Source organism: Nomascus leucogenys, chromosome 12 (genome assembly GCF_006542625.1).
Source record: "Nomascus leucogenys isolate Asia chromosome 12, Asia_NLE_v1, whole genome shotgun sequence".
Taxonomy (NCBI): domain Eukaryota; kingdom Metazoa; phylum Chordata; class Mammalia; order Primates; family Hylobatidae; genus Nomascus; species Nomascus leucogenys.
Genome location: NC_044392.1, coordinates 2,359,973 through 2,481,868, shown reverse-complemented (window position 1 = coordinate 2,481,868; position 121,896 = coordinate 2,359,973). Strand labels below are relative to the sequence as shown.

The window sequence follows — 121,896 nt, the reverse complement described above, 5'->3', positions numbered from 1 at the left end:
TCACCTGAGGTCAGGAGTTTGTGACCAGACTGGCCAACATGGCAAAACCCCGTCTACTAAAAATACAAAAATTAGCTGGGCGAGGTGGTGGGCACTTGTAATCCCAGCTATTCGGGAGGCTGAGTCACGAGAATCACTTGAACCCAGGAGGCAGAGATTGCAGTGAGCTGAGACTCATTGCACGCTAGCCTGGGCTACAGAGCAAGACTCCGTCTCAAAAAAAAAAAAAAAAAAAAAAAAGAGAGGAAGGAAGGAAAGAAGGATGGATGGATGGATGGATGGATTTGTAGGGGCAGGGAGTGGAGTGAGGAGGCTGCCCAGGTGACGATCAGGGTGTGTTCAGGAAGAATGGTCATCACTAGCTAAAGCTGAGTGAACTATTGCAACATGAGAGGCCTTGTTCTCGTCGCTTAGCTTGTGTGAAGGCAATGACAGCCCTAAGGCAGGAGTTCTTATTACCCCATCCTATAGATGAGACTGATGTGCAGAGGACCAGACCTTGCCCCAGGGTCAGACAGCTAATGAGTGGTGGAGCTGGGATTCGAACCCAGGGCTCTGGCCCCCGTGTCTGTGCTCCTTACCATGTGGCTGCAGTTGCTCTAGATACGTGAGTACTCAGGAAGGTGGGGTGACAGTGGAACAAGCTCCCCAGAAGGAACTTATTAAGATTCTCAGCTTTTGGAGCCCTTCCTGGAAAACGAAGTGTGGACAAATCCCAAAGCCAACCTCTTCTGAGCCAGGAATTGGGCTGCTGAGCTCTGCTTGGAGGAGTTCACCTGGCCTGGCGACTGGAGCCACCACAGACACCTGGTCTCTGACCACAGCCAGCCCAGTAACTCTTCTCTAAGTCCCAGACAGCTCTTAACTCCCAGTGACTGAGGCGGGAGGATTGCTTGAGCTGAGTTGGACACAAGCCTGGGCAACATAGCAAGACCCCATCTCTAAAAAAAAAAGAAAAATTAGGCGTCTATAGTCCCAGCTACACAGGAGGCTGAGGCAGGAGGATAGCTTGAGCCCAGGAGTTCAAGGCTGCAGTGAGCTGTGATCACACCACAACACTCCAGCCTGGGTGACAGAGTGAGGCTGTCTCAAAAAAGAAAAAAAAACTCCCAGTCACCAAGCCACAAACACTTGTGCATCCTCTCTTGGCCTCTCCTGTCCAAGGTCAGTCCCACCTTCCACCCAGGATTTAAGTACCTCAGCCCCTAATGTTATCATCCCCGAAACCTGCCCAAGGTCATGCCCCTGCACAAGAAACTGGTAACACTGGCTACCATGCAGAAGAACCGGCTGGCCGGAAGTAAGAAAGACTTTTCATGTATGTGTGCATATAAATACTTGTGTCTATACATATAAATGAGTTACTGATGCCCCCCTCCCGCCCCCAGGGCCTGGAAGAGAATCTTCTGGCGGCAGATCCTACTTGCACTTGGCCTCTTAGGCCTGTTTCTGTATGGCCTCCCTAAATTCAGGTACAAGCCCCTTTCCTCAGCACTTGAGGTGGGACCACAGAGTCAGGTTTAAAGGGGATCTGTCTAAGTGCCTCCTTGAGGGATGGAGGGCGGTGGCTAGCTCAGCTCAAGTGTCCTTGTGAGCTCTCTCTCCTTGTAAGAAGCAAAGCCAGAGGACTCCTGGCCAGGCTGACATGCTTCTCACGGCTGCCCACCCCCCGCCCCTCAACCTGCCACAGGCATCTGGAAGCCCTCATCCCCATGGGCGTCTGCCCTTCGGCCACAATGTCCCTGCTGAGAGACAACTTCACAGGTGCCCTGCGTCCCTGGTAAGAAGCTCCCATCCCTCCTACTCCAAGGGCACCCCAAACCCTACACAGCTCTGCCCCATGTCCCTGCCCTCCACACATCTCCCACCCCAGCAGAGCCAGGCACTCTGCCACCAAGCCCAGCAGCCCCATCGGGCCACACATCTCCCAGTCCTCTGTGTTGTCCTGAGCTGAAGGCTTCCAGGGGCAGCAACTAGGTCTCATCGGTCTATGGGTCCCTAGGGCTCAGCACTGGGGAGGTGGCAGTGAACATGCACCAAGTGGGTGGATAAATGGAGCTATTTCCATTTCCCATCCCTGCCCTGGCCAGGGCCCGGCCTGAAGTTCTGACCTGTACCCCCTGGGGGGCTCCCATTATTTGGGATGGCACTTTCGACCCAGATGTGGCCAAGCAAGAGGCTAGACAGCAGAACCTCACCATTGGGCTGACCGTCTTTGCTGTAGGCAGGTAAGGCCTGGGAATGGGAACAGTGCGGTCAAGGCTGTGAGTGGGAGGGGTGTGCATGTGATGGAGGAGGCGGGGCACCCTGCTCCCCTGTGCCATGGGATCCCAAAGTGAAGCCAGAAGCAAAGACAGTGCCACCACACTGTCCAGTGTCTTGCCCCACACCCCCAGATGAGCACAGAACCATCCGTCTCCTCCTCCCAGGACACCAACACCATAGAGCCCGCCCAACACAGGCAGCCAGGGCTGTTCTAGATACATCTGGAAGGGACTTGCCTAGGGGCTGGGGCTCATCCATCTGGAGGCACTGGTTTTGTAGTGAGAAAATGATGGAGTCTTTCAGGTGAGAGCAGTGAGAGGAGGGGAGTGTGACTGGGTAGGTAGAGGGATGATTCACTGCAGTAGGTGCCCATTGGAGGTCAGCAGCTCAGGTGCAGGTACACAGGACTGTGGGGGCAGGTGCCAAGCAAGTCTGATGAAGGGAGAGGGGCTGGGGAGCTGAAGGATTGCAAGGGAGTGAATCTGAACTGGGCAGAGGGAAGTGAAGAGAGGAAGGGGGTGACAAATACTGAAGTGGCAAGGTCACCAGATTAGAGGATTCAGTGAGGTAGGACTGTTTTGGGTTGGGGGTGGTAATCACAGTAAGTGAGATAGAAGAACGAGGTCCTTACAGAGTGGGACAGACACTGATGAAGATCAAGTTGAGGGAGTAGCCATGGGAACAGGTGACTGTGGAGGGCACGGGACAATCAGTACAGGAAAGGAGATCAAGAGAAGAAATGGCAGGGGCGCTGACCTCCCTACTAGGGATGACAGGGAGTGTCTATGCTGGGTGTCAACCTTCCTGAAGTGACACGAAGGGGACTCTTGGCTGACAGTAGCAGTCAGATCCTATAACCTAGTTTCGGGCAACTAAAAGAAGCATTTCTAAAAGTGGAACTAGTTGCTTTGGGTCAAGGCTCCTCGAACTCTGTCCCCCACACCCTACAAGGGAGAGAAAGCCAGGAGTGCCACTGACAGGCCAGGGGATGAAAAGGACCAAGGGCTGCCCCGAGGACCAGGTGGGCGGAACCACTGGGCCACTTGGGCCTTGGCCTCTCCCAGGGCCTCGGTGCTCCCACTTCCATCACACATGCTGAGTAGGGCGTTCCTGCCCCAGCCCTAGGGGTCAGACACTCAAGGTACAGAAAATTCTAGGATACTGAGGTCCTGAGTTCCAAGATTCTGAGTCCAACACCATGAAACGCTGAGATTTCCTAGGTCTCTGATTCCCATTTCCCACAGTCACCAGGAATAGAGGAAGTGCAAGTAAAGGTACAGGCTCTAAGGCCAAGCTGGGTTCAAATCCTGGCTCAACCACTTACCAATGGTACATAAAAGTTTCTAATGCTCTTTAGATGAGACAATGCACATTGACTTAGAAAGCAGTGGCTGCCACATGATAAAAGTTCAAAGTATTAGGCACTGTTACTACTATTTTAAAGTCCTAGGATCCCAAGGTCTGTTCATACAGTATTCCAGGCAGCCTCGTTATCTAGATAGTGAAAGACAGCGACTTAAAACAGCTTATTATAGCTCATAAAATAATCCTGTGGAGGGCCGGGCGCAGTAGCTCACACCTGTAATCTTTGGGAGGCCCGAGACGGAAGGATCACCTGAGGTCAGGAGTTCGAGACCAGCCTGGCCAACATGGTGAAACCCCCATCTCTACTAAAAATACAAAAAAAATTGGCCAGGCGTGGTGGTGGCCGCTTGTAATCCCAGCTACTTGGAGCCTGAGGCAGGAGAATCGCTTGAAGCCGTGAGGCAGAGGTTGTAGTGAGCTGAGATAGCGCCACTGCACTCCGGCCTGGGCCACAGTAGCGAAACTCTGTCTCAAAAATAATAGTAATTCTGTGTGTCAGTAATTCAGACAGGGTTCAGCAGGAAGGGCTCCTCTTCTCATGCTCTCAAATGTCTGCGTCTCAGCTGGGAGACCAACTGCTGAAGACTGCTGGGGCCAGCTTAGGCTTCCTCACTCATGGCAGCACCCAAGTTCTGGGACTGCTTAAATGGAGGCTCACAGCTCTAAAGAGAGGCTCACAGCTCTAAAGAGAGAAACGCTGCCAGTCCTCCAAAGGGCCAGTATGAGGCAGGAGTGGCAGGCAATTTGCAAGCATCTTCAGTCCAACCTGCCCTACCCCATTTAGGTTGAAAGATGCTAGGGCTAGAGGGTCCGGAGTTCCAAGGCCAGGTGTGGGGAGAACCAGGCAGCACTGGTGGGGTGGCGGTAAGGTTGGGGTGGGGGTGAGGTGGGTGAGGTTGGGGTGGGGTAGGGGTGAGGTGGGGTGAAGTGAGGTTGGGGTGGGGGTGGGGTGAGGGTGAGGTGGGGGTGAAGGTTGGGTGGGGTGAGAAGGGGGTGAGGGCTGGGTGGGGCAGCGGTGGGGGTGAGGTGGGGGTGAGTGTGGGTTAGGCGCACTGAGGTGGGGGTAGGGATGAGGTTGGGGTGGGGTGAGGTTGAGGTGAGGGTGGGGTAGGGTGGGGTGGGGTGGGGTGGGGTGGGGGAGAGGTGGGAGTGGGGTGAGGTGGGGATGGAGTGAGGTTGGGGTAGGGTGAGATGGGGGTGAGGGTTGGGGTAGGGTGAGATGGGGGTGAGGGTTGGGTGGTGTGGGGTGGGGGTGAGGGTTAGGGGGTGGAATGGGGTGAGGTGGGGGTGAGTTTAGGTTAGGCGCGCTGAGGTGGGGGTAGGGATGAGGTGGGGGTGGGGTGAGGCTGGGGTGGGGGTGAGGGTTGGGTGGTGTGGGGTGGGGGTGAGGGTTGGGTGGTGTGGGGTGGGGGTGAGGGTTGGGGGGGTGGAATGGGGTGAGGCTGGGGTGGGTGTGAGGGTTGGGTGGTGTGGAGTGGGGGTGAGGGTTGGGTGGTGTGGAGTGGGGGTGAGGGTTGGGTTGTGTGGGGTGGGGGTGAGGGTTGGGTGGTGTGGGGTGGGGGTGAGGGTTGGGGGGGTGGAATGGGGTGAGGGTTGGGTGGTGTGGAGTGGGGGTGAGGGTTGGGTGGTGTGGAGTGGGGGTGAGGGTTGGGTTGTGTGGGGTGGGGGTGAGGGTTGGGGGGTGGAAGGGGGTGAGGGTTGGGTGGTGTGGGGTGGGGGTGAGGGTTGGGGGGGTGGAATGGGGTGAGGGTGGGGTGGGGGTAGGGGTGAGGTGGGGAGGCCGGCCCCGCCTCGCTTCACTCTCAGGCTGACCGTGGCGCCCCGCCCTTAGGTACCTGGAGAAGTACCTGGAGCGCTTCCTGGAGACGGCAGAGCAGCACTTCATGGCGGGCCAGAGCGTGGTGTACTACGTGTTCACTGAGCGGCCGGAAGCGGTGTCCCGCGTGGCGCTGGGCCCGGAACGGCGGCTGCGCGTGGAGCGCGTGGAGCGCGAGCGGCGCTGGCAAGACGTGTCGATGGCGCGCATGCGCACGTTGCACGCGGCGCTGAGCGGGCGGCTGGGCCGCGAGGCGCACTTCGTGTTCTGCATGGACGTGGACCAGCACTTCAGCAGCACCTTTGGGCCCGAGGCGCTGGGCGAGTCGGTGGCGCAGCTGCACTCCTGGCACTACCACTGGCCGCGGTGGCTGCTGCCCTTCGAGCGCAACGCGCATTCGGCCGCCCAGATGGCGCGGGGCGAGGGCGACTTCTACTACCACGCGGCGGTGTTCGGGGGCAGCGTGGCGGCGCTGCGAGGGCTCACGGCACACTGTGCGCGGGGCCTGGCCTGGGACCGCGCGCGCGGCCTGGAGGCGCGCTGGCACGACGAGAGCCACCTCAACAAGTTCTTCTGGCTGCACAAGCCCGCCAAGGTGCTGTCGCCCGAGTTCTGCTGGAGCCCGGACCTCGGCCGGCGGACCGAGATCCGCCGCCCGCGACTGCTCTGGGCGCCCAAGGAGTACCGGCTGCTGCGGGACTAGCGCCGCCGCCGGCTCCTGGCCCTCCGGCTTCTCCGCCGGCCCAGCCGGCCCGGCCTCACTCCCGCTCCCGGCGTCTTTGGCCCCGGGAAGGTGTGGAGTGGGAGTCACGAGAGGCAGAGATCCTGAAACCGGGCGGGGCCTTCTGGACGCTGATGGCGCTCTGGAGGGCAGAGAGATACTGGATACAAAGCCCTACCCGCTTCGTGTGCGCCAGTCCGTGGGAGTGGGAGGAGGCGGAGGGGCTCCTCGCCTTTGGGGAGCTCCTCACTTCGAGAGAAAAATCCCCTTCCCTTAGCTTAGCAGTGAGCGAGGCACAACTGCAGTGGAGCCCCGAGCTATCAGCCTGTAGACCTTTCACACCTGAGCCTGCAGAATGCAGCTGGTGTCTCTGGAGATGTTTTAGTCCCACCTGCAACCCCCTTTTTAAATGAGGAGACTGAGACACAAAGAGGAAACATAACTGGCCAAGGACACAGAGGGTCCGAGTCACTGTGATGTCAGCGGCTGGAGAGGCGTGGCTGGCCCCTCGGGATGTCTCTGGGCAGGAGCCACAGGAAGAAACACAGGTGGCACCCCGTCATTGGCTCTGCCCTCTTACCTCCCCTGCTCATAAGCACGGTTTGTACATATTTCAGTAATATTATGATATATTATTCCTGTGCTGCGAGACAAAGTAGCAAACATAAGAAGCCATGTTTGCTCCTTTCCCTTGCCAGCATAATTTCACAAAGCCCTGACTGTGACAGCATATAGCTGTCAAAACAAAAAACACAGCTCCCCACGTCCCTTGCCAGAGTCACTATATTCCCTAAAAAAAAATAAGTGACTCTAGATATATCTCCATATAAGATAATGTCAGTTGGGGTTAGTGATCATGCTTCTATAAACTATAACCAGATACACTCTTACACACAAACTTAGATATAATTTTACGCATACTGAAGCTTCACCACCTATATCTAAACTCTAAACTAAAATACAACATTCAGGCTGGGCATAGTGGCTCATGCCTGTAATCCCAGCGCTTCGGGAGGCTGAGACACACAGATCACTTGAGGTCCGGAGTTTTGAGACCAGCCTGGCCAACATGATGAAACCCTATCTCTACTAAAAATACAAAAATTAGCAGAGCGTGGTGGCACACACCTGTAATCCCAGCTACTGGGGAGGCTGAGGCACAAGAATCGCTTGAACCTGGGAGGCGAAGGTTGCAGTGAGCTGAGATCGTACCACTGCACTCCAGCCTGAGCGACAGAGCAAGACTCTGTCTCAATAAAATAAATAAAATACTACATTCAAAGCATCCGATAGAACCTCTTGGAAGAGCGCCTCCTGGGCCATAGGCCTTGGTCAATGATCCTCAATAAGACTTCTAAGTGACACTTTATTTTAAAAACTTACTTTTATTCTTTAGTTGACATTCCCAAATTGTTGTGGCCTTTTCTCCTAGACAAAGTCCAAAATGACATTTTCTGGCCTCGGGGCTATAGCAGGGCAACATTTGGCCACAGTATCTGGGAGGGAAGTTTCCACATCCGTGACAGCTGTCTAGACTTCTGATCCCCAGTGGGGAAACACAGGCTCTGAATAAGAGTGTGAAGCGTCAGACCCTCCCAGAAAGGTGGTCACAGAGCCAAGGAGATAGGGAAGGTAGCCGCTGAAGCCCCTGAGATTTTGTCTGACGTTTGGGAAAATCAGGGCCCTGGGAGACTGGGATTTCACTCTGGCTCTCCTGAATCTTTTATGTGGTATTGTCAACAACCTTGCATTTTAATAGCCTCCACTCCCAGGTAGGGCAGCAATTCTTGCTATTTACCAGGCCCAGCTATTGACGCTAAGAGAAATCTGTCCTCTCAAAAGCAGGTCAAAATGTCTCCTATCTAAACTAGATTAGCAAAACCCAGAAGGCCTTCGGGACTCAGGATTAGAGATGAGAATGGGCCACGTGTGTCAGAACAGGCAATTTGGCCGGGCACAGTGGCTCACACCTGTAATCCCAGCACTCTGGGAGGCTGAGGCAGGCGGATCACGAGGTCAGGAGTTCGAGACCAGCCTAGCCAACATGGTGAAACCCTGTCTCTACTAAAAACACAAAAATTAGCCAGGCGTGGCGGTGGGCACCTGTAATCCCAGCTACTCGGGAGGCTGAGGCATGAAAATCACTTGAACCTGGGAGGCGGAGGTTGCAGTGAGCCAAGATCGTGCCACTGCACTCCATCCAGCCCGGACGACAGTGCGAGACTCCATCTCAAAAAAAAAAAAAAATTTCTTACTGTGAGCTGGGGAAGATGTGTGTCCTCCACCTTACCCTGCAGCATTCACTGAGGGTCACACATGCTGACCCGAACAATTGCTGCAGACTCCAACAATTGCTGGGCCATTCAATACCTGAGCATGAGCCAGTAAGAGATTATGTGAACCGGCTCTTCCTCTGTGTGTGCGTAGACAAGTTCCTTACCTTTGCTGGCCTCAGTTTTCTCATACGTGAAATGTGGATGCCAGTCTCCCTCCCTGCAGGGGTTGTGGTGGTGCTCTAGAAAACACAACTTGCCTTCCTCTCCCTGCCTGCCCCTTCCTACTCCAGCATGTTGAGAGTGAGAAGGATTTGCCAAAGAACAGTCATTTCCTGTTTTTTGTTTGTTTGTTTGTGAGACAGCATCTCACTGTTGCCCAGGCTGGAGTGCAGTGGGTATGATCATGGCTCACTGCAGCCTCAACGTCCCTGAGCTCAGGTGATTCTCCCACCTCAGCCTCCCAAGTAGCTGGACTACAGGCATGCACCACCACACTAGGCTTTTTTTTTTTTTTTTTTTTTTTTGTAGATGCGGGGTTTCACCAAGTTGCCCAGGCTGGTCTCGAACTCCTGGGCTAAAGAGATCCACTTGCCTTGGCCTCCCAAAGTGCTGGGATTCCAGGCATGAGCCACTGCGCCCAGCCAGTCATTTCTGTTTTAAAGGGGGAATAAATGGCATGCTCAGGGGTTTCCAAGGCGTGGGCTGAAGGCAGCCTTGCGCTATTGGGGATCTTCTTGAGGAGGGAGGGGTTCCAGGAAGCTGCAGGGTGGGCAACCCTTGGGAATGGCTCCCCTCCTAGTGAGCCCAGAGGCCTAAGGAGGGGTTGCGGGGGTGGGTACAGAGGGACTTGGATCTGAAGCAGGAATAACAAGAGGGCTAAAGCTCCTTCTGCAGCTGCCTCCACTACCATCAACGCTGTCCTCAGCACCTATCCTGAGGCTCCCCCAGGGACAGTGGCACTCACTCCCCACGTGAGCAGGTGAAAATCACTCAGTCCCCTCAGCATCACTGCTACATGCAAAATCTCCACCTGTCCCAGCCGCCCCATCTTGCCATGCAAGCTCAAATGCCACCCCTGGAAATTCCCAAACATCTTCGGCTCTTAGTCAGGGATCACTGATCCTAACGATCATAGATCCCTCAGGGCGAAGGCAAATAGCAGCAATAATGATGTGGACATATATCGGGTCTTACAACGTGCCAGTTCTAAGCATTAGACAGGTATTGATTCCTTTAACCCTCACATCCACACTGTAAGTTGGTTACTACTGTTTACCTCATTTTACATATGAGGAAATCAGGCACAGATTTAGTAACTAACACAATGTCACACCACTAGCAACTTAAATTCATTGAAGTGAGAACAAACAGGAAATTAAACATAGCCAGAGGATGAAGACTGACAGGAACAGAGGTTACCACTAGCTCTTGATCTCCTTGGTCCATTTCTGCTCTTTCTCTGCCGGCTTTGTTCTTCTGCTTGTATCCAGCTCAACACACAGTCACCCCAAACCGCAGTCTACAGGGCTTTCCAGTTCAGGTACCCACCATCTCCTAACTTGTTCCTAATTCATGGAATAGAGAATCTGACAGGAGAGTCAGCTCCGTGCGGTGGTGTGCTGGTGTAAGTCTAGCAGCTGACCGGGGAAAAAGAAAGCCCTGATTTATAGTGTTTGCCAATATCCATGGTGTAAATCCCACCATGGCTGATTTCAAGCTACCAGTACTCCCTGAATGCAGAGCTTGAAAGAGGGGTGCACAATTTTCTCACATGAATCAGGACAGCCATTATGCACCACTGGCTGCACCTATGTATCAAGTCAGAGTCAGGTGTCCACCCCTGGCCAATCGGCTGTGGCTGCAATGGGGTCATGTGACACAAATATGGCTGCCAGAGCCCATCCTTTCATGGCAAAGCAGGCTATGGGAGGTCAATTTCAGAGAAAGAGATGAGGCCCCTGAGATTACTGAAAACATGCTGGTTCTTGGCTACCACACATCCATTTCCTCTTCTGATAGTAACACACTCTGGTTTCCTCTTAGGGAACCTCTTGTGCTTCAGAAAGTGAAGAAGGTGAGGGCTTCACCCTCTACTCCAGGCTTACAGCATGGGCCCTAGGCCCAAGCCAAACAAGCACACATGATCCAGTTAGAACCAGGAAGACCCAATTAGACTTTTGCTGGGTGCTATGGTTTGAATGTGTCCCCCCCCAAAAAAAAAACCTGTGTTGGAAACAACCCCCAGTGCAACAGTGTTAGGAGTTGGAGCCTAATGGGAGTTGTTGGGCCATGGGGGCTCCACCCTCATGAATGGATTAATGCTGATTCTAAAAGGATATGAGGCTTCGAGTTCCATTTTTCTCACTCTCATCCTCTTTTTGAGATGGATCTTGTTCTGTTTCCCAGTCTGGAGCGCAAATGGTGCAATCACGGCTCCCCACAGCCCTGACCTCCCAGGATCAAGCAATCCTCTCACCTCAGCCTCTGAAGTAGCTGGGACTACAGGCGCATGCACCACTACACCTGTCCAACTTTCTTTTTTCTTTTTTGTAGAGACAAGGTCTCCCTATGTTGCCCAGGCTGGTCTCAAACTCCTAGACTCAAGTGATCCTCCTGCCTTGGCCTCCCAAAGTGCTGAGATTACAAGCATGAGCCACCAAGCCTGGCCTCACCCTCTCTTGCTCTTCTGCCTTCTGGCATGAGATGACATGGCACGAAGGCCCTCACCAGATGCTGGCACCATGCTCTTGGACTTCCCAACCTCCAGAACTATGAGACTGGAATTTATCATGAACAGAATGAAATTTCTGCTCATTATAAATTACCGAGTTTGTGATATCCTGTTATAGCAGCATAAAACGGATGAAGACACTGAGGCTTTTGTCAGAGAGACAGAGGCTTGATTGCTGGAACCCTGGGGACTGTGAGACTAGAGCTGCTGACCCCACAGGAGCCTCAGGCTGAAGCTGACTCAGAACAGAGTGGAGAGCTGGAGACACATCCTTTGAGCCCTGAAGCTGGCCTGACCACTGTCCTGTTATATAAGCCAATACACCCTTGTTTGGATTGGACTTTCTATCACTTGCAGCCAAGTCTCGACACAGGAGGACTGTGAGGATTCAGGGAAATGAGTTCCCAATGATGACCTCCATGGTAGTCACTTCTGTCCCCCTCACAGTGCTTCCACAGGGCCAGACTTGATAAGCTTTTGGGGATTTTATTACTGAATTTCCTTCCTAAGCAGTCAAAACATTTACCCCCATGGGGAAAAAAATGTATGACAGGGATGTCTTGGACTCCCCCTCCAATCACTAGAATCACTTCCACAAATCAGGCACTCATGATGGACCCCCCCCCAGATGGGTGGGGTGCCCCTCGGGGAGCAGTGGAAGTGAGACTTATTGGTGGACCTAGTACACCCAAAAAGGCTCCAGAACTAGGCAGTGCTGGGACAATTTATGTCACTGCCACCATACTGCAGCATGACCCTTAGCAAAGAGCCTCTCTTGGTTTGCTGCCCACTTAGGGAGCTGTGAGGCAATCAACATTTTAAAGCACTCAGTTCAGCACCTGGAGTGAGGCCAGCCCACAGTGAGAGGCCACTGTCTTCCTTCTCCAAGTCTGGGGGGCAGGGAAGGGGAGAGGAGCAATGGATAGGTGCCCCCCAGCCCTGCCCTCGCACAGAGCACGCCAAACACCACCGCCACCCGGGTGCAGGTACAGTTTATTCTTCACAACAGAGAAATACAAAGAGCAGAGGGTTTGTAATTCCTTTGTTTCTTGCCCCCTTTAGTGTCTTCCCCCCACATTTGATTTTCATTTGCTCCCCACCCCCTTTTTTAAATAGAATGCAAACTACCTTCCTGAAGTGTCTGAGGGGCACCTGCCCTCACCTCCCTGCCTCCAAGATGCAGACTGAGAAGCCAACAGACTGTTTTTTCTTTTTTAATAAGGTAACTAGTTCTAAATATGGTGGCCTGGAGGTCCCATAGAAAAAGCAAAGGGGTGTTAACAGTATGTATAACAGCGTATTTACAGGGAGTAACATGCGGACAAAAAGCTACAATACTGAGTATCAGACGACGCAAGTCAAACAAAGGGCCGGGGGTGGGGGCAGAGAACCCCACGGGAAAAGAAACCCCAGGAAACGTTAAACTGGTAAATCAATGGCGAGTTAAGGCTTAAAAAGTGTATAAAAATAACACAGTTAATATTCAAAACGGAACTCCAGATACAGAATATATAGATGAGTTTCTGTCTAGTTTTCTTTTTTTTTCCCGGGGGGATGTAGGGGGCTTCTCCGGGCTCTGTACATGGTTCCTATATACACCGACACGCATGGCTTTCAGATTGGGGTGTGTCTGTGGGGGCTGGGGGCAGGGTCTGCTCCTGGGACCTGCCTCCCCGAGGATCCCTTCCCTGCTGAGGGGCCTAGGGCCTCGGCTGGGGATTCCCACTCCATGGCAGGGAAGACAAATAACCCCTCCCTGGGCACTGCCCCCATCTGGAGGAAATTCTGGAGGGAGGTCCCAGCCCCAGGCCCACTCCCTCCCCATCCCCCTGCCCACAGTCTGGGATGGTGGGAGAGGTAGCCGAAAGGTTTCCTGGCCAGCACCGAGGTAGACTGGGGTGGTCTTCAGGGCAGCAGGGGAGGGCCAGGTCTTACCCAGCCCATCCCCACCCCATTTCCCTGGGCCCACCACCCAGCCCATCACTGCACCCTTTGGTCCTGTGGATCTCCTGCCCCTCTTGTTTCCGCCTCCTGAAGCTGCCGCACCCCTCTGCTCAGTGATGCCCGGGGCACAGCTCGAGAGGCGCGAGCCAGGCACTCAGGGGCAAAGGGCTCACTCCGGCTGCTTCCTGTCCCTCCCACCTGGGGGTCCCTTTTGCAGTCCAGAAACCCAGGCCCGAGCCTTCCCTCAAGACCTGAGGCCATGGCAAGAGAAGGTCCCACATTGCCCTCTGGTTCTCTGCGTCCATCTGTCCGATTCTTTAAATTTCTCGGTCTTAGCAGCACCAACTTCCTGGCCAATAAATATCTTTTCTGTTATTTCCAAAACAAACTTAAAAAAACGAAAAAAAAAAAAAAAACAGTGAAGCAAGTGAAGGGTGGGGAACAAAAAGAAAACTCAACAGAGAGGTTCAAAGTGCTCTGAGATCGTCTTTGGATGCCACCAAAACAGTCCAGAATCTTGCAGTTGGCCTGGCCGCCCCCGGACTTGACCAGGCAGGGCTTCTGCGGACCAAGCTTTCTGGAAGATTGGGAAGGTCGTGAGAGAGCTTGGTGGTTCCTGGAGGGCCCCCGGAGGGAGCTGGGGCCTGGTGCTGCCTGGGTCTGTGTCTGCCAGTGGGCCGGGTGGGGCGGCGCCTCCAGTGGGCTCAGATGAGAGAGATTCGCACCGGGATGCCGGGGGACTCCGTCCTCTGGGGCGAGTGATGGCTCACCAGGTGCTCCACCACCGTGTGTTTGGACATGTGCTTCATCAGGTAGGTCTCCTGTGGGCAGGGCTGAGATTCAGAACCGGGAACCACCAGCAAGGGAGGGAGAAGAGCCTGCAGTTCCCACCAGCAGCCACCGGAGGGCTCTTGGTAGGCGGTTCAGAGGGTGGAGGACAGCCACCGCTTCGCAGGGTCAGATGGGCGTCAGCCATTGGTTCTAGAGACACTGCACTGCTACCAGTATGAGTGCTGGCTGGAGAGCTCACCCCTCAGCAGTGCCCACCTGTGGCCCCCCAAGGGCCAGGCCCCCAGCCCCTTGCCACCTGGGTGTAGCTGGGTATACTGGCTGAACCTCAACCTTGTCTGTCAGGTGAAGCACTGTGCCTGCATCTGGCTGGTGATCCCAGTGACAGTGAGGCAGCAGCACCGGGTCTGAGCCTAGTTCTGCCGTTTCTTGGTGGTGAGAACTTGGACAAGTCATCTTGTCTCTCTGAGCCTCAGTTTCCTCCTCTGTAAGCAGGCATAGGGGAGGAACAACCTTCAACAGGTTGCTATGGTGACAAAGATCAAGCCCTTAGCATGGAGTAAGGGTTGAAGGGTCCCCTCCTGCCCTAGTCTCTACATTTCCTTTCTTTCCTTTTCTTAAGGTCTCACTGTGTCACCCAGGCTGGAATGCTGTGGCACAATCACAGCTCACTGCAGCCTCAACCTCCTGGGCTCAAGCAGTTCTCCCACCTCAGCCCTCCAAGTAGCTGGGACTACAGGTGGGTACTATCATGTCCTCCACTGGCTCTGCTGGATCTGGCCTGAGGCACCAGGACTGGGTAGGTGAGGTTGTGACCTAGGGCTCACTGCAGGCCCAGAAGCCCTCACACTAAGCCACATCCCTCCAACTGCCTTTGCCAGAAGCAGAAGCGGTACTCCCACCTGCCACTCCTTGACTTCAGACCTCAATATGCTCAGAATCCAGCAAAGGAAGCCCTCAAAGGTGGCGGCAGCATGCTATCCAATACCAGAGGGAAGCAACATGCAAATTCCTAGCTAGGAAACTATTCTTCAGTGAATAAATAACAAAGAAAAAAAGTGGGGATAAGGGGACCTAGAGATTAAAAGATATACTGAGCCACTACGATGTAGGAATCTTATTTGGATCTTGATCTAAAAAGAATAATGTAGGCTGGGCACAGTGGCTCATGCCTATAATCCCAGCACTTTGGGAGACTGAGGCAGGCGGATCACCTGAGGTCAGGAGTTCGAGACCAGCCTGGCCAACATGGTGAAACCCCGTCTCTACTAAAAATACAAAAACATTAGCCAGGCGTGGTGGCACATGCCTGTATTCCCAGCTACTCGGGAGGCTGAGGCAGGAGAATCGCTTGAATCTAGGAGGCAGATGTTGCAGTGAGCTGAGACTGCACCACTGCACTCCAGCCTGGGTGACAGAGCAGGACTCCATTTCAAAAAAAAAAAAAGGAATAATGTAAATACACCAAATCATGGCATTCATGACACAAATGAAAATGTCAGTGCTGAATGAGTATTTGAGTATTTGATGATGATAAGGACTTTGGTTACTTTTTGGTATTCCAAAGGTATTGTGGATATGCTCAAAAAAGGAGTCTTTATCGTTAGAGAGATAAAGTGAAATTTTTAGAAATAGTATGATGTCTGGATTGTACTTCAAAAAACAGGAGTATGGATGAGGCAGGATTGGTTGATGGTGTAGGTTATGGAAAACTTGAGCCTTGGAGAGAGGCAGGGACTGACTCGCGATCAGCTGGCCAAGCGGGGGCCCCTGCTCACCCCTTTGAAGCCCTTTTCCCTGCAGATTCTGTCCTCTGACAAAGAGCCAGGATGAGAACCCAGGAGTGGCAGGGACAGAAGGAGCTCCCAGGGAGGACACAGAGAGGGGCAGAGCTTCAGGGCCATGCTGTCCCCCAGGATGCAGGACTCCAGAATGCAGGACAGCATGGCCCTGCAGCTCAGCCCCTCTGTGTCCTCCCTGAAGACATTTTTTGGCTGTCACCACTTGGGAAGGGGTTGCTACTGGCATCTAGTGGGTGGAGGCCTGGAATGCTGCTCAGAGCCCTGCCACGCGCAGGCCAGCACCCACAGTGGAAAGGTCCGGCCCAAATGTCCATCTGGACTAGGGCCGAGAGTCTCTGCTTTACAGCAGCTACACAATTTCCCATCAAACAGTTACGTGTGTACTTGTTTAATACTTGTCTCCAACAGTTCTTAACTTCCCTAGGGGCAAAAAATAGATCTGTCTGGCTCATCCCAATGCCGGAACACCAGGCAGAAGTGTTGAGTAAAGACTGAGTGAATAAATAATGGTACTAGCTCAGGTTGATTTGGCACCACTCTGCCAGCCAACAGCCCTGCGAGTTCATCCATTTGACAGACGAGGAAACTGAGACTCAGCGACCTCTATGTTGGGGATATGGGGTCTGTTAACTAGAATATTAGATCAACCAGAAGCACACACTCAAGCGATTCGCCTGGGGGTGAATGGTATTTCTGGGTGCCAAAAGGCCCTCGTTTGGGGAAATTCCCACCCAGGGACAGGAGCTGAATGCTCTGAGCTTTCCGGGCTGCTCAGGCCTTTCCTGAGATGAAGGTGGTTATGGGCCACGTCACTGCGCCACCTTGTGGCCATGAGGGGGTTGCAGCTTCCTGGGTGACAGGAAGGCCCTTCTCTCTCTGTAGCTCTGCAGAGCAGGTGAAAAGCCTCCTGCCACTGCTGTGAGTACTCCAGGGCCTCGGAGACTCAGGCTAAAGGTGAGCAGGAGGCTAGGGGCTTGGCCTGGGGTAGCTGAAACCAGAAGTGGAAGCAAAAGCCCTGGTTCTACCCTTCCCTGTGATCTCAGGGTGTCACTTCCCTTCTCTAGGTCTCAATTTCTTTGTCTGGAAAATGGGAAGAGTCGACACAGATCTGAAGATGGGGAAGCAGCTGAGGCCTGGAAGAGGAAGTAGCTCTCCCGGGGCAGGGCGCAGGCCAACCGGCACTCACCGAGGTGTAGGCCCGCCCACACATGCTGCAGCAGTAGGCCTTGGCGTGCTTGATGGCGTGGGCCGAGAGGTGGATCTGCAAGGAAGCGGAGTCCGAATAGGCCCGGTAGCAGTTGGGACACTTGTAGGGCTTGTCCTTGTTGTGCTGGCGCTGGTGAGACTGTGGGGGCACAGCAGGGGGTCAGGAGAGGAACAGGGCTCCCTCGCCCCACCCCCTTCCTATGCTCCCTTGTAGAGGTTGGTGGGGGGGCACCAGAGCACCTGGTGGGCGGGAGGCAGGCAGGCACTCACCTGGAGGTTGGAGAGCTGAGTGAAAGCCTTCTCGCAGCCAGGATGTGGGCACTTGTAGGGTCTGTCGCCTGTGTGGATTCTGTAATGGGCAGCCCAGTAAGGTCGAAGTCCCTGACACACACCCCAAGACTGCTGCAGTCCCCAAGTCCTTACTCTGGCCCCTAAGCCTCTCGGTCCCTACCCTGCCCATGCTCCCCAAGGACCAAGAGTGAGCCCAGGCAAGAGCTGGGGACTTCAACGGCCATGGCTCTTGCTTCCTCCTTTGGCCTCCACTGCCAGTCTGACCAGAGCCTCCCACTTCCCACAGGTCCCTGCTGTCCCCAGCCCACCACCAGAGCCCTTGCAGCAACCCAGTGCAGGCCTCGGAGGGGGCCTGATTTGGCTGCCCCTCTCTTTCAAAAACCCCACACTACAGACCACACATTGCAAAGAACACAGATGCACAGCTTTGTCAGGACCTTCCCTGCCCACCCAGCCTCCTTCCCTAAGAAGAAGGAGACATCTGCCTCTAATTGGCCCCAGACACTTATTTCCTGTCGCTACCCCATGTCAGGCACATGTCCTTGACAGCTACATGGTCACCGCAGTAAATGGGAGAATGTGGGACAGCATGGCCCTGAAGCTCAGCCCCTCTGTGTCCTTCCTGAGAGCTTCTTCTGTCCCTGCCACTCCTGGCTTCTCATCCTGGCTATTTACCAGCTGGGTGACCTTGGACAAACCACTGAGAATCAGTTTCCTCATCTGCAAAATGGGTATAAAATGACAGCCCCTACCTCATCAGGCTTTGTGAAGATAACATCAGATAATGCATGTAAAGGGCTTAGCCTGGTGTTGGTACAAAGTAAGCACTTGACGTTTGCCAGTTATCGTTACTCATTCATTCACACTCATTACATTGGGTGCCCATGCCCCAGGCGCTGTGCTAGGTATTTGGAATATATCATGAACAAAACAGACAAAAGCTACTGCCTGGAGGAAATAAGCAACAAGCGTGAAATAAACAAGTAAATCACATGTAGAAGGCAGTATGTTCTGTGGGAAAAACAACAAGATGGGGAGACCATGAGTGACGGGAAGGAGGGGTACAGTTTTAAACGGGGATAAGGGCCTCATGGGGAAGGTGACATTGGGGCAGTGACTTGAGGGCTGATGACCCTGTACCTGCCCAACAGCCCAGCTGAGGATGGAGCTGTGGACTGGGCGATGATGTCCACAAATGGAGCTCAGCAGCCTGGCATGCACTAGTAGTGGCCTTCCCTGCTTTCCACACTCATGCCTTTGCACCAACTCCCTGGGCGTGTCTTCAAGCATCTGTTTGGGCAAATCCACTGTACCAAGCAGGTGGGCAATGAAATGCCAGCTGGGCCTGAACCTTGTTTGCCTAATTTGTTGAGGAACAAAAGTGGAGGGGAATATCCAGATTTTATCAAAAGGGTGTCCACTCCTTCCTTCCAAGGCCCCAGCCCCTCTCACTGACTGGGTTTGCCACCAGCCCATCAACAAGCTCATCAAAGAAACTAAAGCCCCTCTGGCCAGGCCCGGTGTTAGACTTAGGGACACAGGGTTGAGTAAGAAACACTCCCTGCTACCAATAAGCCCATTGGCTGCCATTATAAACATTGACAAAGTCCAAACTCCTTATATGTCATTCAAGCCTTCACCAGGTGGTCCAGCATCCCCTCCCTGCTCGTACGCGCCCTACGTCCTGGTCGGATAATGGTTCTTCCCTGCCAGCCGTGTCTGATAAGTCTCCCCACACCTCTGCTATGTCTGCAGCCTCAGCACTGGGACCTCCCCAGCTCTTTGGCCCAGTAAATGTCAGCTCATCCTTCCAGATTCGTTGGTGAGTGGGGCTCTGCGGAATCTCCCCTGAGCAAACTGCTCACCCCACAGGCTTCCAGAGCACACTCCTCACCACAGAGCCAACCCCACTGGACTCTCGAGGCCGCCCACACTTCTCTCCCCTGCTAGATGGGGAATCCCGAGGGCAGGGATGGGCCCCAGTCTCAGGATCAAGGCCTGGGGTCTGGCCTTCCACAATAGCTGTGCCAAGAGAAGCTGGGCTGACCCAGTTCTGAGCACCCCTGCACATTTCCGGGTGTCACATGTTTCAGGATCCCATCCCAGGCTGCTGGACCCTGTCTCTACAATGGAAGGACCTTAAGGGTCATCTGGACCAACTCCACCTGAGGCCAGCATCATCTTCACTTCATCCCATCCTCATTCCCTCTAGGGCTGGGGAATTCGTTTACTTAGGCTCCCCGTCACCTAACCCTTAAGGGTCCCCAGGACTCACACCGCCTTTGTTTTAAACCCCACAACCAAGTCCAGGACCAGACAGACTCACAGCCGAATTCTACCAGAGGTACAAGGAGGAGCTGGTACCATTCCTTCTGAAACTATTCCAATCAATAGAAAAAGAGGGAATCCTCCCTAACTCATTTTATGAGGCCAGCATCATCCTGATACCAAAGCCTGGCAGAGACACAACAAAAAAAGAGAATTTTCGACCAATATCCCTGATGAACATTGATGCAAAAATCCTCAATAAAATACTGGCAGACTGAATCCAGCAACACATCAAAAAGCTTATCCACCATGATCAAGTGGGCTTCATCCCTCGGATGCAAGGCTGGTTCAACATACGCAAATCAATGTATGTAATCCAGCATATAAACAGGACCAATGACAAAAACCACATGATTATCTCAATAGATGCAGAAAAGGCCTTTGACAAAATTCAACAGCCCTTGTTGCTAAAAACTCTCAATAAATTAGGTATTGATGGGACGTATCTCAAAATAATAAGAGCTATTTATGACAAACCCACAGCCAATATCATACTGAATGGCAAAAACTGGAAGCATTCCCTTTGAAAACTGGCACAAGACAGGGATGCCCTCTCTCACCACTCCTATTCAACATCGTGTTGGAAGTTCTCGCCAGGGCAATCAGGCAGGAGAAAGAAATAAAGGGCATTCAATTAGGAAAAGAGGAAGTCAAATTGTCCCTGTTTGCAGATGACATGATTGTATATCTAGAAAACCCCATCACCTCAGCCCAAAGTCTCCTTAAGCTAATAAGCAACTTCAGCAAAGTCTCAGGATACAAAATCAGTGTGCAAAAATCACAAGCGTTCTTATACACCAATAACAGACAAACAGAGAGCCAAATCATGAGTGAACTCCCATTCACAATTGCTTCAAAGAGAATAAAATACCTAGGAATCCAACTTACAAGGGATGTGAAGGACCTCTTCAAGGAGAACTACAAACCACTGCTCAATAATAAATAAATAAAAGAGGATACAAACAAATGGAAGAACATTCCATGCTCATGGATAGGAAGAATCAGTATCGTGAAAATGGCCATATTGCCCAAGGTAATTTATAGATTCAATGCCATCCCCATCAAGCAACAAATGACTTTCTTCACCGAATTGGAAAAAACTACTTTAAAGTTCATATGGAACCAAAAAAGAGCCCGCATTGCCAAGTCAATCCTAAGCCAAAAGAACGAAGCTGGAGGCATCACGCTACCTGACTTCAAACTATACTACAAGGCTACAGTAACCAAAACAGCATGATACTGGTACCAAAACAGAGACATAGACCAATGGAACAGAACAGAGCCCTCAGAAATAATGCCACATATCTACAACTATCTGATCTTTGACAAACCTGACAAAAACAAGCAATGGGGAAAGGATTCCCTATTTAACAAATGGTGCTGGGAAAACTGGGTAGCCATATATAGAAAGCTGAAACTGGATCCCTTCCTTACACCTTATACAAAAATTAATTCAAGATGGATTAAAGACTTAAATGTTAGACCTAAAACCATAAAAACCCTAGAAGAAAACCTAGGCAATACCATTCAGGACATAGGCATGGGCAAGAACTTCATGTCTAAAACACCAAAAGCAATGGCAACAAAAGCCAAAATTGACAAATGGGATCCAATTAAACTAAAGAGCTTCTGCACAGCAAAAGAAACTACCATCAGAGTGAACAGGCAACCTACAGAATGGGAGAAAATTTTTGCAATCTGCTCATCTGACAAAGGGCTAATATCCAGAATCTACAATGAACTCAAATAAATTTACAAGAAAAAAAAAACAACCCCATCAACAAGTGGGCAAAGGATATGAACAGACACTTCTCAAAAGAAGACATCTATGCAGCCGAAAGACACATGAAAAAATGCTCATCATCACTGGCCATCAGAGAAATGCAAATCAAAACCACAATGAGATACCATCTCACACCAGTTAGAATGGCCATCATTAAAAAGTCAGGAAACAACAGGTGCTGGAGAGGATGTGGAGAAATAGGAACACTTTTACACTGTTGGTGGGACTGTAAACTAGTTCAACCATTGTGGAAGTCAGTGTGGCGATTCCTCAGGGATCTAGAACTAGAAATACCATTTCAGCCAGCCATCCCATTACTGGGTATATACCCAAAGGATTATAAATCATGCTGCTATAAAGACACATGCACACATATGTTTATTGTGGCACTATTCACAATAGCAAAGACTTGGAACCAACCCAAATGTCCAACAACGATAGACTGGATTAAGAAAATGTGGCACATATACACCATGGAATACTATGCAGCCATAAAAAATGATGAGTTCCTGTCCTTTGTAGGGACATGGATGAAGCTGGAAACCATCATTCTCAGCAAACTATCGCAAGGACAAAAAACCAAACACCGCATGTTCTCACTCATAGGTGGGACTTGAACAACGAGAACACTCGGACGCAGGAAGGGGAACATCACATACCGGGGCCTGTTGTGGGGTGGGGGGTGCGGGAGGGACAGCATTAGGAGATATACCTAATGTAAATGACGAGTTAATGGGTGCAGCACACCAACATGGCACATGTATACATATGTAACAAACCTGCACGTTGTGCACATGTACCCTAGAACTTTAAGTATAATTAAAAAAAAAAAAAACACCACAACCCCTTCTCCCCTTGCCTCGAAACCCAGCCACAGTGGCCTTGCACTAGCTCCTCCAGCACTGAGCCCTTTCCCACCTCCAATCCTTTATCCAAGCTGTTCCCTCTACCAGGAACACCTGTTCCTCAGCTAACACCTGGCTAAAACCCCAACTCCTGATCTCAGCATAAAAGTCCCTTCATCAGGGCAGCCTTCCCTGACCCCCTAGACCAGGTCAGGCTCCCTGCGGCCCACCTCGCAGGCAACAAAGACATCGGCTTCCCAGAAGTCTCTGCACGGGTACTTATTTTCTCCATGTCTGGTCACTGTGTTCCTTCAGAGGAACTCCCTTGGGCTCATTCCCCACCATCACCCCAGCGCCTGGCATGGGCTCAGCAGAGAAGGGATTCCATAAATAGACACAGACTGAATGAAGGAAAGCAAGTTCTTTCTCCCTGAAGTCAATCATCGACAAGAGAAATAGGTTCCACATTATCAGCGACTTCCATGCCCTGGGTGTATTTCATGAGGGTTTGCTGACTGACTGACCGACAGTCCTCCAGTGGATTCAGCTCCTTCCTCAGGAACCAGCCAAGCCCTCTTGACCAGCAAGTTGCCCCTCTGGCCTCCTCCCATGCAAGTGCAACAACTGCCCGGCCTCCCCCTTGACTCCCAGCCTCAGCCTCTCCCCGCCAGGCCTCGGCACGGCTGAAGCTGCAGGGCTCTGACCCGGTCACAGCCCCGTCTGGCAACCTCCACGGTCTCCCTCTTTTTCCAGGACGGAGTCCATATCCCCTTCCCCAGCTTGCAAGACCCTTCACATTCTGGCCTTGGTTTCTAAGGCCTCCTCCTCTGCCACTGTGCTCCTCCCGAGAGGAGCATCTTACCAACCTCCCCCAGCACACACGCAGATGCAGCCCCACAGTGGGCCTCGAGCCTTTGCTCATGTCGTTCTTCCTCCGACTGGGGAGGGCTGTGGACCCCTCTGTACTCAACCCAGATGATCCCCCCCAACCTGCACCTCCTACTTCCCTCTCTCCAGGAAGTTTCACATCTGCCATCCTCCTAGGTCACAGTGGCAGGGGCCTGCCTCTGCCCGCTCCTGTGTCCCTGTGCATGGCACCCAGCATGGGGCTGGCGCAGAAAAAGCTTCAGGGAGCAACTGTTGGATAAGGAAGGACCAGGCTACCTGTTCTTTTAGCCACAAAGCTCGTCTTCAGTCCCTGAACTTCAAGTCAAGACTAAGCCCTCAATTCTAACATCAGAATCCTCTCTTTGTAGGGCATCTTCTCACTAGGGGAGCACCTGGCCCCAGCTCCCACATCTGTGGCGATGGGAAGTCCACCCCTGACTCTAGGTGGTCACTCTTCTTTTTTTTTTTTTTTTTGAGACGGAGTCTCGCTCTATCGCCGAGGCTGCAGTGCAGTGGCGCGATCTCAGCTCACTGCAACCTCTGCCTCCCCAGTTCAGTGATTATCCTGCCTCAGCCTCCCAAGTAGCTGAGACTACAGGCCCATGCCACTGTGCTCAGCTAATTTCTTTGTATTTTTAGTAGACCACCATGGTTCAAGGCCAGGCTAGTCTCGACCTCCTGACCTCAAGTAATCCACTCACCTCAGCCTCCCAAAGTGCTGGGATTACAGGAATGAGCCACCGCGCCCGGCTGGTGGTCACTCCTCTTCAGGCAGCATAAGGAAGCTGAGCTGAAGCTAGTGGCCCTGGACTACCCCCCTTCATCCCCACTGTTTCAGTCCCACCCAGGGGCTCCAAAGACTTGCTCTGCCCTCTTGCCTGGCACTGCCACCCCCATGTGCTTCTTCTGCAGCCTGATGCCTCAGCCCTTTCCTTCTTTCTGAACTGGGCTGCTCCTTGGTGCACTCCACTCGAATCTTGCTTCTGCCACTTCTTAGCTGGGTGACCTGAGGCAGGTGACTCTGCCTCCCTCAGCCTCAGTTTCCCCCTCTCTAAAATGGGGATAATAAACACTGTAAGAATTTAAAGGGTGTTCATAAAATATTTTTGCAGCGTTAGTTTTTAATACATTAATTTCTATTTAAGTTAAGCAACTTATGAAAACAAAGAGGAAATGTATTCAATGTGTCAATAAAATTATTAAGGATTCAGGAATTATCACTTTTATTTCTCAGCCGTGAGATGGCTTTTGGCATGTCGTGTTTTTTAACTAAAACAATGGTGATAGATATATGAAAGTTAAACATTCCTTGAGAGGATTCCCCCTCTGTGGCATTTTTCAAATTCATTATCTCTTATGAAGAAATAACAAATTCACACTGTACAGGGATTTTATAGACACCTTGCATATTAAAACACCTTAAGCAGGACCTGGCACACAGAAGTTCTTTAACAAGGAATAGTTGTCGTTGTTGTTATTAGCATTATTATCAGACTTGAAAAAACTAAAATGACACTTTCCCCTGCTGCAATGATCATTAGGCATATACATAACATCACCCTGCCAGGAAAAGAAAAACAAAAACAAAACCACTTTGCACCCTGAATAAACAGACAAATCCAGAGTCATTCTGTCTAGCTCTAGTTCCACAAATAGATAAAACTTTCAGCCATTTCCTATAACTTACTTCCTCCCAAAACAATGGTTTGTTTGTTGTTTGTTTGTTTAGATAGGATCTCTGTCACCCAGGCTGCAGTGCAGTGGCGAGATCTCGGCTCACTGCAGCCTCTACCTCCTGGGTTCAACCAATCCTCCCACCTCAGTCTCCTGAGTAGCTGGAGCTACAACACATGCTACCACACTCAGCTAACTTTTTAATTTTTTGTAGAGACGGGGATCTCAACATGTTGCCCAGGCCAGTCTCAGACTTCTGGCCTCAAGCCCAAAGCAATGTTATCCCTGACTCCCACACGGTGATACCTGCAGGTACAGACGACCCTTACACATACGCTAACTGCACGAGACAATGGTGGTTTTCTACCATGAACAGACTAACAAGAACAGAAAATGTTCTATTTTCTCCATAAATCCATGTGGTGTTTATTATGTAGAGGGCTGATCCTTCTGAAGCCTGGACTTGTGCAACATTTTGGAAGTCCCTCGCTTTGCTTGCGCCTTCCTTTCACGCTGCGGGCCGATTAAGATGCCCCAACGCCACTCGACCGCCTCACTCCGACCATGCTTCCAAGCACAACCTTCTCAACTCCCAGGGCGGATCTTGCTTGCCCTCTTGCTAACTCTACCTCTATTGCTTGACAGGGGCTGGCTCTGTTTTGGACATGACCTTCTTTTATGCCCTTCGTTAGTGGCTGTAACATTGGGAAGATGGATTTAATTATATGATCTGATGCCTGGTTCTCTGCCAAGGGACAAATAAGTAGGAAAGGGCCTCAGTCAAATAGCAGAGGACAAGGAATCTGGAATCTGGTTGTTTCTTCAGCTTTGGCTTTGGTTGTTTGTTTGTCTAAAGAATCCTGGGAGTTCTGGGCATGTGGGACACTCGCCTCTTTGCCACTGAGTTAGGACATATCAGTTTAATTATATGTGCCAGCACCTAGTGACTTATAAACTGTCTTCCAAATGTTGATAGAATCCTCTTTTGTTGTTTGTTTGGTTTCCTGCCATTATGAACTCAAATTAGTCCAAAAGAGAGAGAGGGGAAAAAAAAATTGTGCCCTCAGGAATGGAGAATAATCCCTGAGTCAAAGAACATTCTGGCAAAATACTCTCCTCTCCTTCAAAGGCCTGTTGATTTTTTGTTGCTTTTTTTTGGTCATGTTCTTAAATAATATTTTTAAACAAAGTCTACTTCTTGGAAAAAAAAAAACAGAATTCTTCATCATTATTATCACTTGCTCTTGTGTTTATTAGCTTGCCTGTTCCGTCAACTTTGTGCTGTCGCCTTTCTCAGATCCAGGTCCCCATTCAGAAAGATAAAATTGTCAAGGTGCAAATGCAAATGCAATTGCTCTTGGCATTTCCAGATAGCTGCTGGGCAACACCAAAGATCTGCTCCCCTGCTTTACAAAAGGAGGGATGCTTACAATGATTGGGTTTTTTATTCTTCTTTTTTTGTTGTTTTTTGTTTGTTTTTTGAGACAGGGTCTTGCTCTGTCACCCAGGCTGGAGTGCAGTGGTGAGATCTCAGCTCACTGCAAACTCCACCTCCCAGGTTCAAATGATTTCCTGCCTTGGCCTCCTAAGTAGCTGGAATTATAGACACCGCCACCACACCTGGCTAATTTTTGTATTTTTAGTAGAGACAGGGTTTCACCATATTGACCAGGCTGGTCTCAAACTCCTGACCTCAAGTGATCCACCCACCTTGGCCTCCCAAAGTGCTGGGATTACAGGCGTGAGCCATGGCACCCGGCCTATGTATTCTCCATATTTTTAATTAGCCAAACACTAGAGTGATAGCTGCCCTACAAAGTTTGTAACATAAGAAAGTTGGCAAATAAAAAGAGAAACTCAACCTCCCTGGGTTAATTTTATACACACATAAATATATAATATGTATAATATATAATATGTTCTTGTGCACTTAAGATGGACCAAAAAAAAATCTAGTCTAATGCACAGAGGCTGGCATAATAAGCATCAACAAAGACATTTCTTTAAAAAGATTTTGTCTCTAGATTTAAAATGCCCTTAACAATTAGTGATAACGCTTTATGGGATTAAAAGACCCTGAAGATGGGCCAATGTGCTTGCTGCCAATAACATGTTTTTTTTGTTGGTGAGATGGTGTCTTGCTCTGTCACCCAGGCTGGAGTGCAGTGGCACGATCTTGGCACACTGCAACCTCTGCCTCCCGGGTTCAAGTGATTCTCCTGTCTCAGCCTCCTGAGTAGATGGGACTACAGGCATACACCACCACACTCGGCTAATTTTTGTACTTTTAGTAGAGACGGAGTTTGACCATGTTGGCCAGGCTGGTCGAACTCTTGACCTCAAATGATTCACCTGTCTTGGCCTCCTAAAGTGTTGGGATTACAGGCGTGAGCCACCGTGCCAGCGTACCATGTTTTTAATCTGAAAAATTGATCATACATTATACCTTAATAGAGGACTCCATTGTCCTCCCTTGTGACATTGTTGATTATTACAATTAACTAACCAGAGTCATTTGGTCTAGTCAACAGGTCTGATTTTTACCCTCACACTTGCTTAAAGGCCTCTGCTTTGAGCTAGAAAAGACAAATGCATACAGGCTGCCACACTGACATCCTCTTCTTGACCAGACACTGCCAGAGGCCAAGGTGAGCTCCAAGGGTCCTTGGTCCAGAAGTAGATAACTTTGAAAGCGGGCTAACTAACCCAGGGTTAGTTAGTTAGTTAGTTAGTTAGTTAGTTTGAAAGCGGGCTAACTAACCCAGGGTTAGTTAGTTAGTTAGTTTGAAAGCGGGCTAACTAACCCAGGGTTAGTTAGTTAGTTAGTTAGTTTGAAAGTGGGCTAACTAACCCAGGGTTAGTTAGTTAGTTAGTTAGTTAGTTTGAAAGCGGGCTAACTAACCTGTTCCTCTGAACAGGAATTATTCCCCAGGACTGGATGAAACTGATTTCACCCTTAATGTTCTACTTTTCTAAAGGTCTTTTTTTCTTCTTTATTACTGTCGCTAATCCTCAATTTAGGAGGCTGTATTCCATAAACTGGAATAAAATATTCCTAAAATGGTGCTTTCTTCCTTCTTCCAACTAACTCTTCAGAATTCTGGGGGTGAGGGTGAGAGGGGGACTATAAAAACCTAACATAGATATGAAATAATAAATCATCAAGGAAATGTTCAAATAATCATTCTATTGAAAACAACAAATGTAATTGGCCTTATCTACAAAACTACTAGGAATAATTGCTAAAAACTCTTCAAAGTACCTTTCTGAGACCCTTTTCTTTTACGATCATCAGTTCTGTAAACAGGATCTGTAAGAATCTGTCCTCCTTCCTGACAGGATATAATTGGGTAAATCAAATTTGTAACCATGGCTGTGCCAGAAATGTCACATTTAAAGACAAATTTCACTTAATTAGGCATGACAAGCCTGAGAGTAAGAAACACAGACTGCACTTCAAAAATGGGAAGGAGGCCTCCCCGGGCCTCCAGGAAACCGGACTGGACCTGCTCTATGGCTTGTGGAATTTCAGCCTTTAAGGTTATGAAAAGACATCAATCTCTGCTTGTCCAGAAACACTTGACAAACGAAGATTCTCCAAAAAGAGGGTACCTGCCACGTTACACGTTGTATAGGCGCAATCTGGCAGAGGTGAATTGGATGGTTCTAGGTTCCTGATCTCTAATAATATAAAATTTTTTCACATACACACACACACACACACATACACAATTCTGGCCTGGAGGCCTTACAAAGTCCCCTAACAGAGTTAACTCTCAAGCTTTTCCATCAAATGCTCTAATTTTAAGAACCATACAACTGGGAGGATTTTATCAATCAACACCTTGTTACATACATCTCTGTACATAAACCTGGCCAAATTTTTTAAAAATCAAAGTAACAACAAAATCAGAAAATTGCTTAAACAAACTTATGTGGTCAGATTTGTGCCTTGGGAGGCATGGTAACGAGAAACAGACTGACACCTGGCCCTCCTGCCATTGTACCATTTTATTCTTTTATTTTTTTTTTTCTTTGAGACAGGGTCTCACTCTGTCCCCCAGGCTGGAGTGTAGTGGTGCGACATCAGCTCACTGAAGGCTCAACCTGCTGGGTTCAAGCAATCAATCCTCCCACCTCAGCCTCCCAAGTAGCCGGGACTACAGGCATGCACCATTACTCCCAGCCAATTTTGTATTTTTCTGTAGCGAAGGGGTTTTGCCATGTTGCTGGTCTCAAACTCCTGAGCTCAAGTGATCAACCCATCTCAGCCTCCCAAAGTGCTAGAATTACAGGCATGAGCTACTGAGTCCAGTCTGCCATTTGATTCTTACTATCATACCCACACATCATGTCCCAAAGTCAGAGAAATAGACAAGGTAAAACATCTTGCACCCAGGGATAAAGGATTCAAAGAAAATGGAGATAAACGAATAAATGACAAAAACAAAAAAGCAAATAAAACATAGAGCCCTTCTCATGGTGGCACAGGCCTGTAATCCCAGCTACTTGGGAAGCTGAGGAGGCAGAGGTTGCAGTGATCCAAGATCATGACACTGCATTCCAGCCTGGGCAATAGAGACTGTCTCAAAAAAAATAGAGCCCTTCTGTATAGTATTAGTCCTCAAAACAGAAAAAACCTTGAATTCTTTCTGTAAATTACAAACTCTACAAACTCCACAACAAAAACCAGTTTTATCCCTGACTTTTACAATGCTGATATTGGCAAACACGTGACAACGTTGACACAGATAATCATCGTCATGTGAGAAAACAGTGCTGCTTCCCCTCTGAACAGAGGGACTGTAATCTTGGTAATCTTTGGCTTGCTTTTAAAAATGCCAATGGTATTTTTATTTGGTGAGCCAATCTTTCTGATATCTATACCCCCCTGCACAAACTTTTCTTTTTTTTTTTTTTTGGTTGAGACAGAGTTTCACTATTGTCATCCAGGCTGGAGTGCAATGGCACAATCTCGGCTCACTGCAGCCTCCACCTCCTGGGTTCAGGCAAGTCTCCTGACTAAGCCTCCCAAGTAGCTGGGATTACAGGCGCCCACCACCACACCCAGCTAATTTTTGTATTTTTAGTAGAGACGGGGTTTTGCCACGTTGGCCAGGCTGATTACGAACTCCTGACCTCAGGTGATCCACCCACCCCAGCCTCCTAAAGTGCTGGGATTACAGGCGTGAGCCACCGCGCCCGGCCACAAACTTTTCTTAAGGCATTTATAGCTTTGATTCTCCCTTTCACACACTCAACTAGACTGTATGCCCCACGAAGGCAGAGATTTTCGTCAGTTTTGCTCCTTGCCGTATCCTCAACATCTAGAATAGTGTCTGGCATAGAGTAAAAGTTTCTGTAAGTATTTGTTAAATGGATGAATCATATGCTCTGTAAAAACCAGTTATATTTATTCCAAAATATTTAATAATTGCTTATTTTGTGCCACAAACTGGGGATGTAGAAATGGAGGAAACTGAGCTCTCGCCTTCAAGAACTTCCAGTAGATGGCGTGAGGTGGGCAGATAAACAGACATGGGCGTGACAGCCTACCACTGCTATGATGGACATGCACAGAGCCCTGTGGGGACAGAGGTTGGGTCCCTTACCCAGCTACAGCAATCAGGGAAGGCTTCCTGGAGGAAGCTAGACTGAGAGAGGACAAGGGGATGGCCAGAGAAACAGGGAAAAGGGGGAGGAGGGTGTCTCTGGTAAAGGACATAGCATGTGCAAAGACCTAGAGACGAGAAACAGTGGGAATGGGGTGCAGTAACAACAGCTGAGGCCAGTGAGGTCCGCAAGGGCCGTGACCCAGAGGGCAGTGGGCACCTGGAGAAGGTCCTTGCCCTTCCTTGCACTGGCTCCATGTGCTGTGCCACAGGTGCTGAGCTGAGTTGGGCTGCAGCAGGGCAGCGGGCAGGCCACTCACCTGGTGTGCTGCTGGAGGTGGGAGAGCTGCCGGAAGGACTTATCACAGTAGGAGCAGTGGTAGGGCTTGACGCCCAGGTGGATGCGCAGGTGCTGGGCCAGGTAGGAGGCGTTGGCGAAGGACTTGGAGCAGTGCGGGCACTTGTGGGGCTTGGCTTCTGTGTGCGACTTGGAGTGGATCTGCATCTCCGACTTGGTGAAAAAGGTCAGCGGGCACACCTTACACCTGCGGAGCAACACACAGGCTCACCTGGGAAGATCCCCCAGCCTGTCCACCTCGGGGGAGGCCCCTCTACATCAGAGGCCTTGCACCTGGGACAGGTTTTTCCTGTGAGGAGCCCAAGAAGCACAGGCCCACCTGGGAAAGACAGGGGACAGTCTCCCAGCCTGGGCACCCTTAAATCTGGAGGAGGAAGCTCTTGCCTGGGGGAACATTACAGAGCCTGGAGCATAGGGTCACACCTCACAGGGAAGACAGGCCTGATCCTGGTGAGGGTTTGCCCGTGGCTATATCCCATGGTTCCAGGGAGGAGGCTCTACCACGTGAAGTCGTTCTCAACCAGGCTGCTCATCAGAATCATCTGGGGGGCATCTAAGAAATACCAACGCCTGCCCCACCCTCCATACCCTCCACCCTCAAAAAATTAACTCAGAATTCCTGGAGATGCAGCCCTGGCATCCACATTTTCTGAAAGCTCTTCAGGTGATTCTTTAAAAATTTTTGTTGTTGTTGTTGTTTGGGTTGGAGTGCAGTGGCCCCATCTAGGCTCACTGCAGCCTCTGCCTCCCGAGTTCAAGTTATTCTCTTGCCTCAGCCTCCTGAGTAGCTGGGATGACAGGGGCGCGCCACCACGCCCGGCTAACTTTTGTATTTTTTGTAGAGACGAGGTTTCACTATGCTGGCCAGGCTGGTCTGAAACTCCTGACCGCAGGTGATCCACCCGCCTTGGCCTCCCAAAGTGCTGGGATTACAGGGATGAGCCACTACTGTGCACGGCCTCTTCAGGTGATTCTAAGGTGGCCAGGGTTGAGAACACTGCTTAAAGGAAGGAGGACACCGACTCTCACAACCCCAGGCTGTGGGGGTGGCTGCCAGCCACAGACCACACCTAAGGCTCCAAGGCTCTATTCCCCTCCCCAGCAGCCCTCCCCGAATCGGGACTTGGGATGTGGGTGGGGCTCTCCAGAAGGCCCCGCCCCTCTGGACCCTAGCCCTGCCCCCTCGGCCCAAAGGGTCCTGTTTCAGCCCCGCTGCTGGGCTCCTGGGGCAGCCCTGGCTCAAGCCCCAGCCCCAAGCCCACTCGGACCCCATCCCGCCGAGACCCCCACCTGTACGTCTTGCCCTCCTTGGCAGTCTCGCCCGAGGCCAGGATGGGGTAGGGGACTACAAGGACAGGCGGACCCCCCGGGTTCTCCGCCTTGATCTTTTTGCGGCCGCGTTCGGACTTGGGGGGGCCAAGCAGGCCGTGGCCCTGGATTGTCTTGATGGAGTCCAGGAGAGGGGGGCTGGTGATCCCTGAGATGAGGGTGGGGGACGAGGCGATGAGGCGGCTCTGGCTGGTGGTGGTGGGTGTGGACGGGGTGCTGGTACCCGTGCCCGTGCCCGTGCCCGCGCTTGACTCAGAAGTGCTCACAGACGGGGTCCGGGTGGACAGCCCCAGACCTGCGAAGACAGGTGGGTGGGGGCAGGGGTGAGGGGAGCTGCAGAGGCCAGCTCAGCTGCCCACCCAGCTATGTGATTTTGGCAGGCGAGCATCCCCTTAACGTTCATAAGTTATTACCCAGGGGTAACTAAATGAGACCTTGTGCATGTGTAAGATGCCGCAGACACCTTAAGATTAAATTGAGTTAGATAACAGAGGCACTTTGGAAAAATTCAAACTATAGAAAAATACTGAGGCACAAAAAAGTTCACTGCTGTCTTATTTATAACAGCAAAATTTTAGAGGCAACTGAAATATGTAACATTAGGAAAGGATTCGGTAAACAGCGATTAATTGCCTCTACTGAAAAGGAGGTTAAGTTTGTTTAAGCAAACTACATATGTATGCACAGAAGAAAATAAGTAGGAAAGAATGTGCCAAAATGTGATATGGATGGTAGATTAGGAGTAATAAAAAAAAAAAAAGGCTTAACTGTGCTTGATTCTTTGAGCGTTTTAAAAACTTCTGTAATAAAAGTTATTCTTTTAAAAATGATAGGACTAGAAACATTTATTATATCAACTGAAGCAGACAAAAACATGAAAATGGTATCTATTGTGTGGTTCTATGTTTTCTTTTAAACTAAAAATGTGTGCATTGAAAAAGATAATGTCAAATCGGAAGGAGAATGTTTTCTATCATACACTGGTGGTGGGAGTGTACATTTGTGAAGCCTTAATGAAGTCTGGTAACAGCCATTAAAATTTAAACATGGCCGAGCACGGTGGCTCACGCTTGTAATCCCAGCACTTTAGGAGGCTGAGGTAGGAGTATCACTTGAGCCCAGAAGCTGAAGACCAGCCTGGGCAACGTGGCAAAACCCTGTCTCTACAAAAATTACAAAAATTAGCTGGGTGTGGTGGCGTGTGCCTGTAGTCCCAGCTACTAGGGAGGCTGGGGTGGGAGGATCACTTGAGCCCTGGAGGTCAAGGCTTCAGTGAGCCATGATCACACCACTGCACTCCAGCCTGGGTAACAGAACAAGACCCTATCTCTTAAAAAAATAATTAATTTAAACAAATTTTAACGTACATAACTTTGGGCCAAGCAATTCTACTTCTAGAAATTTACAATAAAGAAATATTCCCACATGAGCACAAAGATGTGTGTACATGTCCATACAAAATTGTGATCAGACAAAATTGGACACAACCTGTTTGTCCTCAGCGTGAGCTTTGTAAAGAGCTGTGGTCCACTCTCATTAGGGAGAACTGCACAGCCACTAAAACAAGATCGATGTGATACGGTGACACAGAGAGAAGGTCGAAATGTGCTGTCAGGTGAAAAAAGCAAATCACAGACATACGAGGCCAGCTATTTTAAAGAACACACACTCAAACTACATACGTAGTTTGGACAAGATATATGTGCATGTAAACGCACAGGAATAGATCTGAGAGGAGACACATCACACTGCTAATTGTGTTTCTCTCTAGGGAAAGAGAAGAATTTTTTGGTAAAAGGAGATTTTCATACTTTGTCTATCTGATTCTATATTATTTGAATCTTTTACCTGGTGAATTTATCCATTTTTAACATCTGTGATTAAAGGACAAAATAAAATAAATTATAAACATATGAAAATTCTGACAATAGTAGGATTAAGGCTATTTTTTCTCCTTTCAGCTTATCGGCAATTTTCAAATTTTCTAAAATGACTATGTATTACCTTTATAATAAAAAGTGGAATATATATGTTTATGACAGAATGGTGAGTAGGAAAAGCAAGTTAAAATCATGGGTACAGCCCTACCACAAGCTCAGCAAAACACACATGAATATTGAAAAGCAAAAAATATGGCAAAGGAAAGAAACGGACCAAGAGCCTCTCTGAGCTGCGCAGTTGGGAGCTGGGGATTATGAATGACTTTTTCGTTGCTAGTTTCTCTTTTTCCAAATTTCCCTTAATATGCTTATATTACTTTTTTAATATTACTTTTATAATGGAAAAAATAAATTTAATAAAATCATAATAACCGGCGATATGCAGAGTGCGGCTGGGGCCTGGAGAGGTTTACCAGGCCCTGTAATTCTTGGGTGACTCTGGGAAAAGGCAGGAGAGATGGAGAGAGGCAGAAGCACCTGCCTGGCAGCAGGGGCGACAGGGGAGGAACAAAGGCCCAGCCACTGTGGTCTCGGAAGAAAGCCTATCCACCAGGCTCCAAGGAGGCCGCCGGTGGCTCCAGCCCCTTGACATTATCCCAGGATGTCCGCCTGGCACCCCAGCCTCAACCTATCCAAGACTGAGCTCACATCTTTCCCCAACCCTGTTCCTTCTCCGGGGATTCTATCACGAGGGCGGTACCCTGGGAGTCTCCCTCACCTCCTCCCTCCCCTCACACTCCTACATCCTGTCCTCTCTTCTCCCACAATGCATCTCAGATCTGTCCACTTCTCTCCATTCCCACCACCACGGCGTTGCCCAGGCCACCACACTCCTGAAGGTCTCCCTGCTTCCGTGCTTACCCCTGACAATCTGGTCTCCACCTAGCGGCCAGACTCGGTTTTCTCAACCCGTATCTGAGTGTTTCCTCCCCCACTTAAAGACCTTCAGGGGTTCCCCACTGCCCGAGGGTCAAGTCCAAACCACTCTGTGGCCTACAGGGCCCTTCTTAATCTGGTCCCTGCTTCCTCGAAGCCTCAGCAGAACTGCGCATCGAAACAGAGTGAAGACACGGGCTCTGGAGCCACACTGCCGGCCTCTGCCTCTTACTAGCTGTAAACCGTGGTTGCACGTGGCTTTACCTTTTTCTGCCTCAGTTTCCTCATCTGTTGAATAGAGACATTAAGGTGAACTGCATGAAACTGCTGTTTTTCTAAGTCAAAACGGTCCAGTGTTCCACCTAGTACCAACAGCACACACCTCACAGGCTGCTGAGAGTACAATGAACACTGGTTGAACAGACAAAGGCGCTCGACTGGAGCCAGCTGCCATCATCACCGTCATCATCACCATCTTCCGGGCCTCCCCACCCCAGACGGTCTGTCCTTCTCTTGCTTCCTACACACATACTCCCTCCGCATGTGCGGTTCCCTCTTCCTGTCCCATTTCCCTGGTTTGCTGCCAACCTTTCCTTGCCTTTTAGCTCCTCCAAGGAAGTCTTCTCTTACCCCCTAAATCTGATCAGGGTCGTTCTCTGGATTCCCAAAGAATCTCGGGATTTCCAAAGTTCTCTATGTGAACCTAACTTTCCTGGTGAGCCCCATGGAGCAGTGACCGGCTCCTGTCGTGTCCACTGAGGGGAGAAGGGTCCTTCCAGTACTGGGTCGTTGGAAGTCCGGTGCTGTGGCTCGTCGGGGCCAACCCCGCCACCCCAAGCTTTGTGCCCTACCCCCAGGCCCTGCCCGCCCTGCTCTCACCTAGCCGGGTCCCATCCTCACCAAGTCCCCCGCTACGCCCGCCCAGTCCTCGCCGGCCCCGCCCAATCCTCGCCGGCCCCGCCCAGTCCTCGCCGGCCCCGCCCACTCGCCGGCCCCGCCCGCGCCGCCTACCTGTGACGGTGCTGGTGGCCGGCCGCGCATGCAGCGCCACGTCGGGCTGCGGCACTGCCTGCGGATGCAGCCCGGGCACCTGCTGCAGCTTGGGCAGCGACATGACGGCTTGGCTGCTCTCGGCGGGCGCCGGCGGCACTAGCAGCGGCTGCTGCGACGAGGCCGACGTGGGCGGCAGGTGAGGCGGCCTGATCTTCTCGGCCATCAGCTGCTCCTTGATCTTGTTAATCAGGACCAGGTTGTCCAGCTGCGGGCGGAAGAGGACGGGCTGAGGAGGTCCGGACCGCGTCCCGCCCCTTCCCCAGGCCCGCTGGTCCACCCGCGAGCCCCTCGCTCCTCATCCCCCGCCCCGCAGGCCACAGCCAAAACCCAGGGGAAGGGAAGCAGCTCCAAGGAGGGTAGGGCAGCCGGAGGGGCGACGTCAGTCTTACCTGGCTGGGCATGGTGGGAGGAGGGGGCCAGAAGTAGGGGTTGTTAAATCGAGGCTCGGCCATCCTGCGGGAAGAGAGCGACTGTCACCGGGAAGAGAGCCCTCTCCAAGGCCTGGGGCGAGCCCCCCTCAGCTGCGCCCACTCAAGTCGGGGTCAGTGTCTGGGATCCATGTCCCCATGGGACCCCCAGCCTTACAGCACAGCAGGCCTCCCACCAGGCCAGGGAGCCACATCTCCGGGCTGAAAAACCTGGAATTCAGTGACACCCCTACCACCCCCACTTAGTGGGCCCCACAGGGCAAAGGTCACATCCACACCAGAGGACTCTCAACCAGCTCCCACCCCTATCACCCCAATGCTGGCCAACCAATCTCCATCCCCCAGGAGGGCCCCAGGCTGCTGTGCCAACCCCGTGGGTTCCACACAGAAGGCCCCTCAAGTCCAGAGACAAACTGGGGAGGACTGGAGCAAATCTGTAAATGCCCATCCCTGGTCCCTGCCCTTCTGCCCCCTGACCCCTTGAGTATGGACATCCTTCTCAAAATCAGGGGGCAACATGGGGTCACCAGATATAGCCTTTCTGAGGGGCAGTTTGGCAGGCAATTTACAGTGACCCAAATGATTACTGCCCTTTGACTCAAGAAATTGTATTTCTGGAAAGTTATCTTCAAGAACAGGCCACATGTGGTTGTTCAATGTCACGTGCAACATCTGACCTACAGCGACGTGGATGAGAATGCTGTAGTTACAGAGCGGGCTGAAGAGGCTGAAGCTAGGGCAGTCTGCGGCTCTTTGGTAAAAGTGTGTGACAAACTGTCTGGTGGCCCTCACCTCTGGCAAGTTCCATGGCAGGCCTGTGCAGTTAGAAGGCCTTTTCAACCAGGGCAGTATGAAGGATGGGCCTTCAGGGCTATCTCAGTCTTCCAGAAGGTTTGTCTTCCTGCGACCCTAGAGTAAGTCAAGAAGTGACTTACAGGGACCATGCCTCACAGAGGGTTTCCATTAAGTCTTGCTCCCTGTCAAGTTTCTCTTCTCTCTCTCTTACAGAAATCACTTGTCTAACTGGTATTATTGCTTAAATGAAATTGTTTATTTTGACAGGAAAGACCAAAATGAAGTGCTTTCAACCTCTTTCCCTGATCCTATGAGCTTCAGAAGCCCCTGTTGGAATGGTAGCTATAGGGCTTCGGGAGAAAACCCTCAATAAGGACACGATCTAATCTCAGTATTTTAAGAAAGAAATTTTAGATGAATTATCTCTTGTGATCCTTCCTTGAAAGTAGGCACAAGAGGTATTATTATACCATTTTATCAGTGAAGAAACTGAGGCTCAGAGAGACGGGAAGGAGACCTGTCCAAGGCCATAAGGCGAAGGTGCCACAGTCAAAACTAGAAATCAGATTTGCTCAAGCTGGTTCCTCTGGGGAATTTGCTTTGCAAACCCTAGTCTTTGGCAGAGCAAATGCCCATATGCAAATGGCTCAATATCTATATGCAAATGTCCTTACCCCTCACTCCCAGCCTGAGGGCCAGTTTGGGTCGGAGCACCCTCCTCAGGTGGCTGGGGCAGCTCCTGCCCTCTATCAGCCCTCCTGCTCCTCCATCCACAGGCACCAAGATGCTCTTCCCTCTGCCCACCCATCCCTTACAACCCAACACAAGACGTACTTCCTGCCTGGAGTTCTCCCTGAATGCTCCAGACCCCTGGGACGTCTCCTTTCCCAGAACAAACTCAAAATAATTATGGTGAGGAGGCTGCAAGTTACCAAGTGCCTCTCTTGTGCCAGGCACAATGACACTGAAAGGCAGGTAGGTACTCTTATCATTCCCATTTTACAGCTCAGGAAACTGAATTCAGAGAGGTGGAGTGACTTGTTCAAGGTCACACAGCAAGTAAGCAGAGGGCTGAGATTCCCACTCTAATCTGCCTGACTCCGAAGTCCAGCTCATCAGTCCCTTACCTATTCAGGGGAATGACAAAGCATCCTGATCACAGGCTTGTTTATAAGCCCTACCTTAGGATGACACGGCTGTGACCCCAAAGGTGAGCACCCGCTCACACGGCAGTCTCAGGACCTGTCCCAACCCTGCTGTTGTCCACAGGGGGAAATGTGGAGGGGACTGAGATGTAAAGCCAGGGTAAGGAGGCTCCACGGCTAGGGGCAGGGAGCTTGGGAATCAGATACACCTGCCATGTTCATCTGGGTATCCCCAGCACCCAGGCCCAGAGGTTATCAATAATGTGAGTTGCATAATGGAATGAATAAATGAATAATAATCAGAATGACTTTAAAGACAATCCCATACAATTATCTAGCACTGCTCACAGTTCACAAAGCTCTTCTGTGCCCACTGGCATTCTCATCGGAACCTCGGAAGGATGGCAAGCAAGGAAGAATTTTCACCCCCATTTTACGAAGGAAGAAACGAGGGCACCAGTAGGGAGGCACCTTGCTCAGGCCACATGCATGAGAAACAGGAAGCAGCACTGTGATGTGATGCTAGGTGCTAGCTCTCTAAGCCTCAGGTTTCCTCCTCTGTAAAATGGGGTGAAAACAGGCTACCCTGCCTCACTCCTGTCATGGCCCAGGACTCTGCCCACTGTACCGCACTGCTTCTCAGACAGTTCTGGGAGATCTGTCTTTTCCTCCTCTTCAGTTCAGTTCAATGCCAAGTTCAGAGCCACTACCCTGGTCAGGAGGCTATGGGAAGAGGGGGCCTTGCCCAGGGTACCACAGCTGGGATAGAACATCCTCTCTGCCACTTATCAGACCCCTGGTCAGGCAGGGGCCACCCCTCACCCTAGTTGGGCCCCGGATCACTTAATCTGATCCACACCACCTTTGCCTGATTTCTCTGCATCATTTTCTGGCTGGTTCTAAGTAATTTAATGATTCGGTCAGTGACCCTAGTCCTGGTGTCTACCTACTGTGTGACAGGCACAGGGAAGGCAGGGCAGGGGCCAAACATTTCCTGAGCTCTTCCTGCATGTCGGACACACTGCTAGGTGCTCATCAACAGCATCTCATGTGAGACTCCCAACATGCCTTTGAGGTGGGCATCCCCTGTGCAGCCCTGGGACCTGTACAAGAGGGTGGGCCCTGGCGAGAGGTGAGGGGGGAAGGCAGCCAGGGCCAGGCCAAGCCACTCAGACCTTGTCTAAGGGAGGGGCTTGAAGCCAGAAAGAGACATGGTCAGAAGTGTGTTCAGGACAGAGGGACAAGGCAGAAGGACATTCCTGGAAGAGGGCACAGCTTCAGCAAAGGCATGGAGATGTGAAAGCACAAGGCAGGCCTGGGACAGTGAACAGCACCCACAGGCACCAGAGAGAGCTGCAGAGCAGGGAGGTGGGGAGACGCAGGGCACTGAATGCCATGCTAAGATGTTGGGTTGGAATGCTGGTGGTGAGAAGGCGGCAGGAAGCATGCTGGGCCAGGGGAGCAGTGAAGCAGAGGGGACTATCTGAGGACCTGGTGAGGGCTGGGGGTGGAGACAGAGCAGCCACCCGGGGGTTGAGTGTGCAAGCCAGAATGGGCAGAGGAAACAGGCTGGTGGCCAGGCCTCAAGCACGACAAAAGCCAAGACTCTCTACTGTGAGCCCCAAGACACAGGGCTGATCCTTGCAGGGGGGCAAATGTCATTTTGTTTCTCTTATTCTAAAAGGTGAAAAACAGCGGATGGGTGGATGAATGAAACACCCCTTCCAGAAAACGGCCTGCTGATGGCAGCTGGCCCATCTATCAATCTGTCCATCCATTCATACTGGACAAATCCTCTGGGCCAAACTGGGACCAGTGCTGGGGAACCTGAGCCAACTGGAAAGAACTCTGCCCTCCCCGAGCCCCAAGCTAAGTGGAGGAAGCAGACAAGCGAGCCACAAGCTTCTGCAAAGAACTCCCACCTATGAGGCCAACCACACACCACCATGGCCTCCCTGAGGTCAAAGCTTATGGGCCGCCTTCCAGTCCTGTCCTCCATGGCCTCTCTGCCACCTGGCCCCTTGGAGAAGGCCTGTGTACCATGACACCTGGCTCCTCACTCTCTCAGCCTCCTTTACAGTCCCTAGCCTCTCTTCCCCACCAATTCAGCTCCTCAGGATAGAGCGGGAGCGCCCTCTCTCCCACCAGCCTCAGTTCTTGGGTGGCCCAACCACTTTAGAATCTAAATACCAGCCAAGCCCGAAGTCCCCACCTCCAGCCAGGCCTCTCCCTGACAGTCCCTTTGGCCGACTCCTGGGCTGCTCAGACTCTGCAGGCCTGAGCTGGACTTGGTCTTCCCCTATGCCAGGCACCTGGTCTGGTCACCCCCAGCTCACAGCGGGACATCCCCATCTGCCCAGATGCTCCTGCAGACACACAGTGATCTACCACACTCGCCCTCCCTCCCCACCCACCTCAGACCCATCTCAGCCATGTCCTCAGGATTCCAGTTCCAAAATCTCTCTCAAGCCCACCCCCTCTTCTCCAACAGTCCCAGCCACTGTCGCCTCACCAGGACTGTGGAACAGCCCCCTCTGTTTTGCAGCCCAACAGACCCGGGTTCCAATCTTGACTCCAACTCACCAGCTGTGTGATCTTGGGCAAGGCACTTGCTCCTGCCCCCCAGGTAAGGGATTAGCAGCCCAGAGCCAGGGACCTGACCCAGCCTGGAGAGGATCAGGGAGGACTTCCCAGGGGAGGTGATGCCTGCCTTGGGTCTTAAAGGATGAGTGGGAGTTAGCCAGGCAGAGAAGAAGTGGGAGCATTCCCAGCAGAAGCAACAGCTTGAGCAAAGGCCCCCCAGGCAAGGAGCCCAACAGCGTGAGGGGAGCCACGAGTGTTCGGTGTTGCCTGGCAGATGGGAGATGAGGCTGGAGCCGGCAGCTGGAGCCAGACCTAAAAGGCCGCTCCCTGACTCCTAGGCCTGAACGCTAGACTTGAAGCAGTGGGTGATGGGACAGAATCTGTGGTTGAGAAAGGCCCTCTGAGTGCCCAGCGTAGAGGGGACTAGAAAGGACAGGAGAAGAGGCAGCGGGAGGCCCCTGGGGAGCAGAGCAGAGAGGCAGGGGCTGCGCCTGGGCCAGGGAGGAGAGCGGCCAAAGAGGCCTGAAGCTGGAGGCCAAGGAAGCATGCAAGGTGCCCCCTACAGTGGAGCCCAGGAGGCCCACTGTATGCCAGTGCTGACAAACACAGCCACAGGAACACGCGGACAGACAGAACCAAACCCAGACACACATGACAGATACAGACCTGTGGCCCCAAACATGGACTGATGGGGACCCAGCAGCTGCCGTGAGGAGGAACCCACAGCCACCATGACACAGGAGGCCGATACAGGAGGGTAAGCACACACCTCCCCCAGGGCAGACCCAGAGGGTAGCAGCGGGGGCACTCAGGGAAGGTGGGACGAACACAATGCTTTAATCCCCCAAAGAACAAACCCTCATTGACAGAGTGCAACCTGGAATCACAGGCTCCTTACCTAGAGTGTCCTTTCCCACTTGGTGAACTTCTACTCATCCTTCAAGACCCAGCTCAAGTGTTCCCTCTTCTACGGAGCTTTCCCTGAACCCCCAGCCAGTCACTTCCTCTGTGTTCCCAACAGCACCTTGTATATGGGAATAACAATAACAATAATAACAATAATAATAATAATAAAGTGCCAGCTACCATTGATTTCAACAGCTATGTGTTGAATATGCCATGATTCACGTCACTGAATCTTCCCAATGACTCTGAGATGCACAATTAACAGAAGAAAGTGCAGCACAGAGAGATTGACCAACTTGCCCCAGATCACACAGCTAGTAAGTGATGGAGTTAGGACGCCCAGCACTGGCCCAGCACTACAGGGCCAACTGCACTCCAGGGCAGTTATATTTTCCCGGGTGTCCTCCCCACCAGACTTCAAACTCTTCACAAGTAGGGTTGGTGCTCATTCATTTCTGCCAGCCTCTAGCCCAAGGTGGCCACTTCCAATGGACTGGGAACTGTGTCAGGATATTTACAGCCATTATTTTACTTTCACGATAGACCTATTGTACAGATGAGGAAACTGAGGTCCAGAGAGGTTAAGCAAGTTGCCTTAGGTCACAGAGCTGAGTCTGAACTTGAAACCGGGTCTGTTTATCACCCTGTCCCAGAAGGGTGTCTCTCAGGCCAGCCCAGCAAGCCCCACAGAGGGGAACTGAGGGAGGGGGCACTGAGGAAGGGGTACATCAGGTGCCAGGCCCTGCCACCTGGAGACTTTCAGACCTAGACAAATGGACACAAAGAGGACAGGCAGCCCAGGGAGGAATGTCACAAGACTTACCCACTGCAAGGCAGAGGGATTCAGTAAAGCAACTTATGGCCACCCCCGACCCCCCACCCCAGCCCAACCCACAGATGTTAAAAAGTGAGATTTGGCTGGGCTGGGCATGGTTCATGACTGTAATCCCAGCACTTTGAGAGGCTGAGGCAGGAGAATCGCCTGAGCCCAGGAGTTTGAGGCTGCAGTGAGCCATGATCACACCACTACACTCCAGCCTGGGTGACAGAATGAGAACCTGTCTTTAAAAAGAAGACACTTGCCCAGACCCCACGGCCACATGGGAACTAGCTCCTCACAAAGCAAATGCGAGAGAGCAGGACCCAAAACTATCCGGACGCTATGATTACAAAGGAGGCAAAAATAAAAACCTGCGTCAGAAAAAGCACGCTCCAGGGAGCCACACCCAGAGGGAGGCTGGGAGCAAGGCAGGAGGCAGCTGGGGCCAATCTCGGTCTTTGTCTTTGTTTCTCTGATTTCCAAATTCTCTGTAATGCTGTTCAGTTGCTTAATGAAAACAATAAATTGATTCTTAAAAAATGAAAGAAAGTAGTTGGTGGCCCAGTGCGGGGAACAGATGGAGGGTCCAGAGGCATGGGGCAGGGGGAGGTCAGGGTCAGCTGCTGGTGGGCAGGCAGTTGACTGTTGCATGCCAGGCCCTGCGCAGCCCCAGCCTCAAAGCACGCACGACTTGGAGGGTGGGTGTCAGGAAGGGCTACCTGGAAGAGGTGGCATTCAATCTGCACCACGAAGCTGATTAGGATCCTACAGGGTGGGGAGAGAAGAGGGTCTGCACCACCTCCCTTGCCCTGATCCAGGCCCCCTTCAGCTCTGGCCTCAGCTATTGTAAGAGCCTCCTCACAGGTTCCCCTACTCCACCCTCATCCTCCACTCCATTACTGCAGTCACTGTGATTTTAACAAAATAAAAGATCACAACTCTGCCCTTCCTAGGACCCTCCATAGCTCCCTACTTCCCTCCAGACAATTTCTGGATTGCTTAAGCCTTACATGTGCGGCCCCTGCCAATCTCTCTGGCTGTTCTACTTTGCACTGCCCAACCAGACTGAGCATCTCCCAGTTCCCCCAGGGCTCTGCTTCCCTTCTCACCTACCACAGGCTGCATCCTCTCCCTGGTGTTCTCTGCCCTCCCCATTTCACTAGTGAATTCCAATGCATCCCTCAGGCCCCAGCTTACAGGCCACCTCTTCCTGGAAGCAATAGGGGACTGCTCTGCCTCCACGCCTGGGCTGCACTGCGTGCTCTCCTCTCTGCTCCCTTTGTACCCTCCTCTCTGCTCCCTTTGTACCCTGCATTTCCATCATCAGAACCCCTCTCACCCCATGTTCTGTCTGTTTGCTCATCCATCGCTGCTGCCAGACATGTGCTCTGTTGGGAAGGGATCATGGCAGAATCATTTATCTTTTAAGCCCTGCACAGTATCTGATAAAGGTTTGGATTAATTAATTACTTAATAATCAGGTGGGGGGAACTGAAAGGGCTGTGGCCTGAATAGAAGGAAGCCCCCTCCCCTTCCTCCAAGTCCCCTCCACCCACTCTGGCACTGTGCTGTCCTCCGTGTTACACTGTTCACCGTCTCCTGTATCTAAGTCCTGTCTTCCTAACTGACCCAAGAAGGGGCTATGTGTGTTCTCTAAAGACTAGCCAACCCAAAAAGGATGTTAACAGCTAATAAACACAGAAAATGGTTCTGCTTCCATAGCAGTGAAAATTCAATGAGTTTAACCTGTCAAAATAGCAACAAGAAATAAGAAAATGCTAACACCCAATACCGGTGAGGGTACGGTGAAATTGGCACGCTCATGTATTATTGGTGGGAGTGTAAACTGTAACAATCATTTCTGAAATAAATCTGGCATGAATTTGTCAAGAGCTCTAAAAATGTCCAAACTTCCTGGCCTAGTGATCCCATTCTTGGTCATCCATCCCTAGAAAAATATAGAAAAAGTTATATGTACAAAGCTGTTTGCGTCAGTGGTTTTTTACAGCAGCAAAAACCTGGAACAGCCGAAATTTTAAACAGGTTCTGTTTAAGTCATGTTACTTGGTGACACAGTCTATGGTCATTAATAACAGCTAATGTTACTGGCCCTTGTAATGACTCATTTAACAGTTACATTGGCCTGTCAGGAACTGAAGGCACAGAGAGATCAGGAAATTTGCCCAAAGTCAAGCACTTAAGTGTAGGATTTGAATCCAGACAATCAGGCCCTAAAGCCCATACTCTCCACCCTGACACTGGATCCATTACAAGGAAGGATTGAAACCACTCTGCAGCCATTTAAAAAATACTTGTCATACAACAATAGTCAGGAGGGAAATGGGAAGATTTTTAAAAATTGCATGTATAGATAGAGCAAGGACATCTATATAAAAACTGGGTGTTGAGAGAAAAGAGGAGAAGAAAACACCAAAATACTAACAGTGGTGATGTTTCCGGCTTGGAGCAGGGGCAGAGATGAGGTGGCTTTTTACTTATTTCATATCCCTGTTTTCTAATTTTTCTCCATGTCACAGCTGATGGGGCGATAGGCCTGGAAGAGTATTGTTATGTGACTTTTTAAAGGAATATTTTTAATAAAACCAAAAGTTAAGCAAGCTTTGACAAAGCAAGACACCCCAAACCCCAGCCTACGGCCCTGCAAGTTTACTCAGGAGAGTGGGGCTCAGGGAGGGACAGGGGCCTGCTCAAAGTCCCACAGCAAAAGCCTCCAGCCCCACCCATGACCCCAGCCAGGAGAGCAGTCAGGAAGGGACTCCTGGTCCCATCCAGGGGCCCCAGCAGGGAGGACCAAGCCGAAGGAGAGCCTGCCCAGGGCACTAAGTCTACCGCTTAAAATCCTTCTTGGATTCCAATCACTTTTGGGGTATAGTTCAAACTCCATAATCTGATGCTGGGGTTTTCGCCAAGAAGGTCCCCTGGCCATACTCATCTCACCAGGTGTGCCCCTTGGCACCATCCCTCCAGCATCAGGGCCCCCAGAACAAGGTGATCTGATGAGCCATGCCTTTGCACAGGCTGAGCCCCTCCATCTAGGGGCCATACCACCCAGCTGGAACCCTGCCCTCAAAACTCTGCTCAGCTGGCACTACCTTGAGGAACTGTCTGGTTATCTGGTTATTTGTCCAGTCCCCCAAGTAGGCTGTGGGCTCCCCAAAAGCAGGGCTTGGTCTGGTTCTTAGTTACAATCCCTACCCCAACATAGCCCCACAGCTCACCCAGGTCTCCCTTCCTGTCTCAACTTAAAGGTCACTTTTGACGTTTCCTACATAAGAATTGGGCTACCGTGTTATACACTCCCATGGTCCCCTGCCTTCTCCCTACCCCACCTTTGTATGAATACCATGCCTCTAAATATGCTTTAGGCCTGTCTCCCCATCAGCCGTCACTGCTGCAGCCCCAGAGCCCAGCGCCAGCCATGCAGTAGGGCCTCAAGTGCCTAGTATACACTGGGTACTCAACAGATGTTCACTGAGAGAATTGATGAGGAGGTGGTCTTTCCATGTGAGCCGTGAAGATGGAGGAGTTTGCCAGGACAGTCATTGCGCAGAAGGGCAGTGTGTGCAGAGGCTGGAAAACTGTTAACTCCCTGGGAGAGCAAAGGTTTCTCAAACATAATCTCTGCCCCCAGAGAGGGGCAACAGCTACTGCCGCAGTCAGCCTGGGAGGGAAGGGAGGGTAGTGGCAGCATTCTCAGGAGGGTGAACTCATCTCACTGTGGGAAGAACAGACTTCAGGAAGGTGGGACTTACTGATGGGGGAAGGGGAAATTGCAAGAGGGAGATGCCAGAGGAGAGCATGGCAGGTGGAAAGAACTGCATGTGCAAAGGCCCCGAGGCAGGAAAGCATACGGCATCACGTGGGTCAGGGGTATAGTGCAGGAATTCACAAGGGAAGAAGGGTGGGGTGGCTGGAGCCGTTCACAAAGGACCAGAGTTCCAGGCTAAGGTGCTCCGGTGAAAGAACACTGGGAGGGGGGGACATGGGAGGTCCCTGAGCAAGGGAGGGCCATGGCCAAGGTTTTCAATGGACAAGCTGTTATGGAGCCAGAAGGATGGCCTGGAGGGAATAAGCAGATAGTCTAGGAGGGGGAAACTGAGGCCTCCCATCTTTCAGGCTCCTGAGACATGCTCAAAGTTTGCCTCCCACAGCCCCTCTGCCCTCTGCCACTCCAAGCAGCTAGAACCCTGAGCCCCAGCTGCTGCACCCCACCCCACTCTCAGGACCTTGGCCAGGCCTGGCCAGCCCCAGAAACACACTCCTGGGAACTTCCTTCCCCGGAAGGAAAGAGGCTCCCGGGGTCCTGGATCCAATTAGGCCGGGTTTCCGCAGCCCCGTGGGGCTGGGAAGGGCTGTTTTCATTGTGATGGCAGGGCTGATCAGAGCGGGAGGGGGTGCTGTCTGTGCCCAGGTCAGTGGGAGCTGGGAGCCTGCCCCTTCCCCTCACTGTCCCTCCCCCTCCCCAACACCCTCACCCTCTGGGCCCCCCATCCCACCTCCAGCTACCCAGAGACACCCAGGGCAGTTGACCCTCTCTGGGAGCCTCAGTGCCATCATCTACGGAAGGGGCCATGACACCCTCTCAGTTCTGAGAGAATGTTCTACAGGCTTGGAACACATCCCCCTTCCTACTTCTATTTCTCCTGGGGACCCCCAGCTCCTACCCCCACAGGGAACTCCTTCTGCTGGTATGAAGTGATGATGGTAATAATAATAATAGTTGCTTCCTCCACGCCAGGCACCTTAAAGATACTTTACAAGCATTTCTCACTCTGGCTCCTAACGACCCCATGAGGTAGACACTGTGAGTGTTTTGAAATATAACATACATGTTCTCACTCATAGGTGGGAATTGAACAATGAGAACACATGGACACAGGAAGGGGAACATCACACTCCGGGGCCTGTTGTGGGGTGGGGGGAGAGGGGAGGGACAGCATTAGGAGATACACCTAATGCTAAATGACAAGTTAATGGGTGCAGCACACCAACATGGCACATGGATACATATGCAACAAACCTGCACATTGTGCACATGTACCCTAAAACTTAAAGTATAATAATAATAATAATAAAAAGAAGAAAAAAAGAAATACAACATATATTCAGAAAGATGCTTAGACCATGAACGGACAGCTTACTGACTTACAAAGCACGTATCAGGAGACCTAAGAAGCCCTCACCCTGGGTCCTTTCTCAATGTCAGTCCCCAGGTGTCCCCCAAGCTTCTATGGTCATCGCGTCTTCGTTTGGGGTCAGCAATGAGGCTCAGAGAGGTAACTAACCTGCCCAAGGCCATGCATCTGGTGCAGGCAGAGGTAACCAGGACACTCTGGCAAGTCCCTTTTCTCTCTGGGCCTCCTTTCCTGCCTCTATAAGGTGAAGGGGTTCAACCAAATCATAGCCTGGGCTCCTGGACCCTTAAAGGGGAAATGTGACAGCTCGAGGGTTAAAAGTATGGATTCTGGAGGCAGACAGCTCCAGCTCAGGCCTTTGGGATTGTTACCTAAATCTCCAAGCCTCAACTTTCTCATCTGTAAACTAGGGATGGTCATGGTATCTCCATGGGTTGTATTGAGGACTAAGAGAGCTAATATGGGTAAAATCTTTCGAACACTGCCTGACACACAGTGAGGACTCCTGAACAGAATCTGCCGTTGCTGTTGCTAGGTTCTCTAAGGCCTAAGGGAGCCTTTCCCAACATTCCAAAGACCCACATGGAAATCTGACCAGCCAGTGATGCCATCTGGGGGGTGGGGGGTGGCAGTAGCTCTGGGCAGCCTTCAGGACCCACAGGGACCATTCTTCTGACTGGCAAAGATCCAGGTCTGAGATTAACTGAAAACAGGAAAGCCAACTGCTGGACCCTGGCTCTGGCCCGGCCCCCAGGAGCTTTCTAGACAGGTCTCAGGGGTCCTGGACAGGGAACCCCTGGCAGGCAGTGAAGCCTGCTTCCCTGCTATATCCCAGGACCTCCAGGGCAGGCAGCCTGTGGGGCAGGCCTAACAGGCCTCCAGCCTGGGGTGCAGGCCAGCAGACAGAGCAGGCCCCAAGCAGGCCACAGCAGCAAAGGGAGGGCTGCGCTGGGCAGAGAAAGGAGTGGGGAGAGTGTGGGGTGGACAAATGGCTCGCAGGGAACAGGCCAGGGAAGACAGGCTACAGGCCCCACCAGACTCGCCCTCACCTGCTGCCTCATCTCCTGCACCTTCCCTAGGTCCCAGTGCCACCACCTTCTCCTTGTCCTTGAATTTCTCACCTCGGGGTCTCTGCCCAGGCTGTTCCCTCTGCCCCTCCCCCATCATCAGTCAACATAGTGACCAAAATCTCTAATCTTAATCATCATGTGGCCGGGCATGGTGGCTCACACCTGTAATCCCAGCACTTTGGGAGGCCACAGTGGGTGGATCACCTGAGGTCAGGAGTTTAAGACCAGCCTGACCAACATGGCAAAACCCCATCTCTACTAAAAACACAAAAATTAGCCAGGTATGGTGGCACATGCCCGTAATCCCAGCTACTCTGGAGGCTGAGGCAGGAGAATTGCTTAAGCCTGGAAGGTGGAGGTTGCAGTGAGCCAAGATTGTGCCACTGCACTCCAGCCTGGGTGATAGAGCGAGACTCCATCTCAAAAAAAAAAAAAAAACATCATCATCATTTGTGTGATCTTTTATATAGTGCCTGTCTACCTCCACTACGGCAGGGACCTATATACATCAGTTTTCCTCCCATCTATCCCCAGCATCTAGCACAAAGCCTGGATATAGTAAATGCTCAAGAAATACTAGTGAATGAAGGCAGGAGATGGAAACAAGCTGCCGGCTCCACCATTTCCAGGAGGTCTAGGCCAGGTGTCGGTGCAGGTGTGAATGCAAGGGTGTGTATGAGACACACTGCACAAGGGCTAGAATTTGAGGCTATGTTATCTCAAGTGTAAATGAGTGTGTGCATGCAAGACTCAACTACATGTAAAAACACACGTGTGCACAAGGAGGCCTGAGTGAACAGAGCTGTGTACAGATGAATACCATGCGTGTGGGAGAATGTGCAGATGATCAGGCATGTGGCTGCATGCTGCTTCCCAGGAGAGTGCATAGTGTACGCTTGGGTATGTGGTCCTCCCAGTGGCAAGAGCGCATGCACGTGCTCCTGTGTGATGTGTGTACCGTGTGTGCATGCACACTCCAGCAGACATGCTTCCTGAACTCCTGGCTCCTAGGGATCCCGTTTAGGACATCTGTGGTGGTATTTCTGAAATAGCAGAGGAGTGCTCCACATGGGCAAGGATGGTGCCGGAGGTAGGGTCGGGGTGGTAATGGAAAAGCTAATGGTGTGAATACGTATGAATGTATTTGAGTGTGTTGAAGGGTTGTGCCCCCTCTCAGGCAGGTGTCCCCCGACAGAGCCCCAGAACCTGGAATGGCTGCATAGACTGTCCCCTCAAGAATCCTAAAGCTGGCCAGGCACAGTGGCTCACGCCTGTAATCCCAGCACTTCGGGAGGCCGAGGCGGGCAGATCACGAGGTCAGGAGATCGAGACCACGGTGAAACCCCGTCTCTACTAAAAATACAAAAAAATTAGCGGGGCGTGGTGGCGGGCGCCTGTAGTCCCAGCTACTCGGGAGGCTGAGGCAGGAGAATGGTGTGAACCCAGGAGGCAGAGCTTACAGTGAGGGGAGATCGCGCTACTGCACTCCAGCCGGGGGGACAGAGCGAGACTCCATTTCAAAAAAAAAAAAAAAAAAAAAAAAAAAAGAATCCTGAAGCCTTTGCCCAAAGTTCAGAAAAGGACCCAGATGGTGGAGACCCCACCAAGGATATCCTTGTGGCCACATGGATGAGGCAGGGAACAAGGCAGGACCCCTTAGGCCCCAGAGCCAAATCCCTCAGCCTTCTCTACACACCTTACCCACTAAAGACACTATTCAGCCACCTCCCCCAAATTCCACCCAGCCTCCAAAGCCCAGTTCCAGCTCCAGGTTCTAGAAAGCCATCCCCATCACCATGGCCCCAACCAACTCCCAATGCAGCTGGCTTCCTCAATCTCCCCCCAAGTGCCAGGCGCACCCTGTGCATCCAAAAATGTTGCCCCATTGTACAGGGGTAGCTTCTCCGCTAGAGAAGAAGCAACTGTCCCATTGAGCACTTTCCCCTGCCTTTGATCCCCAAGGCAGATACTGTGGCAGCCTGTTGGCCTCTGGGGAGCAGAGAGAGATGCACGTGGCCTTGGATAAGGCCTGCTCCTCTCCCTTCCCACTTCAGTTTCCCCAACGGGTAGAATGAAGTTTGGCTAGATGATCTGGGATATCCACCTCGCTCCTAATAGTGCATGATTTTAGATCTCACACGATTCTCCAAGAACTGCATATATAAATGTCATCAGATAAAGACTTTATTGGAGAGACAACGGTGTCTCCTTTTCCTGAGTACACGAAGCCTGACCAATTACCCTAGATGAGTGCCGAGCACCAGGCTAGAGAGACAGGAACTCAGAAATCCTGAGGGTTCATGCGGTCTTTGTACACCAATTCATTCATTCTTACATTCAACAATGCACCGAGGCTGTCTGCCTCAAGGCTGTCTGCCTTTCTTCCCACAACCCAGTGGGAAGAAAGAGGCTACTGAAACCAGGAATCCACAAGGTCAAAAGCACTGGGAAACCATGACACTAACATCACTTCCCAGGCGTTATTCACAAGGGAGGTGCAGCACTTTACACGCTGTAAAGAAGAAAATCTTACTAGCAATGAGAACTTTCTGACAGCAGGAAGCTAGGTGGCCTGGTTAGGAGGGAGTTCACTGGAGGTTTTTTGGCAGAGATCAGAGGCCCTTTTGACAAAGGTGTGGGAAGGGGATTCCTGCTCTATGCAAGGGTCAAGTGAGGTTGGGCTTCCCCTCAACAGTTGAGGGATTCTGAGGAGTCCCAGAGTGCTAGGTTCAAATCCCAGCAACTGCTCCATGATACCTAAATATCTCTGTGCCTCAGCTTCCTCACCTGTAAATATGTTAATATTCATAAAGGCTTTTAGAACATGGTGTGGCACAAAGCGAGCCCTCTGTGATGCTAAATAAGGCAGTGAGAGTCCACTTTGTAAGATTCTAAACCTAAGACTGGATCATCCCATCATGGTAAGATTCCAAGTGTCAAAGGTTCTGAGCTGGAAAGCTTCTCAGATGCTAAAGCTCTGAGATTGGAAGAGACTGGGATTCTTAGATTCCATGATTTAATCATCTCATTATTTCCTAACAACAGCCCTGAGTCTCCCGGGGGGTGGAAGGAGAAGACAGCCCTCAGTGTAACTTTATCTCCCAGGCAATGCGCTGCCACACCTGGACTCTCTAGCATTTCCTCACCTCTACAAAAGCCCCAGCCACACCACACCAGAACCACTTGCTCACTCACACGCATGGCGCTTCAGCATGTTCTAGTGGTGTAGGCAGGCAAGAAGTGCGAATAAATAAATGAGAGGGTTTCAGATACTGATGAGAGCCACAAGAGAAAAGAAAGAGCGGCTGATGTGAGAGAGTGAGAGTAGGAAGCTATTTTAGAGCAAGTGGTCCAAGCAGACCCTCTGGGGAGGTAACATTCAAGTAGAAACCTGTGAAACGAGAAGGTGCCGGCCATGTAAACACTCAGGGAAAAGCTCTCCTGGTGGGGGAATGTGCAAAGGCCCTGCCACCAGGCTTTGTGAATTCAAGGTGCAGAACGAAACTGGTGTGTGGCTGGAGGTGGCGATGGGATGCAGGGAGCCAAGGTTGAGAGGTGGGCAGAGCCTGGACTATTAAGGGCCTTGTAGGCCCAGAAAGTACTTCGGATATTTTTTCTTATAAATGCCTAGGAAACATTAGAAAAGTTTCAGCAGGGGAATGACAAAGCAGACCAGGACTTGCAGAGTGCCCCGATCATTTGCCTCATTCTGAAACCACCATCACGGTTCTCAAAATCACGGCAGGGCCTAGGACAGTCATCAGCAATCCTTATAACTCAGTGGGTACGTACTGAGCTCCTACCACATGCCTGGCCAGGGCAGGGAGACATGTCATACACTGTCTTGATATCACTCCCAACAACCCATGAGAGACTCACAGAAAGTACCCCATTTTAGAGTTGAGGAAACTGAGGCTCAGAAAGGGAAAGAATGTGCTGAAAGTCACAGAAGCCATGTGACACAATGGGACCTAATCTCAGGACCCAGGTCTACCACTGTGATGGTTTATGGAACTCCTTCGGTGTCTTCAAGCCTTCCCTTCTCTGAGAGACTCCCCTGGGGACTCATGGAGGCGCTCAGCGAATACTGCCCTGGCCAGTGTTTCATGCACCTGCAGTCTCACCTCTTCTTCCTTGTTAGCTTTAGAGCCCTGGAGGACTACACTTGTATCTCACGTCTGTCCAATGTGGGCTGGGTGAGCTAAGGATTGCATAGAAGGACAGATGGGTAGATTACTGAAATGACTAACCAATAAATTAATTAATGGATAATGAAAGAATAAAGGAATGATGTGGCAACAAATGAATGAATAAAATAGCCCATGGCAGAAGAAGGAACGAATGGCTCCTCATTTTACAGAGAGACAAGACAGGGAAGTGTCTGCCCAGGGAAGGGCTAGGGCCAGCCTGGCTTCAGATCTGGTCCCCACCTCACCCTTACACCTGCTTCCTCCTTTCCATGTGGGACCAGCTTGCCTCTATCCCCCAAGACGGCAGATAGCCTATTCCCCAGTCCCTGGGACAAGTTCACATCTCCATGGAGCGCTGGCCATTATTCCATAACACCATCGCCAGCACCACCACCCCCTAGTAATTCCTGCCATCCTGGGGCCTGCGCAGCCTGGCAATGGGTAGAGAGGCTGATTGTCCCTCTGAGTGTCACGGAGGAAGGGAGGCAGGAGATCAGGGTCTGGTTCTGAGACCCAAATCACTGACTTCCAGCCAGTGGCTTCCCCTCTCTGAGGCCAAGTGACATCCTGACATCTGAGCCTTTTCAGCTCTGACATTCTTTGGGTGGGGTGGGCCTCTGGATTTTTACACAGTCACTGGGTTCAGCAGAAGAATTAGAGAGCCCAAAACCTGGAAGAGTCCTTCTCACAGCACCAAAGTCCACCTGGGAAAAGGCCAGCGAGGAGCCTGCAGGCCTGAGTTTAAGCCTCCTCTGCCACTGTTCAACCTCTCTTGAGTCTTGGTTTCCTTATAATGAGGTTCATAATCCCCACTAGGACAATTTAACCCCAACTGAGTTTCTGGGAGAACCCGATGTGATAACCACCACACCATACTGTGCAAACTGTAAAGTTCAATTCTCTCAGGAAGGATTATGATGGCAGGGGGTAGGAGGGGGTGGAGGGATCATGCTGTCCCATTCTAGTCCAGTTCTGTTCAAAACGGATCTTCCAGGGGTCCAGGCCCCCCATGGAGAACAGTGGAGGGAGCCCAGCAGTGGGAGCCTGAACACCCAGGTCCCGGGCTCAGTCTCCTTCTACCTGGTAGCATGACTTCAGGCAAGTCACTTCCTCTCTGGACCTCAGTTCCTCCACCTAAAAACCACCTGGCTTGGTACCCTCTGGCCAAGGCATGCCAAGTTCCACAGCCCTGAATCCCTAACCCCAGCTTTCAACCCCCCCGACTCTGTCTTCTGGGAGCTCACTCTGTCTAGTGGAACCAGGACACAAACCAGGAGTGAGACTAGAAGGGTCTCCCCTCCAAGAAATGCTGGGGTAGGGGACAGATGAGAGGCCAGGCCCAACACTGCCCCAGTGCCTTGGACAGCGCCAGTCACCCCAGACCTTGTGGGCCTGGCCTTCAGATCCCCCTCGGCAGCCTGCGGAGCCAACAGGCCCTGACCTGTCCAGCAAGATACTTTAGGAACTTAACCGAAGTCCAAAGTGCTTCTACCTCCAGGGCACAGGGCAGGAGTGGCAGAAAGGAATAAGAGCATACCACAGGGCTGAGGCTCACACCGAGGGGGACTAGCAAACCAGACTACCTTTCCTGTCCCTCCCCTCAGACGGGACCCGCTGGGCTGCAGGCCTGCACCCAACCAAAAGTTCATCATAGGGTGGGGTCGGGGAAGACATTACCACCAGCTGCCACCTCTGGGGGCAGGAGGACAACCAGGTTGGGGAGGGGGCTTTCCAACTGCAAAGGGCCAAGCTCACTTGCCTGAGGGTCCAAGGGTCACCCCAGGGCCTGGGCGGGATTCCAGCCTACACGGGGGGTCCTGGCCACCCATGAAGGAGACAGGCCCACTGCCACACGCACAGCTCCCGAACGTTCCACGCTGCTCAAGGGCAGGGTGGTGGGACAGCAGGATTATTTCCTCATGCCAGGGGTCTTTGCTGGAAATCCTGGGCCCACTCTGAGCCCCTCTTGCCGGCCCTCTCCCCCAGATCCGAGGATCCAGCTCCTTACAATGCCATGTTTATAGAGCCCCTTCCAAAAAATGTTTCCCAGTTCCCCCAAAACTCCCATCCCCAACCCTCCACATCCGCCCCCCACCCAACCCCCATCCCGCGCAGCTCTGAGGAAACCAGCAGTTAACTTTTCCCAAAAATCCTGCAAAGGCAGCTGGCTGGGGGAGAAATGGGCCTCGAGATCCTTTCGCGGCATTTCACCGCCTTCCAAAAAAAAAAAAAAAAAGAAAAGAAAAGAAAAGAAAGAGAAGCAAAGCAAAGCAAACTTTCGGAGTTAACTTCAAATTCCCAGCCCTCCCCCCCCTCCAAATCGCCCGGCAGCTTCCCTTTTTTTTTTCTTTAAAGTGCAATTGCATTGTGTCTCACCTCCCCGAAAGGCTCGCGGCTCTCGCCAAAGAAAAGGAAAAAAGCCAACCCTTCGGGTGCCCCCTCTGCTTCCAGCCGCCTCTCCCACATTCTCAGACAGTTTTATTAAAATTTTCAGACAAAAGAAAAACAAAAATGGCAGCCTGGCTTATTTTTAAAACAGGACAGGGACGCCATATTCTGCAGATCTGCAAAAAAAGGGAGAAATCCGGCACTGGCCGCTCCACCGGGCCGGCTGCAAAGTGCGCGAACCGCGCCGTTTGCAATCCGTTTATTTGCATTAAGCCCCATGAATCATTGTTTACCGGAGAATTGCAGCAGGGTTTGAATAGCCCGGCTTAAGAAAACACACACACACGCGCGCGCACACACACACACGCACACACACTCGGAGACCAGCCCCAGACACGCCGCGGGAGACACTTCCTACCCCGCGCGCCCCGCCGCCGCCGCCGCCGCCGCTGCCGCTCCGGGCCGGGCCCGAGGCGCAGGCGGCCCCGGGTCCTCGGAGCGCCCCGGCCCGCGCTGACAGCGCCCGCGCCTCGGCCCGGCCCCCGCCCGCAACTCGGCGCAACTTTCCTGCGAGCAGGCGCCCGCCGCCGCTGGGCCCGCTCCCCGCGCGCCCCGGGCCCGCACGGACCTGGCTGTGCTGGCGGCGCCTCCGGGACGCGGCCGCAGCCCCGCGCCCGGCGGCCCGAGCAGGGCCGGGCTGGGGCTCCGGCACAGGCTCTGGGCTCGGGCTCCGGCTCCGGCTCGCTGCGGAGCCGCGCGCAAACCTTCCGGGTCGCCTGCTGTTCACTTCTGGGTTCTGCAAGCGCCGAGGCGGCGGCGGCGGCGGCGGCGGCGGCGGGAGGCTGGGTCTGCAGCGCCGCGCGGCCCCCAGTGCGCTCGGCGAGCCCCCGCGCCAGGCGCCCGGCTCCGGGGGGGCCGCGTCGGGCCCCCGCCTCTCCGGCTGCGCAGCCCGTCCGGCCCCGGGGGCTCCCGCGAGTGGGCAGCGCCGGGCGCTGGCGACTGCGCGCGAGGGGAGGGGGCCGGGCGGGGGGCGGGGGCGGGCCGCGCGCTGGGGGCCCCACTCGGGCCCCGGGGCCTCGTCTCGCGCTCGCCGCCACCGCCTGGCAAAGTTGCGCTGCGCCCCCCGCCCGCGCCGCGCCGGAGGCAGAGCCACAAAGGAACTCCTCGCCCCCCTCCGCCCGCCTGAGCCGCGCGGGGAGGGCACCGGCGCCCGGCCCTAGGACAGCCCCTTCCCCAGCGCGGGGGCTCCCGGGGCCCCGGCGGCTGCGGCCATTGTCCCGCCCAAGCCCGGCGGCCGCCTTGCCACCCCACTCCCGGGTGATGGCAGGCTGGGGACTTGGGCCTGGCGGGCCACAGCCCTGACCAGGCCGAGCCCGCGCGGTGTCAGGCTGCCCCTGGGGATCTCCCTCGAAGACGGCCGCCTGGAGGGGACCCCCAGAATGGACCCTCACCCCTGATAACAAACGACCTGCTCAAAATCCAGGCCGATTTTTTTTTTAAGACGAGGACATAGGGGTGGGGAGTAGAAGTTTGCACAGGCCCAGCCACCCCTCCCTGGCCCTAGGCCGGATCCCCGACGGATGGGGCGGCCTGACGCTGGCAGCGGCTCTTCTCGCAGAGTCTATCAGAGGTGGCACCGGCTGTCCCCCGGCTCCAGACCTCAGAGCCATCTGTGTGACTCCTCCTCCCGCCTCACCCTCCCCAGCCAATCAGTCACCAAGTCCTCCTGATTCGGCCTCCCGAGCTGTGTCAGCTTCCAAACTTACACTTCTATCTGAGGAGGCAGCCGGTTCCCGGATCCCTTCACCGGCTTAGATTTCTATGGCATCCACCACCACCCGACCGCTGGGCCAGGAGGATCAGGGCTGACCCTGCCCTCAGGGAGCGCACAGTCCCCCGGGAAGGGCACACAGATAAACAATCATCTGCCAGTGTTTGTCCTCCAGGAAGCATTTCCAAATTCAGTAAATATTCACAGAGGACCTACTGAACATCAGCCACTGTGCTGGTTGGCTGGGAGCACAGCTATTAAAAAGCTGGATAATGCCCCTGCCCTCACGAAGATTCTCGTCTAGCACAGGATGGCAAACACTGTGAGCAACTCGAAGACAGGGCCCATAGGGGCTGCTTGTTCTCAGGCCCCAAGCACAGTGCCTGGCACAGAGCAGGGGCACAAGAAATCTGTGTGGCATGAATTAGTTGGAAGTTTAAAGCATGGCAGGAGAGCACAGAGGAGGCCACTCTTTTTCCTGGAGAGGTGGAGAGGGCTTCAGAAATTGGCTCTGGGGTGAGCGAGGTGGGGAAGAAAGGAAGGCCTTCCAGTTTCCAGAAATGACGATAATCAGAGGACCAACCCATTGTTGAGAAATTCAATGAGATAATCAATTAATAAACGGGGAAGAAGAGACAAATTGCCTGTGCAGAATTCCAAATAATTTATGTAGACACTCAGGGAGGGGAGCATCACTCCCTATTCCTTAGGAGTAAGCTGCAGATAGTGACGTCCTCCCCAAGCGCACAGTAATGGAAAGGGAGGGGAAAGGAGTAACTTTACAGGGAGAGACCTGATGACTGCTACTCAGACAAGTGATCAAGGCCAAGATCGACAGCCACAAATCATGTTGATATGTGCTTGATACTATGTGATGAAAATGACACTTTACCTTTGTGGTCTTCCTCCCAATAACCCATAACCCCAGCCGTGTGAGAAAAACAGACAGACTCCAATAGTGGGCCATCCAACAAAATTGCTAGCTGACCAGTACCCCTCAAAACTATCAAGCTCATCCAAATCAAGGAAAGTCCGAGAAACCATCACAGCCAGAGGAGCCTAAAGACGTGGCTGGGTGCAGCGGCTCACGCCTGTAATTCCAGCACTTTGGGAGGCTGAGGCGAGAGGATCACCATGTCAGAGTTTAAGACCAGCCTGACCAATATGGTGAAACCCCATCTCTACTAAAACAAAAGTTAGCCAGGTGTGGCACGTGCCTGTAGTCCCAGCTACTCAGGAGGCTGAGGCAGAAGAATCGCTTGAACTCCGGAGGTGGAAGCTGCAGTGAGCCGAGATTGGGCCACTGCACTCCAGCCTGGGCAACAAGAGTGAAACTCTGTCTCAAAAAAAAAAAAAAAAAAAAAGACGAAAGACACATAACTACTAAATGTAAAAGACATTAGGTAAAAACAGTCTAAATAAACTATGGAATTTAGTTATTAATAACAATAATGTGTCAAGGAAAGTATCTACCAAGAATTGTAACAAATCATAACAAATAGTAACGTAAGGTATTACTCATGGGAAAATTAGAGGAGGTATATATGGGAACTCTGTAATATCGTCTCAATTTTTCTATAAATCTAAAAATGTTCTAAAACAAATTCTGTAAATTTTAAAATTAATACCTTTAATTAATTAAGGCATTAATTAATTAATTAATTTTAAAAGGTATTAATCATGGCATTGCTGAGCGGTTCAATGAAATAATGCCCATCACAGCACCTAACACATTCTAAGCGCTCAAAAAAGTTATGTTATCAATATCATCAGTATCATTATCATTCTAGGCACTTAGAACAACAGCACGTGCAAAGGCACAGGAGTTTAGAATGGAGAGGCAGATGGGAGACAGGATCCTGAAGGCCTTGAGTGCTGAGCTGGGGCCTTTGGAAGGGATTTATGGGGGAAGGGTACATGCTGGCCCACCTTTGCCCTACCAGTCTCCTCCCTAACCACCTGGAAAGCTGTGCTCCAGCCAGCCAAAGTGAGCTGCCATCCAAGGCCTTGCTATCTCACTTCTGAGGACTTTGCATATCATGTTCCCTCTGCCTGGAACACCCTCCCTTGCGCTTTCGCCTCACCTTTTCTGATCACCTTCAATTTATCCTTCAGGTCTTAGCTTAGATATTTTCTTAAAAGCCTTCCAGAACCTTCCAAGATGCTATTAATATGATTTGGTTGGAGGCAGTTGGAGTGAGGTGCAGGAAGCTAGGGATGGAGAGACTGAGCTCAGCTCTTTGCCACTGGCACCCATCCACCTTTCCCCCCACATCCAGCCATACTAGATGCTGCCCTGTCTCTGAACACACCATCCACCTTCATGATGCCTGGCCTCTGCTCATGCTGTTCCCTCTGTCTGGTATTCTTAGTCATTTTCTCCTCATCTCATCTCTGTAGTGAACACCTACTTATCAAGTCTTAGCTCAAACATCACCTCCTGTGTGAAGCCATTCTAGATCCTTCACATAGATAGGGCACTTTCCTCTGGTTCCCAAGGTGTCCATGGTCCTTCTGCCACACTGCTGGCAACACTCTCATCACGCTGCATCGGAATAAATGTTTGCTGAATGGATGGACAGCAAGCCCACTGTCATCCTCTCCAATTCTGCAAAGCTTTCCTCTAGGAGGCCCTCTATGGCGGCTCCAGCCCATTAACCCCTCTCCCTTTCTTCTTAGCAGTTAGCCCCTAATTGTATTCTAACTATTGTGTGTGTAAGAATCAATCTCTTGGATTAGAGTACATTATTTAAGGAAGGAACCATGTCTCACACTTTCTGTTTTTTCACTCATTCAAGTATTTACAAAGCATCTACTCCAATGTTTCAGTTAGGGTCCCAGGCTCTGGAGAAGCAGCAGTGAAGAAGACCCCAGCTCTGCACAAATAGAGCACTGTCTTAACCAGACTATGCCACAGTAACAAAGAACTCCAAAATCCCAGTGACATAACACAAGAGTCATTTATTGCCCACTTGTGCCACATGCCCATCATGGTTTCTCTGCTTTAGTCACTCAGAGACCTAGGCTGAGGAGTCTCTTCCATTTTGGAGCTGCACCCACTGGAATTTGTGACCTTCTCAGTTACCATGGTGGGAGAAAAGAGCTGGAGTGCAATGACGCGATCTCGGCTCACCGCAACCTCCGCCTCCCAGGTTCAAGTGATTCTCCTGCCTCAGCCTCCCAAGTAGCTGGGAATTACAGGCACACGCCACTATACCCGGCTAATTTTGTATTTTTAGTAAAGACATATTTCTCCATGTTGGTCAGGCTGGTCTCAAACTCCCGACCTCAGATGATCTGCCCGCCTCAGCCTCACAAAGTGCTGGGATTACAAGCATGAGCCACCACGCCCAGCCGAGAATGGATGATTTTTTTCAGGCATGGATTTTTCACTGCTTCTGCCTGGAGGTGCCACACACACCCCTTCTCACCATCCACTGGCCAAGACTAGTCACATGGTCCTGCCTACTGCAAGGGAGGCTGGGAAATACAGTGCTCCTCTGCAAAGAGAATAGACTGGACATGGGTGAGCTCTTCCACTGTCTGTCCCAGGAGAAAGAATTTAGCAAATAATTACTGAAGTAATGCTTGAATTAGGTCTCATAAGTGCTGCAAAGGCAAGGCTGGAAGTGTCTGGAGAGTGTCTGAGAGAAGATCAGGGAGGGATTCCCAGAGTAGGGGACATTTAAGCTGACACCAGGGAAGAGTGTTTCCAACAGAGAGAACAGTACATGAAGGTTCTGGGGCAAGGAGGAGTTTGACACATTGAGGGGCCAGAAAAGAGAGGGGAGTTGTGAAGTGACACTCAGGGCTAGATGTCCCAGGCAGGCCCAGATAGGTAAGGGTTTAGGATTTTAGCTTAAGGGTAAAGGAAGTCCCAGGGAGGTGTTAAGCAAAGATGTGATATGGGCAGAGTTTTCTCCAAAAGGTCCATGTGGTTGCTGAGGAGAGAATGGACTGGAATGGGGCACAGTAGGGAAGCGGTGGGGGTGCTGGGGGCAGTGAGGAAACTTTGAGAGTCCTCCAGGTGAAAGGTGGCAATGGCTTGGACCTTGGCCTTGGCAAAGGTGGAGAGAAGTGGACAAACATGGGATTTATTAAGGAATCAGCCCTACCAGGACTTGGTGACTGATAGATGCGGGGAGTAAGACAGCAGGAGGTGTCCAGGTGACTCACAGGTTTTGCAGCCCTCACAGTGCCCAGCACAAGGCTGGCTCCATTACATTGTATCCCCAGCATGTTCACCATGGGACCTTGACCTTGGACTCATCTGGGACATCTAGCCCTCAGTGTCATTTTGCAATCCCACCTCATTCCACTCCAGATTCCCTGTTCTTTCTGTCCCTTCAGTGTGGCAAGCTCCTCCTTGCCTCATAGCCTTCACACTCCATTCTCTCTTTTGGAAATACTTCTCTCAGCTCCTCTCTGGTGTCAGCTTAAATGTCCCTCTCTGTCATCAAGCTAGCTAACCACCTCCTCGTTCTGCAGGAGGAGGGCTGTACCTCCCATCAGAACTAAAAATGCTCTCAAGCATCAACCATTCTTCTTTCTTCTTCTTCTTCTTCTTCTTCTTCTTCTTCTTCTTCTTCTTCTTCTTCTTCTTCTTCTTCTTCTTCTTCTTCTTTTCTTCTTCTTCTTCTTCTCCTTCTCCTTCTCCTTCTCCTTCTTCCCCTTCCCTTTCCCCTTCCCCTTCCCCTTCTCCTTCTCCTTCTCCTTCTCCTTCTCCTTCTCCTTCCTCTTTCTTCTTTTCTTCTTCTTCTTTCTTCATTCCAGGGTACATGTGCAGGATGTGCAGATTTGTTACATAGGCAAATGTGTGCCATGGTGGTTTGCTGCACGGATCAACCCATCACCTAGGTATTAAGCCCAGCATCCATTAGCTATTCTTCCTGATGCTCTCCCTCCCCGCTCCCCAAATAGGCCCCAGTGTGTGTTGCTCCCTCACTATGTGTCCATGTATTCTCATTGTTCAGCTCCCACTTATAAGTGAGAACACTCAGTGTTTGGTTTTCTGTTCCTGCATTAGTTTGCTGAGGATAACGGCTCCCAGCTCCATCCATGTCCATACAAAGGACATGGTCTCGCTCCTTTTTATGGCTGCATAATATTCCATGGTGTATATGTAGCACATTTTGATTATCCCGTCTATCATTAATGGGCATTTTGGTTGATTCCATGTCTTTGCTACTGAACACATGCACTTTCTACTTGGACCCCCTACAGTAGTCTTGAGAGGGAGGCTGGTAGGAACATTATCCCCATTTCACAGTGGAAAAAACTGAGGCCAGAGAAGGGAAGTGGTTGGCTACATCTTGGGGCCAGGCCTCTAGCTAAGGTCCTCTAATTCCTAGTTCAGAGTTTCTTTTACTGCAGTGCCTGGTGCATAGTGGGTGCTGTATGGCATTTGCCAAGAGAATAAATGAATGAATGAATGGATGAGCACATGACTGTCTGCCCATTCACTTCTTTACCTTTGTTCATTTTGTTTCCCTCAAAGAGGCTGTAGATTGAGCTAATTAATAGATTAGGTTTAAGAGTCCCAGAGAGCTGTTTGAACCCTAGCTTTGTCATTTAAAGATAGTGACTTTAGGCAAGTTTCTTCCTCTCTCTGCAAATTAAGGATGCAAATACCTACTTTATAGAGCAGGTATTAAAAGAGAACGTGTGGGTTAGGCCAGAGTAATGTTGGCTGCCTGTTCTTCAGGGACCTTTCCCACCTTGCCTCCCTTGGAAAATCTTCCCTGAGAACACCGGCCTGCACTTAACCACACCCAATAAGAACCTCTCAAGCCCTTCTCATCTGTACCTCCCAGGTCATGACCCAGATGAAAAGTGTCATTTAAACCGCAAACTAGATGCTCTGCCTTCCCAGGGCAGCGGCATAATTCACATCGGTGTGAAACTCAATCTCTCTGTACTCTCCTTTCCACTTTCTTGGGGGAGTGGGGCAGGAAGGGGAAAACTTCTACCACTTTCTCTGGGGAGACTCTGAGTATCATTTGGCCTTCCGTTAAGCAGAGATATGAATGGAGCTTTGGGTAAACCAAAACTGTCCATGAGCTGAGCAGGAGATGGAGATCTAACTGGCTCTACATGATAAGCTGATGGGGATAATGGCCTATAAGTCTCTACATGGCATGGTCGCTGCCAACCCTTTCATCCCCAACTAGAACTGTTTTCCCCCTTGGCCTCGGTGCTCCAGCCACACAAGCCCCCTGGAGTTCACAGAAGGCATGCTGATTCCTCTTGCTACAGGGACTTTGCACAGGCACTCCTCTCAGAATGTGCCCCCCAACCATCTCTACCCTGTCACCTAGCAAGCTCCTGCTCACCCAACATGTCGTGGCTCACAGCCACATCCTGAGGGCGGCCTTCTGCCACCTTCAGGATACTCTGGTAGCTCCATGGACCTACCTTTCCTTTTTTGCAGACTTATCTCAGCTGTAATTATTCATTCTGATTTCTAATTGTTTGCTTTGACATCAGATTGTAAGCTCAATACATATTTCTTCTTCATGCAATAAAAAGTGACGGAGATTGAATTTTTGAAGGTGAAGGGGCTCAGAAAGTGAACAGGTTGAAATATTTGAGCATTATCTTGAAGTGTGGGGGTGATCCATAAAATGGGACAGCCTGAGATGAGCAGTGGCCGGCACTGGTGGCTGAAGGACTCTGAAGAGCAGGGCTAGCCATTATTCAACTTGCTCCCCTTTGCATTGCTATGATACAACCCGTCTCCTTCAACCTCAGTAAAATAACCCGCATACTGAACGTGAGGTTGGCACAGGGTTGCCTGGCTTGGCACTGGGCAGAGAGGAAAGGTGAGCAGAGGAGAGACGAAAGGTGTGCTGGGAGGAGAAAACTGGGGCTGAAAGTGAGCACAACTTTGCAAGTCACTGGAATTTGAAGAAATCTTGGGGCCATCACTGGATTTCTTCAAGATGTGAGATAGGAAATTCCAGTCCATTTTTATCTAAGTCTCAAAGGACTAGTAATCTGGGTTCTCAGCAGGAAGAATGCTGTGACTGATTAGCAATGTCTGTCATGGGCAGTGACAACTGGTTACATAGATCTGCAGTTGAGCTTAGCGTTCTCTTAGCCAGAGGGGGAAGACTATGTTTTAGGCATCTTTCACCACCAGTCACCATCAGCAGTGAGCTGGGGATTATGGGATGGAGGGAGATGGCAGTGAAATGGGCAGGAGGGCAGAGCCTTGACCAGGCAGGGCAGGACATGGGGCACCAGGTCCTGACAATGTTAAATCCTGGAGTGAGCTTGGGCAAGCCATGTTGCACATCTGGGCTTCAATTTCTTCAACTTTGAAATGGGCCAGTAGTACCTGTGGCAAGTTATAAGGCAAGAGCATTAGTGCTTTGAGGTCAGATATACAGGGTTCAAATCTTGGTTCCCACTAGCTTTAGGACCTAGGAAGATCTCAGTCTTCTCATTTATAAAACTTCACAGGTCAGTGTGCCAGGATTAGAAGTACTACACACCAACAATTAGCAAGCATTTGCTATAAGCAAGGCACCTTGCTGGACTTTTGGGGACTTGACCTCACCCAGAGAAGCGAGAGTGGCCAGCACAGTGCCCAAGAGACAACCAGTGCTCAGTGACTGTTCACTCCCTTTTTCCTACCGAGTCTAAGGAGTTCATGGGTGTGGAAGGGCTCTATCATCCATAAATTGTCTTCGGAAAGCGAGGCTGATGACAGTAACTACTTACAGCCTTTCCCCCAGCTGGGCTGACAATCTTCCCGTGCTGGACCCTCGCAGCACATCTGGACCCAGCTCCCTTTCATGACTGGCCCGGGGGCTGCCACAGGAAAAGGGCAGAAGTGCTATAATGAAAGGGCTGACAATTACCTTCCCTCTTAATTACCATTTGCAGTAATTAAATAATAATAGCCTTTTGTTGGCCCTGAGAATTCAAAGCAGCCCACATCATAACACCTGGTTCTGCCTTTTGCCAGGAATTGAATGCCCATAGGGACAAGATGGGGAAATTGAGGCAGAGGGGGGATAAGGCTAGCCATTCTTAAGTCACACAGAAATCAGAATGCCAGCATTAGGGCAAGGTCCTTAAAGAAACGACTCCAAGTGGCAGATAGCCGCAGCCCTGCATTTTGGGTGCCGGCTCAAACCACTCACACGCTGTGTGGTTTGGGTGGTTCACTCCCCTCTTTGTGCCTCAGTTACTCCATATGTAAAATGAGATGGAGTCAATACTTGACCTGCCCTGAGCGTATTGTTCTAGACTTTACTTTGTTCATACGTAGTAATGAGAAATTCTTTTTGCAAACTTCGGGTTGCTAGAAATAGAAATCCACCACAGACCAGCAAACAAACAGAAAAAAATGGGTTGCCAGTCTACTAATTCTAGAAAGGGTTGAACAGCCGGAGGTCCTGAGACATCTGCATTTTGTGTGTGAAAAAAGCAGAGGGCTCAGGAACAATTAAACCAGAGACCAGGACATCTCAAGGCCTCCTTCCTCTCTGCACATCTTGAACATCAGCTTTATTCTTTCTCCACTTTCTTCAGAGAGTGAGGAACACGGAGTACCAACAGCTACTCCAACCTGCAGTTCAGACTGTCAGCCACCTACAGGCATCTACCCTCACTGGTCTGGCTTGAGCCAGGCAGCCACCCTTGAATTAATAACTGCATCCAGTAAGGCAGGGTCTATAATGGCCTATAGCAACTTCAGGGATGGAGTAAGAGAAGGGGCCAGTCACAGAGTTAGTAGGAGCCACTAGGCAGGCAACATAATAGTCATCCACTAAAATAAAATTCCTGCACGTGGCCTGCAAAACAGTGAAGGGAAAGTTGCTGTAAAATCAAAGCAATGGCATAAATCACCAGGAACAGAGAAATACCAGAGGCTCCCCATGGAGGGGAAGGGGAGAGCTGTACCATCTCAGGTGGGCTTGACTTCAGAGCCCAGCCCTCTGAGCTGGGGACCCAGTCCTATATGAGCATCCCCTTTGATCACTACACCGACCTGGAAAAAAGCAATTCCCAGGCTTTTCCATGGCCTGAGTGAACATCGATTGGTGCTGCCTGCCAGGCCCCTTCTTTGCGGGTGTTTCTGGTGGGGACCAGCGGGTCACATAACCCAAGCCAGGCCAATCAGAATCCTCCTCCTGGTCTTTCCTTGAGAGACACCGAAGGCCACGGCCCCATCCAAGAGAACAGACATCCCATGACAAGAGTGCAGCATCCCCCTGCCTGGTCCCAGCCACCCCAGAGTTGGGCCTAACTGCAAGCCCTTCCCTTGGTTTGGCTATATTGAGTCAATCAAATCCCTCTTTGAGTAGGTGTATTCACTTCCTGGGACTGTTATAATAAACTACCACAAACTCAGTGGCTTAAGACAACACGAATTTATTCTCTGGAGGCCAAAGTCCAAAGAGAAGACATCAGCAGGACCACGCTCCCTCCTCCTAAGGCTCCTAAGGCTCTAATCCTGTCTTGTCACTTCCAGTTTCTGGTGGGTGCATAACTCTAATCTTTGTCTTTGTCTTCCCACAGCTGTCTCTCTCTCTCTCTCTCTCTTTCTCTCTCTCTCTCTCTCTTTGAGATAGAGTCTTGTTCTATCACCCAGTCTGGAGTGCAGTGGTGCAATCATGGCTCACTGTAGCCTTGATCTCTTGGGCTCAAGTGAGTCTCCTACCTCAGCCTCCTGAACAGCTAGGACTACAGGCACATGCCACCATACCCAGCTAATTTTTTAAAATTTTTTGTAGAGACAAGTTCTCACTATGTTGCCCAGGGTGGTCTCAAACTCCTGACCTCAAGCGATCTTCCTGTTTGGGCCTCCCAAAACACTGAGATTACAGGCATGAGCCACCGCATCTGGCTTCCTTCCATCTCTTATAGGGACACTTGCTGTTGGATTTTTGTTCACAGTTGAATGCCTACCCAGGTAGTAATCCAGAATGATCTTCAGATCTCATCTCATGATCCTTAATTATATATGCAAAATGCTTTTACCAAATGAGGTCACGTTTACAAGTTCTGGGAGGTAGGACATGGCATATCTCTTTTTTTTTGGGGGGGGGGGCACCATTTAACCCACTGTAGCAAGCCTATGTCATTTGTAACCAAAAAAAAAAAAAAAATCCCTCGTATATGCCTCAGGATTAGGCATGGATCAGTCCTCCTCACTGTGTTCTGGTCCTGAACTCTGAAGCAACATTTTAATAACTAACTCCAATCCTTTCTGAGAATGTGATCCATCTCTGAGCCCCAGGTTTTGTTTTCCACCTGTAAAAATGGGGCAAATACCATCTAAATGGTGGTTGAGTGGATTAAATGAAGGGTCATCGGTCAGACCCAGCCTCACACTTTAAACATCAGAGCTTTTTCCCAGCCTTGACGGTGGACCTGAGCACTCAGGCCACTGTGAAGCAGCAGCCCTGCTTACAAACGAGCCACCTGACACCTGGTTCATTCATCAAATTCCCAGGAGTCCTGGCAGCCTGAGTTCACCCAGACTAGACCCTGTGCACCTGAAAAGAAACAAATTTCTGCTTCTGCAGCGCTGAGGGCTGGAGCCTCTGGCTAAGCCTGTCAGCCCTTGTAGAATGACAGGAATCCGAAGGCTGAGAAAATGAGGTTGGCGGTCCCATGAAGAAAATCCCAGAGATTAAATCCAAAAAACCCAACACAATATTAATAGCTGTTCCTTATTGTGTACCTCCTGCAAGCCAGGCCCACACTCAGGCCCTTGCCCCCACTCCCTTTTAATCCTCACCACAATCTTATGAGGCAGCTTTCATGATCCCCGTTTTACAGTTGTTGAGGCTCAGAGAGACGAAGCCAGTGACCTAAGGCCACGCAGCAGAATAAATCGTGGAGCCTGAGGCAACTCCGTAACTGTCACCTCAGCCATAAGTGCCTTCCCAGTCTCTCCTCCCAACAAAGGGTGGCATCAGAGCAATTAGCACCATGGTGAGATAGGATTCTGAAATATAAACTGAAGGGCTTTCGCTCACAAAATGTCCTTGTCCCCTTGGTCATTCCTCCGTGGGCTTTGTCTTGTTCACAGTAGTATGCCCAGTGATTAAAAGAGTGCCTGGCACATACTCTGTACTCAATAAACATTTGTCGAATGAATGAATTCAGTTAGTGAGGGCATTCCGGTGGTTAGTGCCTCAGGGAAGAGATGACGTGATAACACCGACAACAAAGGGATCCTCGTCTGGCCTTTAAAGTGTCAAAACCCTAGGCCCAGGCAGAAGACCAAAGAGCTAGGAAAGCACGTGATATATAAGGAAACAGTTCATCCCTGATACTAGAACACACATCTCCTGGCCCTGCCCCTCTGGGAATGACGGGAAGGGGAAGGAGAATCAGAGGGGAAGCAAAAACCAAAAACAAAGCTCTCTGCTTTGTAAAGGCACTTGAAAAACAGAAAGTACTGTAGACATTATAGTAATTACACAGGGGAACCTCAATCCGGCTTCCCCCATCCCATCCCTCCACTGACAATTCTTTCATCAGTCTCCAAATCCATGGACACTTTTCCTTTTTTTGTAAATTACACATATTTTTTTCCATTCTAAAAATGATGCATGCTCATGATAGAAAATACATAAAAGTTGGCCGGGCGCGGTGGCTCACGCCTGTAATCCCAGCACTTTGGGAGGCCGAGGCGGGCGGATCACCTGAGGTCAGGAGATCGAGACCATCTGGCTAACACGGTGAAACCCTGTCTCTACTAAAAATACAAAAAATAAAAAATTAGCCAGTTGTGGTGGTGGGCACCTGTAGTCCCAGCTATTCAGGAGGCTGAGGCAGGAGAATGGCGTCAACCTGGGAGGCGGAGCTTGCAGTGAGCCGAGATCGCACCACTGCACTCCAGCCTGGGCGACAGAGCGAGACTCCATCTAAAAAAAAAAAAAGAAAAGAAAATACACAAAAGTCGAAGGAAAACAGGAAGAATCTCCTTCAGGTCCATCACTTAATAATAACTAAGATTTTTATGTATTCCCTCCAAACACTTTTAAAAGTTGTGGTGATTTGGGGCCAGGCGTGGTGGCTCATACGTGTAATTCCAGCACTTTGGGAGGCCAAGGCAGGCGGATCACCTGAGGTCAGGATTTCAAGACCAGCCTGGCCAACATGGTGAAACCCCCATCTCCGCTAAAAAAAAAATAAAATAAATACAAAAATTAGCCAGGTGGGGTGGCAGGTGTGCCTGTGGTCCCAGGCGCACCTGTGGTCCCGGCTACTTTGGAGGCTGAGGCAGGAGAATCACTTGAACCCAGGAGGCGGAGAGTTTCAGTGAGCCAAGGTAGCACCACTGCACTCCAGCCTGGGCAACAGAGCAAGACTCCATCTCAAAATAACATAACATAACATAACATAACAATAGTTGTGGTGATTTGGTAATATAAAAGCATATATAATTATTTTGAATATCTCTCATTATAATACATTGTCATTGGGAAAAAAATAGAACAGAAAGAAAACATATATATTAAACAGAATCCCCCAATCTCAGACACAATCCAGGTTCCTCCTTCCACCTCCTACTGTTTTCTGGGACTTGTGGTTTTGGTATGAATGTTTTTTTAAGGACATATATGGGGAAGGGAGGAGAGGAAGCAACATTTCGTCTTGTCCAAAACAGGATTTATGACTTAGAAACGCAACAACTGCCCATTTTTCTGGTTGCAACGTATCTTCAGTTTCTGAACCAGGAGCAGAGAGTGAGGGGAAAATGAGATATTTACACCTTGCACTTTCTTATCAAGTGCAACAGGGGGTTTAATTCCACTTCTCAACCCACCTCCATCACTTCCTAATCTGTGGGAAGTCTTGATTCTGGCCATGGGTTGATTTTCAATGCTGGTTTTCAGTCTTTCTTAGAGAGTTTTTGTCTTTTTCTGGGTCTTCACAGGTATGTTAGTGGGTGTATCACTAACTGCTTGCTAGGATCCACTTTACGTATTGACAAATTATAATTTTGTATATTTATGGGGTATAAAGTGATGTTATGTGCAGAGTGTGGAATGAGAAACCCACTGTAAAAGTTCATCCTTATCCTATTTGACTTCTCATGGCATGTCTCCCCAGCGACCACTTCCTCCTGCCCAAAATGCTCACCTCCCTTGATTTCTGTGACACCACGGTCACTGCACTGTCCCTTTGCCTTCTGATCTGTCCTTTTCTGTTCATTTTGCTGGTTCCTCTTCCTCGGCCATCTTTCCCTAGGGTTCATTCTCGCTCTCTCTTCCATCCCCTCCATGACTTACACAAGGTTAATTCTCCCTCCCTGATCCATCCCTGCAGCCTCAGGACCACATACTCAGTGGCTTGCTGCACACCTCCCCCTGCTCATCCCTCAAGAATCTGAGATTCCACGTGTCCACAGCCTTCTCATCACCTTTCCCGGAATTCGTTCTTCTTGCTGGACTGATGATCTCTCATCCTCTTCCATTCACCCACAAGGGTTGGCTCAGTGTCATCTTTAGCTGTCTCTCCCCTTTACCCCACATACCACTGAGTCCAGCTTAACTTGCTTGGTTTTGGTGGTGGGGGTTGGGGGTTGGTACATTTTCATTGTGAAATAATTTCAGGGCCAGACATGGTGGCTCACACCTGTAATCCAGGTACTTTGGGAGGTCAAGGCAGGAGGGTGGCTCCAGGCCAGGACCTTGAGACCAGTCTCGGTAACACAGCAAGATGTTCTAATATTTCCCTTTTATTTCTTCTGGCAGCGTAAGACCAGCATCTTCTGTTGTTTCTCTCAGCTCTCTTCTTTGAGATTTGACCGTTTTTTCTGTGTGAATACTCATTCCTTTATGATTTGTTATTGCATAGTTAGCGGACTTTTCCACGATTTCTGTACATCAGTCTTCAATGAGAAATATTTATTTGTTTGTTTATTTATTTATTTTAGTGTAAACATAACTTTGCAAAAAATTTTATTCGTACATCTTTTTTTTATTTTTATTTTTGCGATGGAGTTTAGCTCTTTGGCCCAGGCTGGAGTTAAATGGCATGATCTCGGCTCACTGCAACCTCCACCTCCCAGGTTGAAGCCATTCTCCTGCCTCGGCCTCCCCAGTAACTAGGATTACAGGCACCCGCCCCCATGCCCGGCTAATTTTTGTATTTTTAATAGAGATGGGGTTTTGCCATGTTGGCCAGGCTGGTTTCGAACTCCTGATCTCAGGTGGTCCACTCACCTCAGCCTCCCAAAGTGCTAGGATTACAGGCGTGAGCCACTGCACCCAATCCATACATAATTTTTTAAAACTTGATATTTTACTCTTCAGTGATGAGGGCTGATTCTGGCTGATTCCAAGTATTTTTGTGTCAGATTCACCTTACCTAAAACTTCACACTTGAAAAGGACAACTTGGAGTAGGGGGGGAATTGTCATATTCAGCAGAAAACAAAATCTCAACAGATTCCCCCTTTGGATTACCCAGCACTTCAAATGTTGGGGTTCACTCTTCAAGCACCGTCTCTACTGCATGCACAGCTTTGTGTGGTGCAATCATTTTGCGTGGGAAAGTCTTTCCACTGTCACACCCTTATTCTGCAGCATCTGCCACCAGCAAAGTGAGGTTGAAAAGCATGAGCACATTTTTTCCAAAGTTCTGTAAAGTGTCACGCATGGGGGGAAAACGCCAGGTAATCACATAGAATGTCAGAATTGTACTCAGGTTCAGTTTCTTTGCCATCACTCTGCTATCATTGCTTGTTTTGAGTCTACTATTTAAACACAGGAATATGGGATATGACGGGCTGGAGGTGCAAACTGCACCAAAGTTAGCTTGAACAGGGAGAACCAAAGTGAATGTACTCTGTAAACAAGCAAATACATTTTGCAGAGTTTACATATACCAGGGCAAAATGTCTACCTGGGAATTCTCCAAATAAACTTCCACTTTGAACCTAACATTTATGAAAAGATAAGTGGTACGAATTTGCTCATTTGAACTGTACATATGTATGTGTCTATGTATGTGTGTTTATGTATATATGTATATGTATACTGAATATATAATTATATCTAAAAGCAATGAGAGCAATTGCTCACACGTTTTAAGGGAGGACTGTTTTATCACTGAATTGTTGGCACATGGTGATAATAAAAAGCACCTCAATTTTAGTCTGTTTTACTACTTTTAAATTCTTAAAAACACCACTCACTGCCTGCACCCAGATCAGATAATTCCTACCCTTGGTATGTCACTGATTCAGTGCTTCATATCAGGAAGCAGGTGATTGTCAGTTTGTCCCAATATAGGCTGTGTTAACTTTGATCACTTGATGAAGGTGGAGTCCCCTGTAAAGTTACATGTTTCCCTTTGTCACTAATAAGTAACATGAGGAGATACTCTAAGACCACCCTAATATCCTGTTCCTCATCAGGCTTTCACCCGGGAGTTCTACCACCCTCTGATGATTTTCCAGCTCTCATTTCTATATTTAGTCGTTGGCATTCTACTGTAAGAAAAAGCATTCCCTTCTCCCTACTTTATTTCCTTATTTATGTCAGTATGGATACAGAGATTCATATTTTTTCAATGGGTGATAGTCTGTTACTATCATTATTTTGGTTTTCAAATTATCCCTGATTTGGCCAGTGGGAGCGTTTTCAGGTTGGTTCCTATGTCCTTCTGACATGTTCCCATCTGATAATGATTTTGTTCTGTGTCTCCACCCAAATCTCACCTTGAATTGTAATTCCTGTAATCTCCACGTGTCAAGGGCAGGACAAGGTGGAGGTAATTGGATCATGGGGGCGGTTTCCCCCATGCTGTTCTCGTGATAGTGAGTCTCATGAGATCTGATGGTTTTATGAATCTAGCATTTCCCCTGCTTGCACTTACTCTGTCCTGCCCCTCCGTGAAGCAGGCGCCTGCTTCTCCTTTGCCTTCCGCCATGATTGTAAGTTTCCTGAAGCCTCCCCAGCCATGCAGAGCTGTGAGTCAATTAAACTTCTTTCTTTTATAAATTAGTCAGTCTCGGGTATTTCTTCATAGCAGTGTGAGAACGGACTAATACACTATCATTCTTTTGAGCACTTCCCTACTTTCTGATGTGTACCACTATGTATTATTAAAAACCCATGTGAGTATATGTACCAATAAGTATATGAGTACCAGGAAATGATCTAGGGGACCCCAGAGGGAACATTTGGGGCCCCCATTAGGGCCCACGTGTGGGGTCTTGCCAACAACATTGGAACAGGAGAGAGCAAATCTGAGATCTACCTTTAGCTTTGTCTGCAACTCCCCACCAGAGTGAGTGTGCTGCCACTGTTCTGTCCAGTATAAATACTCTGTCATATAATAATCTATTATTAGTGGTACTTGATAATAGTGCCATAGACACAAACTGGGGGATGCAGTAGGTGTTATCTGGCTCACAGCAGTACTCCCAGAACTAATTCACCGTGTTGGTAGTCTCCACGCCCTCAGCCAGCACCTTCTGGGAAACCACTCCTGCTGGGGCTGCCATAACAAAATGCCATAAGCTGGATGGATTAAACAACAGAAATTCATTTTCTCACAGTTCTGGAGGCTGGAAGTCCAGGATCGAGGCGCCTACATGGTCCAGTTCTGGTGAGGCCTCTCTCCTCAGCTTGCAGAGGGGGCTTTTCATGGTGTCTCCACATGGCTTTTTCTCTGTGTGCATCGAGAGGGAGAGAGGGAGAGAGAACGCTCAGGGGGTGTCTCTTCCTCCTCTTATAAGGACCCCAGTCCTATCGGATTAGGACCCCACCCTTATGACCTCATTTAACCTTAATTACCTCCTTTAAAGGCCCTGTCTCCAAATCCAGTCACACTGGGGGTTAGTGCTTTAACATATGAAGTCTGGGGAGACACAATTCAGTCCGTAGCAACTCCCTTCGCTCTGGCTACATGACCGTTTCTTTCTAGCTGCATTGATTGGCTGAGGTGCAAGCACCTGACCTAGGCTTGGCCAATCACAGCACCTCACTTTCCTCAGCTATTGTGATTGGGTCAGCCAAGGTCACATGACCCAAATGGGCTTTCCAAGGGATTTTATTTTTCAGTTTGAAGCAGAGATCTCAATTTATTTTTTATTTATTTTATTTTATTTTATTTTATTTTATTTTGAGACGCAGCCTCACACTGTCACCCAGGCTGGCGTGCAGTGGGGCACGATCTCAGCTCACTGCAACCTCTGCCTCCCGGGTTCAAGTGATTCTCCTGCCTCAGCCTCCTGAGTAGCTGGGACTACAGGCGCCCGCCACCACGCCTGGCTAATTTTTTTGTATTTTTAGTAGAGACGGGGTTTCACTATGTTGGCCAGGCTGGTCTCCAATGCCTGACCTCTGATCCACCCGCCTTGGCCTCCGAAAGGTGTGGGATTACAGGCGTGAGCCACCGCACCCAGCCATAGTTCTTTTTAAATAAAAGGCTAGATAGTAAATATTTTCAGCTTTGGGAGAGAAGGAGTATATGGTCTCTGTGACAACTATCAATCCTGTGTTAAACTCTGCCCTTGCAGGTAAGAGCTCTATGAAGTGATTCGTAGATTTCATAGATGCTCATTTTTATTAGCATGTGGTTGCAGCGTCTTTAACACAGCCTTCAAGGTTTCTCTGTCCTCAGCAGCTGACGGAGTAAAGAAAGAGAAACCTCTACTCACATACCATTGGCCAGAACTAGTCACATGGCTCCACCTGGCTACAAGGGGCCTGGGAAATGCAGTTTACTTGTGGGCCCAGGAAGAAGAAATGGGTCTGATGTACATCCAGCCATCCTCTGCCAACGACTCCACCACAGACCATCATGAGGACTGAGGGAAAGAATACTGTAAAGACTGAGGACAGCGTCTGGTCCACATAAGCATGCAATAAATGTTAGCTACGATTATTACTGAAGCTTCAAGGGGAAAGAGAAAGCACTCTTTTCCTTTCTGGTGGTAGAGCCATATCGATGTCATCTTGGAGCAGCCTGCAGCTATGGCTGCAACTGTAAGGAGAAGGTCAGTGTAGGGAAGAGATGCTGACACACAGAAAGAGACCAGTGAGATAGTCCTGACTGCACAGGAGTGTTTGTTGCAATCAAGCCTGTCCTTCTGCAGCCTTGGTCAGTCTGCTCTTAACAACAACAGTAACAGTACCCGACATCTATTAAACTGTGTTATGTGCCAGATGCTTCATTAAGCTCTTCACAGATAATATTTTTCTAATTCAAACCGCAACCCATGACAGGGGGAGGAGTCATTAAATCATTTTAAGGAGTTGATACCAGCATTTAACAAAAATTTTTAAATTTTATTTTTAATTGAAAAATAATTGTATATATTTATAAGGTACGATGTGATGTGTGGTTTTGTTCTGTGGAGTTTTTTTGGAGACAGAATCTCGCTCTGTCCCCCAGGCTGGAGTGCAATGGTGTGATCTCAGCTCACTGCAACCTCCACCTCACAGGTTCGAGTGATTCTCCTGCCTCAGCCTCCCAAGTAGCTGGGATTACAGGCATGTACCACCACGCCCAGCTAATTTTTGTATTTTTAGTAGAGATGGGGTTTCATCATGTTGGCCAGGCTGGTCTTGAACTCCTAATCTCAAGGGGTCTGCCCACCTCAGTGCTGGGATTACAGGTGTGAGCCACTGTGCTTGGCCACAATGTGATATTTTGATATATGTTTACATTTAATCGTTTACAACGATTAAATAAAGCGAATTAACAAATCCATCACCTCATCTACTTATCATATTTTTGTGGTGAAAACATTGAGTGCCAGCATTTTTAAGAATAAACAGAATAGACTGCACTAGACTAGACTAAACTAGAACATAAATTATCAGAGTATATCACATATAGTAGTAAGGGCAAATATTGTGTGTGTGTGTGTGTGTGTGTGTGTATATATATATAATTTTTTTTTTTTTTAGAGACAGAGTCTTGTTCTGTCACCCAGGCTGGAGGCCACAGTATCTTGAACTCCTGGGTTCAAGCAAGTCTCCTGCCTCAGCCTCTTGAGTAGCTGGCTAGCTAGGACTGTAGGTGCACACCACCACACCTGGCTAATTTTTTTTCATTTTTTGTAGAGACGGGATCTCACTATGTTGCCCTGGCTGGTCTCAAACTCCTGGCCTCAACTGATCCTCCCAAAACCTCCCAAAGCACTGGGATTGCAGGCATTAGCCACTGCAACCGGCCTATTTTATGAGCGTTTGTCTTCGATTTATGTGTGTGCTGGGTGATGATATAAAGTATGTTTCTCACTGTGGGCTGCAGTCACTGCACTAATTCATTGCACGAATCCAGGCTTCACCTAGTGAAGGAGGTATTACTATGAGCCCATCCTATAGATAGGGAAGGTGAAGCCCTGAGAGGTGACCTCACTTGCTGTGGGCTGCACAGTTAGAAGGGGCAACAGTCAGCACTTGCACCCCCACAGTCTGGCTCCTGAATCTCCCTCTAAGGTCTACCCTAACACCCTTCCAATAAATCAGTAACTTCTCTTTCAGCTTAAGCATCTTTAAGTTGGATTTCTGTGCTGTGCAAACCCAAGAGTCCTGACCAATAGAAGGAGGGAGGAACAGCATTGACAGGACTGACAAAGGTCCGCTGCTTGACCAAACTCTAGTCAGGCTTTTAAACCTTCTCCTAGGTCCACCCATATGCCCACCCTGGCCTGTCTTCAGCAAGAATCCTGTTAGGTCAGTTTAGCCAGAATTCCCCTTATCTCTGATGTTTCCTCTTAGTAATTTTCCATGCACTGACCCTCACCCTGCTTCTGGGCTATAAATTCCCACTTGCCCATTCCATATTCAGCATTGAGCCCAATCTCACTCCTCCACTACAAAATCCTATTGCAGTGGTCCCTATACCTATAGTGACGGTCCTGAGTAAAGTCTGTCTTACTGTGCTTTAGCAACATGGTGCCTCCATCACAGGTGGCTAACAGAGGAGAGTCAAGCATCTCAAACCTATAACCCAGGATGCAGGGGGAGTGAGGAAGCCCGATGTTCGACCTCAGCTGAGGCCTCAGCCATTCCCAGGGCTGAACAGCAGGCTCCATACAGAGCAGGAAGCCAGGAGCTGCTCAGAGGGCAGGCAGCTGTGAGGCCTCCTCTGGGAAGCCACTCTTTGATCTCCCTGGCAGCAGAGGGGTCCCACTTCCTGCAGCATAGAATGCCTGCTCTGGAAGGGACCTCAGAGTTCGTGGACCCAACCCCATTGGACAGATGGGGGCAATGCTGCCCTGAAAGGTGCAGGCTTTGGTCAAGGCTGCACAGGGAGCCAGTGGACAAGTCGGGACCAGCATCCCGGCCGCCGTGCTGGTCCTGGACCTCCCTGTTCCTCCTGCTTCCTCTCGCTCAACGGGAAGGCAGCGGGGAGGGCCTGCTCCTTCCGATCTCTCTGATGCGGAGGGTCCATTTCCTGCCAAAGCTGGATGAGTTCAAAGGCCCCTGGATGGTCGGGGGATCTGGACAGTACAAGATGGGGCGGGGGGGTCTTTAAATCACAAAGACTACTTTCTCCTTTGAGATTTTTTTAAGTGGAAAGAAGCCAATTTCCTAGCATTCCTTCTTCTGATGTAGCCCCTTGGCAAAAATGGTGACACGGCGTGGGCGGGGAGGGAAGGAAACTTAAGGCATTTGAGCTCCTACTGTATGCTGGGCTCTGTGCCATGTGAATATAACAATCTTTCATGGCAGGTGTTAGTTTACTCATTTCAAAGTTGAGGAAATGGAGATGGAGGGAGGTGAAGTAACTTGTGTAGGGTCACACAGCTAGGATTGGAGCCCAAGTTTCTCTGACTGAGGAGCAGTATTTGACTTTAGGCCACATCAGTACCCTAGGGGTTGTATTCTGGGTAATCCGAGTTCCACTGCCCCATTCATTCTTTCAACAAACACTTGGTGAATGTCTGGTAGGCAGCAAGTGCTTCAAGTATAGGAATAATCATAAAAATAGATGAGATTTATTGAGTACTTCCTATGTGTCAGGCCCCATTCATCCTAAGTGTTTACATGCAGAAACTCATTTAATTCCTGCAACAGTCATGTAAGGTGGAAACTATTAAATATCCCCATCTTAAGAGTGAAAGTGAGGCACACAGAGTTGAGAGGAGGCATCCCAGTTCCATATTTAAGAAGTGATGGAGCTGGAAGTCAAACTCTTGTGTGCCAGAGTTCACTCTCTGGACCACGGCACTGCACTACCCTGCCAGAGCTCCAGAGGCACAAAGTCTCGGGGGAAGACAGACATGACTCCAGGTAACTATAAGAAAGTGTAAAAAGGGGCTGGGCTCGGTGGCTCATGCCTGTAATCCCAACACTTTGGGAGGCCGAGGCAGGCTGATAATTTCAGGTCAGGAGTTCAAGACCAGCCTGGCCAACATGGTGAAACCCCATCTCTACTAAAAATACAAAAATTAGCTGGGCGTGGTGGCATGGACATGTAATCCTAGCTACTCAGGAGGCTGAGGCAGGAGGATTGCTTGAACCCGGGAGGCGGAGGTTGCAGTGAGCCGAGATTGCACCACTGCACTCCAGCCTGGGCGACAGAGCGAGACTCTGTTTCAAAAACAAAAAAAGTGGGAGAAGGGATGGCTGAGGGAAATGCAGGGCATTGCAGGCATGCAGAGAAAAGGCAGGCTAAAGCCAGAATGGGTGGTCAGGAAAGGCCTCTGAGAGCATGTGACAATGCAATCAATACCTAAAGAGCGAATCGTAGTTGGTCAGGCAGAAAGGAAATAGACTATCTCAGGCAGAAGGAGCAATCAGGGGAACTAAAGGATTTTGGTCCGGCTAGGGCTTAGAGTGAGAATGGGAGTACGGAATGGGGAGATCTGAAGCTGAGGAGGATGGAAAGGAGCAGAGAGCCTGAAGAGTACTGAATGCCACGTTAAGAAGTTTGATTTTTATCCTATGGGCAACTGAGTCTCAGTGCGTGACCCTGGACAAGCCACATAACCTCACTGCATTTCAGTTTTCTTCTTAGTAAATTGGGACTAAGAGAACCTATTTTGCATACTTGTAGTTATTCAATGGAAGAAATGAGATGATGCATTTGTAGTAAGAACCTTACAAATGTTAGTCTCCAGCCTCCACCTCTCCACCACTGAAATGAAGAACACAGAGATGCAGTTGAAGAAGCAGACAAGTGTCACAGGAGTGGTGCCGTGTGCCTATCAGGAGGCTTCAAGCAAGGAACAGAAACCCCAAACCCCAACTAAATACAGCTTAAGCCATAAGGAGGTCATTTTCTCACATAATAACAAGAGTATATAAGTTCTGGGATTTGGAAATTCGGTGGCTTAATGATGTCTTCAAGTGGTGTCAGCTTCCTTCCCACACTGTCAATGCCTTGCCTCATGCTAACTAGATGAATGCAGCAGTGTCAGCCACCATCCACAGACATGACAATGTCCAGTGAAAAATGCATTTCCAGCCGGGCGCGGTGGCTCACGCCTGTAATCCCAGCACTTTGGGAGGCTGAGGCAGGCAGATTACTTGTCAGGAGTTTGAGACCAGCCTTGCCCACATGGTGAAGTCTCATCTCTTGCTAAAAAATGCAAACAAAATTAGCCTGGCATGGTGGCGTGAGCCTGTAGTTACTTGGGTGGCTGAGGCAGGAGAATCGCTTGAACCCAGGAGGTGGAGGTTGCAGTGAACTGAGATCACACCACTGCACTCCAGCCTGGGTAACAGAGTGAGACTCTGTCTCAGAAAAAAAAAAAAAAAAAAAAATACATTTCCACTTATGCATCTTTAAAGGAAGAAAACCTTTCCTGTAGACCTCTTCATCAGACTTCCCCGTAGGTCCCATTGAGCAGTATTGGCTTGCATGCCTTTTGCCAAACCAACGTCTGGCAAGGGGAATATAATCATTATGATTGGCTTAGACCAATCATGACTCATGCCCCAATACTGAGGAGTGCCCTGCCCTCTGGGTGCTTGGCCTCAAGGGAAAAGGACCCAAGCAAAACAGGCCTTTCCAGCCAGGAAGAAGGAGGGATGGATTTACATAGGTCATCAACATCATCTGTGACTCCAAGAACCAAGTCCAGGCTCTGGGCAATAACAGTAATTTCAGTTCCCACCTACTAATGGGCTTAGGCTCTAGCAACCTTCTATAGCCCCTGAGGTCAGGACAGGATGAGAAAACATCCTGAGCCTTAGAAGCTGCCTTAGTAGGGCTGAGGGAGCTGAGGTGTGTCCCCTGTACCCCCTTGGTCCAGCTCAGTGCCTCCGGAGGAATCCATCATTCACTCATTCAGTCCACAAATATTAATTGGACATCTATTTTGTAGTGAGGACACAATGATAATCAAAACCCAGCATGGACCCTGCCCTTACTGACCTCACTCTCTAGTTGGGTAGACAACAAAATAACTACACAGGCTTGTGTAAAATGACAACTGTGGCAGTTGTGGACTGACAGGTAAGTGGTGCTATGGGAGGAAATATCAGGGGACTTGACCCCAGCAGGGAGATCGGGGACTGTGGATTCCACAGGTATCTTTTGGAGCCCAGGGTCAGCCACTTACTGGCTGTGCAACTTTGCAATGATAATTTGTTTGACATCTCCGTGCCTTGGTCTTCATTGGGAAATAGGTAAAGCAGGAGGAACTGCCTCTTAGGATTAGTAGAAAAAACAAATGAGATGATGTGGCCATCGTGCGATAACTGCAGTTCTAAGAAACCTCATGCAATCAACAATCCAGTAGGATAGCACAATGGTTGTGGCTCTGGCTCAAGCTAGACTGTATGTGTGTGAGGCCCAGCTCTGCTTCCTTCTAACTGTTTCACACTGAGCAATCGTCTCATCTCTCTATGCCTTGGTTTCCCTATCTGTAAAGTGGAGCCAATAACAAAGAGCATTGCATGAAAATCAAATAGAACATTATGCAAATCTCTTAGTACGAAGCCATCACACAGTAAGTTCAATAAGCGTTAGTGAAGGTTATTATTATTGTTGTGGTTCTTTTGAAATTAATCATAAAAACGAATGTGAAAATGTGGTTGGGTTAGAGATTTTCAGTCTAGCAACTGCAAAGTCATTTTTCTTGTTGACACCTTAACGATAACAGCGTTTGCCCTGGCAATATGTGTATGGTTATGAAAGTTTTATATCTGTGAGCATCCCTGAGCTTTGATTACATCTAGATTTTCTTTCAGAGTGCTGGCCTTCCTATTTCTAGCACCACCAGCACCATCAGTAACACACCTTAAGAAGCGGCCATTGTTTGGATAAACAAAGCAAAACCCAGCCAGCAGCCTCACGGCAGCCCAGCCGCAGCTTCCAGGCTGCTTCCAGCTTGCGCTGCTGTATAACCAATCACAAGCCGCAGGATGCAAATCATGTTCCCCAATTGATCCATCAAGGTATGCACAGATCAGGTTATGAAAACTGGCACTGTGGGAGGAATGTCTGCACGTGCGAACACTTAGCACTGGGCCCGACACATGTGAAGTGTTCCGTGAACATCAGCTATTGTTATTAGTATTATGTATCCCACAGATGGTGGGAGCATCAGACTCTTACAAGCTGGAGAGAGCCATGACTGGTTTTGCTTTTCCTTTCCTTGGTAAAATGACTGTAGCCTCTTTAGGTTATCATGTTATTACTACACCTGCTTCATAGGGTGGGTATGAGGATTCCGTGAGTTGGTGCATGGATATATTTAGAATGGTTCCTGTACAGCATAAGCACTCAGTAACAACAATAATAGCTAATACTTACTGAGAACTTTTCAGGTTTACCTTCCAGATTTAATCCGCGCCACCCACCAATGAGGTAGGTATTAACACCATTCCCAGTTTACAGGTGAGGAAACTGAGACATTGGAATGTTAAATAACATGCTTAAAGCTACACAGTAAACACAAACATCAGCTGCTACGGTTATAGGTTTTTTTCAAAATACAGCATTAATCTGAAGAGTCAGTAGAAGCACGGCTATATGTTAAAAAACAAACAAAAAAACCCAGCTTTTGCATAGAAGAATGCTTCAAGACGTAAATAGTGCTTATCTCTAAATGGTATGCACGTGGGTAGGGATCCCCCCTTTTTTCATCTATCTGTGTCTTCAAAGTTTTCCATTAGCAACATGTATTACTTTTTTATAGGTGAAAAATAATAATTTTTAAATGTGGCCGGGCGCGGTGGCTCACACTTGTAATCCCAGCACTTTGGGAGGCCGAGGCAGGCGGATCACGAGGTCAGGAGATCGAGACCACGGTGAAACCCCGTCTCTACTAAAAATACAAAAAAATTAGCCGGGCGTGGTGGCGGGCGCCTGTAGTCCCAGCTACTCGGAGAGGCTGAGGCAGGAGAATGGCGTGAACCCGGGAGGCGGAGCTTGCAGTGAGCCGAGATTGCGCCACTGCACTCCAGCCTGGTTGACAGAGCGAGACTCCGTCTCAAAAAAAAAAAAAAAAAAATTTTTAATATATGTGGCAAAAGCCTAGATGGACAGAGAGCAGAGGGAGGGACGCGGGTTACTAGACAATTGTAATCACTAACGGGGAAGAAGGTGGGGTCCGAACCAGCTGTTGACTGGGGGCTGAGGGGAGGAGAGTGTGGATGCAGATGATTTTAAGAAGGCCAAATAGGGTCGGGAGTGGTGGTTCATGCCTGTAATCCCAGTGCTTTGGGAGGCCAAGGCAGGCAGATCACAAGGTCAGGAGTTCGAGACCAGCCTGGCCAACATGGTGAAACTCCATCTACACTAAAAATACAAAAAACTCGCCGGGTGTGGTCGTGGGCACCTGTGATCCCAGCTACTCGGGAGGCTGAGGCAGGAGGATCACTTGAACCCGGGAGGTGGAGGTTACAGTGAGCTGAGATCATGCCACTGCACTCCACTCCAGCCTGGGCAACAAAGCAAGACTCCGAGACTCCATCTCAAAAAAAAAAAAAAAAAGGAAGGCAGAATAGAAATGACTTTTTGACTGATTGGACATAAGTGAAGGAGCTGCCTGGGATCCATTCATTCATTCCACAGATGGCTAATAAGGTCTTTCTAGAATTCTAGGCACTGTTCCAGGAGCCAGGGCTGCATAAGACAGATAAATCCCAGAGCTCATGGAGCTTCCATTTAAAACTGGGAAAAGATGTCAGTGCGTGTTGGGTCAGATGTTAAGGGTTGTGGAGAAAAGGAGAGAGGAGCTAGAGAGTCCGGGGTGGGGTGGAGAGCAGTCAGGGAACCCCACCCCCACCCCCAACCTTCCCGACCTCTACATCACCCTTAGAAACATTTGAACAGAGGCGGAAGGAAATGTGAGAAGAAGCCCTACAGATACTTGGAAGAAAACCACCCCTTGCAGAGGAAACGGCAATCGCAAAGGCTTTGCAGCAAGAGCATCTTCAGGGAAGAGCAAGGAAGGCTGGGGCGGCTGCAGAGAGGGAGGGACCGAACAGGCAGTCGGAGATGAAGTTCGTTAGCCATAGCCAGGACTTAGACTCTTATTCTGAGGGATGTGGGAAATGGCAGAGGTTTCCAGTAGAGGAATGACAGGCTTGACCTGCATTTTAAAATGGTCACTGAGGCTGCTGTGTGGGAAATAGACAAGGCAAAGTTGGAAGCAGGGAGGTCTGTTAGGGGGTCTTTGCAATAATCTTGGAGAGAGATGGTGATGGCTTTCCAGAGTGGCAGAGTCACACTGAGGAGTGATTGGATTCTGAATCTTTGAATAGAGCTGACGGCATTTCCTGACTTCTTGGACTGTGGTGCAGAAGAGGAGTCAAGGGTGAGTCCCAAATTTGTGGCCCATGCAACTGGAGGAATGCAGTAAACATTTCCTAAGAAGGGAAAGACTGCCTGAGAACCAGATCTGTGGAAGGCAAACCAGAGTTTGGTTGTTGGATATGTTGAGTTTGAGATACCTTTTAGATGTCTGTGTGGAGAGGTCAGCTAGACAAGTGGATGGACTGGAAAGAAGTTCAGAGGAAAAGTCAGGACTGGGGACAAAAATTTAGGAGGCCTCAAAGTATAGATGATATTGAAAGCCAGAGTACCAGATAGGAAGGTCTAGGAGTGAGTATAGCAAGGGAAGGATGACTCCCGGGTTTCCGGCTCGGGCAACTGGAAGGATAATTTTCCTTCTTCAGAGATGGAGGGCACAGGAGCAGGAGCAGGTGTGGAGGGGAAGACGATGTGCCTACTTGTGGACACACAGAGTTGGGGTCCTGGAGGACATCACAGAGGGGAAGGGAGTAGCCTGGCTCTAGTCGGATGTAGAGGTCATGAGCTCAGAAGAGAGGGCTGGGCAAAAGCCAGAGCCAGGGGGCAAATGAGGTCCCAACAAATTTATGTAAAAGAAATGCAAATCTCCATAAACCTGAGCCCTTTTCACAATTCCGAGTCAGGGCAAACAGGTGTCAATGCAGGTGTTCTAGGGATTAACGGGAATTTGAACTCACAGGTAAATTTCAACCTTTTCTGAGGAAACACGCTCAGAAAAGAACTGAGTGGAAAAAACAAAAGACCCCTTCCCTCTCCATTTCTGAGCACCATCTGGCTTCTCTAGGGCACCTCAGTGAGGGACTCTTGAGAGACTGGAAAGGGATCCAATGGGATAGAAACAGGAATTGTAGAGCCAGGAGTAGGACTGGTGGCCTCTATAATCTGTTGCTACATAGCAAATACCCCCAGCTTGGCAGTACAAAGCAACATTTTTATTAGGCTCATGGATTTGGCAGTCAGGAATTTGGACAGAGCACTGTAGGAGTGGTTTATCTCTGCCTCTTGATGTCTAAGGCATTAACTGAGAAGGCTCCAGTGGCTGGGGACTGGAGTCATCTGGGGGTTCCTTCACTCACATGTCTGGCTCCTGGCCTTGGATGGCTGAAGGCTGGGCTTAGCTGGGAATGTCTCCTTCATGGCCTATATATGGCTTGGGCTTCTCATAGCATGGCAGTTGGGTTCTGAGCAGGAACATCTAAAGAGTCAGTGTCGAGAGAGAGCCAGGTGGAAGATGCCCAAAGGCCTAGCCTCAGAAGTCACACAGTGTCACTTCCACCATACTCTATTGGTCAAAGCTGACACAAGCCCACTCAATTCAAGGGGATGGGGCATCGACCTCACTTCTTAACAGGAGGAGCTTCAAAGGATTAGTAGCCAATTTTCTTAGTAACAGTTTTATTGAGATATAATTCACGTACCATACAATTCACTCATTTAAAGTATATAGTTCAATGATTTTTAGTATATTTACAGAATTGTGCCATCCATCACCACAACCAATTTTAGAACATTCTTATCACCCCAAAAAAGAAACCTTGTACCCTATAGCTATCACTGTCCCCAATATTCTCATCCCTTCCCTCAGCCCCTGGCAACCAGTAATCTACTTTATATCTTCAGGGATTTGCCGTGTCTGGACATTTCATATAAATGAAACCACATAGTATGTGGTTTTTGTGATTGGCTTATTTCACTTAGCATAATGGGTGTCTTGTTTTGTTTTGTTTTTTGTTTTTGAGACAAAGAGTCTCAGTCTATGGCCCAGGCTGGAGTGCAGTGGCACAACCCAGGCTCACTGCAACCTCTGCCTCCCAGGTTCAAGCAGTTCTCATGTCACAGCCTCCCAAGTAGCTGGGATTACAGGCATGCACCACCATGCCCAGCTAATATTTGTATTTTTAGTAGCAATGGGATTTCACCACGTTGGCCAGGCTGGTCTTAAACTCCTGACCTCAGGTGATCTACCCACCTCAGCCTCCCAAAATGCTGGGACTACAGGCGTGAGCCACTGCGCCCAGCCTCGCTTAGCATAACGTTTTCAAGGTCCATCCATATTGTAGCAGGAATCAACACTTCATTACTTTTTATGGCCAAATGATATTTCATTATATGAATACACCACATTTTGTTTATCCATTCATCAGCTGATGGAGATTGGAATTGTTTCTCTTTTTAGGCTATTATGAATAATGCTGCTATGAATATTCATGTGAAAGTTTTGTGGCCAATTTTTAAAAACCATCACTGACTCACAGGCAGGAGCTCCAGGGCTGGTGGACCCCAGACAAGATTTTTACATGTCTTAGCTCTGTGCCCTTCAGAAAAATCATTCAGCATTTCTGAGCTCATCTGCAAAATGGGATAACAAAATATTCCTGGACAGGTGAGGATTAATGAGCTCAAGGCTGTGAAGTGATTTTTTAAATCCTAAACTGAAAAGCTTTGTAAGAGATCTACATGTTGCCATCCCAACAGTACTCCCTTTCTTGGTAAAAGAACCCTGATTTTGGTCAGGTATCTGCCTCCTGGGGGCTTGACACCCACCCTCCCACCACGGTAGACAAATCGCAAACAGTCTAAACCAATCACAATAATCCATTGTCTTTGCCTATTTATGGTTTTGGAATGACCTAGTGATGCATTACTGGTCAATGAGACAGAGGGGGGTCTGCTGGGGAACACTGCAGTAAATGGGTATCTTAGACCTAAAAAACATGCAAAAGAAAAAACCATCCCTTTTTAGCAAGACATCTTCAGGTCTGCTTGTGAAACTGCATAGTAATCAGCTTGCTGAGTGTGATAAAATCTGAAGATTGACAGCAAGTTGATGTCAGCACTGAGCTAACCCTGGAGAAGTCTTGCCTCTGGATGACTTATGTGAGGTAATAAAGGTTTTTATTCTTTAAGTCACTTGTTGTTGGGTTTCCTATAACTTGCAATGGAAAACATCCATACTTAAACACATCTCAGTATCTGTCTGTCTGTCCATCTACCCCATCTACTTTCAGAGAGGATTAGTCCTACCTTACAATAAAAGACACAGGGAGAAATCAATACAAGGGTAAACAAGCAACGATGGGAATTCATGCTTCTGGCATCATGGCATACCAAATACCCTGAATGACCCTTCTGATTAAAAGAGCTGTAGTTATTTTAAATATATATATTTTTTAAATAAATCAGTTACATGAATCAGCTTACATTTAAGTAAAAGGAGAGCAACAATACAAAAAGTATAAGTAAGTAAAATATATAATATGTCAGAAGGTAATAATGCATAAAGAAAATTAATTTCAGGAAGAAGGATGAGGAGTAGCAGGTGGAATAAGTGTGTTACCATTTCAAAGGGGTGGCTAAGGTAGGCCTCATTGGAATGGTGACATTTGAGAAAGGACTTAAAGATGATGAGGGCAATAGTTATATAAATGTCTGAGAGAGAAGAATAATAAAGTAGAGGAAACAGCCAGTGTGAAGAGTCTATAGTGTGAATGTGTCTGGGATGTACAGGGAACAAAAAAGCCAGTATGACTAGAATTAAATGAGTGAAGGGAAGAGTAGAAGATCAGTTCATAGTTGTAATGGATATGGAAATCTAGATGGGCAGTAGTTGTCTTCTGGCTCTTGTGGTTTCTGTGGAGAAGTCCACTGTCAGTCTTATTGTAGATTCCTTGAATATATATCTTTTTCTCTCTGGCCTCTTTTAAGATTTTTCTCTTTGGTTTTCAGAAGTTTGACTATTGTGTGCCTGAATGTGGTTTTCTTTGTATTCATTCTGTCTAGAGTTCATAATTCTTAATGCATCTTATGAGTTGATATCTTTCTTCAGTTTTGGAAATTCTCAACCATCATCTCTTCAAATATTGTATCTGCCCTATTTTCTCTTTCCTTTCACTTTGAGATTCCAATTATACATAATTTAGACATGTCCATGTGTTTCATGTGTCTCTTACATTGTTGTCTCTTAAAGATGTCTTACAATTATAGGTCTCTTCCAATTATACATAATGTAGACATGTCCACTGTGTTTCATGTGTCTCTTACATTGTTATCTCTTTTAAATCTCTTTCAATTATAGATCCTTCCAATTATGTAAGAGACACATAAAACACAGAGGATACATTTAAATTATGTATCTCTTATACATAACAGTGTAAGAGACACAATGTTATTCGTATTTTTGCATCCTTTACACTCTCCTTACTTAGGTCTGGAAATTTTCTCTTGGTCTATTTCCAGTTCACTAATTCTCTCTTCAGTTGTGTCTGATCTGTTGCCAAACCCATCTATTGAGATTTTTTATTTCAATTGCTATACTTTTTAGTTCTAGAGTTCATTTTTAATAATTTCTATAGTTTCCAATTCTCTGCTGAAATTTCCCATCTTTCCATTTAATTTGTTTATCACTGTTACTTTAAAGTCTGATAGTGCCAATATCTGGACTCCTATGGGTCTCTTTCTATGATTTTTTTTCTCTTGATGTTTTGCTAAATTCATGTCTCTTTGCATGTTCAGTAACTTTTGATTAAATTTTAACATCGTGTATGAAAAATGTAGAGATAATTTGAAACTCTGGATCATGTTCTTTTTCTCAAGAGAAGATACACTTTTACTTGTGACAGGTAGTAGAGACAGATCACCTTAATGCAGTCAGGGACTAAGCTGATCCAAAGCTGGTCTTTAGTCTCTCTTTTTTTTTTTTTTTTTTTCCTGAGATGGAGTTTCACTCTTTTTGCCCAGGCTGGAGTGTAGTGACGTGATCTCGGCTCACTGCAGCCTCCACCTCCCAGGTATAAGTGATCCTCCCGCCTCAACCTCTCAAGTAGCTGGAACTACAGATGCATGCCACGACATCCAGCTAATTTTTGTATTTTTAGTAGAGACAGGGTTTCACCATGTTGGCTAGGCTGATCTTGAACTCCTGACCTCAGATGATTCACCCGCCTTGGCCTCCCAAAGTGCTGCGATTACAGGCGTGAGCCACCATGCCCAGCCTGGTCTTCAGTCTTTATGATGGCTATAATTCACCCAAAATTACAAACTGTGAAAACCGCTGTGAAGGAGGAAAATGGTAATAGAACAGAGAGTAATTTGGGATGGGAGAGAGAAGTATATGCAGCTTTAGCTAAGTGTATTAGTCCATTTTCATGCTGCTGATAAAGACATACCTGAGACTGGGCAATTTACAAAAGAAAGAGGTTTATCGGACTTACAGTTCCACATGGGTGGGGAGGCCTTACAATCATGGCAGAAGGTAAAAGGCACATCTCACAGGGCAGCAGACAAGAGAAGAGAGCTTGTGCAGGGAAACTCCTGTGTTTTTTTGTTTTTTGTTTTTTTGAGACAGAGTCTTGCTCTATCACCAGGCTGGAGTGCAGTGGTTCAATCTTGGCTCACTGTAAGCTCTGCTTCCTGGGTTCAAGTGATTCTCCTGCCTCAGCTTCCTGAGTAGCTGGGACTACAGGCACACGCCACAACACTCAGCTAATTTTTGTATTTTTAGTCGAGACAGGGTTTCACCATGTTGTCCAGGATGGTCTCGATCTCCTGACCTCGTGATCCACCCACCTTGGCCTCCCAAAGTGCTAGGATTACAGGTGTGAGCCACCGCGCCCAGCTGGGAAACTCCTGTTTTTAAAACCATCAGATCTCATGAGACTTATTCACTATCAAGAGAACAGCACAGAAAAGACCTGCCCCCATGATTCAATTACCTCCCACCAGGTCCCTCTCACAACACTCGGGAATGAGATTTGGGTGGGGACACAGCCAAACCACATCACTAGGGTACTCAAAGAAGGCCTCTATGAGAGGTAACACTTGACTGCCAAACTGAATGATGAGAAGGAAACAGCCATGTGAAGAAGTAGGTTCTTCCAGACAGATTACACGCAAATGCAAGTGCCCTGAGGCTGAAAAGAGCTTGGCAGCTTTGTGCAATAGAAAGAAGGCAGGATGACACTACAAGGTAGATAAGAGCTAGCTATTAGAAGTCCTGGCAAAGAGTGTGGATTTCAGGCACAGTAAGAAATTACTGGAAAATTTTACACAAGCAGTGGCATGATGGGATTCATGTTTTTAAAAGATCACTCTGGCTGTGAATGTGGAGAAATATTCATAGCAAACAAAACTTGAAGCAAGGAGGTCAGTGATGTGACTATTTGCAGTAATGTAGATGAGAGATGGTGGCAGCCTGGACTAGGGTGCACTGCAAATGAAGAGAAATAGATGGATTTGAGATCTATTTTGGAAGTGGGATTTACAAGGCTTGTTTCTAGGTTAGAAATAGGGTTGGTGGCCGGGCGCAGTGGCTCAAGCCTGTAATCCCAGCACTTTGTGAGGCCGAGGCAGGTGGATCACGAGGTCAGGAGATCAAGACCATCCTGGCTAACACGGTGAAACCCCGTCTCTACTAAAAATACAAAAAATTAGCCGGGCGTGTTGGCGGGCACCTGTAGTCTGAGCTACTCGGAGGCTAAGGCAGGAGAATGGCGTGAACCCAGGAGGCGGAGCTTGCAGTGATCCGAGATCGCGCCACTGCACTCCAGCCTGGGGGACAGAGAAAGACTCCGTCTCAAAAAAAAAAAAAAAAAAGAAATCGGGTTGGTGGGGGGCCAAAAGGACTTGAGCAATTTGACGGATGGAGGTGGGGAAGTATGGGGAAGGTGTAGTTTTGGAGATAAAGGTCAAGCATTCTATTCTGATGCCATTTCCATGGTATACAAACAGCATTAATTTGGCGTCTTTTGGTTGCAAGTGTCAAACTGGCTTAAGCAAACATGAGAAATTGTTGGCTAGTACTCTTGGGAAATACAGGCTCATGGACAGCTCATGAGCCTATACTGGGCACTATAACTGTCCTCAGAACACACATACTACCTCACTCTTTCTTTCTGTCTCCTTGTCCACCTCTTCCTCCTCAACCTGCTTCTCCTTTTTCCCTCTACCTTCTTTGCTGGGATGATTTAATCCTGGAGTGGGTGCAGCCACACCCCACCCATGGAGGAAACTGTCCACAGTAGGAAGAAAGGCAGCCTTCCCACAGCCTATCCACTGCACCCTACTGCCCCATCGTTCATGCTGGGTGAGATTATCCATCTGTTTAACCCTCTAGGAACAGACCAGACACACCTTAAAGTTAAGGACCAGTTGTCGCTTCCTCTGAAACACCAGCTTAGTGAAATGAAAAATGAATTGTCTTTGGAATGAGCCAGTACCTGGCTCTGACATTTAGTAGTTGCTTGGCCTTGGACAACTCACTTAACCTCTCTGAGACTTACTTTCCTCATGTAAAAACTAGTGATTACAAATATATACTTGGGCAAGCTGTGAGGGTTAAATAAGATCTTGATGAGAAATGCCTGGTGTAGTTTGGGCACTCTATGTTTTGGTAGCTATGGATATACAAAGATGGCAGCAACCCTGTGGGTATAATCTTGGCGATGTGGGCGTGGATGAGTGAGGCTGGACTGGTTCCTGGCAGCAGGGAGGAAAAGCCAGTTTGGGACAGGGGTACCTAAAACTCACTGTGCAGTTTCCTTGGGCAGGCCCACCCCAAACCTGGCCTCAGCCCAAGCCTGCCTGGTGGGGGCCCTTCCCAGGATCCCCACCCACAGTCAGGACAGGTCCTGGCCCGTACCTCACTCCTCTGCCTGCAGCTGGGGTTTGCTTAAGCCTCTTACATTCCGGAGGGATTGATAAGATTCCGGAAGCCACACCCACCACCCACTGCCAACCCCAGGGTTAGGAGAGAAACACTGGGTCTTGCCCTCCACGCCACGGGCTGATGGTCGGCACCCCGCCCCCCAGCGCCACCCTTCACATACACACATGGCCCTGTATCTTCTTCACAGAACAGCACAACTGTAAGGAACTCCAAGGAGGCCTGCCACCCTCTTTCTGCTGACACTTGCCCTGTCAATCTGATGGGCCACACCCTTCCACATTCCCTACAGAGCACCAACCAGTTTCATTCCTTTCCTCCTCATGAAACCCACAAATTAAAAGAACTTGCCCAGAATTCGTGGCATGAGGAGAACCATGGCTATAGGGTGACCTAACGGTGGCTGAATGTACCCACATCCGCTGGGTTGCTTCACCCAGATTGTAGCTCCAAAGACTCTGGGTTCCTGGGACCCCATGTTGGAAACCACTGTTGGACAGATGGGGAAACTGAGGACCAGAGAGCAAAAGGAACTCGCCCAAGTCACAGTTGGGCCTGACTGGGCAGTGGGAGAACCCAGGCCTGCAATGCTGCAAGCCAGACAGACTCCTGAGGCCTCTGCCCTCAGGACAAATCGGCCGCAGATGGCGCCTCCACACGCACAGAGGCACCTTCTGGTGGGTGCATGACATAATCCAGCATGACTGTGGGGGGGTGGGTTTGAAGGAACTGGGGGCAAACAGATGGTTCTGCCCTGACTCCCTGACTCCTCAGTGTGGCCTAGGACAAGTGGCTTAACCTCTCTGAGCTTCTGTGTCCACATCTTAAAGTGGAGATCAATCACAAGGTAACTGAGGGTTAGAGGAAGTAACGCTTGTAAAGAGTTTAGCAGGAGGCCCAGCATAAGGTAAGCAATCTACAAACAGCTGTTATTGCCATCATTATTAATAAAAACAATGGAATAAAAGTCTATAATCCTGCCTTAGCCACGGCACCAGATTGGAGATTGCGGGAAACTCAGGACAGGCCCCCAAACCCCCCACTGCAGAATTCTGTGATCTTACAACCCCTTCCCCACCCACCTTTCCTTCCCCACAAAGCCCACAGCCTCCGGGGCCTGGGCCCAGCTCTCACCTTCTCCTGCTCCACTGCCCTCTCCCGCTGCTGGCTCTGATGATTCATCCACCCCCCAGGCCATAGTCATGCCCATCAGAAACCCATTTTTCCAGTTTCCCCTTCTGAGCCAGGGGCCTCTTCGGCCATGCCTTGTTCCCAGTGTAAGGGAGGAGTAGGGGGCCTGAGCTGGCAAAAGAGTATCTAGGGGGAGTTGGGGTAGCAAGGAGGAAGATGGGAAAGGAAGTAAAGACAGAAACAATTGCCTACCTTGACTTGAATTCGTCTAGAGCAGCTCTGATCCCCGGGCAGGGATGGACCCAGGTTTTTCAGGTGTGAGAGGTGGGGAGAGGTCAGGCTAGAGCGTGATTTGCCACTGCTGAAAGGATCCTGGAAGTCCCTCCAGCACCTCAAACTCAGCAGAATTCAAGTAGAACTTACCCCATGTCAAAACTGCCCCTACTCCTTGGCTGTCCACACAGTCCCTCAGGTAGGAAACCTGGGCATGCCCCATCTCACCCCTCCCCTGGCCAGCACATCTCACCCATGGCCATGCGCTGGCCTTTTCTGCCTGGGAACACCACATCGTCCTGTTGGGCCCTGCTGCCCATGCTACCTGGTTAGGTATTCACGAGTCCTCCCCTTCCTCGCTGGGCTCCTCCCCTGCAATCTCCCTCCATACTACCCAGTGAATCTTTCTTAGACACAGAATTAATCAAACATGTGGGCAGGCTTGAGACAGCAGGAGCCAACTTGTCTCTGTTCCACCGATGAATGAATGGCAGGCAGAGGCTGGGGAGTGGGCTGGGCAGGCCCACTGTGGGCTCACACTCACTGAGCACCAACCGTACACTTTACCTTCATCATACCCAGTGAAGGTGGGTACCACTGGACCCATTTCACAGATGGGGAAATTGAGGGTAGGGAGGCCATGAATGTCACACCCAACCCCCAGCCAGGAGATGACAGAGTTGGATTTTGAACTCCAGTCTGACTTCAGAGCCTGATTCTCTTCAATGTTTAGAGGTATCTCTAGAGACTAAGGGGAAATAATTTGTGTCTGGGGCCCTTAAGGGTCAGTGAATCAAGTGGCTTCCTGAGAAAGGAAGGAAGTCTCTGGCGGGGGGTGGGGGGTGGTGTGTGTGTGTGTGTGTGTGTGTGTGTGTGTGTCCAGCTCCTGGGCAGACCTGTGCACCCAGCCTGAAAGTGAATGTTGCTGCCACCGCTGCCCTCCACTGACCAGAGGCAGAACTGTTCCAATCTCCCGGGAATCCGACTTCACAGGGGACTACATTGCCCAACTCCACGGACCCTGAGAAACCAGATGGGTTAAGGTTAAATCCCTAATATACAAAGAGTTCTTCAAAAGCAATAAGAAACAAACAAATGCAATCCAACAAAAAAAATAGACAAAGGACATAAACAGGCCATTTCACAAAAGAAAACATCCAAATAGCCAATAAGCAGATGATCAGTTTCACTAATAACCAAATAAATGATAACAAAAACAATAATGACAAGTTCACCTGTTAGATTACAAATTGGCAATGCCTTCTTTTAGAAACAGTGCAGAGAAACAGGCATTCATGTATTGTCAGTAGCAGTGAGACTGGTACCAGCTTTTTGGAGGGCAATATCAAAAATTTTAATATTCACATTTTTTTTTGAGACAGGGTCCAGGCTGGAGTGCAGTGGTGTGTGTAATCACAGCGCACTGCAGCCTCGACCTCCAGGACTCAAGTCATCCTCCTGCCTGTTTCTCAAGTAGCATGGACCATAGGCATACACCAGCATGCCCAGCTAATTGTTAAATTTTCTGTACAGGCAGTGTCTCCCTATGTTGCCCAGGCTGGTCTTGAACTCCTGAACTCGAGTGATCCTCCCACCTTGGCCTTCCAAAGTGCTGGATTACAGGCGTGAGCCGCCATGCCCAGCTCCTACATTTTTCTACCTAACTGTTCTGCATCTAGAAATTTATCCTAAAAATGCAAAAGAATGTATGTTTAAAGGTGTTTACTGCTACAGTGTTTATGGTCCACCTATGGACTATAGAGAAATAGGGAGCCACTAAAAATAAAGAGGTAACTGGATTCTGCTCATGTTCATGCTGATCACGTTTATATATTTATGTAAATTGTATATTTGTATGTGAGTATGTAATCAAAGTAAAATTTTGACAGTAATAAGATAAATATATATATTTTATTTATTTATTTATTTATTTTTTTTTTTTGAGACGGAGTCTCGCTCTGGCGCCCAGGCTGGAGTGCAGTGGCGCAATCTCGGCTCACTGCAAGCTCCGCCTCCCGGGTTCACGCCATTCTCCTGCCTCAGCCTCTCCGAGTAGCTGGGACTACAGGCGCCCGCCACCACGCCCGGCTAATTTTTTGTATTTTTAGTAGAGACGGGGTTTCACTGTGGTCTCGATCTCCTGACCTCGTGATCCGCCCACCTCGGCCTCCCAAAGTGCTGGGATTACAAGCGTGAGCCACCGCGCCCGGCCGATAAATATATTTTTTACATAGATATCCATGACATATTATGGAGTGAAAAACAGATTGCACCATAGTTAAAATACTATGATCCAGTTTACATAAGGGTGTGTGTGTGTGTTTGTGTGTGTGTGTGTGTGTGTGTGTGAACATAAGGAGTTATCTCGGAAGACTATTACCAAAATCTTAATGGTGGCTACCTTTGTATAATAAGATTTAGCTTGAATTTTACTTTCTCCTGTATACTTCTCTTATGGTTTAAATTTCTTTTTAATGAGCCCATATTATTTTAATAATGAAAACAATAAAGCTGTTTTCATTTTGAAGAAAGAAAACAGTCAGAAGATCTTGCTTCCCCAGGTCGGGGAGCCCAGTGGTAGGATGGGGTGGCCCTGCTAGGAGAGCAAGCTGGTGGTTGGGACATTAAGGTGGGGTGCAGAGATCTGCAGCTGCATCTGACCCAGTGTAAAGTTGCCTGGAGGCCGGGCGCGGTGGCTCACGCTTGTAATCCCAGCACTTTGGGAGGCCGAGGCGGGTGGATCACCAGGTCAGGAGATCGAGACCAGGTGAAACCCCGTCTCTACTAAAAATACAAAAAAATTAGCCGGGCGTGGTGGCGGACGCCTGTAGTCCCAGCTACTCGGAGAGGCTGAGGCAGGAGAATGGCATGAACCCGGGAGGCGGAGCTTGCAGTGAGCCGAGATTGCGCCACTGCACTCCAGCCTGGGCTACAGAGCAAGACTCCGTCTCAAAAAAAAAAAAAAAAAGTTGCCTGGAATGAGTCCTAGATGGTCAGAGAGGAAAAGGCCTGCTGGTCTAACACCCTCTGTGTGAGGCAGGAGTGACAGATTACATGGCTCAGATTGGGCAAGGGAATTGGCCAAGGTTACACAGTGAGCTAGTGCTGAATTGGGCACCAAAACCCAGGCCTTCGGACCCTAGGCCAGGGCTCCTTCCTCACTGCTCTCACTTCATAAGGTGGATCTGAAGGTCAGAAGTTAGATCAGGTTAGACAGCAGGTTTCCACTGAGACAGTGCTGCTACTGATTTGCTGGGAGAACAATTATCTCCAGTTTAGCCTCCTTAGCGATGACCCAGGAAGTCATTGCTCCCTGGGAACATCTTTGTGCCACGTGCCTGTTCCTGATGCTGAGCTGGAAGCTGGGTTGTAAGGGATGGATGGTGGCCTCTCTCCATCCCCAGTCTTCCTGCCTCCAGGACCGCCTCAGCAATTCATTCTCTACACCACCCTAGGGGGATTCCTTGAAAACTCCACTCCCACGCGTCGCCCCTGCTTGGAAAAGCTCTCTGAGGTTCCCCACCGCCCTTATTCAAGGCCTTCAGTGATGTGAACCCACCCTCCACTTGCAGCCCTTGCCCAGCCCCTCAAGCCACCTGCACTGGGGTCCCATCCTATGTGCTGACTCTACCAAGTCTTTTTACCTTCCTGTACCTTGGCTCATGCAACCCCTTCTATTTATTATTATATTCCTGCCTTCTGTAAGTGCGAAGCTTTTGATCCTTCTTTAAAATCATCCTAAATAAATGTTCTTTCCTCCAGGAAGCCTTCTTTGACTCCCAGAGGAATTTTTTTTTTTTTTTTTTTTTTTTTTTTTTTTTTTTGAGATGGAGTCTTGCTCTGTGGCCCACGCTGGAGTGCAATGGCACAATCTCGGCTCACTGCAACCTCTGCCTCCCAGGTTCAAGGGATTCTCCTGTCTCAGCCTCCTGAGTAGCTGGGATTACAGGCGCCCGCCACCACACCCGGCTAATTTTTGTATTTTTAGTAGAGATGGGGTTTCACCATGTTGGTCAGGCTGGTCTCGAGCTCCTGACCTCGTGATCCGCCCGCTTCAGTCTCCCAAAGTGCTGGGATTACAGGCGTGAGCCATCGCGCCCGGCCCTTTTTTCTGTTTCTTAAGAGCATGCTTTATTCATCTTTGTAACATCTGTGGCTAGCCCTGTGCTTAGCATACAGTGAGCAGACAAGAGATGCTGGTCAAATGAAGAGTCAACTGCATTTAATTAAACTGTCTCATTTTCCCCTCCTCTCCCACCCCTTTTACTTTAGAATGCAAGGGATGGAAAAACTTTCTAAACTTTTTCAGAGGAGAAGAATATAGGAGGTCTTACATTTCACTTTCAGTATAAGTACAGCACTGGTCTTAAAGTATTATGGAAACGTTTGTTTTTATAAATATATCACAGGTTGGAGATACTGGTATATAATAAGATAAAATTAGTAGCCCAAGGTTTAGTTGGCAACACCTTGACTGTATTTACTTTTATAATCATGAGAAACATTGCTTCAAACCATGTTTGTTATACATAATAAGCATATATAGGCCCCTGGTTTATGGCAGAAAGCCTCTTTCAAAATATTTATGACATTAAGAAAACATTACAAGCATCAGCATATTCCTATATATGTGTGCTCAATTTCAAAATGTATTTGAGGATTTATTAGAAAATATCACTCTGAATGTGACCGTGAACTTCATTTTTGCAACACTACCAGGGTACAGAATTTTTATATTGATTTTTAAATTTTTAAAAAATGTTAATGACTATGAATACTCCATATTCATGGAGTACACAGGGCAATGTACTGATCCAGGCACTCAATGTGTAATAATCACATCAGGGTAATCAGGGTATCCATTGCCTCAAGCATTTATCATTTCTTTGTGTTAGGAACATTCCAATATCACTTTTAGTTATTTTTAAATATACAATAAATTACTGTGGACCGTAGTCACTCTGTTGTGCTATCAAATGCTAAAATACTAGGATATTATTCATGGTATATAAGTATATTTTTGTGCCCATTAACCATTCTCCCCTACCCCACCCTACCCCCAGCTTCCTTCTCAGCCTTTGGTAACCATCATTCTACTCTCTATCTTCATGAGTTCAATTGTTTTAACTTTTAGCTCCCACACATAAGTGAGAGCACGAGAAATTTGTCTTTCTGTGCCTGGCCTATTTCACTTACGTAATGTCTTCCAGTTCCATCCATGCTGTTGCAAATAACAGAATTGAATTATTTTTATGGATGAATAATATTCCACTGTGTACATGTACAACATTTTCTTTGTTCATCTATTTGGGGACACTTAGATTGATTCCAAATCTTGGCTATTGTGCACAGCGCTGCAATAAACATGGGAGTGCAGCTGTCTAATCAGTATACTAATTTCCTTTATTTGGACGTATACCTACTAGTGGAATTGCTGGATCATATGGTAGTTCTATCTTTAGTTTTTTGAGGAACCTCCGAACTACTCTCCATAGTGACTATACTAATTTACACCCCCAACAGTGTACGAGGGTTCCCCTTTCACCATATCCTCACCAGCATTTGTTACTGCCTGTCTTTTGAGTGAAAGCCATTTTAACTGGGGTGAGATGATACCTCATTGTACTTTTGGTTTGCGTTTCTCTGATGATTAATAATGTCGAGCATTTTTTCAAACACCTGTCAATCATTTGTATGTCTTCTTTGGAGAAATATCTATTTGGATCTTTTGCCCACTTTTTAATCTAATTACTTCATTTTTTCTGATCGAGTTGCCTGAGCTCCTTATATATTCTGGTGATTCACGCCTTTCAGATGGGTAGTTTGCAAATATTGTCTTTCATTGTGTGAGTTGTCTCTTTACTTTGCTGTTTGTTTCCTTTGCTGTGCAGAAGATTTTTAGCTGGATGTGATCTCATTTGTCCGTTTTTGCTCTGGTTGTCTGTGCCTTTGAGGTATTATTCAAGAAATCTTTGCCCAGACCAGTGTCCTAGAGAGTTTCCCCAATGTTTCCTGTTAGTAGTTTCATAGTTTGGGGTCTTAGATTTAAGTCTTTAATCCATTCTTACTTGATTATTGCATATGGCAAGAGGTAGGGGTCTACTTTCATTCTTCTGCATATGGAGATCCTGTTTTCCTAGCACCAAATATTGAAGAGCCTTTCCTTTCCCCAGTGAATGTTCTTGGCACCTTTGTCAAAAATGAGTTCACTGTAGATGTCCCACAGAAATTTTTAGGGGTGTGCCTTCAGCTATTCCTGTATGTTTTCCCATGGCTTCAACTGCTATCTTATTTTGTGTCTTTCAATTTACATGCTTTTTATTTACTTCTTTTTTCTTATTTCACATTTTAATTGGATTGATTTCTTTTTAATTCTATGCTTTTTTCCCCTCAGCTAGCATGAAGTTAAGTACACATCATGCACTCTTAAAATCTAGAACTCAGTAAAATCCCTAGACTTTTCCCAACCAATACAAAATCAGGTGTTTTTGTTCCATCTTGTTTTTTGTTGTTGTTGTTTTGTTTTGTTTGTTTTGTTTTGGTTTGTTTTGGTTTTTTGAGACAGAGTTTCTGTCTGTTGCCAGGCTGGAGTGCAGTGGTGTGATCTCAGTTCACTGCAACCTTTGCCTCCTGGGTTCAAGCGATTCTCCTGCCTCAGCCTCCCGAGTAGCTGGGACTACAGGCGCGTGCCACCACGCCCAGTTAATTTTTGTATTTTTAGTAGAGATGGGGTTTCACTATGTTGACCAGGATGGTCTCGATCTCTTGACATCAGGATCCACACACCTCGGCCTCCCAAAGTACTTGGATTATAGGCGTGAGCCACCACACCTGGCCTCAATCTTGTTTTAAAACCCCCAAAATAGTAATTACTATTATTATTACTATAGTAATCAATACTTATTTAAATTCACCAACACATTTACCAGCTTCTTTGTTCATTTTACTGCTGCCCACCCTTCTTCTGGGATTTTTTTCTAACTGATTTATTGAAATACAATTGACAAACAATAAACTGCCCATACTTAAAGTGAACAATTTTGAGAGGTTGTTATATATGTATGAATCTGTGAAATCATCACCGTGATTAAGAAAATGAACTTCAGGCTGGGCGTAGTGGCTCATGCCTGTAATCTCAGCACTTTAGGAGGCGGAGGTGGGTGGGTCACCTGAGGTCAGAAGCCAAGATCGCACCACTGCACTCCAGCCTGGGCAACAGAGTGAGACTCCATCTAAAACAAAACAAAACAACATTCTAAAAATTTATATGAATAGTATAATACACACGTACTCTTTTTTGTCCATCTTCTTTCAGTCAGCACAATTATTTTGAGATTCGGCCATGCTATTGCACATATAAAATTTATCCTTTTTATTGCCAAGGAGCATTTCCATTGTATGGATGTGCCGCATTTAGTTTATTCGTTCATCCATGGATTTGGGACATTAGGGTTACTTCTAAATAAATTGTGACTATTATAAATAAGGCAGCAATAAACATTTGTATACAAATCTTTGCATGCACATATGCTTTCATTTCTCATATAGTTCGGCTGTCTTCTCCAAATCTCATGTTAAAATGTAATCCCTAGTGTTGGAGGTGAGGCCTGAAGGTCAGAGATGTTTGGATCATGGGGGAGTATCCCTCATGAATGGCTTAGTGCCATTCCCTTGGTGATGAATGAGTTCACACAAGATCTGGTTGTTTAAAAGTGTGTGGCACCTCCCCACTGCACCCCACCACCTCTCTGTCTTACTCCCGCTCTCGCCATGTGATAGGCCAGCTTCTGCCATGATTGTAAGTTTCCTGAGGCCTCACCAGAAGCCAAGCCAATGCCTAGCGCCTTGCTTCCTGTACAGCCTGCAGTACTGTGACTCAATTAAACCACTTTTCTTTATAAATTATCCAGTCTTGGGTACTTCTTTACAGCAATGCACGAATAGCCTAATGGAGGTACCTAGAAGTGGAATGGCTCAATATATGTTAGAGATACCTAGGTAAATTATTAAGAAATTGCCAAACTGTTTTCCAAAATGGCTGTCATACTAGTCATTCTCACACTGCTATGAAGAAATACCTGGGACTGGGTAATTTATAAAGAAAAGAGGTTTAAGTGGCTCACAGTACTGCAAGCTTTATAGGAAGTTTGGCTGGATCTGCTTCTGGGGAGGCCTCAGGGAGCTTTGACTCATAGTGGAAGGTGAAGGGGAAGCAGGCATGTCTTACATGGCTGGAGCAGGAGGAACAGAGAGAAGGGGGCGGTGCTACACACTTTTTAACAACCAGATCTCATGAGAATTCACTATCATAATGACAGCTCCAAGGGAGATGATGTTAACCATGAGAAACAGCCTCTGTGATCCAATCACTTCCCACCAGATCCCACCTCCAACACTAGGGATTACAATTGAATGTGAGATTTGGGTGGGGACACAGAAGCAAACCATCTCAGATGTACGTTTGATATTACCACCAGCAATATAAGAATTATCAAGACCAAATCTACTTTAGATTGGTGTACCTGAAAGTGATGGGGAGAATGGAACCAAGTTAGAAAACATTCTTCAGGATATTATCCAGGAGAACTTCCCCAACCTAGCAAGGCAGGCCAACATTCAAATTCAGGAAATACAGAGAACACCACAAAGACACTCCTTGAGAAGAGCAACCCCAAGACACATAAATGTCAGATTCACCAAGGTTGAAATGAAGGAAAAAATGCTAAGGGCAGCCAGAGGGAAAGGGTGGGTTACCCACAAAGGGAAGCTCATCAGACTAGCAGATCTCTCTGCAGAAACCCTACAAACCAGAAGAGGGTGGGGTTGAAAAAGAATTTTCAACCCAGAATTTCATATCCAGCCAAACTAAGCTTCATAAGTGAAGGAGAAATAAAATCCTTTACAGTCAACCAAATGCTGAGAGATTTTGTCACCACCAGGCCTGCCTTACAAGAGCTCCTGAAGGAAGCACTAAACATGGGAAGGAACAAACTGTACCAGCCACTGCAAAAACATGCCAAATTGTGAAGACCATCAACGCTATGAAGAAACTGCATCAATAAATGGGTGAAATAATCAGCTAGCATCATAATGGCAGGATCAAATTCACACATAACAATATTAACCTTAAATGTAGGCTGGGCACAGTGGCTCACGCCTGTAATCCCAACACTTTGGGAGGCTAGGGTGGGCGGATCACAAGGTCAGGAGATCAAGACCAATCTGGCTAACATGGTGAAACCCCATCTCTACTAAAAATACAAAAATTTAGCCAGGTGTGGTGGCGGGCACCTGTAGTCCCAGCTACTCGGGAGGCTGAGGCAAGAGAATGGCATGAACCTAGGAGGCGGAGCTTGCAGTGAGCCAAAATTGTGCCACTGCACTCCAGCCTGGGTGACAGAGCGAGACTCTGTCTCAAAAAAAAAAAAATTAACCTTAAATGTAAATGGGCTAAATGCCCCAATTAAAAGACACAGACTGGCAAATTGGATAAAGGGTCAAGACCCATCGGTGTGCTGTATTCAGGAGACACATCTCACATGCAAAGACACACATAGGCTCAAAATAAAGGGATGGAGGAAGGTCTACCAAGCAAGTGGAAAGAAAAAAAAGTAGGGGTTGCAATCCTGGGTCTCTGATAAAACAGACTTTAAACCAACAAAGATCAAAAGAGATGAAGAAGGCCATTACATAATGGTAAAGGGATCAATTCACCAAGAAGAGCTAACTATCCTAAATATATATGCACCCAATACAGGAACACCCAGATTCATAAAGCAAGTTCTTAGAGACCCACAAAGAGACTTAGACTCCCAGGCAATAATAATGGGAGACTTTAATACCCCACTGTCAATATTAGACAGATCAATGAGACAGAAAATTAACAAGGATATCCAGGACTTGAACTCGTCTCTGGACCAAGCAGACCTAATAGACATCTACAGAACTCTTCACCCCAAATCAACAGAATATACATTCTTCTCAGCACCACATCGCACTTATTCTAAAATTGACCACATAATTGGAAGTAAAACACTCCTCAGCAAATGTAAAAGAACAGAAATCACAACAAACTGTCTCTCAGACCACAGTACAATCAAATTAGAACTCAAGATTAAGAAACTCACTCAAAACCACACAACTGCATGGAAACTTAACAATCTGTTCCTGAATGACTACTGGGTAAATAATGAAATGAAGGCAGAAATAAAGATGTTCTTTGAAACCAATGAGAAAAAAGACACAACATACCAGAATCTCTGGGGCACATTTAAAGCAGTGTGTAGAGGGAACTTTATAGCACTAAATGCCCACAAGAGAAAGCAGGAAAGATCTAAAATCAACACCCTAACATCACAATTAAAACAACTAGAGAAGGAAGAGCAAACAAATTCAAAAGCTAGCAGAAGGCAAGAAATAACTAAGATCAGAACAGAACTGAAGGAGACAGAGACACAACAAATCCTTCAAAAAAAAAATCAGTGAATCCAGGAGCTGGTTTTTTGAAAAGATCAACAAAATTCATAGACTGCTAGCAAGACTAATAAAGAAGAAAAGAGAGAAGAATCAAATAGACGCAATAAAAAATGATAAAGGGGATATCACCACCGATCCCACAGAAATACAAACTACCATCAGGGAATATTATAAACACCTCTATGCAAATAAACTAGAAAACCTAGAAGAAATGGATAAATTCCTGGACACATACACCCTCTAAAGACTAAACCAGGAAGAAGTTGAATCTCCGAATAGAACAATAACAGGCTCTGAAATTGAGGCAATAATTAATAGCCTACCAACCAAAAAAAGTCCAGGACCAGACGGAGTCAGAGCTGAAGTCTACTGGAGGTACAAAGAGGAGCTGGTACCATTCCTTCTGAAACTATTCCAATCAATAGAAAAAGAGACAATCCTCCCCAACTCATTTTATGAGGCCAGCATCATCCTGATACCAAAGCCTGGCAAAGACACAAGAAAAAAAAAGAGAGAGAATTTTAGGTCAATATCCCTGATGAACATCAATGCAAAAATCCTCAATAAAATACTGGCAAACCGAATCCAGCAGCACATCTAAAAGCTTATCCATCATGATCAAGTCAGCTTCATCCCTGGGATGCAAGTCTGGTTCAACATACACAAATCAATAAGTGTAATCCAGCATATAAACAGAACCAACGACAAAAACCACATGATTATCTCAATAGATGCAGAAAAGGCCTTTGACAAAATTCAACAGCCTTTCATGCTAAAAACTCTCAATAAACTAGGTATTGATGGAACGTATCTCAAAATAATAAGAGCTATTTATGACAAACCCACAGCCAATATACTGAATGGGCAAAAACTGGAAGCATTCCCTTTGAAAACAGGCACAAGGCAGGGATGCCCTCTCACCACTCCTATTCAACGTAGTATTGGAAGTTCTGGCCAGGGCAATCAGGCAAGAGAAAGAAATAAAGGATATTCAATTAGGAAAAAAGGAAATCAAATTGTCTCTGTTTCCAGATGACATGACTGTATATTTAGAAAACCCCATCATCTCAGCCCAAAATCTCCTTAAGCTGATAAGCAAATTCAGCAAAGTCTCAGAATACAAAATCAATCTGCAAAAATCACAAGCATTCCTATACACCAATAACAGACAAACAGAGAGCCAAATCATGAGTGAACTCCTATTCACAATTACTACAAAGAGAATAAAATACCTAGGAATCCAAGTTACAAGGGATGTGAAGAACCTCTTCAAGGAGAACTACAAACCACTGCTCAGCAAAATAAAAGAGGACACAAACAAACGGAAGAACATTCCATGCTCATGGATAGGAATAATCAATATCGTGAAAATGGCCATACTGCCCAAGGTAATTTATAGTTTCAATGCTATCCCCATCAAACTACCACTGACTTTCTTCACAGAATTGGAAAAAAACTACTTTAAATTTCATATGGAACAAAAAAAAGAGCTCACAGAGCCAAGACGATTCTAAGCAAAAAGAACAAAGCTGGAGGCATCATGCTACCTGACTTCAAACTAAACTACAAGGCTACAGTAACCAAAACAGCATAGTACTGGTACCAAAACAGAGATATAGACCAATGGAACAGAACAGAGCCCTCAGAAATAACATGTCTACAACCATCTGAACTTTGACAAAACCCCACAAAAACAAACAATGGGGAAAGGATTCCCTATTTAATAAGTGGTGCTGGGAAAACTGGCCAGCCATATGTATGTAAAAAGCTGAAACTGGATCCCTTCCTTACACCTTATACAAAAATTAACTCAAGATGGATTAAAGACCTAAAACCATAAAAACCCTAGAGAAAACCTAGGCAATACCATTCAAGACATAGGCATGGGCAAAGACTTCATGACTAAAACACCAAAAGCAATGGCAACAAAAGCCAAAATAGACAAATGTGGACTAATTAAACTAAAGAGCTTCTGCACAGCAAAAGAAACTATCATCAGAGTGAACAGGCAATCTACAGAATGGGAGAAAATTTTTGCAATCTATCCATCTGACAAAGGGCTAATATCCAGAATCTACAAAGAACTTAAACAAATTTACAAGAAAAAAACAAACAACCCCATCAAAAAGTGGGCAAAGGATATGAACAGACACTTCTTAAAAGAAGACATTTATGTAGCCAACAGACATGAAAAAATGCTCATCATCACTGGTCATCAGAGAAATGCAAATCAAAACCACAATGAGATACCATCTCACGCCAGTTAGAATGGCGATCATTGAAAAGTCAGGAAACAACAGATGCTGGAGAGGATGTGGAGAAATAGGAAGGTTTTTACACCGTTGATGGGAGTGTAAATTAGTTCAACCATTGCGGAAGACAGTGTGGTGATTCTTCAAGGATCTAGAACTAGAAATACCGTTTGACCCAGCAATCCCGTTACTGGGTATATACCCAAAGGATTATAAAGCATGCTGCTATAAAGACATATGCACACGTATGTTTATTGTGGCACTATTCACAATAGCAAAGACTTGGAACCAACCCAAATGTCCAACAATGATAGACTGGATTAAGAAAATGTGGCACATATACACCATGGAATACTATGCAGCTATAAAAAAGTATGAGTTCATGTCCTTTGCAGGGACATGGATGAAGCTGGAAACCATCAATATCAGCAAAATATCACAAGGACAGAAAACCAAACACCGCATGTTCTCACTCATAAGTGGGAGTTGAACAATGAGAACACATGGACACAGGGAGGGGAGCATCACACACCGGGGCCTGTTGGGGGGTGGGGGGCTGGGGGAGGGATAGTGTTAGGAGAAATACCTAATGTAAATGATGAGTTGATGGGTGCATTAAATCAACATGGCACATGTATATCTATGTAACAAACCTGCACGTTGTACACATGTACCCTAGAACTTAAAGTATAATTTAAAAAAAAGGAATTGTCAAGTTTCTCCATATCCTCCCCAACAGACGGTATGATCTTAGACATTACAACAGGTGCATAGTAGTATCTTATTGTAGTTTTAATTTTTATCTCCTTAATGATTAATGATGTCAAACATATTTTATATGCTAATTTTCCATCTGCATGTATTATTTAAGTGTCTGAAAGTTTTTTGCCCATTTTGGGAGAAATGTGTGTTTTATTATTATTGAGTTTTCAGCATTCTTTATACAGTCTAGTTACAAGTCCTTTATCAGATATGTGATGTGCAATTATTTTTCCCCAGTCTGTGGCTTGTCTTTTCGTTTTTATAATAGTATTTTTTTTTCTTTTTTTAGAGATGGGGTCTCACTGTGTTGGCCAGGCTAGAGTACAGTGGTTATTCACAAGTGTAATCATAGCACACTATAGCCTCAAATTCCTGGGCTCAAGTGATCCTCCCATCTCAGCTTCATGAGTAACTGAGACTACAGGCTCATATCACCATGCTTAGCTATAATAGATTCTTTTGAATTACAAATTTTCTTAACTTTGATGAATCCAGTTTATCAATTTTTTCTTGTTTGTTGTAGTCTTTTTTTTATTTTGGTATTATATCCAATAAATCTTTGCGCAACTCAAGGCCCATAAAATTATCTTATATGTTTTCTTCTAGAAGTTTTACATGTTTATGTTGTACACTTAAGCAGGAAAGATCTAAAATCAACAGGTTCGTAGTAGTATCTTGTTGTAGTTTTAATTTGCATCTCCTTAATGATTAATGATGTCAAATATTTTTTATATGCTAATTTTCTATGATAGATTTGAAGTTATGGCTCAAGTTTTATTTTTGTTTTGTTTTTGCTTTTGCACATGAATATATAATTTTTCCAATACTATTTGTTTTAAAAGATTATCTTTTTTCAAATGAATGGCCTTCACATCTTTGTCAAAAATTGGTTGACTATATAAACATGGGTCTATATTTGGAATCTCTACTCTGTTCTATTGATCTATTTGTCTATCTTTTTTTTTTGAGACAGAGTGTTGCTCGGTCGCCCAGTATGGAGTGCAGTGGTGTGATCTTGGCTCACTGCCTCCTCTGCCTCCCAGGTTCAAGTGATTCTCCTGCTTCAGCTTCCAAAGTACCTGGGATTACAGGCACCCACCACTATGTCTGGCTAATTTTTTGTATTTTTAGTAGAGACAGGGTTTCATGATGTTGGCCAAGCTGGTCTCAAATTCCTGACCTCAGGTGATCCACTGACCTCAGCCTCCCAAAGTGCTGGGATTATAAGTGTGAGATACCACGCCTGGCCCTATTTGTCTATCTTGATACCAATACCAAAATATCTTGATTACTGTAGCTTTATAATGTCATAAAGTCAAATAAGTCCTTCAACTTTCTTCTCTTTTTTCAAAGTTATTTTTGCTATTTTAGATCCTTTGCATTTTTTTATTTTTTTGAGACAGGGTCTTTATTTGTTGCCCAGGCTGAAGTGCAGTGCTGCAATCATAGCTCACTGCAACCTCCATCACCTGGGCTCACGTGATCCTCCCACCTCAGCCTCCCAAGTAGCTGGGACCACAGGTGTGCACCACCATGCCTGGCTAACTTTTTTTATTTTTAGTAGAGATGAGGTCTCACTATGTTGCCCAGGCTGGTCTTGAACTCCTGAGCTCAAGTGATCCTCTTGCCTCAGCCTCCCAAAGTGCTGGGGTTATAGTTGTGAGCCACTGTGCCCAGCCATTCTCTGCATTTTTTACAATTTTAAAATTAGCTCATCCATTTGTAAATACACACACACACAGACACACACACACAAACACAAACACACAGCCTGCTAGGATTTGCATTAGGATTCTCTTAAATATATAGATTAATTTTGAGAGAATTGACATCTTAGCAGTATTGAGTCTTCTAATCTAAGAACATGGTATATCTTCCCATTTATTTGAGTCTTTAATTTCTCTCAGCAATGTTTTGTAGTGTTCAATATATAGGTCTTCCACATATCTTGTAGATTCATCCCTAAGTATTTCCTATATTTTAAGGCTATTATAAAAGATGTTCTTAAATTTTAATTTCTGATTGTTTGTTGCTAATATATAGAAATACAATAGATTCTTACGTATTAATTTTGTATCCTGAAGGCTTACCAAACTCACTACTTATTCCAGTGGGACTGGCAAGAACCTCTAGTATAGTAACGATGAATAAAAGAGATGAGTGCAGACATCCTTGATTTGATTCTGATCTTAGAGGAAAGCATTCAGTCTTTCACCATGAAGTATGCTGTAAACTGTAGGTCTTTCATAAATGCCATTTGAAATTGAAGAAGACACAACTAAATGGAAAGACATCTTATGTTCATGGATTAGAATTAATATTGTTAAAATGTTCATACTACTGAATTCCATATGCAGGTTCAATCCAATCCCTATGAAAGTTTCAACGGCATTCTTTACAGAAATAGGAAAAGCAATTCTAAAATTTGTATGGAACCACAAAAGACCACAAATAGTCAAAGCAATTTAGAGAAAGAAAAACAAAGTTGAAGGCATCACATTTCCTGATTTTTAATTATATTATAAAGGTATGGTAATCAAAACAGTATGGCACTGACATAAAAGACAGACACATAGACAAATGGAACAGAATAGAGAGCCCAGAAATAAACTCAGTCATATATGGTCAACTAATTTTTGACAAGGGTACCAAGAAGACATAATGGGGAAAAGACAGCCTCTTCAATAGATGGTGCTGAAAAAACTAGATTTCCACATGCCAAAAAATGTGGAAACTGGACTCTTATCTTACATTATACAGAAAAAAATCAACTCAAAATGGACAAAGGACCTAAATACAAGAACCAAAACCATAAAATTTCTAAAAGAAAACACAGACGAAAAGCTCCTTGACTTTGGCCTTGGTAATAATTTTGTGGATATCACACAAAAAGCTCAGGCTATAAAAGCAAAAATAAATAAATGGGACTACATCAAACCAAAGAGCTTCTTCACAGCAGAGGAAACAGTCAATAAAAGGAAAAGGCAGCATACAAAATGGGAGAAAATATTTGCAAACCATACATCTGGTATCCAAAATATATAAGAACCTCAAACAATTCAACAGCAAGAAAACAAATAACCCAATTAAAAAATGTGCAAAGGACGGAAAAGACATTTCTTCAAAGAAGACATTAAAATGGTCAACACGTGTATGAAAAGGTGTTCAACATCATTAATCATCAGGGAAATGCAAATCAAAACCACAAGGAGGTATCACCTCACACCTGTTAAGATGGTTATTATCAAAAAGACGAGAGGTAACACATGTTGAGAGTGTGGAGGAAAGGGAACCCTTGTACACTGTTGGTGGGAATGTAGATCAGTACAGCCATTGCGGAAAACAGCATGGAAGTTTCCAAAGAAATTAAAAATAGAAGTACTATATGACCCAGCAATCCTTCTTGTGGGTATATACCCAAATGAAATAAAATCGTCATCTCATAGAAATGTCTGTACCCCCATGTTCATTGCACCATTATTCACAATAGCCATGATATGAAAACAAACTAAAATATCCATCGATCGATGAATGGGTAAAGAAACCATGGTGCACATATATAATGGAATATCATTCATCCTTAAAAAAGGAGATCCTGCCATCTACCACAACATGGATGAACTTGGAAGACATTATGCTAAATGAAATAAGCCAAACACAGAAAGGAAAATATTGCATTATCTCACTTATATGTGGAATCATTAAAAAAGTCAGAAAGATAGAGAATAAAATGGTAGATGGGAAGGAGTAAATAAGGAGATGTACATCCAAGGATACAGTGTTGTAGCTATGTAGCATGAACAAATCTGGAGATCTAATGTAACACATAAGGACTATCACTAATAATATTGTATTATATTTGAGATTTTTGTTAAAAGAATGGATTTTAGGTGCTATTCCCACAAAAGGAAAGGAGTAACTATTTGAGATGATGGATACGTTAATTTGCTTGACTACAGTAACAATTTCACCAAATATGTTTATACCAAACATATTATATACCTTAAATATATACAATAAAAAATCTTAAATAAAAAAATGATCTTCATTGGGCTGAGGAACTCCACTATTGTTCCCAGCACACTGAGTGTTTTAATCAAGATTGAGTGTCGGCTTTTATAAATGTTTTTTTCTGCATCAATTAAGATAATTATAAAGCTTTTCTTTCTCAGCCTGTTAACATGATAAATTATGGTGATTGATTTGGGATGCTTAAACCAATCTTATATTCCTGAGGCATAGTATCCTTTTGGTCATGATATAGTGTCTTTTTTTTTTTTTTTTTTTTTTAGATGGAGTCTCTCTCTGTCACCCAGGCTGGAGTGCAGCGGCGCAATCTCGGCTCACTGCAAGCTCCGCCTCCCGGGTTCACGCCATTCTCCTGCCTCAGCCTCCTGAGTAGCTGGGACTACAGGTGCCCACTACCACGCCGGGCTAATTTTTTTTGTATTTTTAGTAGAGACAGGGTTTCACCGTGTTAGCCAGGATGGTCTCTATCTCCTGACCTTCTGATCCGCCCGCCCTAGCCTCCCAAGGTGCTGGGATTACAGGTGTGAGTCACCACGCCCGGCCTGACATAGTGTTTTCTTTATATATTTTTAAATTCAATCTGCTGGTCTTATAGAATGAATTGGAAAATATTCCCTCCTCTTCAATTTTATGGAAGATTTTATTTAGAATTTGTATTATTTCCTTCTTATGTGTTTGGAAGAATTCCTCAGTGAAGCTGTCTGGACCTGGAGTTTTATTTGTGGAAAGGCTTTAAATACGAATTCAATTTATGTAATATTTGAGGGCTATTCAGGTTATTTATTTCTTCTTGAGTGAACTTTGGTTGTTTTTGTCTTTTGAGGAATTTGTCCATTTCATCTAAGTTATCCAACTTATTGGCACAAAGGTGCTCATAGTACTCCCTTATTATCCTTTTGACATATTTAGAATCTGTGGTGATGTCACCCTTTCATTTTTGGTATTGAAATAATTTATATTTTCTTTATCTTTTTTCCCAAATCTGTCCGGATAGAGATTCGTCAATTTTATTGGTCTGCTCTATGAACCAGCTTTTGTTGTCATTGATTTTCTGTATCACTTTTGTTTTCTGTTTCATTGAATTTTGCTTTCATCTTTATTATTTATTTCTTCTGCTTACTTTACATTTAATTTTCTCTTTTTGTTGTTTCTTAAGGTGAAAGTTAAGGCCCTTGATTAATATAGAGCATTTAGTGCTACAACTTTCCTTCTATATACTATGTAGCAGCATCCTACAAATTTTAATATGTGTATTACCATTTTAATTCCATTCAAAGTATTTTAATTTGTCTTTTGATTTCTTCTTTAGCCCATGGATTGTTTAGAAGTATGTTATTTAGTTTCTAAATATTTGCAGATTTTCCAGAGATCTTTCCATTATTGACTTTTAATTTTATTTCATTGTTGTCAGGAAATATACTTTATATGACTCGAGTCCATTTAAATTTATGAATCCTTGTTTCATGCCCCAGAATATGGTCTGTCTTAGTAAATATTCCGTGTTAGCTGAAATTAATGTGTACTCCGCTGATGTTGGATAAAGTGTTCTACAAATGTCTATTAGATCAAGTTAGCTGACAGTATTGTTCAACTCTTAGATCTTTACTGATTTATGCCTACTCTTTCTATCAACTTCTAATAGAAGGGTGTTGGGATCTCCTACTATCATTGTGGATCTGTCTCTTTTTCCTTGCAGTTCGTTCTATCAGTTTTTGCTTCATGCATGTGTTAGTTTGCTAGGGCTGCCATAATACAGTACTATAGACAATGCGGCTTAAACAAAAAAAAAATGATTTCCTCACAGATATGGCGGCCAGAAATCCAAGATCAAGGTTTCAGCAGGGTTGATGCCTTCTGAGGCTTCTCTCCTTGTCTTGTAGATGGCTGTCTTCTCCCTGTGTCTTCACATGATATTCCCTCTGTACCTTGTCTGTGTCCAAATTCTCTCTTCTTACAACAACACCAGTCATAGTAGATTAGGGCCCACACTAATTTAACATAATTATCTCTTTAAATATCCTATCTCCAAATATAGTCACATTGGAGGTTAGGACTTTATAATATGATTTTGGAAAGGGTACACAATTTAACTCATAACAATGTACTTCAAAGCTCTCTTATTAGTTGTTTAGGATTTCTATGTTCTCCTGATTAACTGACCCCATTTTCATTGTGAAATAACTCACTTTATCTCTAATAATAACCTTTACTCTGAAATCTACTTTATTTTGATTGGCTATGATGTGATATATATTTTTCCATCCTTTTAACCTGTTTGTATCTTACATTTAAAGTGGATTTCTTATAAGCAGCATATAGCTGTTCCCTGCTTTTTTATTCAGTCTGAAAATCTATACTTTTTAATTGGAGTATTTAAATCTTTTATACATTAATGTAATTCTTGATATGATTGAGTTTGAATCCTGGCTATTTGATTTCTACTTGTCCCATTTGGTTTTTTTCTTCCATTTTTTTCTCTTTTTCTGCCTTTTTTGGATTGAGTATTTTCTTTTCTTCTTTTTTAAGAGACAGGGTTTCACTCTGTCACCTGGGCTGGAGTGCAGTGGCACAATCATAGCTCATTATAATGTAACCGCTAACTCATTATAATGTAACATTACCATGTATCCTTCCACCTTAGCTTCTTGTCTAAGGTATTTTGTCACAGCAGCAGGAATAGACTAAGACAACAGCCTACCTTCAAGTGATAGTACACCACCTCACATAGAGAATATGACCCTTATAACAGTACAAACAGTACACTTCCACTTAGCCCCTCCTGGACTTTGTGCTATTGTTCTCGGATATTTTACTGTTTTTTGTTTGTTTGTTTGTTTTTGAGACGGAGTTTTGCTCTGTTGCCCAGGCTGGAGTGCAATGGCACCATCTTATCTCACCGCAACGTCTGCCTCCTGGGTTCAAGCAATTCTCCTGCCTCAGCCTCCCGAGTAGCTGGAATTACAGGCACCTGCTATCACACCTGGCTAATTTTTGTATTTTTAGTAGAGACAGGGTTTCACCATGTTGGCCAGGATGGTCTCAAACTCCCAACCTCATATGATCCACCCACCTCAGCCTCCCAGAGTGCTGGGATTACAGGCGTGAGCCATCATGTCTGGCCTAGATATTTTACTTATGACCCCACAGTAACAATGCATTGTTATTGCTGTTGCTCTAAATGGTTGATTATCTTTAAAGGGATTTAAATAATTTTAAAAAGGCATTATTTTTCACCCACATAATTGCCATTTCCAGTACTTTTCATTGCTTTACGTAGATCCAGATTTCCATCTTGTAACATTTTCTTTCTGCTTGAATAACTTCCTTTAACATTTCTTGTAAGTACAGGTCTGCTGGTGATAAATTCTTTCAGTTTTTGTATTTCCCAGAAAGTATTTATTTCACCTTCATTTTTGAAATATATTTTCAATGGGTGTAGAATTCTAGCTTGACAGATTTTTTCTTTCAGTACTTTAAAGATGTTGTTCCACAATCTCTTAGCTCACATTGTTTATAATTTAAAAAATCTACTGTCATTCCTTGTTCCTCTGTGTAATGTTTCTTCTTCAGCGGTTTTTAAGATTTTCTCATTATCACTTGTTTTGAGCAATTTGACTGTGATGTGCCTTGGTGTATTTTTTCTTTATGTTTCTTGTGTTTGGGTTTGTTGAGTTTCATGGTTATGTGAGTTCATAGTTTTCATCAAATTTGGAAATTTTTCAGATGTTTCTTCAATTTTTTTTCTTTTCTTCCCTTCTCTCCTTAAGGGACTCCAAATATACATACGTTAGGCTGCTTTAAATTATCCCATGACTCACTGATGCTCTTTTTATTTGTTTCTGTCTTTCTTCTTTCTGTGTTTTATTTTGGATAGCTTCTATTGCTACATCTTCAAGTTTACAAATCTGTTCTTCTGCAGTGTCAAAACTGCCATTAATCTCGTGCAGTATATTTTTCACTTCAAACATTATGATTTTCATGTTTGGATGTTTGATTTGAGTATTTTTTAAATATCTTCTATTATTCTGTTTAACATGTTTAATCTTTCTTCTGGCTTTTTGAACATATGGAATTCAGTTACAATTGGTGTTTTAAAGTTTTTGCCTCCTAATTCTGTCATGTGTCACTTCCGGGTCAGTTTTGATTGATTGACTGATTGACTTTTCTCTTTTTAAATTTTTGATACAGGATCTTGCTCTGTTGCCCAGGCTGGAGTATAGTGGCATGATCATGGTTCACATCAGCCTCAACCTCCCAGGCTCAAGTGATCCTCCCACCTCAGCCTCCGAAGTAGCTGAAACTAGAGGCGTGCACCACCATACCCAGCTAATTTTTGTATTTTTTGCAGAGGTGGGGTTTTGCCATGTTGTCCAAGCTGGTCTCAAACTCCTGAGCTCAAAAAATCTGCCCACCTTGGCCTTACAAAGTGCTGGGATTACAGGCATGAGCCACCATGCCCGGCCTTGAATTTTCTCTTCTTTTTTATTTTTATTTTTTAAATTTAATAGAGATAGCATCTCGCTATGTTGCCCAGGTTGGTCTTGAACTACTGGGCTCAAACACCTTGGTCTCCCAAAGTGCTAGGATTTATAGGCATGAGCCACCACACTTGGCCGACTTTTCTCTTCTTTATACATAGGATTTTTCTGCACTTTCACTTGCCTGGTAATTTTTTATTGGATGCTAGACATTGTAAATTTTACCTTTTGGGGGGCCCTGGATAATTTTTATATTCCTATAAATATTCTTTAGCTTTGTTCTTAATGTAGTTAAGTTACTGTGACATAATTTGATCCTTTCAGTTCTTACTTTTAACATTCTTGGCAGAACCCCAGTAGCATTTAGTCAAGAGTTAAATTCCCTTGTTACTGAGGCAAAACCCTTCTGAGTGCTCTACCCAATGCCTCAAGAGTTACAAGATTTTTCTACTGTGGCCGGTGGGGAGATCACTATTCCTGACTATATGTGAACTCTGAGAATGTTTTTCTCTACTCTTTTTGTGACGTTCTTTCCCCAGGCTTGGGTCATTTCCTCACATGCACATGATCAGGACTCAGTACTATGAAGTGCTCTGCTCTCTGGGACTCTGCCCTGCAAACTCTAGCTTCCTTGGCTTCCTTGGCCTCTCAGCTCTGTCTCCTCCTCTCAGAAAGACCTCCAGGGTTAGCCTGGGTTACCCCCCCACCCCCATACTGTGGCCTGGAAACTCTAGGCAGTAAGGCTGGAAACTGTTTAGCTCACCTTGCTTGTTTCCCAGAGATTGCTCCCCTTTTTGCCTAATGTCCAATGCCTTGAGAACCATCATTTCATATATAGTTATGCACTGCGTAACGACTTTTGGTCAATGATGGATGCATATGTGACACTGGTCCCAAAAGATTACAATGGAGCTGAAAAATTCCTATCCCCTAGTGATGCCATAGCCATCTGTATTAGTCAGGGTTCTCCAGAGAGACAGAACTAACAGGATATAGGTATATACGAAAGGGAGTTTATTAGGGAGGATTGGCTCACACGATTACAAGGCAAAGTCCCACAGTAGGCTGTCTGCAAGCTGGGGAAGAGAGAAACCAGTAGTGGCTCAGTCTGAGTCTGACAGCCTCAAAACCAGTGCCGCCTTCAGTCAATGTCTGAAGGCCCAAGATCCCCAGCAAGCCACTGGTGCAAGACCCAGAGTCCAAAGGCCAAAGAACCTGGATTCTGATGTCCAATGGCAGGAGGAGCAGAAGAAAGCATCCAGCACAGAAAAAAGAAGGAAGCCAGAAGACTCAGCAAGCAAGGTTATCCCACCTTCTTTCACCTGCTTTGTTCTAGCCGCGCTGGCAGCCCATTGGATGGTGCCCACCCACATTGAGGCTGGGTCTTCCTCTCCCAGTCCACCAACTCAAATGTAAATCTCTGGCAACATCCTCACAGGCACACCCAGAAACAGCGCTTTGCCAGCCATCTAGGCATCCTTCAATCCAATCAAATTGACACCTAATATTAACCATCAAAATGTCATAGTGCAATACATTACTCACATGTTTGTAGTGATGCTGGTGTAAACAGCCTACTGCACTGCCAGTCACATAATAGTCTAGCACATACAATTATGTGCAGTACATAATACTTGATAATTATAATAAACAGCTGTTACTGGTTTATGTCTGCTATGCCATACTTTTTATCATTATTTTAAAGTGTACTCCTTCTACTTATTAAAAAAAAAAGTTAACTGCAAAACAACCTCTGACAGGTCGTTCAGGAGGTATTCCAGAAGAAGACATCGTTAGCATAGGACATGACAGCTCCGTGCATGTTATTACCCCGATAACCTCCCAGTGGGGCGACATGTGGAGATGGAAGACAGTGATATCAATGATCGTGACCCTGTGTGGGCCTAGGCTAATGTATATGTTTGTGTCTTTTTTTTTATTTGTTTGTTTTTGAGATGGAGCCTTGCTCTGTCACCCAGGCTGGAGTGCAATGGAGCGATCTTGGCTCACTGCAACCTGTCTCCCGGGTTCAAGCAATTCTCCTGTCTCAGCCTCCCAAGTAGCTGGGATTACAGATGCCCGCCACCATGCCCAGCTAATTTTTGTATTTTTAGTGGAGACAGGGTTTCACCATGTTGGCCAGGCTGGTCTCAAACTCCTGACCTCAAGCAATCCACCTGACTCGGCCTCCCAAAGTGTTGGGATTACAGGCGTGAGCCACTGCGCCCAGCCCGTGTCTTTGGTTTTAACAAAGAAGTTTAAAAAGTAAAACCTAAGAATAATAATTTAAAAAATACCAAAAGGCTTATAGAATAAGGATATGTGTTTTAAGCTAAGTGTTATTACAGAAGAGCCCAAAAGTTTTTAAAAGTTTAAAAGTTTATAAAGTAAAAAAGTTACAGAAAGCTAAGGTTAATTTATTATTGAAAAAAGAACTTTTTTAATAAATTTAGTGTTGCCTTAGTGTACAGTGTTTATGACGTCTACAGAAGTATACATAATGTCCTACAACTTCACATTCACTCACCACCCACTCAGTGACTCACCCAGAGCAACTTCCAGTCCTGCAAGCTTCACTCGTGGTGAGTGCCCTATAGAAGTAGACCATATTTTAATCTTTTATGCCATATTTTTAGTCTGCCTTTTCTATGTTTAGATATGTTTAAACACAAATACTTACCATTGTGTTACAATTGCCAACAGCATTCAATACAGTAACATTCTGTACAGGAGCCTAGGAGCAACAGGCTGTACCATGTAGCCCAGGTGTGTAGTAAGCTTCGACATCTAGGTCGGTGTAAGTATCCTCTATGATGTTTCTGTAAGGACAAAAAACACCTAAATGTGCATTTCTCAGAATACATCCTCATCATTAAATAATTATCAATAATAACTGTTTTGTCCAGTTTTATTTGTTGTTCCAGGTGAAAGGGTAAATCTGGTTCTTCTCCGTTTTGATTGGAAGATTCTTTCCCTCTGAGCTTAATTTTTTTCTTGCTAAAGTCCACCCTTCATAAATTCTTTGAGCAAAAGTCTGAGATTAGTAAAACCTCAGTCTGTATACATCTGAAAATGTCTTTATTTTGCATTCATCCTTAAATGCTGGTTAATTGAATGTAGAATTTAATTGTTTTTCTGATCACTTTGAAGGTATTGGTCCACTGGCATCTATTGTTGCTGATGAGAAATTGACTTCAGGCAGAACATCATTCATTTATGGATGTTTCATTTCTGATGGCTTTTCAGGTTTTTTTCTTTATTTTTATTGTTTTTCAGTCTCTTCAATATATCTAGAAATGAAATTTTTTATTCTACTCAGAACTCACTGTGCCTTTTCATTCTAGAGGCTCATTTTTCTTCACTTGTAGAAAATCCTTGGCCGGGCGCGGTGGCTCACGCTTGTAATCCCAGCACTTTGGGAGGCCGAGGCGGGCGGATCACGAGGTCAGGAGATCGAGACCATGGTGAAACCCCGTCTCTACTAAAAAATACAAAAAATTAGCTGGGCGTGGTGGCGGGCGCCTGTAGTCCCAGCTACTCGGAGAGGCTGAGGCAGGAGAATGGCGTGAACCCGGGAGGCGGAGCTTGCAGTGAGCCGAGATTGAGCCACTGCACTCCAGCCTGGGCGACAGAGCGATACTCCGTCTCAAAAAAAAAAAAAAAAAAAAAAAAAAATCCTTCATCATTATTTCTTCAAATGGTGCTTCTTCTCCCCTATTTTCTCCTTGTAGAACTACTAATCTAATATAAATTTTGGAACTTCTAATTTTCTCCTCTATGATTTTTATCTTTCATATTTCCCATTACTCTATAATACTGAGCACTCACTATGTGCCAAAAACTATAAACTCATTTAATCCTCATAGCAACACCATGAGGTAGGTAGTATAACATTATAGTATATCTCCATTTTATAGATGAGAAAATTGATACACAAAAAGGTTTAAAAACATACCTGAATCTCTATTGCTATTAATAGTAAGTATCAGAGATTTAATACCAGTTGTGTGGCTTCAGAGCCCATGTTTTTTTTTTTTGTTTGTTTTTTTTTTTTTGAGACAGGCTCACACACTCATCACCCAGGCTGGAGTGCAGTGGTGCAATCTCTTTGCAGCCACGACTTCCCAAGCTCAGGTGATCCTCCCACCTCAACCTCCCAAGTAGCTGGAACTACAGGTATGTGCCACTATGCCCGGCTAATTTTTTGTATTTTTAGTAGAGATGGGGTTTTGCCATTTTGCCCAGGCTGGTCTCCAACTCCTGGGCTCAAGCAATCCACCCGCCTCAGCCTCCCAAATTGCTGGGATTACAGGTGTGAGCCACCATGCCCAGCCCACTGCACTAATATTCTACACTATTATAATTTCATCTCTTTGTGCTGCTTTCTGTGCTGCCTTCTGGGTAATTTCTTCAGATCAATTTGAGTGTACTAATTCTCTCTCTCCGTCTGTGTCTAATCTACTCTTCAAAACATCTATTGCATTTTTAATAGTTCATTTTTGCTGTTTCTATTTGCTTCTTTTTTCATAAGCTCTTCTTCTTGCCTTATATCTTCGATTCCTAATTTTATCTCGTTTAAACATACTTACATTAAATTCTCTCAGGTTGTTCTATAATCCTTATTTTTGGCGTATGCACCACTAAGATCTCCCTTCAAGAAAGAACTTGCTCTTCAGCCACACAAGTGCAGTTGGCTGACTACCTCAAGCTGTTAGTACCATTAGTGCCTTCAAGATCTGCCTCCATTTTTTAGTTAAGGCTATGCTCTTCTTCGGCAGTCCCTAAGCAATAACTTTATGAATATGGCAGGTGCACTATAGTCTCGCTATTTCTGCTCAACAAGGGACTTTCTCTAACAGGGTTATTTGTTCTATAGTCCCCCTTTGTGTTAGCCAACACTTTATCACATTTGCGTCCCATCTAAGGCTCTCTCTGCCCAATCTTGATTCACCCCATTTTGTCTTTTACAGGCATTACCCCTCAATAAACCCCTTGCACTCCTAATCCCGTCTCTGCATTTACTTTCTGGAGGACCCAACTAAAACAGCATGTGAATTTTCCAGGTTATTTCATCTTCTGACTTTCTTTCCTAGCAATCCTTTTCCTCTCATACTTTGTAATGTTTTTTACCATGAGATTATCTTCAGTGGGACTTGTTTCCTATAGAAGTCCTGTGTGCTCTGCATTGTGGAGGAGAACCATAGGTAGTTTCACAAGAAGATCCATTAGTTTAACCAGTTCCAAGACAAACTTCATGTCAATTTCTTAGCTAGGGTTCCCCCAAACATCACTGCCACCATCACACAGTTAATGCAAACTTGTGAACTTAATTCTCACACCCATACTAATGCAGATTGTGATTACAATTGCTTCCAGCTGACTCTTTCCTAGCGCTTTTCTACCTTTTCTAGCTCCACCTGAGCTTTTGAGCACAGCTATATATTTTTAATGTATTTTTTATATTTTACCTAGCATTTCTATTTATTTAGCATAAGAGATAAAAGGAACTACTTTTCCTTCTACAGTACCCCATAGTCAATGAAAGTAAACCCTGGAACCTGTATATATATATATATATATATATATATATATATAGAGAGAGAGAGAGAGAGAGAGAGAGAGGGAAAGAGAGAGAGAGAGAGACATATATATACATATATATTTCTATATAATTTATATTCTTGGTCACTTGGTCATACTATCTATTTTTTAACCTTTTATTTTGAAATAATTATACATTCATAGGAAGCTGCAGAAGACTCCTGAGTACCCTTCACTCAGTTCCCTTCATTCAGGGAATGTACTCAGGAATCTGCATTTAGCAGGTAATCAGAGGACTCAGATGTAGGTGCAGGTTGTTGAGATGCTATCAGTTCCCCATGCATATCCCTTGGACCTTTCCTACCAACTGTTAGCATCCACTCTTAACCAATGACTCTCAGCATTGGTATATAAACACCCTAGTTCCCTTACCCTTCATATGCGTTATTTCTGAGGCATGTTTTGCACCATTTCCCAGAGTGTCCTTGCTAAATTAATGCTTAATAACCCACTGTGGTAGCACTCTTACTGTCTGCCTTCCTTTGCTTCATCACTTCCCAATTCTCTACCCAAATAGTCACTTTCCAAATAAGCTAATTTAACTCCAATCTTTGTGTGGCGGTCTGTATCTGGTCTTCTAAGCTGAGACCAGAAGTGGTCTTAGATCCCAAGGATGGAATCTAGGATTGTAAAATTTGTTGGCCAATGGCAATAAGATCCCATTATTGATGGTCTTTAACATGTTGTAGAGGCCTAGGATGAATTGGGGGACAAGATACAGATACAAGGGGATACGACCATTTATGAAGTCTCTCTAGAATCTAAGAGATGTGGAGGCAATGGTAGTTAAAGAACTGGTGGAGTTTGTTGGTTGTTGTTAAGTACCATTGAAGTACTAAAGGAGGAAAATGACAGGGTCAAATTGGTCAATTACCAGCCTAGGGGATGGTATGAAACCTAGAAAGCCACTATAATAGCATTTTAAAAATCCCCTAATTTCCTACAGCTGGAGGGCAGATAGGTCTGAAAATCATGTCCAGAACCTAATGATGAAAGTAGTAGAAGTGTCCCACTCCCATTTGCTACAGGATAATAGGCTTCCTCCTCTAGCCTGGAAACTATGCAGAGGCCTCCCCTAAGGCAGATGCCTTGCAAAGATGATACTTGCCCTCTTAAAGATCTGCTTCTACATTCTCTTGCATCTTCTAGGTCAATCACTAGGGTTAAATCTCATCACTCAACCATTGAGGAAGTACTATCTCTGCTTAAAGAAACAGGATTTGGGCCAGGCACAATGGCTTATGCCTGTAATCCCAGCACTTTGGGAGGTTGAGGCGGGTGAATCAGGAGTTCAGGACCAGCCTGGCCAATATGGTGAAACCTCATCTCTTCTAAAAATACAAAAATTAGCCGGGTGTGGTGGTGCACACCTGTAGTCCCAG

General features: G+C 47.4%; 2 protein-coding genes across 9 annotated transcripts; one reads left to right on the top strand and one right to left on the bottom strand.

Annotated features, from left to right (window-relative positions):
* Positions 1-1,096: 1,096 nt before the first annotated feature.
* A3GALT2 (alpha 1,3-galactosyltransferase 2) lies at positions 1,097-11,035 on the top strand. Of its 3 annotated transcripts, XR_004032554.1 has the most exons (6): positions 1,097-1,300; positions 1,389-1,472; positions 1,691-1,780; positions 2,091-2,228; positions 5,462-6,767; positions 10,997-11,035. XR_004032554.1 is itself a non-coding variant. In XM_003276434.2 (5 exons), the coding sequence occupies exons 1-5, from the start codon at positions 1,209-1,211 to the stop codon at positions 6,147-6,149; spliced, it is 1,092 nt and encodes a 363-aa protein (XP_003276482.2). In that variant the 5' UTR covers positions 1,097-1,208; the 3' UTR covers positions 6,150-7,192. The 3 variants fall into 3 exon arrangements, 2 of the variants coding, with proteins under 2 accessions (XP_003276482.2, XP_030679223.1); XM_003276434.2 differs by lacking the exon at positions 10,997-11,035 and having other exon boundaries at positions 5,462-7,192; XM_030823363.1 differs by lacking the exons at positions 1,691-1,780; positions 10,997-11,035 and having other exon boundaries at positions 5,462-7,192.
* Positions 11,036-12,149: 1,114 nt separating this feature from the next.
* On the bottom strand, positions 12,150-73,783 carry ZNF362 (zinc finger protein 362). Of its 6 annotated transcripts, XM_030823360.1 has the most exons (10): positions 46,053-46,463; positions 45,013-45,123; positions 41,742-41,867; positions 36,282-36,345; positions 35,851-36,097; positions 31,985-32,318; positions 30,657-30,881; positions 17,186-17,264; positions 16,896-17,054; positions 12,150-13,939 (listed from the first exon to the last, which is right to left on the bottom strand). In XM_030823360.1, exons 3-10 carry the CDS (start codon positions 41,777-41,779, stop codon positions 13,823-13,825), a joined length of 1,263 nt encoding a protein of 420 aa, XP_030679220.1. In that variant the 5' UTR covers positions 41,780-41,867; positions 45,013-45,123; positions 46,053-46,463; the 3' UTR covers positions 12,150-13,822. The 6 variants fall into 6 exon arrangements, with proteins under 6 accessions (XP_030679220.1, XP_030679218.1, XP_030679219.1 ...); XM_030823358.1 differs by lacking the exons at positions 45,013-45,123; positions 46,053-46,463 and adding an exon at positions 56,002-56,270; XM_030823359.1 differs by lacking the exon at positions 46,053-46,463 and having other exon boundaries at positions 45,013-45,220.
* Positions 73,784-121,896: the final 48,113 nt, after the last annotated feature.

Bases quoted from the DNA above. Each gene is read 5' to 3' on its own strand.
- A3GALT2 (XM_003276434.2), top strand. From the start codon at position 1,209: ATGTTATCATCCCCGAAACCTGCCCAAGGTCATGCCCCTGCACAAGAA. The intron at 1,301-1,388 runs GTAAGAAAGACT...TCCCGCCCCCAG, and splicing joins GAAGAACCGGCTGGCCGGAA to GGCCTGGAAGAGAATCTTCT. The intron at 1,473-1,690 runs GTACAAGCCCCT...AACCTGCCACAG, and splicing joins TATGGCCTCCCTAAATTCAG to GCATCTGGAAGCCCTCATCC.
- ZNF362 (XM_030823357.1), bottom strand. From the start codon at position 73,773: ATGAAAAGCCCCCTCTGCAAGCTGAGGAGAGAGGCCTCACCAGAACTG. The intron at 32,319-35,850 runs GTAGGCGGCGCG...CTGTCTTCGCAG, and splicing joins GGCCACCAGCACCGTCACAG to GTCTGGGGCTGTCCACCCGG. The intron at 17,265-30,656 runs GTGAGTGGCCTG...TGCCCATTACAG, and splicing joins CACCTCCAGCAGCACACCAG to AATCCACACAGGCGACAGAC.